This window comes from Vanacampus margaritifer, chromosome 3 (assembly GCF_051991255.1).
Source record: "Vanacampus margaritifer isolate UIUO_Vmar chromosome 3, RoL_Vmar_1.0, whole genome shotgun sequence".
Classification (NCBI taxonomy): Eukaryota; Metazoa; Chordata; class Actinopteri; order Syngnathiformes; family Syngnathidae; genus Vanacampus; species Vanacampus margaritifer.
The window spans coordinates 14,687,254-14,813,354 of record NC_135434.1 but is presented as its reverse complement, the minus strand read 5'-3'; the positions used below and the strand labels follow the sequence as shown (position 1 = coordinate 14,813,354).

Below are 126,101 nucleotides of genomic sequence, written 5' to 3'. Positions count from 1 at the left end.
ACGCAGGAAGGTTGGAGCTGAGAGTCGACCTCAGAATTTCAGAACGGTGAGGCAATACGTGCTAACCACAAGGTACTGGCACAATAAAAATAAACATGTTATTAAAAAAAAAACATCCTCAAGTCAAAATTGTCGAGTCAAAATTCATCCATTAATTTTCTATTGAACTTAAAAATAATACATAAAAATAAAAACAGATTCCAAATCTAAAATATGGGTTTGATCATGTATAACGTTGATATACAAGAATACCTTAGTACGGCGTGTACTCAATTAGTTGTAGTAAGTAATAATGACGCTAGATGGCAATGTGACACAATTTGAGAAGTGTAAACGACACTGTCTTTGTCTCTCCAGGCTAAATGTCTTATTTATTTAAGTTTAGTTTAGAAAATAATTTATGCTAGGTTCATACACCTCCTGGCCTTTTGCTTTATTAATATCCCAGATGGTCTTTCTGGTATTTGGCAGTGATGCGTCTTCTAAAACTGAACCATTTGGTAATACAGTATTTTGTTCTGGAGGGATCAACGTAAATTCTTAAACCTGTTCGTAAATCTCGAATCTTGAATGTACTTAATTTAGCATTCCTCATATGGATTGTTTTGTTGTTTTCCTGTCCCAAGAAGTTTTATTTGCCTGGTATTTTATTTAAATGTGTATTTTTTTATTATACATAACCTTCACATTCTCTCTTTTGGCACTGAAATGGGAGTGCATGATCACAGTTGAATTAAATTAGATCTGGTATAGATTTCTGATACAAATGAATTTATCATATCTCAGGAAGCCAGTTAAGATTTTTATGCTACAAATGTTCAGGATGGTTTAATGGTTTGATTATCTGCAAAAAAATCTGTATAGATAAGACACCATTATACTGTATGAACTTGGGTGCTTTTTGCATCTTAAGGCTTAGGGGCAAAATGTTTTTGGTAAACTGAGCAGCCACAACCAGAGTGGTTGCGTGAAACATAGAAAGCAGGCATCGGGAACTGAGCATGGCGGAATACCCATCCTCCTTTCCCCTGATTTTCCTTTTGTCTCTGATGTATAAAATGAAATTCATCAGATTGTAGGTTAGCCTGAGATATATTCCCCTCTTTTTATGTATTTATGCACTCATCTGTTCCCTTTGCACCCTACGTTTATTGTTTAAAATATGATTGACCCCTATCCTTTTCTGGTCCATGGGGGGATGAATATCCACCATGCACCTCCAGTGCTCTTTGATGAGAAATTAATGAGCCCCTCGTTAGTGGTGGATGAAAGTGTGTGCTACATAGGTCAATGTGATGAAAGTGCCTTTAGAGATCTAACTGAAGTCAAGTGGTCACACAATCTTTGATGGAGATGAACGATCGAACCTTTCCCATGTTATTTCATTCAAACCATGAAAGGACTATTTGTACATATGATGTTCCTAATGCATGAAAGCTGCTGAATCCTAAATTGAGCCGACAAATATTCAGTATTGGTTTTAAGGTGCACGTATTCATTTTAAGCCTACCATAGACACCTAAACTCACACTATGTGGGGCAGCTCCATTAAATTGCTGTCTTGTTGTCTTCCAGCAGTGAGAAGAGCTGGGAGAATACTAAATGGTGGATATTGGAGAAGCTCAGGTAAGTCTTCAACAACAAGAGCAAGCTTTGTTTCTTAATGGTATCACTGCTCTTGCCTTTATAGCGGCTGTGTGTGTGTGTGTGTGTGTTTGGAAACATTGCATATGATTAGATTAGAGCTCAGGATACCAGATCTACTTACGCTCCTTGTTCTGATGAAAACCCCCTTAAACAATAATCTGCTTTCATGTGTGACAACACAGAAGCTAGTAAATGAGGGGCTTGATGAGAAATATGAGGAAGGAGGGCATAACCTGCACCGGTGCCTGCCAATAAAATGCAGCATGTTGGTGAATACATCAGCATACACACTGTTTTGCCTCTTTTAAATGTTGTATTCTTGTTTATTTTCTTTCTATTTTATAGAGTTTAAGAAAAGCACTTAGTTGATCAGCAGGATAAAGAAGGTTTCCCATTCAAAACAAGAAAAAGAGGATGAATAATTTGTTATAATTTCGATCCTAGGGGTATTTTGATAGAAGGCAAAGTTGACAAAGACGATTTTTTTCTTATTATCCAACACACAACTTCAATGACTCATGCATTCGTACGCGCTTTTAATTCAAGTGCATGAGTATGAGTCGATTGTAGAGCCTGAAATGGTATATTTTCTTTTGCGCGATATTGTGTTTGATTAATGACATTTATGCACATTTAGTTTATTATAATATGCAATTTAGCAATCTACCCTAGGGAGCAGTGTTGAGCTTTTGTTTTGAATGGATGGTTGGCCAAGTGTACCGCAGAAGAAAAATCTCCATGGATGAAAAAGAGACGGGACTTTGTGGTGAGTGAGTGAGAGAGAGAGAGAGAGAGAGAGAGAGAGAGAGAGAAAGAAAGAGAGAGAGAGAGAGAAAGAGAGAGAGAGAGAAAGATAGGGAGAGAAAGCGGTAGGGAGTGATGGAGGGAGAGAGACAGAGAGAGCAAGAGAGACAGAGAGAGAGAGAGAGGGAGGTAGAGGGAGAGAGAGGGAGACAGAGAGAAAGGGAACAGGAGGGAGGGAGATTGGGAGGGAGAGAGAGAGAGAGAGAAAGAGAGGAAGAGAGAGAAAGAGAGAGAGAGAGAGACAGGGAGGGAGAGGTAGAGGGAGAGAGAGGGAGAGGGAGAGCAAGAGAGAGAGAGAGAGAGAGAGAGAGAGTAAGACAGAGAGACAGAGAAAGAGTTTGGTCATGTGACGTTTGCAAGTTGAGCCGTGATTGGTCGTACCTGAGTCCTGAATAACAATGATTTCATTTTCAGTTAACAGCAAGTGGCAAAATGGCCGCCCCCTGAGATGGATTAAAATGGCTGTTTTTTGCTACCTAATTCATATTCCACAAACGCAATATTAATCAGAATGTTGTGTTTAGACTAATGGTGGCACATAGAACATATTATTGTAAAGAAAATATTTGGGTTTACTTCCTCTTTAAATTGTTCAAAATATTTCTGTACTCCCTCCATGTTTGTGTCACCCTTGCCAGGTGACAAAAACAACCAAATGAATAAAAATTATGGACTAGATTTCAGCAAGGGAAGGCCCTTCAAAAATCTCCTCCCAAATGTGTGCTCGTGTGTTTAAGTGTGAGTGATATAGCATTGCCCCTAGATAGATAATAGCATGCCAAAGTGATTGAGAATGCAGTCATCACTACACGCACACACACATACATTGTTAGGCCCTTGTAATGGGATCACTGAGTGATTGGTCCTGCGTCAGTCACAGTGCAGCTGCAACTGTGCAAAACCAGCCAAACACACACACATATACACGCGTCATCTGGAGGCTGAACATGGATGCGTATCACAGGAAGAGGAAAGCTGCTCTTTATCTCAAAGCTTGCTGTTGTTCAGACCATCAGATAGCACCTACATCATGTCTGTGTGTGTGTGCGTGTGTGTGGCAGTGCATGCACGCTCATTGGTGTCTATGTGCGTGCGTGTGTGTCGGAATCGCAGCCCATTTGAGTGTGGCTGTGTGTCTGCTTCAATAACATTAACTCCTGCAAGCGTGAAATGGGAGCGTCTCCCGCTATCTGTTTTTAGGAGCAGAGTAGCTGATTGAAACAAAACCAATGGGTGGTTTAAGCCTTTCACACAGCCTGACACTGGGCTCGTCTAAGTGGAGAGAGAGAGAGGCTTGTTTCTTTCCACAAAAATATTGTGATTTATTTCATTTTAGAACTAGTTTTGTCTTTGGGACTTTCATTTTGGCACTGCAGTCAGTAAACTCCGCATGCTTGCACACTTGTATAATATTTTTCCTTTAACAGCTGGTTTAAATTGATCTGAATCAACATGAAAAATTATATCAGGCCTGTTTTCATTGGCAAGAACAGCAGAGACAAAATGTTGCTTCAAGCTCACCTGCAGTCAGCATACTGACTGTCACTCTTGCGCAATAAGCAAAGCCACATTTTCTTTTCTTGTATTTTTATATTATTGGTTTTAAATCCTTCCTTTAGCTCTGAGTAGGCAGGGAGAGAAGAGAAATGATACACCCATGGACCAAGACGGTATCGCAGTAATCACACCGCAAGGGATCCTGGGTAATTCGGTTAAAAATGTCAGGAGCGTAAATCACCTTCCATCAGCCCTGCTTTTTCATTGGTTGGTTGTTCTGCTATAGAAGTACTTCAATAGTTTCTTAACCTACTGACTGCCTCTGCAGGAATGTTATTAAGGAGTTAATTATTATTATTATTTTTTATTGTTATGATTTTCCAATATCCAACCATATACATTAAACTCCTACCTTTGTGAAAGTATTAATAAAACCTGATCATTATTACTTTTTGTAGAGGAAGAATATTTGATACAGCACCTATATTGGAGCAAAATAGAAATAACAGATTTGTAAAACAAAAACGAAAATCTTCCTTAACCCGTTTTGTCTCCTATAATAATTGTGGTGGCTTATAAAATTTGTCAAAAATATCCCTCTATTAAGAAAAGGGGGCAAATGCTAAAATATCATACAAGTATTCAATATTACTGGAGTTTAAGTAAATGTTGCATGGTAATGTTACAGAATTTTGCTATACCGGTACAGTAATCCCCACATATTCTCAGTTCACTATTCACAAATTTACCTTTTTACATTTTTCTGTAATTTTTGCGTTTTTTTTTGTCCTCTTTCTGACACTCCCTAAAATGCTACAAGATTCTGATAAAATCCTGTCTAAATAGGAAAGTAATACAGTAGTTGGTGTCAAGAAAGAATGTTAAAATGGTACTTCTTCACTGAGGTACAAGCTTTGCATATCGGGGAGAAGCTAAGATTAGCCTGGATTGTGAGTTTTAGCATCCAAATTTAACACCGGCAAAGAGTAGACAGCTAGCCTAGCGCGACATATTTCATTGGTATGTTTATGTATTGTTTTTAAATCAGTGCTATGTATTGATCAAATTGGCCATGATTGAAGTCAGCCGTGTCCACTTCAGCAGCGGTGCAGCCCTCCCTCTGGGAAATCCGCCGTCCAGCATTCCTCTGCAAAAATAACCGACATCAGGAGAAAATCCAGAAACTTGTCATATGATATGACTTACTGAATGGGAGAGGAATTCTGTACAAGCCCTTCTGTCTTCATACCCTCCCTGCACTGTTTTTAAATTGTGCTAAATAAACAAAAGAAAAAAAAGCAACATCAGGTCTAACCTGCCTCCATTTAAGTTGTGCTACACGCTGTGCCAGTTTTACGCCAATCACAAAAATAGAGACCTACATGCTTAGGCCCTTAATAGCTTTCTCGTACATCACACGGTTCTTCAAACATAACCTCGATAACACTCTCCGTGAGAGGAGTGTAATCAAGAACAATATATTCTGGGCCAATTTTGTTTTTGTTGCTGAGTGAGGAGCTACCACAAGTTCACCTGTGGAAAGTTCAACAATCAATTTGCAGCAAACCACTTCAATAAACCCTCACCTTAGAGCCCTTGATGAGGACCTTCGAAGTCTTTATGTACTCAGTGGATGATCGTATAGAACTAAAAAAAAAAAAAAACATACACACACACTGATACAAAGAAGTTGTTTACTGTGAGAGGTCACTTTATTTTTTTATTTAGATTTTTTCCATGCTAAAGTTTTATGTTTAAGTCCAAGGACACAGGAGGTACAATGTAAAAAAAACCCAACATAAAATAAACTTCTGATTGGCGTTATTCACCATTTCATTAAAAATATAGTGAATACATGTGCATCTAGAGAGACCACACACACATAAGTAAAAATAAATAAATAATGTTTTCAAAAGTTTATCCAGGTATTTTTTTAAATTCTCAAGTACAGTTTCATGAAGTTCATTGCGAATGTTGAGCACGCCTCTGGAGTGTCTACTTTCACAGAACAGTGTGGCTAGTGTATAAGAAGCATACAAATGATCAGCCATCCACTTGGAAAATCATCCCACCTTGAAAGTTGGCTGCACAGGGGCCACTCTGTGTCAGAGTGTGGTTTTTCAGTCAATAGTGAAACGTCTGTGGTGCATACTCCTGGGCGGGCGGGCGGGCTGATGCAAGGTGGAGGGTTATACAATATTTATATGTGCGTCAGTCCAGGTGGATTTATTCAAGTTTAGAGTGTTTGTCAAAGCTGAGATCAGATCGATGTGCTCCTAATCTCAGGCATCGTGTGATTGATTACCTTATATTCCCTGTACAAAGACTGTGCGCATAGATCTCCTCTGGGTGTGATGGACACACTTGCATCCACACAAACATACACACATTATGGCTCACGTCAACCAAAGAATTGATTCAGATGATATAAGAGCCTTTTTGCTTTCATGTTTGGCCAGTGGACACACGGGCTCAGAAAAGATGATGGGAGATGAAAATGTTCATCGATACCATCTGTTATCTGTGAGATTTCAACATGTGTTTTTAAATGAAATCACTTTTCTGTAATTGCACTTGTCTCTCGATGGCAAAAATGCTGCTTGTAACACCAACAGTGGAGAAACCAGCATGGAGGCATGTTTGTATTTTTTTTTATGACACCTGTAGGCTATATTGTATTTTTGCCCAGCGAGTGAATAAATGGCAGAATGCTATGTGAGGATAATTGCAGGTCTCTGTGGTCCATGTTTTTTTTTTTTTTTTTTTTTAATAAACACTGCCCTGGAGTGTGCAGTCCATAGCTTTCCGACATCAACATGCACAGTGCCAGAAACTTAATTTGAACTGATGCTAATGGCTTTGCTGTCTTTGTCTGCCAGGATGTGCAATGAGCTAAATTTTGTTTGCAAATTCAGTTTACAGCCTTCTCTTGGTCTCCCTCATGTTTGAAAAGAACAAAACAACTAAAAAAATAAAAAAATAAACTAATGAACCAGAGGTGTTTTTTTTATATTACAAGGGGTAAAAAAAAAAAAAAAAAATGGGGGTGGGGGGGGGGGGGGCTAGCCTACATACTGCTGTGTGATTGTACACATCCAGTGTTAATACTAGTTTCTGTTCCAACTGCAATATAAAAAACAACATATCACAAATAGTCACACATAAAACATCACAATTAACCTCATGCGGCTCAACCATTTTTTCTCTATAACCCAATAAAAATTCGCAATGCCGTTACCTTGGAAACAAACAAAACATTAAGAGCACTGTGCGGCATCACACAACATTGAAAGGATAGGACGTGGTGTCAAGCACACTCAAACACATTCCAAAAACAATACAGGATTAAAAGAGGGTGTATTTATTCAAGTTAAGTTATCTGATGGATATCGAGGAACGTATCAAGGTTGTTGTTTTTTCATACTATCTGTTAACTTGTGTCTTCGGTTGCGTTCTCTAAAGCAATGCCACCATTGAAATTGAGTATGTAGGCTTATAGGGGAAGTTAACCCACCTAAAAAAATCTTGACAATATGTTCAATGCAGCCCCACTAGTCTAAATACAATATTCTGGTTAATATTGCATTAGTGGAATATGAGTTAAGCAGCAAAATCCAGCAGTTTTTATCAATATCAGAAGGCGGCCATTTTGCCACTTGCTGTCGAGTGAAAATGACATCACAGTTGATCAGGTAACAACCAATCACATCTCAGCTTCAGAAAACAGGTGAGCTGTGATTGGTCGTTGCCTGAGCAATGAGCAACTGTGACGTCATCTTCAGTCGGCAGCAAGTGACAAAATGGCCGCCCCCTGAGATGGATAAAAATGGCTGGATTTTGCTGCATAACTCATATTTCACAAATGTAAGATTGATCAGAATGTCGTGTTTAGACTAGTGAGGTCACATATGACATGTTATTGTCAAGAAATGTTTAATGTTGACTTCCCCTTTAAATGTGAATTTACAGTAAAACCTGTTAAAACACAGTATTATTATCGTTGTAAAGGCAGAACTGTTTTATTGGCTCTTAGTTATTATGAAAACTCATCAAAGGCAGACCCACAATTGAACACGGATCAGGCCGCTCAACTGGATTTATCATATCTAGTTTCACACAGGAACTGTGTGACGTGAACCACTCCTTGTGTATCCCCCTCTTTCTCCCTGCTGCCCCGATTTGGACCCATCACCGCGGCTCCATATTGTCGACTCGTTTTATCTGTGGCCCATTTCTACTCATCCCATCCATCACCCAGCGTCTATAGTGGACAATGGGAGAAAGAGGATGTCCCTTCATGTCATGCCCAAGTTTGCCTCTGAACTAAACACACACGTGTGTGTGCGTGTGTGTGCATATGTACAAGCTTCTATTAGACAAGGAAGAGATAAACAAAGGATTGGAAAACCCCAATACAGAGCAGGTGTCTTTCCATCTGTTCTAATCACAGCTGACTTTTCCCTGTTGTGCTTCGTGTCTCACACAAATTGCAGTCAGACACAATCACACAGTGGCTACAGATCATCTTGACACAAAGAATAGAAAATGAGAATTGATAGAGTAAACGAGAAGCAAAGGGGCCTTGAGCGGGAAAAGGAGGGAATCATAATGAAGAAATATTAGAAGAGGGAAATGCAAAGAACACCAATGTTTTGTTTTGGGAGTTGGGGATGCTGCAGTTCTTGAGCTGGGGGAATGGGTACAGTGCCCTGTTTAAGGGCACCTCGACAGTAGCCAGGAAACTCTCCTTTATAAATATTTACTGTACATTGATGGATGGTTGAGTGAATACATTTTCAGATAATTATTTGTACTTGTACCTGACAGATGGATAGACAAAAGGCTTGTTCAGATCAACTTATTGGTTGTCAGAAATTCAGTCAGACTGTTACTCACAATGATGCTAACAGCACTTAGCATCTATGTAGCCATGTTGGAATGCCTCTTTGACCGGAAGTGAACTCGAGGATGTGACATCGCAGACTGGATTTAAGTTTTGAATGTTGGGCTTCTTCGTTACGTATCCCATAATGTGATAAGGAATTAGCTCATAAATCACCTGGTTTATGTGTATACTAGAAAGAGTAAACACATGCTTGGATGTGTTTGTCTTTCTAACCGTATTCCAGGGATCCGCTAAGCCCCTCACATCCCACCACTGATAATGATGTTGTTTGCAGTGACACATTTTAACTGCCTGCTCCTCTCACTGTTTGACATCTATATCTGTGTTGTCAGACCGCTGATGATGTATTCTCTGTTGTGATGTACCGATTGCTTCCGGCTCTGCAGAGACACTCGAGAGCTTCCTGCTCGCACTTGAAATTGACCAGACACGATGCTTCTTGGGAATAAATAAAATACGGTCGAAATGACTGAATTGTAAGCGGGCTTGTCCACCTGCAGTGAGAATATGCAAGGAACCGTGACGATGAGCGTTAGACACTTGACCCACTTTTCCAGCCATGACATAAAAGTCCTTTCCAAACATACTTTCTTCAAGCAGTCACTGTGCATTTCAACCGGTGTGACATCTCAAGTCTCCCATCTGGTTCAGGTCACCCAGAGGCCAACCAATGAGAGTCTAGAAGATGAGTCCTCACCAGATCCCCCTGACAGAGTTAAGCAGCATAACAAAGTATCATCTTAATCAGACAGACATCTGGAGTCTGGAGCTCCAACCTCACTGGGTTTATGAATGGTGTAAATATCTCTTATGGTAAATATCTGTTTCGCTTAACTCTTCAAGCCAGGCACAACATTATACTTCAGCTGAAGTGCCAATTTTATTTTTCGGCATCACAAGTGTTTTAGGGGGACGAATATCACTTACAGGCAATGATTGCTGGGGTCTGATGTCTGTCCGTATCAGCTCAACCAAGCATGATTGTTGTAGGCTATTAACTCATTTGCTGCCATTGACGGCTATAGATGTCAAAAATTCATTTGACCTATTTCTATTAGTTTAACATTTTTTTCCACTTTTCTTAATAAGAGTATGAAAACCTAGATTTTTTTTTTTTTTAGAAATACAGATATAAAATGAGTGATTAATTGTGAGTCAACTATTGAAGTCATGCGATTAATTACAATTAAAACATTTAATTGCCTGACGCGACTTAAAGATTATTAAAAATTCGGGGCGTCAGGCGATTAAACTTTTTAAGCGTAATTTATCGCATGACTTAACTCACAATTAATCACAAATTTTGTATCTGTTCTAATTGTACAATAAAAAAATATAGGTTTTCATACTCTTGTTAACAAAAGTAGAAAAAAATGTTAAACTGATAGAAATAGTTCAAATGAATTTTTGACGTCTATAGCCGTCAATGGCAGTGAATGAGTTAATAGATAAATAAAGTGCATGCATATATGTGTTAGAGCTGTGTGATGTGTTTTTTGGAATTGTCCACATAATATGCTACAATTAAAGCTCATTTCCTTTAGTTGTCCATAATATGGATCGGCGAGTACCGATACCATTGGGCCAATACCATACCTTAGGTATCTGGGGTGGGAGTACGTGACCCCAGGGAACTTTTTTTCCCCTTCCTTTTTTTCTTACGAGAATAAAGTATAATTCCACATCCACTGCAGTAGGTGGCAGTGGCGCTCTAAATGTCAGAGAGTGCGCAAGGAATATTAGTTCCTCTGGTGATATGTACTTACAACCATTTTATAGACGATTGATACTATTATAGCTGAGGCGGAGAGTTTGGGGGTTAACAAAAAAAATGGTTGAGAGCACTGATCTACTCTTATGCAAATGTTCCTTATGATGAGAATGTTGTCATTTGCTATGCTATTATGCTGCATTTGAGAAAGGTCGGAAGTCAGATTTATCCCAGTTGACTTTTCCCAGTTCCAAAGCATTCAGGGTCGAAAGTAAACAATCAAAATGGCAGATACTGATAAATTGTTTTTATTTTGGTCCTCAAAACACATTTTGACCTCCAGCAAACTTTCCTTCTTGATTTTTAAAAATTGTATTTATCTTATTTCTTAAGCATTCTATACAGTTCAGTAGATTCACCGTATAATTTCATGCCAGGGAGATAGCGGCATACTGTCACGTTGTGTTACGTGAAATTATGTTGAATATTTATGAATGAAGAACGCTATCTAGTTTTTGTACTCGAGTAAATTTTATTATTCACGGTCTGTGTTTCTGAAGTGGTCACCATTGTAAAGTGACGACACGTTGTACTTTTTTCCCCCCGACCTCGCAAGTGGGATTTCCGAGTTCAAGGGGGCGTTCCAGTACACAGTTCCTGGTTTGAGGTCGGAAAAGTCCGACTTCCTACTTTCCTCGATTGCAGCACAGTCACTCTTACACTGTAGGCTTCATTCTGTCACATATAATTGTGACCGCTGAGTCAAAACAAATGTGTAAAAACCAAACAGGTCAAACCAAAATGGCTAAAACCAGCTCAGTATCTCCCCCTGTTATGTCCCTTCTTTTGCTCATGTTTGAACAAGCTTTTATTCATGCGTATGAATTATGCATGATCAGTGAAATCTCTGTTTGATTCAGCCCCACCCTTTTCTATTCTCTCTATCCAAACACACACACACACACACACACACTTAACTTGCATATGACCTAGTGCAGGTCATTTCCTGCGCGGAAGGTAACTGGATTTCGTACTCTTTTGTTTTGACAGATCTGTTCAAGCAGAGTACATAAAAATTTTAAAAACGTAATCATCTAAAAGGCAGTCTGTGTGTGCAAATACGTCTAATTGACAGTAGTGGATATCAACCACTCTGTGATAGTCAAATGTTTACTTAATATCTAATTAAGTAAATATGTCTGGCTGATGATTCTATTATGGCGGTCTGTGTTGTGTAGAGAATACATAATTGAGTTACAGTACTTCTCTTTTTTGTCACTGTGTGCGCTCACAGTCTTTCTTACTTATTGTGCACAGTCACTTGCATGCATTCTACGCATTACTCTGCTGTAAATGTTATTTTCCCCGACAAGTAAGACGGAGCCTCTGGTGAAAGTGGCCATTTGCAGAAAATGCATGACTGGAAAATAAATGTAAATGTATTTGGAGCTGAAGTGATGAATCACCCCAGAAGGAATTTTGCAACTATACGCTAACACAATTTCTAATGCTTTAAGTAAGCAATTCGTGTCTGTTGACTGTATACTGTTGACATGTTATGGACCCCGAAGCTATTTCTCAGCTTGAGCATGTGCATACTTTTATTTGAGACGTTCCAGAAAAGTTTCAGGACAGGTATAACAAAAGATATTTCAAATCCATCCAAAGTTTTTCACTTTGAAGTAATCCTCCTTGGAATCTAACTTTCCCAGCCTTCTCTGCAACTCCTTCATACACTCGTGGAAAGATTCTGCGAGAATCCTTCTGTCTATGTCTTCACGGCCATCTTGATGTTGTCCACATCGTCAAACCTTGATTAGCGACAAATTCTCCTTCCACAATTTTCGCCTCTTTTTCTGCACCAAATGAGGCAAATGCTGCAGGATCTCTATGCAGAAGTAATCATATTGCTGACAGAAGCAATACGATCATCACTAAACACCATGACTGAGCCTGTTCCATAATACAAATTGAGCATTTTGTTTCTTCTACCCAAAGAATCTCATGCCGGACATAAATTTCCTGTACTTTGGACAATTAGTCTCCAATTAACCTAACATTCATGTGTTTTTTTTTAAATAATATTTTTAATGTGGCAGGAAGGAACAATGGAACCAAATAAACGCCACTCCAGAGAGCCAAATCACTGATTCGAACACTGAACCTTAGCACTGTGACACAGACATGCTAACCTATGGCGGTGTATTAGGGCCACACATAAATATACATATTTTACAGGGCGTGTAATATTCAGAGGAAAAAAACGGACACATTTCGCAAAGTCGCAAATTGGTGACATTATTATGTGGCAAATTGGCGAGAAAAAACGTTCAAATTTCCGAGAAATAAACTCTGAGATTTGCGAGAAAAAAAATATCTGAAACTTGCGAGATGTAGCGTAGAGCTGGCTTTTGTCCACCAGGAGCTATATAACGTGAAGATTCGTTGGTGGTTAATGGAACAATCTTTATAAAATGAAAAGTCAGGATGGAAACAGATTTCTAAACTTGTTACAAGCAAGGTTATTTTAGTTAACGAAAAAATTAAAACAAAAATTCCAAAAATAGTTTTGTTAACGAAAATGCTTTTTAAAAAATGAAAAAATAACTGAAACTACATTTTATGTTGAAGTAAAAACCATGTCACAGTTTGGCTTTGACCCCAGGTGCTAGCTAGCTAGCTAACTAGCTCCGTAGCTAGCTCCCATGGTGCTCGTTTGTCTGCTTGGGCATCAATGGCTAAAGCCAAACTTTGGCAGGGTTTTTATTTTCTGGACTTGGATTTGCCTCCTCTGCGCACAAGTAATACACATTAAAAAACAAACAACAAAAAACAAAACAAAACGAAAACTAATACTGACAGAAAAACGAAAACTAATACTGACAGAAAAACTAAAACTAAGCATTTTTTAAATTACTAAAACTATCTAAAACTAACAGAACAGCCCTGAAAACTATTTAAAACTAACTACATTTAAAAAACAAAAACTCAAAACGAAATAAAAACTAACAAAAATAAAAATGACAAAACTATAATAACACTGGTTACAAGCTACAGCGACAACACTTCCTGACTTCCTATCAGCTGACTAACACGAGCAGACTTTAGGTAAATGCAAGTGTATGACTGAGAACAGAAGATTCAACACATTAATTTAGCGACTTGTACCCAACGCTTCAAAGTGTGAATGCTTAATATGATATGGTTAATCTCTGCTGAAGCAATTACTATCTCCTTATTTGAAAACCCGAAAATATTGGCACATACATCGGAGTACGCTACGTGTATTTCTGAGTTTTTCTCTCGCAAATCTGCAAGTTTATTTCTCATAAATTTGTGAGTTTTTTTTCTCGCAAATGTGCCACTTTGTAATGTCACAAATATATGAGTTTTTTTCTCCTAAATTTGTGAGTTTTTTCCTCTCTCGCTAATCTGCTGCTCTGTAATGTCGCTAATGAACAAGTTTTTTTTCTTGCAAATTTGCCACTTTGTAATGTCGCAAATATATGAGTTTTTTTCTCCTAAATTTGTGAGTTTTTTCCTCTCTCGCAAATCTGCTGCTCTGTAATGTCACAAATTAACAAAAAAAAATTCTTGCAAATTTGCCACTTTGGAATGTCGCAAAGATATGAGTTTTTTTTCCCTAAATTTGTGAGCTTTTTCCTCTCTCGCAAATCTGCTGCTCTGTAATGTTGCCAATGAACAAGTTTTTTTTCTTGCAAATTTGCCATTTTGTAATGTCGCAAATATATGATTTTTTTTCTCCTAAATTTGTGAGTTTTTTCCTCTCTCGCAAATCTGCTGCCCTGTAATGTCACAAATTAACAAAAAAAAAAATCTTGCAAATTTGCCACTTTGGAATGTCGCAAATATATGATTTTTTTTCTCCTAAATTTGTGAGCTTTTTCCTCTCTCGTGAATCTGCTGCTCTGTAATGTCGCAAATGAACAAGTTTTTTTTCTTGCAAATTTGCCACTTTGTAATGTCGCAAATATATGAGTTTTTTTCTCCTAAATTTGTGAGTTTTTTCCTCTCTCGCAAATCTGCTGCTCTGTAATGTCGCAAATGAACAAGTTTTTTTTCTTGCAAATTTGCCACTTTGTAATGTCGCAAATATATGAGTTTTTTTTCTCCTAAATTTGTGAGTTTTTTCCTCTCTCGCAAATCTGCTGCTCTGTAATGTCGCAAATGAACAAGTTTTTTTTCTTGCAAATTTGCCACTTTGTAATGTCGCAAATATATGAGTTTTTTCTCCTAAATTTGTGATTTTTTTCCTCTCTCGCAAATCTGCTGCTCTGTAATGTCGCAAATGAACAAGGTTTTTTTCTTGCAAATTTGCCACTTTGTAATGTCGCAAATATATGAGTTTTTTTTCTCCTAAATTTGTGAGTTTTTTCCTCTCTCGCAAATCTGCTGCTCTGTAATGTCGCAAATGAACAAGTTTTTTTTCTTGCAAATTTGCCACTTTGTAATGTCGCAAATATATGAGTTTTTTTCTCCTAAATTTGTGAGTTTTTTCCTCTCTCGCTAATCTGCTGCTCTGTAATGTCGCAAATTAACCCAAAAAAATTTTTGCAAATTTGCCACTTTGGAATGTCGCAAATATATGAGTTATTTTTCTCCTAAATTTGTGAGCTTTTTCCTCTCTCGCAAATCTGCTGCTCTGTAATGTCGCAAATTAACAAAAAAAAATTCTTGCAAATTTGCCACTTTGGAATGTTGCAAATATACATTATTTCCTCGTAAATTTGTGAGTTCTTTCTCGGAACATTTCCCTCCTCTGAAAAATATATATGTATATTTATACGTGGCCCTAATAAGCTGTCGTACTAACCACTAGATCAGTGTGTAACCTTAAATAAACAATTTGGTCATACAAAATGGTGGACACAGTTCAGCTCTCTCTGGTCATTTGTATTGTGATGGATTGAAAATGCAGTTGGACAGAACAGTTAGAGAGGGCACAGACAGAAAAAAAGAGAAAACTATGCAGTAGATAACTGTGCAAGAAATCAGTCTCCGAGTCAAAACAGAAAAAGGGATAATTCAAATTAATTTCCCCGTCCCATTGGTGTTGTCTGTCAGGACATACCGAAACATGAAATATCTCATCATTTTCGCCTCAGCTGTCAATCATCTGCCAGTTGTCATGTAGTCTTCAATGCTCCACTCCTGAGATGGTTGATAAAATGTCAGTCGGGCTCACACGCCTCTTGTATTATTCACACAGGGGACATGGCATCACGCTGTGAAAAGTTAATTCAAGACATCACAATGTCGCTGCTTAACATTCGTTTAGCTGCTGTAATTGAAGCAATTGACACATACAGCCATTTTCTAACCTTATGCTGCTGCATAATACATCTTAATGACCGCCCTCCCAAGAATGTGATCGTCCGTCATCCTCTTTTGGGTAATGCTGCCTTTTTTGATGGGCGACGGTGTGCCAGGTGGAATCAGAGCCAGTTGATTTCTTCTTGATGACTATTTGTCCTGTGAACACCTGCTTAAACAATCCATGGAAGAATTCCCTAGCCTTGTTTGAGCAGCATTACAAATGCATGTAGTTGTTGAGAATGGCACGAGGCTCCTTTGATATGGAGATGAGCTCTTCCTCTTCCTCCGCGTTTACTCACGATAACCTTAACAATGAGAACTGTACTGAGGATATCTAGGGTTTAGAAATCTCTTGTACATCATTAATAGCCTGTTCATAAAGGATTTATATGCCTACCCTTTTCCTCTCTTTATGATAGCGGTGGGTATTGACAGTGTTTGCTTTTGTTGGTAGCCTAGATACTAATTATTAACAATCCGAGCAGTGTGAAAAGGGCATGCGGTGGCAGGCCTGAAATGTAAATTCACGATGCAGATAACGTGAGCATAAAAGGGCTTCCTGATAGCAGGAAGGCAGCGTTTTGCTCGCCTGCTGAGAGATAAGTACGATGCGCCATGAATGTCGGTGGCGGTGGGGCTCATTGTTTCGCCACCGTGCCAGGTGTAGTCAACACATTTTCGATCTCAGTATATGTGTGCGCTTCGGGGAATAAGTGAGAATCAAATAGTAAATGTCTAAGAAAAAAGCCTTTGTGGGAGATTTGTGTTTATACATGTGTGTCAAACGGAGATAGGATGAGCATACAAATCGTTGCCATAAAAAAATGGGCAGCTCTGCAGGTGCAATCTGACCTAGCATGCCCCGCACCCCCCACGCTTCCATTATTTCTCTTAGCTTCCCTCTGTGCTCGACCAAACAAAGGCAAGCACGTGAACTATACTGCTGATGTCAGACCGAAGCAAGACACAGGATGAAATGTTCCTTTTATGTGCGCATGACTTCAAAACACATTTCACTTTTATTCCTATGACATCACCAGTGTTGAAACAGCCTCTGCGAACACTCGCTGGACTTTTCATTAGGTACACTTGCACACGCTACACAAAAGATGACCTCCGCTAAGGTGTAACTTTTAACAAAGGTAAAAAAACAAAAATCCTACTTGTATTAAAAGTGTTTGATTATAGTCACAGAAAGGCAATGGGCTTTCGGAATTTTTTTATTCTATCCATCTATTTCCTCTTTTTTTCTTTGGGCAACGGTAAGCTCAACCCTTAACTGGATGCCAGTCATAAACAGGGTACATATAGAGACAGGCAGTCATTTACATTTACATTCGAAGCGTGAATTCCACCCTGTCAGGCGAGTGAGTCACTACACCATCAATGTAAATTCTTCTTGTCATATTATTATTATTCACCTGTTCCCTGGTGAAGACACTCTCTGGTTCATTGAGAAAGGTGTTAGGAATAGACAGACACAGAAAATACCATTTCCTTCCTCACTCTGAATTGTGTATGTATATAAATATATATACTGTATATATATATATATATATTTTTTTTTTAAGAAAAAAAGCGATTTGGCAATATATCGCGATATTACAGCGCACAATTCTCAAATCGATTCAATATGAGGCCGAATCGATTTTTAAACATACATTTTCTATGGGAATATTCAACAAAACGTCTTACTTAAGGTTAGGATCCCCACATTAAGCATGGAAGAATGTTATATTAATGGAACATTAAGCCATAATATTTTATTTCAATGCTGTTCCGACATGAAACAGACTGCAACCTGTTTGTTAAATGCAGTGGCTCAGTTATAAGCCTGAATTTTCAGTTAAATAAATACATTTTCATACAAATCTTACAAATCAAGTTTACTGATTAGTATTTTCTAAATTTGAGTAAAAAAAAAAAAAAATCTCAATAATCAATTTATAGATACGTATCGGGATTAATCTGTATCGAATCAAATCGTGAAATATGAATCTAGGCAATTCACACCCCTAATATATATATATATATATATATATATATATATATATACACCTTGGAAAGAAAAGTGTGATAGAAATTGGTTATATAAATTTTATGTGCTGTCAAAGTTAATGTAAACTTTGGAGATAAATTTAAATCTTATAAAACGTTAAAAAAAACTTATTTTGGCAACTGACTAGCAGCCAAATTTAGAGGAGAAACACAAAGACGGACACAGACGGACATTTACAAAGTTTTACTTCAAAAACTTGCTTGATGGCTCATTGGAGATATCAAAAATATTTTGCGCACTTTGCAAAGCCAAATACAAATACTATATTGTTGTAACGTCTTTGGCGTATCAGAGCTAAACACCCTGCTCAAGTTACCTCCTGCAGGGCCCTGGCAAATCAACCCTGCTGGAGTGCGGTGCTGGTGAGCAGAACGAAACTTATAAGCGTTTTGAAAATTGTTTCTATGAGCAGAAAGTAAGAAATTGTAACAGTTGGAACAGTCTTTGAATCGAAAAATTAACTTTGTATTTGATGATTTTACATTAATTCCAAGATGTTACACATGTAAATATCGTTTATTATCTTTGTAGAAAATTATCGCCAAAAAATGCGACTAATTGTGTTTAATTATGGACAATTTTGTGATTAATTAGTTAAAGTTTTCTTTCTTTTTTAAAAAAATTATTATGCCTGTGGTTTCCTTTGGTGTAGAACTTTACTGCCACTGCATCATTCACAGTGGCGACTTCCATCATGATAGGACATACCTGTATTCATTTTCCCCGTATTTATTTCTCCTCATTAGGTTGTGGGGTGAGCTGGAGCATATTTTAGCTGACTTTGGTACAACCTTGACCGGTTGCCAGTCAATCGCAAGGCACGTACCAATAACCATTCATAGTCACATTTGCACCCATGGACAATATAGAGTCTTCATTCTCCCTTACGTGGGAGGAAGCTTAAGTACCGTGACAAAAAAAATACTGTAAGGCAGACATGCTAATCACTATTACACAGTGCTGCCTAACCACAGTAAATATGCCCAACCTAAATTTATTTTACTTAATGACACAAAGGCATCATTTCTGATACAGGTCTCTAATGGATCATCTAATTAGATGTAGAAACTTGTGAGCATAGTGACACGCATATTATGTCCCACTGCTGTAAATATCATATCCAGCAGCTGTGCAAGTATTTATTGAGGTTTTGCATTTGTCCCCAAACACAAGTAGAAAGCATTTGCGCATATTTCAATCTGACATTACACCATTATTGATATTGAGCACACAAGCAGTCGATACTTCAGTCCCTCCCCACTCACAAACAAATGATCAGCCATTGATCGGCCCTTTCTCCCCAGTCTTCGCAATTATCTCTCTAATTATTCCGAATCCATCTTCCACTCAGCGTCCGCCATCAACCAGGAAGCTCACAATTTGTGTGCATTTGCAGGCGCTCCTGTCCGGATTTGTGCATTTGAAGGGATGTCACGATGTGGCAAAGAAACAGAAGCGATAATTCGCAAAATAAAAATAGGACGGGGATGTTGAAATCTCCTCGCGCTCTGTCGGTGTATGTCACAAGTGTCATCGTGAGGTTGTTTGCCTGACAGTGCGCGCACACTCACAAACCCTTCACAATAGCATGTCAACCTTTCATATTTAGGGAGGCGTTGTGGAGAAGTCAGCACCCTGGCTCTTATTAATGATGTGACTGTGGACAGTCTGTCGTATTAATGATGCTGCAGCAAGAAAAAAAAAAAGAAGAAGAAGAAAAAAGCTTGTTACAGCGCTGGCTCTCCATCATATGTGTGCGTGTGCGTGTGCTGAGTAGATAGAAGAAGATCAGAGAAATCTTCCATTTGTAACCCAGTCTGACTGCGTCGCCCTGGAATGAACGATGGGGGGGGGGGGGGGGGGGGGGGGGTAAAGGGAGGACGAAGAGGTGTAACATCTCTTTGTCGTCACTCTTCTCCAGTGGTTTTCCACTGGGGGCCCTGACGCTCCGCTCCGGGGGAACTAATAGTAACACAACATTGTGCCGTGTGTGCTTGTGTGTGTTAGTCTGAGCCGCTATTCTTTGCTTTGTCCGGGCTCAGACACCAGAACAACACCAGAACATTCCTCATGTCTGACCCCAGTTACACCACGCAGTCATGCAGAGAGGCCAGGTCATAATTGCCAGGGTAAAATAAATGAGAGGAGTGGCTACAAAGTTAGAGGGACTAATTATCGATCTTGATACAAAAATGTCATTTTTATTTGTATTTTAACTGGATTTAGAAAGCTAATGATTAAAGGGATACTTGACTCATTGAGCCATTTTCAGCAGCAAAAATTTATATTTTGTCCAGAATGAATTTTGAATGTTTTTTATGTACAATTAATACCTTTAAAAACATTTTTTTCACTTCCTGTCGACTGAAGATTGTCAGGGAGGGGAAGCTTGGGGACCCAAATGCGGGAAGACAAGGCGAGGAGGCAGAGGTTCACTCAAAAAACTTCCAAATTACCAGATAAAACAAATCATAAAACAAAACATGAACCAAAACATGGGCGGGAACAACAAGGAAAAAACGAGCAGCATGACATGGGACCGTGACAAGGAAAAGCAATGAACCCACAAAGACCTAGGGGAGACAGCAGACTAAATACACAAACACTAACGACACAACAAGACACACCTGGGCAAGACACAAGTGGCTGAGGGCACTGATTGGATAACACGAGGAAGGGCAGGATCACACTTAACAAGACAAGGAAGACACACAAGGAAAACAGAATCTAAACATGACAAAGATGACATCACCTGTGCTGAGGAAGTAGGTAATGACCAATCATGGCTCAGTTTGCTGACTTGACCCAGAAAACAGGTGAGCCATGATTGGTTGTTACCTATTTCCTCAGCACAGGTGATGTCATCTTCAGTCGACAGCAAGTGAAAAAAACTGTTTTGTAAAAAGGATATAATTAAAAAGGTATTGAAAAATAATAAAGTTATCAAATTAATTATTTCTTTGTTGCGGCCTGCCTGTGTAAGCTAGCTGTAGCGCACAGACATGCTGCTCTGAAAGTAACACCCCAAAAAATCAATCAATCAATCAATCAATTTTCAGGTTGAAACCGGTTGACCGAGCCTAACAAAATCATTTTTTTCTTCAAAAGTGTGCTTTGAAATTAAATTTTTCATCAAGTCCAACGTTGTCCTCTGTAAATCAATCTTTGGTGCGCATATTAAGCTCCACCAATCAGAGGGGTAAACATGGCAGACTTTTTGAATGAACCATACTGATTGGTTAAAATAAGAGCCAGACATTTTCAACGGTATTCAACGCCTTTTTTTCTTCTTCTCATTTTGATGGCCTCTGGCAAACTACATTTACATAGCAACAAATAGAAGCTGAAATCTGATTGGACAAAAAAAAGAAAGAAAGAAAAAACCTAGAGCCGATTCTTCAATGATGAAGCCTAATGGAATTTTTTTCAGCACAGCACGGTCTCCAACCTTTTTTGCTCCAGGTTTCGCATGAAGACATGTTTCAACAGACTAAAAGAAACACATATTTTTAAAAAAATTATTTCAAAAATACAACTCTTCATCATGCTTAATTTCATAATTACTTGTGCTTTTCTTGTAGACTGTAGGTGAATCTACAAGTAAAATAAGGTCATGTAAACGTACCAAAAGGTTTGCAGGTCGATTCTTTCCAAATGTTAGACAAGTAGATGTGTGTGTATGCATACAATGTGCCATGTGTAGGCTATATAGTGCATGACAACAAAATAATCTAATATTTCTCCTTTGCAGACAAATTGCCTGTATTACATTCTCCCATTACACCCCCATAGTTGCCGCTTTTTTGTCACTGGGGGGTGTAATGTGCTGCACTTTCATACGCTCAAGCCCGAGAGTCAGAAGAGACCAGCTTGTACTCGGATTGGTGATTGCCTGCGGAGTCTCACTGGGGCCCAGAACCCCTACGAGCAAATCTATTAGCATCTGTGTGTGTGTGTGTGTGTGTGTGTGCGTGTGTGTGTGTGTGTGTGTGTGTAGGGGGGAGTCTATCCTGCAGATAATAATATTTTTGACCGATTCTTTGTCCTGAAACAAAGAAATTCTTGCCAACGCTCTTTTTTGGCCACACATGTACTGTATATAAAACACATTAATTGAGGCGTGTGTCTGTGTTTATGTGAGTGAAACGCGCACATCTCTACAAGCTGCATCCATTTTGAGGGCCCTTTATTGAGATGCATTGAAATATTTTTTTGCGACGTGTCTCAAGCGGCTCTTCACACCTCCAACCTACCCTCTAATTGCCTAGTTTAGTGTGTCCAAATGTGTATGCGTGATGACGTGCCGGGCGTAAGAGTGGGTGTGCTCTTGCATATGCATTGATTTAATCATAAGTGATGATTTTGGAGAGCAGACACGTCTAGAGCTACAGTAATTATGCAAGTTATTTCACACAAACACACAGAAAGACAAACGCCTTCAAGTCCCAAATGTTTCATTAGCATTTCCTTTTTACAACACACAATAAGAATGATGCAAATAAATAAATAAATGAATGAATGAATGAATTAATTAATTAATAAAAAAAATTAAATAAATATATAAATAAATAAAATAAACATAAATACATAAATAAAAATAAAATAATAAAAATACAAATAAAAATTAAATAATACAAATACAAATAAAAATATAATAATAATAATAATAATAATAATAATAATAATAATAATAATAATAATAATAATAATAATAATAATAATAATAAATGCAGTTACTGTAAATCTTCAACAAATGGAAAGATAATGCGCTTTTTGCAATTATATGGAAAATCTTTGGATGTACTAATGGATTATAAACGTTAAATTTAAAGGGGAAGTCAACCCTAAAAAAATAAAATAAAAATAAAAATATTGACAATGATATGTTCTATGCAGCCCCACAAGTCTACGGTATTTTGGCTACTACTAATGAGTTAAGCAGCAAAATCCAGCTGTTTTTATCAGTTTCAGAAGACGGCCATTTTGCCACTTGCTGTCGAGTGAAGATGACAACACAGTTGCTCAGGTCTCAGGTAACAACCAGTCACTGCTCAGCTTCAGAAAACAGGTGAGCTATGATTGGTCCTTGCCAGAGCCCTGAGATGGATAAAAATGGCTGGATTTTGCTTCATAACTCCTATTCCACACATGTAATATTAATCACAAGGTAATGTCGAGTGAAGATGACAACACAGTTGCTCAGGTCTCAGGTAACAATCAATCACAGCTCAGCTTCAGAAAACAGGCGAGCTGTAACTGTGATGTCCTCTTAAGTCAACCGCAAGTTGCATAATGGCCGCCCCCTAAGATGGATAAAAACGGTTGGATTGTGCTGCATAACTCTTATTCCACAAATGTAATATTAATCAGAATGTCATATTTAGACTTGTAAGGTCACATATAACATATTATTGTCAAGAAATGTTTATGGTTGACTTCCCTTTTAAGGCATATGCAAGATCGATGTCACTATCGTAGAGCAGATAATTGTCATACGACTTAACGTTCCATACCAGGAGTATACACAACCAAGTCTATATCGTGGGTATACGCTTGGGTACATGTGCGTACAACATAACCCCATTTGCTCCTGCTGTCCTCTACAACCGTGCAGAAATGCGCATGTGTCTATATGTGCATCGAGGGATAGCTATGGGAAAGGATTAGGAGAGCTTTAGACAGGCTTTATTTAATAAGCAGCACAACGGCTGCGCCGGATGGGAAACTCCAAAAACACACACACACAGTCATGTGCACACACAAACACAAAACACACAACTACGCACACACAGGCACCCAGGGCTAACGGACCCCAGAGTTGGGGTTTTGTTACGGTGCAAGCTAAACTGAGCTAAGGGGCTAAGTGAAGCATGTGTGCGTTTGACTGGGTTTCTTGGCTGTGGTAATTGGGACCGATGGACCTCAAAGTGAGGGATAAACCAGAGAATAAAGGAGGTCTGCACTGATAGGCTCACTCAGAGTCTGTTCGTGCATGTGAGCATGCAAGCGCATATATGCGAATTTGTATTCCTCTATGTGAACATATTGGTGATTTTCTCAGCGGACCAATTAGATGAAGGAAGTCCGTTGGTTGTCAGGTGTGAAATCCCTTCTGTTAATAGAAGCTTGATTATTGGTTGTACAGTGGAAGCTTTGAGGTTCAACACAGTCCATTCCCGGTCGACTTCTGATTTGTTGTTTGGAAATAGAAAAAATATTTTCAACTGTACAGGTGATGTTCTAAGTAACATTTGCACATTCTGCGTTGGCTTATCTGTTTACCATTTCACCACTGAATGCCGAATGGGTTAATAATTGTACTTTTGTTCAAAAACCAGGCCATAGACCAAAAAAAAAAAAATCAATTTGATCATAAAATGGTAAATGCTTAGATAACACTTTATCGACTCCTTATGTTTTTCAAAGCGCTGTACCGAACCTCTTATTCACTTTTTTTGAAGACGTGTACCAACGTGTGTACCAAAACTGTATGTGGCTGACGCGCTAACATAGCCGCATCAAACTAAAAAATAAAAAGTATTATTTCTAGTTTAAAATAACTTACCTTGACTTCCATGATCCTTTGGTGTACACTGGCAAATGACAGAGCACTTTTTTTGCTTTTGGTAAAGTTTTGAATCCATCTGTGTCATCTCTGTCGTAGCAGCTAGCTAGCTAGCGCTAAGCTAACCCCTTTGCGAGTTTGTCCCTATGGTCCAGCTTCCAAATTTGCAACCCCCCTTTGTGCTGTGATGTCAAAGGCCAACAGTGAAGTAACGACAAAGGCATTGATACATTGCCCAGATCTGCTTTATTGCCTGATTGCTTAACAGTTTAATATAAAACTCATTAGCCAGCTAATCATTGCCCGTCAGATGATGCTGTGCACTCTCCATATTTGTCACACACATTGCCATCCATTCATTCATTCCTGTGACACTAGTACACATGACACTGTACTATGATTATGATGAACTCATTCACTCCCAGATATTTTCACTGAAGCAATCCTCTTTGCTCCTGGCTGTTTTACCGGATTTTGACAGATTTTGCAAGGCCCACAGAAAATTGTGTTCTATTGCTCTAAAAACATGGAACCCACCAAAAGAAAGATTAGAGTCTCCTCTTTCATCAGTAAAAAAAAAGTACATTTCTATGTGCTTACGTTTTGCAGCAATTAGCATTAGAATATAGCAAAATTTCATAATTATTCACAAATATATTTAGAAATGTGAGTAAAAGATCTTTTTTTCTCAACATGGATTGATCTCTTTTGCTCTGCTGCCACCTGCTGGCCATTTGTGTATTAACTACCATTTCTTCAACCGTTGCATTAAAGCCTTCTGTATGCTCTAGCTAGCATAACCCCCCCATAAAAACGTATAAATATGTTTTTGGGACACTTAGAACATTTAAAATAGAATTTATTTATTTTTACGTTTTTGGGAGCAAATTAGTTAATTCTCACTGGAATTCGAAAATTCTGATTCGGTATTCGTGTTTAATTCGTATCTCAATTCAAGTCACCACCAAGGTATGCACAGCCCTAATATATCTTAATTTGTCTGTCTGCGCCTCGATCAAATCCACCAAAATCGCATTACACCACCTGTGCCCAAATTTAGACCTGTTTTTAGCGAGTTTAAAATCTGGTCTTCTTTCGGTCACCAAATTGACAGTGTGCCGTGGGCGAGTAACTGTATACGCTGGAACGTCTATGGAAGTGTAGTGCGGTCTTCCAGAGTCACAAACATGCTAAACAAGACTTGCCTCTGCATGAAAATTGTACTTTTATAATGAAGGCTAACAGCATAACTTCTTCTTCTTCTTTTTAAAACCATTTTAAGCGTACATGTCTTGCTTTACAAGTATTAAAAGACATTCATCAGTGTGAAACGTATAAGATAAAGGTGAGGCGTCCAGTCAGCTCCAAAAATGCCGCCCTTGCTTGACTCAAAAAATGCAAATGTATTCTTCCTGAGTACAATGAAATATTATCATCAGAGGCATGTTTCTCAACTAGGTCAGCAGGATCAGACGACGAGAGACTTGAACGCCACATTTTAAACCTTTTTTAAAAATCTTCTAGTCATCCACAAAGGCAGCTGATTAGAACGATTCAAGCCAAAGCGGTGTGAGTGGTGATGAAGGAAGGAAGAGGTGAATAAAAGATGACGGCGTAAGAGAGGAGAGGTGAGGCCCGTGTCTGCACGCCACTCCTGGGAGCCTAAAATGCCTCCTCATCAGCAAACAGTGAATAATTCATCTTGTTACCACGGCAAATACACTCTCATACTCACACATATGCATGCATGTGCACAGGGCCAACATTGTATGCATGTCACACACAGGCCATTTTTACAAGGTCCAATGTGGGGCTTGTATTATTCACTAGCTCATGAACTCTGTGGAACCCTTCACTTTTTGACTGTCTGCACATGTGTGTGTGTTTTTTTTCGTGTGTACGTGGCATGCAGGAGCTTCGTTTTTATGCTCACAAATTAAATGAGGTAACAGAAAGGCAACGTTCACCCACATGAGACATACACACACATCCTTGTACTGTCTTCAAGGGTATAAGTCATTAAACCATAACAGTTGATTTTGATTTTCTCACCCTTGGCAAGGATGAGAGTCAAGGCTAGAGATAGTTCCAAAATGTCTAATAAAACGCAGCTGTGGTTAAGAATACAGCCTGACACAGAAGGGCCACAGATTTGATTCCATTGTTTCAAATGTACTCCCGTGCATGTTTTTGTAGCAGTTTTTAATTGCACAATGATTGTGTCAGACTCCTGGAAACAATAAAGGAGTCATGGCAGAGTGCAAAGAACATTCCAAGAAATTGCTTCACTTCTCTCACACATTGTGAGATTACATGTGGTAACAACAAGTGTCTGAAACACAATGAGCTTTTTATGGTCTAACTCTGTGATTAAACTCTTATTCACAGTTGATTAAACATGTTGTGTAGTCATGCTTTAAAACATTTTTGGTTAAAGGGGGAGTTTGCACTTATAAAAAAATATATCCCTTTGTTACATGCAGTCTGTCGATATGATATCACAAACTAGCAAGCAAAAACTGTGTGAAGGAACGTCAGGCAGCTGAACGGATTCAGAAGAAACAATTCGCAACATTTCTGTTCAAAAGCTAAGTTTTTTTTTATTGACTTGAATTCCTCCCAAAATGTATCATTTAATGTTTTAGTAAAACTACATAACGAATAAGTTGCGCTACCGACGTAGCAACAGTGGCTAAGGTTGGCTTGTTAACAGTGCTAATGCTAGCTTAGTATTGCTAGCGTTGATATTTAATTGAAGCTGGCTATGCATTCTCTGTGTTTATTTATCAAGATGAAGCACTTTCATAATTGCATGCCGTTATGAATGGGCACGTTTTAGAACTGTGCTCATGTACATTGAAATCCCGCTAGCAGTTTTAACACCGCAAACTCATAGAAAACGCATCAGGAATCAATGGCCACATATACATTGATAGAACAATATGCTGAGGTTTCTAACTACATGATGTGTTTTGCTGTCTGTTAGTTACCAGGCTACTCCCTCTCCCAGGCTAAATGAGGCACAGATTTCAAGGGGTGACATAATGATGTGAAATGGCGAATACGTACATATGCTCCAAACAGTTTGTCATACAGTAGCCTACATACTTCTCTGATGTAACCTAATGATAGAAAATTTCTAATTGTTCTCAATTGTGAAACTAATATGTGTAAACATTTTAAAATTGACCTCAAATGGTTGTTCGATTATCCTTATGACATAATTGGATGCTTAAATGTTTTTATTTATTTTTTATTTTTGAGAGAGCTCAGTATTGTTCATTCGGTAATCTTACCGATTCGACATGTCATCATCATTGCTCTCTCTCTCTCTTTTGTATGTGCGTGAGTATGTGCGTGCATGTGAGTTTGTGCTCACTAATTCACCTAAAACCTATTAAAAATCCCATACCGTTCACCTAAACCGAATACCTAAGAATCCCGCTAGAGTCGTGAAGTTGTCAGGAGACCCACCCCACCTCCAGCCTCGTGGTGGGCGGAACACTGGGGGGCGGAAGGGGAGATGGGAGCACCGGGAGACGGGTGGCACTCCAGAACCCCAGGCCCGGCGGGGAAAGGTCTCGGTCGTCACGCCAGCGTGGCTGTGACCCCACCCAGTATATATACAAGTGTGTGTGTGTGGTGCATTAAAATTGGGAGCAGGTGAGATGGAGCAGAGGGAAATGATATCCCGCCGCTCCGATCCACCTGCTTCCCAGACGTGTCGGTGAGTGTATGTGGTGCATTAAAAAAAAATAGGGGGGAGGGGGGGCATTGTGGAGCGGCGGGGATATCTGCTGTCTGCCCCAACCGATGGCTCCCCACCCCGACACACCTGCTCCTCCTAGTTGTGGGATGTGGATGCTTAAATGTTAATGTAAATGGTGTAATTAAGGGGAAACATCAAGTGTTAGACTCATAAGACGAATAAATGATGCAAATGAGATCAATACGATCAATTTCTATCACCAAACTAAATCACTATTCAACTGTACAAAACCAAACTGAGCATCTGAAAGCCCAAAGTGGGCAAGGAGACATTTACCTCATCCATAATAAACATATGTATTTAAAACAAGGTAAATACTAAATATTCTATATCTTGTCCTTGTTAATGAATATTATCAGCAAATAGTATTTACATTTTTCCATTATTCCAATTTCTCACACAGTTGCGACACTATGTTTTACTTTTATCAACACAAATGAAAATATGCTCCACTGACACGCATGAAAGAGGCTGAATGATTCCACTTATTGAACATTACAGGAAATGTTTTAAGTAACATTTCAACATTCTTAACTGTCGTACCTGTCGCAGTATAAATAGTAGTGAATACTTTGCTGTTATTAAAACTTAAAAACAATACACTCACTTTTAACTTGAAAAACAAATGCCTAAGATTTGTGTTACATATGTTTTTTCTAATATGTATCTGTCGTCTCCTAAGAAAAGAAAAAGAATGATGACTAACAAAAAGTCAAAAACAGAAATTCATCACAGATTCCACTGTGTTTAATTTTCACGATATATTGTGTTGCATGGCAATTCAACACACATTTCATTTCCATAACTCCAGTATGAGCATTATTATTATGCTAATGTTGTCGGCAGCCCCCGTGAGCTGAGGTGTTGTCGCTTCTATTCATATATGGAAATAAAAACACAATAAGCTCTGGAATAATTTACTCGGAACTATTTACAAAGGCGGCTTGCGCTTGTGCCCTTGCTCATATTTGATTAATGGAAAACAAAATCTGAAAATAATCATCAGGCTTACGAAACTTTAATGAGGTCTCAAGGTAATATCTGGATGTGTGTGTGAATCGTAGATGGTGATTGATGTGGTCGACCGCAACCTCTGGCCCAGAATGTTTTGGACACCTGTCTTCTCACGCAACGGACCGCCAGGACCCTCCCTTTCAGTGCAGGTCTGATTTATGAGACCCCAAAGGCTCCTCTTTGGTGTTTTGTCTCTGTCTCTCTCATTTTTTCCTCACTCTCTTTCTCTTTGACACACACTATACCGCCATCGCGAAGGGCCACAGAGAGAAGCGGAGAGAAATGGCTGCTGTCATTTTTTCTCTTTTAACTGGGCTCGCGCTGCGCTCTCTGTCACCGAACCCTCGAGGGGAGGACATCAAACAAAGGAAAAAGCTCCCACACTTTATTGTCTTTTACCGCAGAGAGCTCAGATCTACTCTCACTCTGTCTCACCTCTACTTGAAAAAAAAAAAAGGTCTCAAATTCCGACTTGTCGTCTCCTCTCCCCGACCTCCTCAGCATCTCTTTATACATTTTATTCATTTTGACAGTGCTATTGGAGGGTGACAACTTGTCAAAATAGTGAGTGAGGGAAAACGAGGGGGAGACTAAGTGAGATTTCACTGAGGCTCAAAGACCAAACAAATCTAAAATCTGAATACGGTGGTATTTGGTTGAACTATGGGATTAATACTTATTTTGACAAACATGAGTCATATAGTCTTTCCATTTACTTTCAATGGGAAAAATGGGTAACAAAATGTAGCCGTAGGTTCCCGTCACTTGAACGTCATAATGGTGTAACACAACTCAAAAAGTTTCTTTACAGAAATACGTTCTATATATCCCCGCTAGTCTAATGCATAATGCATTTGTGGAATATGAGTTAAGTAGCAAAGTCCGCTTGTTTTTATCCATCTCAGGGGACGGCCATTTTGTTACTTGCTGTCGAATGATTGATTGGTCAGAGAAATGCCAGTTCTACTGGCACAGGGGTCTGCAACCTGCGACTCTGGAGCCACATGTGGCTCTTTAGTCCCTCTCATGTGGCTCCCTGTGGATCTAAATAAATAAATAAATTGTAGAATTGTTTTTTTTTTAAATACATAATTATCTCTAGTTTTGGACAAATTATTCTTTAAATGAATTAATGATTTAGATTTTTTTTTAGGAAGAAAATAGACGAAAGGAAAATGAAAATGTTTTAATTATTACCCAATAACCTTATTATCTAAAAATGTCCAAAACGTGACCATAAAATGTCCAAAAAGAAAGAGGAAAAGTAGAAAATTACCATTAAATGTCCATGAAATTGCCCAAACCATGAGAAAATTTAGTTGTTTTTTTCTTTTCTTTTTTTTCTTCTTTCTTTTTTCTTCTTTCTTCTTCTGGAGAACAAAAGAACAAAAGCGAAAGAGAAAATGTTTCAAAAACAATATCAAATGTCCAAAAATAAAAGAAATCCTAAAAATTGCCATAAAATGTCCACAAAATTGCCAAAAAAGGCTGAGAATTAATTTAAGAAAAAGCAAGAAAGAAACCATTTCAAAAGTAACTATCAAATGTCCAAAACCAAAAGAAGAAATCCCGAAAATTACCATTAATTGTCCACAAAATTGTTACAGAAAAAGGTCAGAATTTTTTATTTTTTTTTAAACATTCAAACAGCAACCATAAAATGCCCCAAAACAAGAAGGAATCCCGAAAATGTACATAAAATGTACACAAAACTGCCAAAAATTTCAGAAAAGTGGTAGCTAAAAAGGCAACAACAACAAAAAAAGTTTAAAAAAATAAAAATAAAATAAATAAATAAACATAAAATGTCCAAAAAAAGGGAGGAGGCAGAATCTTACCATATGTCCATAAAAATGTCAAAAATTTAAGAAATTTAACAGAAAGGCAGCAAATGAATCTCAAACTATTGGATGCTGCATAATTTTCTGTTATAGTGCAGCTCTAATTCGCTTTTGTCTCCTCAGTACATGAGGCTAACACTAACACACTGTTTTATTCATCACAATATTCACGTTTAGTGGCTCCACTGCTCCAGACAGATTTTGTTGTTATTTATTTGGCCTAAAATGTCTCTTTTCACAGTAAAGGTTGCCGATGCCTGATATATAGTAAACATTTTCACATGACTATATGTTGAGTTTTTAAACAGTCCTTATCAAATCAGTTTCAGTACAACACATGCATAAAAACAAGACTGGCCCTTCATATAACACACTAACTAGGGGCGAGGTAAGGGCAGGGAGTGGTTACACAACTGTATATTGCACAAATAAACGTACACATTTTGATTAGAACCAGGGCAAAGGTTAAAACAAATGTCTTGGAGCACCTGTCATAGAACTCAAGTATTTCCCAGTAGACTTCCTGGCCTTTTGCAGCCAGCAGAATTCCCCTTTAAGATGTCTCTTATATTGTTGTTATTTTCAGCTGTGCTTCAGGAAGTAAATGTCTTGACACAGCTGGCATCCTCCAGTCAGTGTTGGGGGTTGGCTAATCAATACCATGGAGGGGAGATCAATCCTCCTTGCTTTTTTTTTTTTCACACTGTGTGTGTGTGGATGTGCATGTATCATCTCCCAGATGCTCATGTGACATCTTGTGAGACCTCCTGATGACGGCTAGGTAACAAGTCGTGCAATCTGTTTTGTTGTTCATTGTGCAGCCACGCGGGAATGTGTAACTGCAACTGCTGCGTACGTGCGTACGTGTGTGCACACAGGAAATGAATCGTGCATGTGTGCTGTACCCAGGTGCACCGCCTGGAGGTTGGATGGCTGAGAGGAGTGTGTGTCTGTACTGGTGTGTTTGTGTGTGTGTGATACACAGCACGAGGAGACGACAGGGTGTATCGGGAGGATCATCTCCCCAAATCCCAGACTGAGAAATAAGGTCAGGAAGGAAAAGTGCTGGAAGGGATTTTTATGCAAATTGTGATTATTCCCTGAATGCTCAGTGTGTTTTGGTACTTTTATTTCAACTGAATTTTACGGAAGTATAAGAGTTGAATGAGTACTTAAAAAAAAAAAATCTGATTTGAACTCTGGAGTTCAATCAAAATGTCAAATCAATGTCAATCCAAAAAAAAATGTCGAAACCATCTTTGGGGTAACGGATATTGTGAGATTTCACCTTAGTGAGCGTCTATGAAATTTACTGTTTTGCTATTATTGGGCCCTATATTCGTTCCCAGCGCAAGTTTTTGCATTGTTTTTGTAGTCTTTTTAGTTTTTATATTGTTTTTGTAGACTGTAAACGCTTGGGTATAATGGTGCACTTGCGACATTGTGTGATGGAAAAAGAGCAACAAAGAGAAAGTGTGATAATGCTCATAGAACCAAAAATTTTACTTGTGTAGGAAATTCATAGGCATTTAACGACACACTCAAATACAATACATTTAATTAAATACTCACATAGGCAACTTAATTTTGCTGTGCAGATCATAACTAATATGTTAAATGTTATGCTTATTGGAAACAAAATATTTGGAGGGAGATAAAAAGATAATAAATAATAAAAAATAAAATAATAAATACATAAATAAATTAAATAAATAAATAAATAAATAAATAAATAAGTAATAATAATAATAATAATAATAATAATAATAATAATAATAATAATAATAATAATAATAAATAAAAACCAAGATACATGATAAATAGAGGCAGAGCAGAGCACACTTTGGCCATGATCCTCCTTCATGTTAGGCCGTCTGTTGTCCGAGCATGTGAAGAGATGAATACAAACCCGTGAAATAACCACACACGCAAACATGTGCAGACACAATGGATTGTCAACACTTTGGCCTTGAGGAGAGGAATAAATCACGAGTGCAAATATTTGGTTCACAGCCTGATGTTCCATCTGAATACACCATCAGTTGCTAATTCTTCAAGTGTGATGTTTGAATATGTGTGTGTCCTGTCTGTATGTCTGGTTTTTGATTCTCCTTTGTGTATTTTCTTCATTTTGAACCACTGATGTTGGGAATGCTTTCCCCCTCACCTCGTGTAGTAAAACAAACTTCAAACTCTTGAGGTGTTACAGAAAGCCGAGGGGGATGAAAGGAGAGCGCGTTTGCTGGAATACATTGAAATAGTTAATGTGAAACAGCGCAAGAAATATGCCAGATGGGTAAAATAAACAGTGACTGTATCAACCTTGTTAGTTGACCCCCAACTACTAAAGTCCCATTTTACACCCTGGTAGAACATGCATTGTACATCCGTCTCAATTAATTTGACCCCCTTATCCTCATATTGAAGCAACACTTCACACTGATGAATGATCATCCATCCATGTGTCTTGATGTAAACGGATTTAAATGATGAAATTTGACAGGAATATTAGCAATGATGGATGACGCCATTTGATGGTCTTCAGTCAACAGCAGCGTGCTACTCTCATCAAAATGGACTGCTTTCATCCTGGTAGCATAAATACTAAACAGGCATTTTTTATTTAGCACATAACCAAGACACAAGGTTAAATTTTTATGACTTATCTCCTGTGAAAAACAGCTTTTTACATTCATTCAAACTTTTATTGCATATATATATATATATATAAATTCAATAAACTATTTTGTTGTTTAAACTATTTGGTTCATTATATTTATACTGATGTAATAATTATAATTTCATTGCTTAACATTATTCTCATCTACGCAGCAAAATAACCTAGACGGAAGAGACATTTCTTAGTCAGGCCGCCTCCAACTGTATCACGTCTACTAGCAAACAAGTGACGACCACCAATGTGGTACCTGCGGGTACCAGGTAGCCGCCAAAGACCACATGAGTAGCCTGTTACCCAAAATAACACCCTAATGCTGGGACATTGTGATTTTCTAGGAATGTTGTAGAAAAGTGATCATTTGAAAATGTAAACTAAATTGAAATGAGTGTTGCTTATTGATATTTATCTGTTTCCTGATGTGAAAAATTAATTACCAAATCAGTGTCTTCATAAATACCTATCATGAATTATTGACACAATATTGATAATTGTATTAATAAGATATGTAATTGTGTATCGGAGTGGGTCAGACATCCAGAAACAAATCAAATAAACCTTCGCTGTGGCCGAATAAAGAATAATCCTTCATATGAAATGAAACAGAGAAGAAATCTGCGGGAAAATTTTATGTCATGTTGAAAAAGCTGCAAATGTGCAGAGCCCCAGTTGGCGATGAAAACAGTTGTAAAATAGTAGCGTGTAATGTTTCAGCAGCAATGTACGCTGCAAATTGTTGGACGAGTGCCAAACAACTGAAACCAAAGAAGACATGGCCGCCAAGTCAGGGCCAAATGTTTTCACAATGAATCCATGATCCAGATCTGAAACAAATACTGAAACTTTGAAAACTTTTAAGCATTTTTTTTTTAACTGTGCTTAAAACAAACAACCAAGGGGTATTGAATGTTTTACAGTAGCATGACTTTTATCTGTTTTCCCTACTGTACATTCTTAGTAGTCATAAAATCACAATTGTTGAGGTTTTATGATTCCCCTCACCTCATTTAACTGAAGAGCATTATTTAAAAATGATATACTTTATTGTCATCGGATCATATTCTTCACAGGCTGGGCGTGTCCTTTTGGGGGTGTTCCAATGTGAATTGACATGCTGTTTAAAAATGGATCTGCCTGAATTATTCAGTCTGTTATTGTAGTGTCAGTGGTTGTCACGGAAACATGGTCCCATGATCTCAAGCTCACAGCTGGGTCCCCTCTGGATAGACAGAGAAAATGAACTTCACCATCCCGGTGATTTTGACAGAAAATGAGGTGGCAATATGTACCGTCACACCGTGTCAAAATGTGTCGGTGAGAGAGAGACCTCAAGAGACAATATTCAGGGGGCCGCAAAAAAAAAAAAGCAATATAAAAGGTTATGAAGTGTATGCTGTCAGTGCGGTGGAGAGTATAATACAATACTTATGAATGCACGCCGTGGTTTGGTTCTTATTTAAACACACATTTTTTGATATATTCAAGATTTCTCAAGTCATCACTGTCAAGGCCAAATAGACACACAGGACTTCAGCATATTGCATGTGGCGTTCCATTATTTCATCATCTGCTTGTAATTCTTCAGCTGAGCATTTGACCTTAATCAAATACCTTTAAAAATAAAAAAAATAATCCAATTCTGAATTGATTCTTGTGTCATAAACAAGCACTCATGCACAGCATGTACTCATTATCTGAACTTGCCAGTTTTAGTAGACACACAAAATCTTTTATAGCACAAAGAGGTGTCACTCTTCATTATTTATTCAAGCCAGGCAAACATATTTAATATTAAAGCCATTTGAAACATATTTCAGCACTGAATCAATATTTCAGTCATCGTTTGAGAGGCTGTTCGCCATGACTGGCGCAACTTAATGCCACTCAGGATATGCTAATTCCCACCATAGCTATTTGGAGACGCACAACGTGCTGTCTTCTCAGCGGGACTCCAAATCCGTCCACCCCTTTCTAGGCTCTTTCATTCCAACCTGTCAGCAGATGAGAGCCTGGAACACCTGCACAAGCCGCCTGTGCGTGTGTGTGTGTGTGTGTGTGTGTGTGTGTGTGTGTTTGAATGCGCTCGTGCTTGCTGTGCTAGCATATTCACAGCCAACGTTTCTGACAAGCATAATGAATCTCCAGAGAAGCGCTACCTGCCAGCTCTCTCTTGTTCTGTGTTGTCCTCATTGCCCCCCCCCCCCTTTCATACTCCTCTTCAGGTATTGATGTTTGTATAAATTGTATCCTCATTATCTGGCACCCACAGTCCACAAGAACCCAGAAGCAAATGTGTCTAGGAACTCCTTCCACATAGGAGGAGGTATTAATTATTCCACCATTTTGTATTAGTCATGCTCAGCTTGTCTATCCTAAATCCATTAATTATGCCTGAGGAAGCCTTGTTAGTTCACAACTGAGTACTAATTACACGGCATTATGATACATCGGCCTCATCTTGCAGTAATCACAGCAATTAGGGAAATAAAGTGGCTTTACATGAGCAGGGAGGCAGAAGGAGCGCGTCTGTCGAGAACAAAAGACTCATACGCAGTTAAGCGGTCCTTCAGAATACACACACGTCAAAAGTTGTGACTGCATCAGTGAGCTGTCGCCCGTCAAGCCAGCGTGAGCGCACGGAGCATGAGTAATGAAACGCTTCGCACTCATTTGGCTTTTTGCACTTCAAATGAGATTGGAACAGCGCACAAGCATTAGATCTATAACGACTGCACAGCCCACTCCCCAAAGACTACACACACCCTCCCAGCACCCCCCCAAATAGTCTATGCATTATGCATTCCGCCCATCTGCCGTTGTGTGAGCACTTCATCCCAAGGGGGAGGGAGGGGAGCTAGAGGGGGGAGGAGGAGAGAGGGAAGCTCTCACAGCTGGATGGAGGCAGGAAAGATCTCGCTGACTTTTTCTGTCACTGGGTGGGATGTTGGAATGTTTGGGGGTAGGAGCGGGACTCACCTGGGTTTGTTTAGGCTTCCGCCACATGACACACTCACACACACACACACGCACACACACACACACACACACACACACACACACACACACACACACAGGTGTAAGCATCTGTCATTTTGCTGTGCGTGCTCAAGTGGTTGTGATTACTGACAGAGGATGAGGGTGGCACCGCAGGAGATGGATGGACCATCTGTAGCACAAAGTATGTGTAAAGCTTCCTTTCTCCCTGCCTCACACACACACGCACACACACACACACACACACACGCGCGCACATACGCACGCACACATGCACTTTTATGACAAGCAAGATTATGATGACTGAGTAGTAGTACATGTGGCTCAAAATTCTGAGGTTCAGGGTTCGAATATCAGTTTGGGCCTTCCTTGTAGAATGTGCACTGTAAAAAGAAAAAAATAAATAATATTTACCTCTTGCTGATTACCACTATAGACTGTTACGATTTGACTGTGGCGTTTACAGGAAATAAATGGCAAAAAAGTTGCCAGCTAATTCTTGTAAAATCTCAGTACATTACTGTATTTTTTATTTTTTTTATATTTACTGTATAACCCCGCCTACTGCCCAAGGCCAGCTGGGATAGGCTCCAGTGCCCCCCGCGACCCTTTTGAGGGCAAGCGGTTAAGAAAATGGATGGATGGATATTTACTGTATATAAATTACAGTTACTTACTGTATTTACCTTTACAGCAATTCACTGTAATCTAGTTTACAACCGTTTCTTGTATTCTACGTAATGTACAGTAATTTACTGGCAATACATAATGCAGTATGTCGTAAAATCCATCCATCCATTTTCTTAACTGCTTATTCCTCAAAAGGCTCACTGGAGCCTATCCCAGCTGGCTTTGGGCAGTAGGCAGGGTACACCCTGAGCTGGTTGCCAGCCAATCACCGGGCAGAGACAAACAACCATTTAGAGTGCTCAATTAACCATCCATGCATGTCTTTGGAATGTGGGAGGAGATCGGAGCACCCAGTTGTTACATAGTCACATAGTTGCTGTAATTTACCGCTAATTATACAGCAAATTACTGTACTTAATTTTTACCCATAATGCACTTTGTTTTACCCATAATGCATTGCTGTATACAGTTAAATACTGTACAATTTAAAAAACAAGAAAATGCTGTAATTTTTTATTGTAGATTTTTCTGAAATTTGTTACAGTGTACTGCATTGCTGGTGTCCAAAATGAAACCAATAAGGGCCTTGCAGATACAAGGATTCCGTCTGACACCATCAATATACTAACACACAGCAGGAGTGGCATGGTTCAGGTGGTAGAGTGGGTTCATGCCTCAACCCTTGAGTAGACTTTTATTAATTTTTTTATACAGTAAATAAATTGGTCAAATGTACTCAAAACTCTCCTTGTAAATTGTACTTAGAATTTCTGAGTGTAAAAAAATGAAAAAAAAATTTTTCATGTAAATATTACATATTATAGTTAACAGCATAAAAAAAAACGAGTGATGGGCGGGTATTTGTGATACCAGTCCCGTTTTACGATCAGGAACTAGAAATTAGAAAAACATGCAATTTTAAGGAAACATGCTATATTAGTTTTATTTTTTATGATCTGTCACCAATGATCTGTCGCTTTTTTTTCTTTTTTTGTGTGGAAATTTTATGTATTAAAAGTATTTGTGGCATAGGTATTTGGTATCCATAACTACTCAAGAGTTGAGTAAAAAAAAAACTGAAATAATAATAATAACAAACCATTTTCTTTACAATTGCAGGATATAATGGCATTAAGTATCCATACTCTGTATTAGCGAGTACTCAAATTTAAGTACTTGTATTCAAACTCAGTCTGCAAAAGCGATACCGGTGCATCATTAAAATTTGATTTTCAATGATGAAACCATTCATGTCATTGTACAAGTCTTGGTCTCTGATCTGTAACGAAACTGAAAATTATTCAAGTCAGCCCAGCCTATTGTCATTGAAGGCATTGCTGTAACTCAAATAAATGTAATTGGATGGAAATGTCGTATTCATGAATTTGAGCTGTAATTTTGTAGTCGTCACAAAATAATTTCTTTCAACGGGGAACTGAGCAGGGATGTCATGCATGAGATACAATCTGCTGCATTTTCCAGTGGAATGTGAATTGATGGCCAGCTGGGAGTGAATAATTGTTTTAATGATACATTTTTATTCATATTAAGTGTACCGGTACAATAAAAATAGAATAAAACCAACACCATAAAATGAAGGCCAAATGTAGGTCTTAAGGAGAGCTTTAAAAATACACTGAGTTTACCTGCCTGAAATCTCGGACAGTAAAATCTCTGTCTCCTCTGGTGATTAGTTAGACCCCAGGAACTGTTAGTAGTGCTTCGCCGGAAGATCTCAAGCAGCAGACACGTTCATATGGACAATATGGATCAATGAGGACAAGCGCTATAACTGTAAAAAAAAAAGGATTAAAAGGACACGTGTACTGTGTCACTATGCTCATAAAGAGAGACACTATATGAATGCTAAACAATTATTTCATTATCATATTCACTGTAGATGCAAAAAAATCCCCAGTCTTGGGAACATGACGGCAAAAAGTCACATAAGAGAGCTTCTGTATTCCACAGTGAAAACTGACGGAATCACAAGGTATCTACTTATCGAATGTAATGTTTGTTCAACAAGCTGAGGGACACAAGGGATGGTTTTAATGGTATCTTTGTCTCGCAGCTGCCAAGCACAGACCCAAACCAAACTGCAACCTCATGATCCTCATCTACCCTATTACCCTTCAGCTGTTTCCGTCTTGCTGCTCTTTGTGCGTGCGCGTGAGAGGCAACAGAAGCTTTCTTGTTATGCCATCATCGAGGGCTGCGAATGTTTCCCATTTCACGCGAAGGAAGAAATGATGACGGAGATGAGGCTAATAGGGTTCGACTTTTATCTTTATCCAGATTTGTGGCTAGCTTGTTGAAACGTTGCGGAATTGTAGTGCTCAGTTTGGTTATCTGACTTTAGAAGCGTTAGCAAAACATTCGATGGATGGTTGAAGACATATTGGTGTAGCAAAATCATTCAGATATCTCAAATTTAAGATCTTAAAACTATCCATATATGAATGGCGATACTTATTCTGGGTTAGCATGTAGATTTAGCCTTCCTTTGTTGAGTTAGCATGTTCTCCCTACATTAGCTTAGCTTTGGTTACTCGGTGTGACTTCGTTCTGGACACAAGTGCTGTCTCCATTTTTCTGCCCTCTGTCTCCACTTGAAAGAAAAAAATAGCTACATGTGATGGTAATAAGTACAAACAGGATTCCGTTTTAAAACGAAAAGCTTACCACTCCACCTAAATCGAGCAAAAAAAGCAGCAATAAAAAGCCATGAAAGGTGCGTCTTAAACGCCAAATTGTGGTTTCCTAATAAGCACTAAAACTGGTACATGCTTCTGCATCTCATGCAGATACTATAAATTAATTTTCCAGCTAGTGACCCAATTCACAGCCATAGCGGTCTCGGCACACATAAAAGCTACTAGGCGTTATGTATACAGGCAACTGAAATTTTTATTTGGTCTGAATTTGGTGATGATCTCTGAGATTATCTTCCCCTTAGGCAACACATTTTAAATGGAGTAAAGCTGTCACAGTCATTCAAACCAATAATTTCCTTACAAAAAATAAAAGCTACTTTGCTATCAGTAAGTGTTTCAATGAATAATCTTGCTCAAGATGTGACGATCCTTTGTTTGAGTAATAAGGCGGAACAAGGCAATATTTCCGACCACTGTTGAGCAGTGGCACTAATGTGTATCAGTGGCTGTTAATCTACAATGCTGTACATAAAATCTCACAGATATTGTGGTTCTAAGATTGTTGAATTGATATACAGTTCATATAAGGACTCGTGTATATGTCTCCAATAAACTGCTCATCTAAATACGATCAAGCTTAAACATTTCTATATGTTATTTATGACCTCATTAATCTAAACACGACATTCTGATTAATACTGTATTACATTTGTGGAATATGAGTCATGCAGCCAAATCCAGCCGTTTTTATCCATTTCAGGGGGCGGCCATTTTGTCACTGACTGTCGACTGAAGATGACATCACAGTTGCTCAGGGCTCAGTCAACAACCAATCACAGCTCACCTGTTTTCTGAAGCTGAGCTGTGATTGGTTGTTACCTGAGACCTGAGCAACTGTGATGTCATTTTTACTCGACAGCAAGTGGCAAAATGGCCGCCTTCTGATATTGGTAAAAATTGCTGGATTTGGCTGCTTAACTCATATTCCACTATGGCAATATTAACCAAAATACTGTATTTAGACTAGTGGGGCTACATAGAACATAATATTGTCAAAGAGTGGGATTGTGATTCGATTCAATATGGTACGGCTCAGTTGAAGAATGTATGTCTGAATGAGTGTCTTGTCCTTTTACTCATGAATTAATGGAATTGTCTGTACTGTATATGTGGCGTTTCATTTCCTTCAAAGATACAGTATGATACCTCTCCAATAAAAGATGATTCGATACGTATCCAGACATATTTTTATGTGGATGGATTCGATCTCATTTCGACGCACTCACAACTTTTAAATCAAAACCGTTTTTCCGATTCAAATCATTTTTTGCTACACCCGAAATATATCAAAATCATCCAACAATCATCATGTCATTTTGCCTCTAAGCTTAAAGGGGGCAAAGAACTGTTCACTACACTGTTGTAGACACACACACACTCACACATACACACACACAGATGTGCAGAACAGCATTTGTTGAATGATGGCTTGTTTGTGGTTGTGTGGTGAAGAGGGGTGTTGAGAGGTGGAAGTGGAGAGGGGAAGCAGAGGTGTGGAGGTGAAGACAAGCTGGACGTTCGGAAACAAACCGTCTTTGTGCCAGGTGCTCTCTTGTGTGGGATTGCATGTCTAGCTATGCTGTGTTTGTATATGTTGACGTGTTTTATGATATCTTATTGTTGGGACTTGTCAAACAAACGGCCATTTTAACTCATTCAATGATGAATTAAAATGGCAGATAGGCCTCTCTTGTACTTTTTCAATAAGGTTTTTTTTCTCCTTTTTTTTTTATTTTTTTTACAATTTTATATAATTTAAGAAATCTTTGGATAAGTACAGTACTATGTTTGTGTTGTCGTTTTTTTTTCTTCTTTTTTTTGGCTGCTGATTTTATATCCCTAATCAAAAACTAATCACCTCAATTAATATCTACTTTTACTTGCACACTTCCTCTCCTGTTCTTCTCCCTTACACACGTATTGTTGAAACCTGATAACTGTGAGTTTATTGTACTTATACAACCGGTAACACACTACGACAACTCATCAAGTCAACGACTCTCCGGCAGCAGCGTGCGTACGCATAGTTGAGTCATGTTAGGACCAAACTACCTTTGCTGAGACGCAAGCACTCACACCACAAAATTTATGAACCATGGAAATGCTTTATTTGGTGTAAATTAGTCCGTTCAACAGACGCACTCACATACATTCAGTGTGTGCACATAAAGACAAACCACACAAAGGCTGAGCCAGGGCTCAAAGTCTATCTGGAGCTTATCGAGTGAGAGGAAATCCATGCACAAGAAGTATAAATAAGCGATAAAGGCAAACGCGGTGTAGATATGCACAGCAGGTCAAAAATGATCTGGAATTATGGAAGCTTCGCCTTGAAAGCGTCCAACTGTTTAAACTTGATGAGAAAAAAGGAAGTTGGATCAGACTTCCAATTAACTGCAGCGATTCATTTACGACCCAAAACTGTTATTTCTCCTTTAGTTGAGGTTCATGTAATCTATATAATCAGTTGATGTAATCTGTTGAATTTTTAAAGCCACCACTGCACAGATTCCTAAATGCGTTCGCTACGCTTTTTGCAAATGAAGTCTAAACAAAGAAACTGCCTTCAAGAAATCGAAAAGAAATATGTTGGTTTCACAGACTAGTCTTGTTTGAGTTGCTTTGTCAGCCTTTCTCAGAAGATAAAAAATAATCGGATGATGATGATGATGATGAAATAATGTTCTTCGTGCTTCTACTTCAATTTTAGGACTCACAAGATGTGTTCTTTGACACATGAATGACTTGTTTTTAATTTCTATATTTCAAGACTATTTTTATGTATCTAATTGATTTCAATCAACCAAAAATGTAACAATCAGAATGTTGGGAATATATCAATGCAATTTGATGAAATATTAGAATTGAGGTTGTAAATGTGGGTCAGTGCTTCTGATAGTGTTTAAATTCAGAAGATAAGGCCTTGTAGGCCCTGGCCTCTCACCCCTGATTATTACACATCAGCGTCCTACAAATAACTGTGTTGGAAGTTATTGTCCCAATGTAAATATAGTTGTCACCATTTCTTTATATTTAGAGGCTTATTAATGAACTGATAACAGCATCTTTGAAAACAGACTTCTCAAAAAAGCAATGACACAAAGAGAAGTTGCTCAAATTTGAAGTTACTCATTAATGTGTTGGGTTGTTTCTTTCCATAAATTTAGAATTTTTTTTTATAAATGTCCTCTCAATATCGCTCTCTCTCTCTCTCTCTCGCTCTCTTTCTCTCTCTCTCTCTCTCTCTCTCTCTCTCTCTCTCGCTCTCTCTCTCTCTCTCTCTCTCTCTCTCTCAATCACTGTGGGCGTGATTCCCGCCAGCCGCGCTTACTTGAAGCTTTATTGATTTGTTGGAGGAGGAGGAGGAGAAAGTGAAATGGGAGGAGTAGAGAAGGAGAGATCACTTCGAGAGAAGCTGAGATGAGATTGTGCGCGTTTTGAGTCCGTAAAGCGAACGATCGTGAAAAGCAAGCAGTTGGGCTCTTTGCGCTGAAATCACATGTGCGATGCGGGAGCAAGTGAAAGTGTGACCGCTTTCGCTGACAGACGCACTTTTTCCTCCTTCCAGGCTGTCCTTGTGCACCACCGCCCTGCATTTCGTAGAGTGGAAGTGTTTTAATGCCCCTGCTCACCCGTGGCGGACAACAAGGAGTGAAGTGTGGGGGAGAAGAAGAAGAAGAAGAGGAGGAAGACGAAGTAATAAGTAGTCCCAAGGCCTGGCCAGCACTCCTCCTCGCCTTTTGGAGCTCTGTCCTCTCCCCCTTCCTGGCCCTGCATGGACGGGGATGGGGAGAGCCGGATGCTGTTGCAGCGGGGCTGAGCGCCTCGCCTCCCCGTCTCTGGTGCGCCGCTTCCGGCCACTACTGCTGCTGATCATCGCTCTGACCTCCGCTGCCCGTATAGGTAAGTAAGCACACCGCTGCCACTTTTTTATACCACTTTCAGCTCACGCAGCTCTGTAAAACATATACAATGGCAAGACGCGCTTTTATCGCTTTTTAGAGCCTTTTATTATTCTTCGTTGGGCCCACGCCTGCTTGACATTGGCTGTGTGGAAAGCGGCAGTGCAGCAGTCGCAGCCCGGATCGAGTTTCTGCTTGCTCCTCTCTTTGGGGCCGTCATTTTCCTGTCTGCCCCTTAAATGGCTGCTAGATGGGGGAGGCTTGTAGCCTTGCTTATGTGCATACTGTTGTCAATAATAATAACAATAATAATAATCATAATAATAATATAAGCAGTTATGGGTCTCTTATAGAAGTAAAGACTTGCTTCATGGTCTTATCTGAAACTTAATGAATAGCAAACCATGCATCCTATGCAGGACTGGTTACAGTAAAAGTTAAGATAATTAATTTAGAGGAAAAGCATAACCCCAATCAATACTAGTAAATGGCATTTATAGTCATCTCTAATAGGGTCTCTTCCAAATAAAAAGTTAAATGCAGTGCAATGTTCAAAATTTTGGGTTAAATTTTAACTCCTGAAGTGTAATTTTAACATTTTCAGAGTTAAGTGTTGTTTTTTACAGAGTTGATCACCTAGTGTTACATTAACTCTGCAGAGATGTAACTAATGTCTTTCTTCGATGAATAGTAATCGCTACACAGTGCACACTAGTTTAGTGCAAAGTCACTGACTGATTGACTTGTATTCAATTTCAACTGCCGTTAGAGTTGTTTTAACTCCACCTCAGTGTAAAAAAAAATAACACATTCAAAGTGTTGTTTTAATTATATTTAGTGTGGACCAATAGAGGCAATTTTGCTGTGATATGCACCATGGAGATTACAATAGTGTAATGTCTGCAAAGTAGAACTTAAGCACAGGTCATAGCCTCAATTTAATGCTTCACCTCAACATTGTTAGGATAAGCTGTCAAAGGCATGTTGTTAACATAAACTGTCTTTTAAAATGAGCACCAGGAGAAAAATCTTTGTCTGAATAAGGACTTCATTGTAAAGGATTTACATGCTCACTGGAAGCTGGCAATTCATTATATGTTTTAAATGTATCACCTTAAAATTCAACTCACTATTTAAGGACATGATTCACTTCCCAGTCCCACATAGTTGGATTATTTTAACCTGGAGAACATGTACATGTTTATTTGGCACAAAAATCACATAAGCCACCATTCTCCTTGTTCAAAAGTGTGTCTGTGTAGGTGTTATTGTGCATGCAGGAGGTTGGCTGTCTGTGGAGCAGTCACACCTTCAGTAATTAGTTTAACACAGCTAAGGCAGCGGGACAAAAGCACTTGTGCACACAGCCTGGTGGGAAAAAAAGAGACCCACTTGCCATTAAACAGAACCTTCTAGACACCCCACAGCCTTACCTGGAAAAAATGCGTATCATTCATTTGGCAACCAGAACATCGATTTGTATTAACTTGTACAATCCGTTATCGTTCCTGAGACATACTTCCCATCGCCGACGTCAGTGCTGCGCTGTGCGTTTGTTTAGACAGGAAGACAGGAATGTCGGAATCTTGTCTTCACACTCCTGACTTTCTAGTCAAGGAGGGTGCGTGCTTTTGCCAGTTCCTGTAAAGTGTTGCAGCCTGCGCTCAGAGGGCTATTTGTGTGATCCGAGCTCAGGGTGAGAGAGTGCACAACAAGGTGATCAATAAGCACTTGGGCTGCGAGACGATGCCTGGAGATCCCTGTCGGATCTCTGAAGATCAAAGTGGTCGGGGGCTTCCAAATCGGGAGACAAAAGAAAACTCCAAACCGAGCCGGGGAGATTCACATCGTGGCTCTTTTAACCTCAGTGTGTTCGCGGAGAAGCCATGTGGGGAATGCAGGAGCTTTGCTGCCGGCCATTGACAGCACAGAGTAGCTAATGAGCAAAAGGCATTGGACCTCTGAGATGATAGAAGCAGTAAATAGCAACAGCAAATGTTACTATTGTGTATTACGGTTTTATTGTTTCTAGTCACCTTTGGGTATGAAGCACATCAGGCTCACAATGTGGTCAATGGACCTCATGTACTTCTCTCTATCCCTTTAGGAGATGGTAATCCTATTTATTTATTCACCTCCTAGCATAAAAAGACCAATTTCCCCCAAGCAATATAGTTTTTTGGGGTGTTTTTTTTTACTTTGATCTTTGCATTGTATGTAACTGCTCTGTATCCTGTCACTTTTGTTTCGCCATCTTCAGTTTGGGCACCAACCGCGGTGGAATTGCACTGCGCACTGCAGTCTGATGATTGCTTGACTGTTGTGCAACAACAGGGATGAAATAGACAGAACACATAATGCACTTTCTCATGAACAAATCTCATCTACTTCTAAGTGCCAAGACAAAAAGACCACAAAATACTCCATTGTCGTCCTTTGTTTAGTGACTCGTCATTCAGTAAAAACTAAAAAAACCCTCACAGATTCTGTTACAGAACAAAATGTCAAATGCACAGTATGGTGAAATAAAAACACAAAAAAGAATTAAAAAAACTAAAGAATATGTAAATAATAATAATGCTATATTGGGATATATAGGTATTTTTTTAAATTATGTCATACTTTTTGGGGGGAAATTGTATCTATCAAAAGTACTAGTGGTACTTGTTATTGTTATCGATGCCTAAGAGTTGAGTACTCATACTGGTATGATACCAGTATGACTACCAGTGGTATCGGTCACAAGAAATGTGGTATCGAACAACCCAAATCAACTAATATAAATATTGAATACTCTCGACTGTTGTGAAATTAGCTGCATTTTTAAATTTCAAAAATTGGTGGGCCACCCACTCCCTTTTAAATTCCCTAACATAAAAGCTAAATTTCTATTCAACTGTCTAATTGACATTTATAAATTCACTTTTTCTAAAATCCCTCCAAAATATGAATCATTATCTGATCAAGAGAGTTATTATTTCCTGCAGTCACGTCACATTTGAATGGCCACTTGTTTTTTGGCGGAATTTATTGGATTCAATAATAACTACTAAAGTCCCCCCCCCCCCCACACACACACACAAAATCCTGACAATATGTTCTATGCAGACATACTAGTCACAAAATTTTGGTTATTATTGCGTTAGTGGAATATGAGTTAAGCAGCAAAAGCCAGCAGTTTTTTTAATCAATATCAGAAGGTAGCCATTTTGACACTTGCTCAGCTTAGCTTCAGAAAACAGGTGAGCTGTGATTGGTCATTGCCTGAACCCTGAGTAACTGTGATGTCATCTTCAGTCGACAGCAAGTGACAAAATGGCCGCCCCTTGGATGGATAAAAACGTCTGGATTTTTACTGCATAACTCATATTCCACAAATGTAATATTAATCAGAATGTCACGTTTAGATTAGTGAGGTCACATATAGCATATTATTCTCAAGAAATGTTTCAGGTTGACTTCCCCGTTAAGCCAATGAAAAAAAAAAAACATTTACATGCCAGTCAGACTATAGTGGGCATATCTGAGGACGAGCATTTCAGTCTTGCCAGTTTTCTGGAACGCGAGCACTGTAGAAGCACAATTTACATTCCAAGTGTACCAGAACAGTTGTTATTCATCATCGGCATTGCGAGATCCTGGTTTTGCAAAACATTAGATGAACTCTGTTCTCATTGGAGTTGATTCTCATGTTGTTCCGTCACTCTGCTCAAGTCTGGTGGTGAAAGGGTGCTGTTGTTAGTTTAGTTAGATAGTGATGCCTTCTGAAAGGGAATAACCGCACATTGATAAGATATGAAGCTGTATTTTAGTGCTGCCTGCACATGGAAACACAAGTCGGGTTAATTCAGTCAGGGACACTCAGTACTCACCGTGTCGGACGGCAACTTGGTGTAACAGCCAAAGGAGATATTCATGAGTGGGGTGTGAGCAGTAGGGGGTCCCCTCATACTGTTGTGTAAACTCGGCGCACTACTGCCCCCAAATGGTGGCACAGACTCCTTTATCCCCCCCAAAATAAACATGTGTACAAAGGCGAGCTTGTGTGCCTGTTTTTGTGTAAGCCAGATCTAATATCGTTAACTGGTGGTGTGACGTCCGAGGAATTTGTTGATTTCAGCTGAAACAATTACAGATTTTTCCTGTTTGGCCTTTCGGAGATCGTACCATCATATGAGGTTGAAATGAATACACAACCGCCGTTCTTTCTCTTGCCTCTCAATGTGTATATTTAGCTGCCCGTTCACTGCAGAGTCCTTCTTCTCTCTGGCCTAATCTAATAGAGGCATGCTTTGACTGATGCATTCGATCCGCTCTCAAATCGGCCTCCCTCGCTCGCTAATGTCGGAAGTACTTTTGTCAGGTTCCAAAATTAAGCAATGGAAACAAACCACAACAATCTAGATTTGTTTTTAAATGGGACACAAATAAAATCATATGCGTTTCCTCTGTGTTTATTGGTATAAACTTGAATTAAAGTGATTAAAAAGTGAATGTATGCTCTCACCCCGTACAACGCCACCCCCCTTTCACCCTTCTATTACCGCAGGCTGCCACTATGCCACACACAGACACGCTCTGTCATTAACACCCACCAGTGGGGCTAAACTTTCCATTTGGCAAGTAAAATATAGTCACTAAAATTGCAATAAAACCCAATGAGAGTAAAACATGTAAACGTTTAGCACCTTTAATGAAACGGTTATAAATAGAAATAGTCTTTAAACGATGTGATGAATATAGCAACAACCTGCTTTTTTTGGATTGTAATCACATCAGGGTTATACTCGTTTTGGATTTCACATTATAGTTACTTTTTTTGGTGCTTTTTTTTTAATAAGTTAGTTTTAAGTAGATTTGTTCCTATTTTTAAATTCCAAAAATGCTTAATTTTAGTTTAGTTTTCATTAGTTTTTTTTTTATATATATATATCCGGAGTATTTGTCAAGTGCAAGATTTAAAAAGAAAAAACTCACTAAGTATTGTGCAATAAAGTAAACTACCAGTACATTTCTCAGACAAATATTTGACCTCCCTTCTACTACATGGCCGTATAGCAATACTGAAATACAAATATTTATAATGAACCCCGAAAACTCATGTATTTTAAGTGAAAACATTGAAATGAGTTTTCTCAATGTTCACTGTAATTATAGTTACTTTTATAAACCCAAGTTGTAGTTTCAGTTATTAATTATTATTTTTATTTTATTTTATTTTGTTACTGATTTATTTTTTCCCCTCCCAATTTTAGTTATTTCATTAGTTTTAGTTAACTGTAGTAACATTGACTCAATTTCTGTATTTAAGTAAAAGTACAGTTACTTGTATGAATAAGACTGGTAAAAGTAAAAAAGCACAGACTAAAATGTACTTAGGTACAGTGCTGGCTCGACATTTATGTCATTTATGCTGTCAAAATGTGTTCCCATAGTTTTGCTAACATGAACAAAAAAAGCTAAATTGGCTAATGAAAACTAAAAACGTGAATGTGAAACTTGTACTTATGTGTTTTTTCCCGATTAGACGTACACATTTTCAACGCCTGTTTTTTTTTTCACCCAAAATCCAAAATTCCTACCAAAATCTCAACTGATCAAGATGTCAACTTCCCTTGATTTATGTTTTTATTTTATTTTAACAATGTGTTTAGATTTAAAAAATGAACAACAAGTTTATCTCTACAAAGTATGGGATTGAATGCTCAGATGCAGTACAGTTTTCAAAATTGTTGAATGAAAGTAAACAGTGGTCACAAAATTCTCAAGTAAAGACAACTCAAAATTCTACTTAAAGTTGCAATATGGGAACCCCCCCCCCCCCCAAAAAAAAATAACTTTACAATAAGCTTTTTATTTGACAATTTATGACTGAAATGCCTTCTAATTAGTAGATTAACACCTTAGCTGTTCACAATGGGTACTCCTGCGAGCCTCTGGCCAATAGTTTTCAGACTGGATTCGGGTTAGAATTTCCCGCGCCCTGTCTAACGTGCGTAGTGTGTATGTGAAGAAAGGTACGTGCAGTTTCATTTTTCGTCAGCAGGTGGCAGTAGCGATTCAAAATGAAATGTTCTACTTTCAGTAGCTTTAACTACAAAAGCAACAAATGTTTGCTTTGTTACTTCCAACCACTGTATAAGTGTTAATGTATCAAAGGTGAATACTGCAAATGTAAGCTTACATGCCCGTCTATTTCACACACGATGTGGTGAGAACTTGTGGTAGCTTTTTATGGTTCCTGATAAACGAGGCCTTATCTTTTACAGTCCTAAGTAGTCTTAACAATTCTTTATCTTTTCTTTTTGCTGCTCTTTGGTTTATTACACTTTGGCTTTATTGCACTTCCAGAGCGGTTCGCTTGATTGATCGAAACGTTCTGAGCAGCCGGTGGGCGGCTCTTTTCTTCTTTTATTAGATCGCAACCAGCCAGTAAGTTTGTGAGTTTAAGATCAAAGCCAGCTCCAAACATTCATCGTAGTTGTGTTCAGTGTGGACATAAACTTTCCATTTCTGCTTCAAGCTAACCTGCCAGCATTCTCAGACAGGTGATTATCTTTCAGGAAGTTTTCAGCCCACCTTTGTGACTGATAGTATTTCTCTCATTCTTCCGTAGGTCAGTGCCAGGTGATCTCCCCTCAGTGTCGCATCCAGAAGTGCACCACTGACTTTGTCTCCCTGACCTCTCACCTCACGCCAGCTGTGGATGACTTTCATGTAGAATTCTGCAAAGCTTTGCGGGCTTACTCGGCCTGCACGCAGAGGACAGCGAAGTCCTGCAGGGGCAACCTGGTCTTCCACTCGGCCGTGCTGGGCATCTCAGACTTAATGAGCCAGAGGAACTGCTCCCGAGACGGTCCCACTTCGCCCACGCACCCCGAGGTCCACCATGAACCGTGCAACTACTACAGTCGCACTCAGCATGTGCACACACACAGCCATGAGCACGCACACACTCACAGCCACACTCACGCAAGGCCCGGATTTCTTTTCTGCGGGCTGTTCGGGGACCCCCACTTGAGGACATTCAAGGACAGCTTCCAGACTTGCAAGGTGGAGGGGGCGTGGCCTCTCATTGATAATGACTATCTGTCGGTTCAAGTCACCAATGTTCCAGTGGTCTCGGGCTCCTCTGCCACGGCGACCAATAAGGTAAGCGACAAGCTATTTATCGATTTACTGGTTTTAAAAAGGAAGTCAACCCCCAAAAAATCTTTAACAATATTTTGTATGTGATTGACTAGTTTAAACACTGGATTATGATTAAAGGGATTCTTGACTCATTGAGCCATTTTCAGCAGTAAAAAGTTAATATTTTGTCCAGAATTAATTTGACAACTTCATTAGTTTTCTTGCACAATTAAAAACTAAAATTTCCACTTGCTGTCGACTGAAGATGTCATCACCTGTGCTGAGGAAGTAGGTAACGACCAATCATGGCTCAGTTTGCTGACAGAACACAGAAAACAGGTGAGCCATGGTTGGCACAGGTGATGTCATCTTCAGTCGACAGGAAGTGGATGAATTATTATTTAAAGGTATTAATTGTTTATGAAAAATAATGAAGTTACCAAATCCATTCTGTATCTGTTTGTGGAATATGAATTAAGCAGCAAAATCTACCCAATTTCTTCCATCTCTGGGGGCAGCCATTTTGCCACTTGCTGGCGACCAATCACGGCTCAGTGGCAAAATGGCCGTCCTCCGAGATGGATAAAAAAAGGGTGGCTTTTGCTGCTTAACTGATATTCCACAAACACAATATTAATAATGCTTAGAACGTATTGTAAATACATTTTTGGGTTAACTTAACTTAACAATATTTTCATATTACTTTTCATATAAACCATGGTCAGGTGTCATGCTCGCTAGTAAAGGCTAGTTTAGGCTGATTCGATGGCCTGTAGTGGACGTGAGGACTAAAATAAATTCAATAAATTAAAAGATGAAGTTGTAACTATCAAGCTCACCTGCTTTTTATTTATTTTTTGTTCACATTTCTCAAAATAATCAGGTCACTTCCTGCTTAGTGGTGTTGATAATGATAAGAGAAACAGGCAGCAAGGTATGCTAAGCTAAGTTAGCTGGAGAAGCTTTAACACACACCGAGACGAGATTTACCAGTCAACGACAATTTAGTGGAAGATGGCAGGTTTAAGATTTTTTTTGTATGCTAATTTACTTAAAAACACCCAAGATGAGTTATTATTTAGCCTCGTCATCACACGTACACGTTTCGGTGTTACCATATCAAAAAATGTGATGTCGTTTTTTTTTTAGTTTAAAGAGGGTTATTTTTTCTTTTTTGAGAATGGTCCATTGGAAGGAAGGAAATCGGACATGGTCCGTCAACAACAAATGTCTGTGTGAAAACACGAAAGTGACCAAATGTGCCGCAAACATGGTTTTAAAATGTTTAATTGTAGTTGTGCTGCAGAATTTTTTTTTGTCAACACATTTTTGTGGTTAACTTAATAACTGAGTTGGCCAACTTTTTTTATTATTATTTTTTTACAACCCTAGTATGTAGGACGTAATTCACAAGTCAGCAATACGTAATAAAATGTACTATTAAAAGGGACCTTGGTTTATTCTTCATGTTTCATGATTCACATCAAAAACAGTCATCTCTATCCCCATTATCTTGAACGCGTGCCAGTCATCATCACAATTGAGATTTTATTTTTATGTTTTATTTGAACAGAAGTAGCTCTACTAACTAAAAACATTAAAATCCTGAATAAAGCATTAGCTGTACAGTTGATAAAAGCTTTGTAATTGTAACAATTTGACCCTGACTGGATTCTGTTTGACCTTAGCAGTTCCACTGTGGTATGACATCATAACACTATGAAACATTGTTACCTTACATTAAATTCCATAAACATATCGGTATGATGATGTCATTTTCTGCTGACCAATCTATGGACTACAGTGAGTCAAACTCCTTTATTACCTCACCCCTGCTTCAGGGTGGCAACAATTTTTTTTTACTTCTCTCAACCTATCAATCTGTTCTACTGTAGCGTAAGAATTTCTGTGTTCGCCTCACAGGTGTGCGGCCAACAGCTCAGTCTTGTGACCGTCTCTTGTGACTGAGGCACTGTTGCGAAACCTAACGTGGCTAATGGCTCGGCATAGCCTGACCTCTACTAACATGGAATGATATGTGTGAAAGGACCCACTGTTTACTCCCGTGCGTCATCTCTTTACACTCAATGTGTATTTGTGAGTTCCAGGCCTTTATGCTTGTATGATAACAACAAATGCACAAATGAAGTGGTAGACATTTTAAAAAGATATGTCATCCAAGCACATACACACACACACCCACACAAAGCAAATAGTATGGTTACCGCACTGTGGAGATGAAGGTCTGACCTTGTGTCAGAGGTGGGGCGTGTTATTAGTCACAATTATTAGAAACATAGACACATGTGTGCGTGCACACACAAACACACTAAAAACAGCCTTACAGGCTTAATGGCCTGACTGGGCTCATGCCTCATGGCTGTCATGTGAACAAAGCGGCCATTCACCGGAACTACGATGCTGGACGGCAATGCTCACACCACACCCTTGTGCACACACTACTGCTTCCACTGTCCTGTGTGTGTGTGTGTGTGTGTATGCGCATGTGTGTATGTCTTGTGTGAATGCGTGTGCCAGCATGTTTGCATAGCTGTGTCAAATTGCAACTTGTTAAAAACTCATTTAGACATTTCTTAAATGTTACTCTGTGTTAATAATGTGTGTTTTGAGTAAGTGTTGATATCTGAGCTCTAGATGTGTGTGTGTGTGTGTGTGTGTGTGTGTAGCGAAAAGACCTTTTATCTAATGTCTACATTTGAACTTATTCAAATAAACTAGTAAATAGTATGAGTAATAATGCACTGAACTTACAATTTTAATGCAGGTCTCTCTGTGTCAGGGGTCTGCAACATGTGGCTCTGGAGCTTTTTAGTCCCTCTCCTGTGGCTTCCTGTGTAAGAAAAATAACTTAAAATGTCTTTGGAATTGCCAACAACAACAACAACAAAAGTCAGAAAATAGGTTTGAAAAAAAAACAAAAGAAAAATTACCAAACATTATCATAAAATGTCCACAAATTGCCAAAAATGTCCAAAAAATTGGTAGCACAAAAGCCAAAAAAAAGTATATTAAAAAAATAGCCAAAAAAGGAAAAAGAGTCAGAAATTAACATAATATGTCCATAAAATTGTAAAGAATGTCAGAAATTTGACAGAAAGGCAGAAAAGTTTAAAAGTGCACAAAAAATGAAGTATGAAAAACCAAAAAACGAACAGAAAACGAAGGGTAAAAGAAAATTAATTGGATGCTGCATTTTTTATTGTTGTGGTGGTGAGGCTGTAATTAGCTCTTGGGCCCTCACTAAATTAACTCATTCACTCCCAGCCTTTCTCACTGAAGCAAACACCTACGCTCTTGGCTGTTTTACTGGATTTTGACAGATTTTGCAAGGCCCACAGAATATTGTGTTCTATTGCTACAAAAACAGGGAAACAACCAAAAGAAAGTTTAGAGTCTCTTCTTTCATAAAAAAGTACATTTGTATCTGTTTCCATTTTGCAGCAATTAGCATTGGAATATAGCTAAGTTTCATCATTATTCACAAACCTGTTGAAAAAGAGCTTGTGGCAACAGGGCCCTGGTTGATCTCTTATACTCTGCTGCCACCTGCTGGCCTTTTTTGTAATAACTACCATTGCTTTTAGCGACCTCTTCAGATCAGAAGCTGCATCAAAGCCTTCTGTATGCTCTAGCATAAAAACAAACAAACATAAAAAACGTATAAATATGTTTTTGCGAGTGAAGGACAAAGTATTAAAAAAAAAACGTATAAATACATTTTTGAGCTTGAATGAGTTAAACACTAACACACTGTTTCGGTCATCACTATGTTCAAATATTTTGTGCCTCCAGACAGATTTTTTGTCATTTATTTGGCCTGAAATTGACAGTAAAGTTTGCTGACCCCTGCTCTATGTCTTTATAGATCACGGTTATCTTCAAGCCCTACGAGGGTTGCACCGACCAAAGGGTCTACCAGGCCGTGACAGACAACCTACCCGCCGCCTTTGACGATGGCACGGTGAGCAGCGGAGACCCCATCCACGTCTCCACGGGGGCCGACGGCGCCATCGGGAAAGTGAGGGCCCTTTGGATCTCAGAGCGCAGCCCGGGCCACCACGTGGAGCTGCACGCGGGCTACATCGGCGTGACGGTCATCGTCCGACAGCTCGGTCGCTATCTGACCCTGGCGGTGCGCATCCCCGAGGAGCTGGCTCAGGCCTACGACGCCACCCAGGACCTGCAGCTGTGCCTGAACGGCTGCCCCAGAGTCGAGCGCATCGACCAGAGCGGCCACTTGCCCCTGTCGCCGCCTTCGGTCGACCTTCAGCTCCAGCATCTGCACAAGCCCAGATACTCGTCACAGACACAGTTACTGCCTCACAGTGACAGGCAGGTGTTCAGTGTGCAGGGTGCTAAAGAACGCTGCCGGGAGCAACTGGAGGTGCGAGACATTTACTTTCATTCCTGTGTGTTTGACCTCCTCACCACCGGGGACGCTAACTTCACCGTGGCGGCATACAGCGCCCAGAAAGACATGGAGAGTCTTCACCCGCACAGAGACAGATGGAGGATCTACCCCCGAGGCTCCGCCCCCTCCACCTTGAACCCCCAACCTTTGCTACTACTCCTCACCCTGCTTCTGCTTTGTACACTCCGCTTTGTGTAAAAGTGATGCATGTTCATGAACTGCACTAGAGAGAGTTTTTGTCTGAGCACTGATACTGGTTCCTCTCTCACAGGAAGTTTTTACTTTAGGTGACACGCATCTAACAGCGGTTTCACTTTCATGCTTTCTTCATTTTTGGATCAGAAGACAATGACTAAAATGTTCATCTGTAGGTGATAAGTGATGCATTACCCAATGTGTAAATAATGTTTTGATCTTTCTAGCACAGCGTAATAGTGTAGGGTTTATTGTTATTTTTGTTATTGTGATTTTTCATATCTCAGACAGAGGATGTTTGTCTTCATAGAAGCACTTTATTTTGATTTTTTGGCTTGTTCAAATCCACATCAGTGTTTCTTACGTAATCCAAAGTTAGGATTTTTTATGAAAATGCATTATTCCCAAACTAGCTAATTGTACTCGATATAAAGGTTTAAGTATAATGTGAGTTATCTTTTGGGGGTAAAAAAACGTTTATATGGACATGTTTTCTTCTTCAATCCTGATTTGAACCAGATTTTTCGATCCAATTGCTGATTTGCCTGGATGTGTTTCTAGTTCCTCTGGGAGTCATTTTGGAGCGTTGGACTCACGTTTGTTGCTCTCCGTAGTCTTTGTTGTGTTGATTTGAGCCATAGACAAAAGGCCATTTCTTTATGTAGAAAGGACGCAAGTCATCGTCAAACCAGCACCTTCCCCGTCTCCTGTTTTTAATGCGCTACTTTAAATTAACAAGTTGATTCTTCCTGGGATCTTGTGTCAAGTACTGAACATTGGACTGATCCCTGCAAATAAGCGTTTCACCACATTATCCATTCATGAATATTGCAGAAGTTGTGAGATATGTTTGTTTTCATTTTTTAACACCTGATAGAAATGAGTCAACTTTGGACTATGAGCCATGAAGTCATGATATTCTCTGTAATTAGTAATAGTTTGTTTGGTCATAAGCTTTAGCTAATCTTTTTTGCAATTGTTTATCATGTGTGAATGTTTTGTGAAGTGAGGTTGGCTTACTTAACTTATTTAAGAACTGTAGATTCCTGTATAGATAGCTACATCCACTTGCCATGTGAATAATTTAAAAATTGTAAATTGTGATTGTGCTGTCACCCAGTGGTGCTCTGTTGCTATGTCAGTGTGTTTATTCAAGGCACTTAAAAACATGGAGCAAAGAAACGTGTACAAGTGTTTTATTTCAACAAACAATTAAGTCAAAACACTTATTAACAGCACCATTTAAAACAACTTTCCAAGCTATTTGATGGGAAATAACATTGGGATGACACTCTTAGAGTGCACTAACGTCTGTCTGAGGTTAGCAAGCTCCTGATAAAATGTGAGGTTTTGGCTTTGACGCAACCTCAACTGACAACTACACCTGGGATGCAAACATTTCAAAACAATACATTGCTGTAGAGGCTTGCCTCCCTTTTCACACTGCTTGTTTATACATTTGTTAATTCCAAAATCGCAAAAGATGATGGGACTCGAATGCAGATTTCAGAGAGGAAAAAGTCTTGAGTTGTCAGTGCAGTGGCACTTTCCTCTCATCTGAAAGTGAAAAACATCAAGCCTTAAAGAATATTTTTTTTATTAAATTATAATTAATTATAATAATTTTATTTTGTTAATGATTATGACAATCCACACATAAACTCATTATGTTGGTATAAATGTGGCAATTATGTACAGAAGGGGTACATTTACCTTTGGGTACCCCCCCCCCCCACCCCCCCAAAAAAAAACGTTTCCAAAGTGGCAGCTTGGTATCAAATATCCCCAATTATTGGACTTAAATGTGTATGTTTTCCAGTATCAAAAAAGATACAGCTATGTTCCCAAACTGTAAAAGTCATGTGTACAAGCAAAATTATTGAGGTTATCACCACAAGACTTTATACCACTAAAGGTAGGTACAGGTGAAGTCACTTACCACTTTCTAACGGCATACATTGTCACCACAGAGTTTAAAACAAGACTCTTCAAAAGCAGCAGCCTCATGATGAAGACAATTACTGTGTTTGTCCACATTGCAACATCTGGAGACGAAATCACATCAAATATCGAACCCATCATTTTGAATATCAAGGTAAAATAAACATATTTCCCAAAAATGAGATTTGCAAATAGATTATGTCAGACAGACTGGTGGTAGAAATACGATAGAGATAAAAAGAACAACAATTAACATACCTTTACTCTCATCATTTCCATTGCAGATGATGTCTTGGGCATCTGGAGAGATTCATGATTAGTATCATGTAAAATATTTGTGATGGTAGAAATAAGTAACTCTAAATTGTGCAACCTGTGTTGGTGATGTGGTGTCTCTTGCTCACTCTGGGATGTCGACTCACAGAGCAGCTATATGATGTCCACTCTTTGGTGGCCACTGTGATTCCTGCCACGGCGCTGCGGTGGAGATGCTTGCTTGAAAAGCGGACGAGCCCGCTTGAGGTGCGGCCTTCTGACGGCGACCTCCAGCTGATCTCCAGACGCCCTCTCCTGAAGTTCCTTACCATGCAAAACAGCAGCGTCCAGCCGAGTCTCTCCCCCGACAGGTGAACAGGGGGAGCCAGTGATGCCAGCATGTCACATTTAACTCCTTATAATAGATTTTTAAAAAAGGAGAAAATGTGTTTATGTTTTGTGTGCATAATCTGGTTCTCTCCATCTTGCGAATTAATTTGCTAATTAATCACAGCTACAACAATAGCAACATAATTCTGCCACTTAATAATGCAATGAAATGTTTTATGATTATTATTGTATAACTATTTAATAATCCCCCCGAAATATACTGTATAAGTGTTATATTCTATTATATATTATTGTGTAAGAATAGTATTTAGCAAAAGTACTGGAATGTACCAGTAAATGCAATACCCATCGAAGTATGCAATGAACAATATATATATATATATATATATATATATATATATATATATATATATATATATATACACTAATTAATTTTTAAGTGTTTAGAACAAAAAAAAAACGAATAAAATATATATCTTTACCTTTTGTATGTATACATATTATTAGTTGTATTTTAAAATCAATGTAGGAATGTAGAACGACTCACCTGTTCGTAAACTGATGAAGATAAGGTAAAATAGTGCCCTGTGTCTGTGTGGTTCTCCCATGTCTTCGTGGGGCATTTTTTCCTTCGATGTACTGTACGCGTGCGCATTAATCTACTGGATGCTTGGTCGTACTGGCGTCACGGCTTTTCAGATGTGCACATGTGCATCGGTTGAATACCATTTCTCGGTAGCAGGTGCATTATGGGTTGTGGACTAGTGCTGTAACTTTCCATTTACAATGGACGCTCCACCAGCCACACATAAGAATTGATGGGGGTACACTACACACCTGCCCTAGAGCGTTAAATTTGAGGTAAGAAACTGACACACAAACGTTCCCTTTTCCTGCACTTGTGCGCCTCCATGTGGCGGGTGGAGTTACTACAAGGTGCGTGGCACTCAAAGAGAAAGTGAAAGTTTCCAGCGGTGGCACAATGTTGGACTGACGAAGCTAAACTGATCAAGGTAAAACTATCTGGATTTCGCCGCTATTATTGTAATTCCTGACAGTGTTTCGACAGGGATGTTGATTAGCATGTATTGGACCTGCCTCTCTGTGCTCCTGAGTCCTGCAGCTGTTGTCACCTCACACTTTTAGCTATGGCCTGATCTGCTTGTGACCACGCTTCTCTGTGTGCCTGCCACACTGTGGCTTGAATTGGATTGCTATTGGGTTTTTTTCTAACCATGTTGCTTTGTTTACTTTTTATTCTGATTTTATACTTCACGATCACTATTTCCTTGTACTCCTGATCTTTGCAAGCCATGTCCTTGTGTGCCCGTTTTAATCCGCCTGCCCTTGTGGTCTACCTGCAATGGCTCATGTGTCATAAACTTGAGTATATTTAGAGTCACTCTCTATTCAGGCTTCATCAAATCCTTGCTGTTGGCATTGTTACTTGCCCTGTCGAAATGATCATTATCGCGGTTGTGCTTCCTCTTGTTTATTTGTTTGTTTGGTGTTTCTGTCACCATTTATGACAGCAAGCGTGACAACACAGCACATTGACAAATAAAATTGGCAAAAACCCTACCATATTTTGATCATTAAGGATTTTATCATTTTACCCAAGAAATACCCTTTTGACATGTAGCTGCCACAGGAAACTGGATATTTATTTTATTCACTGTTTCATGATTTTACTGCTATTCTTGTCCGTGGCCACATCCAGCTATCAATTTTCTATAGCCTGGTCCTTATTAATGTCACCAGTGAGCTGGAATCTATCCTCCCAGCTGACTTTGGCTGACCTGAGCTGACATTCAAACCCAGAAAGTCATAACTGTGAGGCAGAGGCGCTAACTACTGAGTCATTAAGCACATTGTCACCTACAGTACTGCTTTCACTGTGGGTTTCTCATACATTCCAAAAACATGCATGCCAGGTTCAACCAGCTTCAGAAAACAGGTGAGCCGTGATTGGCCGCTAACCGAGCCCTGAGCAACCGTGATGTCATCTTCAGTCGACAGCAAGTGACAAAATGGCCGCCCCTTGAGATGGATAAAAACGACACATACACAGCCAGTAATAAAATTGAAGGAAAAATTGAGACAATGTTTAGCTTCTTCAGGCTTCGTGGTAGTTAAACGTGAATAGGCAAAAACATTAAAGAATCATCTTAATTCTTTTTTAGGTCTAGAGAAGAAAAAGCGTGGCAGTGCCTCTACATTTTGGCAGTGGACACGTCACCTTTACTAAGGATTTGGCAGCTTGCTTTCATTAGCGGTTGCTTTGCTAGCCTGCTGCTTGGATTTGGCGTTTTATTCAATCAAGGACATTTCATCCAAAATGGTCCTGGTGAGGCTGCTAGTGCTGTTTATTCTCCATTCATGTGTAGTTGGAATGCAGCCCACCCAAATTTCACAGCAGGCATCAAGCCCTCTTCATCCTCCTGGAGAACAAACTCCTTTCGAGACAGACAATCTGTCCTTCCCTTGGAGCCGCCTTCGCCTGCCAAGGTAATCTCCCTTCTGTCTTTACTGGAAAAGTCAAGTATTTACAAAGAAAACCAGACTAAAGTATTGTCGTTTTTCTTTTTAGGTATATAATTCCCCTCCACTACCACATCTTGGTGCACCCCAACCTCACCAGTCTCCATTTCACCGGCTCAGTCACGATCCAAATTGACGTCCAGAACAATACCAATTGGGTTGTGTTACACAGTAAGGGTCTGCACATCTCCAAGGCGAGCATTTTGGACAAGAACCTCGCTCATCTGTCTGACCAGGTAGTCATTACAACAAAGCAGACAGATTTAGCACATTGATACTGATCTGGGTGACCGACTTCTCCTCATGTTCTAGGTTCTACCATGTCTTCATAACCCCGCCCATGAACAGATTGGCATATTTTCTCCCAGGGTGCTCATTAGTGGGCAAACGTACTTCCTATATATTGAGTTTGGGGCGGAGTTGGTAGAGGGCTTCCAGGGTTTCTATAAAAGCACCTACACAACCAGTTCAGGAGAGATCAGGTAAAGATGATTTAAAAATATATATTGGTATTATGTGTATAATAAAATATTTCATGGCTCTTTTTAGAACCTTAGCTTCCACTCACTTTGAGCCTACCAGTGCACGCACGGCATTCCCTTGTTTTGACGAGCCGAGTTTTAAAGCCAACTTCTCAGTGCGGATCAGACGCAGCTCAGAGTACATTTCTTTGTCCAACATGCCAATAGTAAGTATACTGTAGTGGTCGTTTTGCATTTGAGAAAATGGCAAAAAAAAAAACAAGTGTCTGCTTGTTTCAGGTTAAATCAGTGGAGGTGCAAGATGGCTTGCTAGAGGACGAGTATGCTGCAAGTGTCAAGATGAGCACGTACCTTGTAGCTTTTGTCATTTGTGATTTTAAATCGGTTACGGCAACAACAAAGTCTGGAGTGCAGGTATGGCCTTTGTGTGTGTTTTCCCACTTCATTCATGAAAATGATAGGCTTTGTACTGCAACTTGATGATAGGTGTCCATCTATGCTAATCCGGGAAAATGGTCTCAAACCCACTACGCCCTTGAAGTTGCTGTCAAAATGCTTGACTTCTACGAGGAGTATTTCAACATTCATTATCCCTTACCCAAATATGGTATGACATAAATAGTTTTTTTTTTCAGTTGCTAACCATAAATACCACACATATATATTGTTTCACATTTTCTCCACCCTCTTTCAAGATCTGATCGCCATCCCAGACTTCCAGATGGGTGCAATGGAGAACTGGGGCCTGACCACCTACAAAGAGAGCAGCTTGCTCTTCGACCCGCTCATATCATCCGTGTCTGATAAACTGTGGGTTACCATGGTGATTGGACATGAGCTTGCCCATCAGGTAGGAGTGTGTTTTGTTTCTGGGGATTTACAGTTGTGCTTGAAAGTTTGCATACCCTTGAGTTATGTAAGCTTATAAGCAAAACTATAAGTGTACAAAAGCTAAATGTCTCTTAATGACACAAAAAATGCTATGAATCGTCACCAGAATTCACATGCAGATCTGTAATCATGTCTTATCCGGGGTCGGATCGCGGGGGCAGCAGCTTTAGCAGGAAAGCCCAGACTTCCCTCTCCCCAGCCACTTCAACCAACTCCTCCAGCGGAATCCCAAGGCGTTCCCAGGCCAGCCGAGAGACATAGTCTCTCAAGCGTGTCCTGGGTCCTCCCCGGGGCCTCCCGCCAATGGGACATGCCCAGAATACCTATCCAGGAGGCATCCGAACCAGCTGCCCGAGCCACCTCAACTGTCATGTCAACTTCAACCTATAATAATAGCAAAACAATAATCACAGTATTTTGGATTTTATGGGCATTAAATGCCTTGACGGTTGCAGATCGCTATAGACATGTTTTGCTATAGCCAAAGTTGGCTGTAACAGGTTTTGCTGTGAGTAATCAATCAGAAAATGCTGACGCCATCAAGAGATTGGATCTCAGGCCCCAGCAGGACCCGTGAGAGTGAATTTGAAATCTGTCTGGTTAAACAGTCACATTGCTATTAATTTTAGTTACATTGGCTAGCACTTTACTGATTCTTAAGGCCCTGGGCAGATTAGATTGGCATGGCAACCTGATAGGACGATCTAAAATCCAAAATACACTACTGGAAGCAGTGCAGTCCAGAGAAATGCTACAAAATGAGGAGAATACTGTTGGGAGTACATTTTTACAATTTCATGGAAGAAATATGGGAATGAATGGATGGCTGTAGCTGTAGGGGCTCATTTCTTTATGTGTGCATAAAGAGTTTTTCTTTCTGATTCTTGCAGTGGTTTGGTAACTTGGTGACGATGAAATGGTGGAATGATATCTGGCTGAATGAAGGGTTTGCCAGATACATGGAGTACATTTCAGTTGAGGCTACCTACCCTGAATTAAAAGTGGTATGTGCATAATTAGCATATTCGGATGATCAGGTGAAGGCTACTGTGAGGAGTAATAACAGAAAATAATATCACAGTGTCAACATTCTTACAGGAGGAATATCTGTTGCACACATGTTTTGCAGCAGTTGGTCATGATTCATTGAATTCTTCTCGGCCACTATCAAGTCCAGCTGAGAACCCCACTCAAATCCATGAGATGTTTGACACCATCTCCTATGACAAAGTATGTTTTTTATCTTGACGTTTCTTGATGATTCTAAATGTTAAAACGTGGGAAATATTCAACTTTAGAGGTTCTACTGTATTTGGGAATTGTTATGCTCTATTAATTTATTTTTTGCCTTTTCAATTTAGCGACATCATGTAGCATTCACACATCAACTGTGCTTGTATTTGAAGCAAAACATCACAAATAGCTCGTGTAAAAATATCCATCCATTTTCGACATCACAGGCTTTCAGCTTGTCCCATCAGATTTGTAGAACTCCTAAAAACTTATTTTCCTCTCTGTACCTCTAGGGGGCGTGTATCCTGCACATGCTGTGCCATTTTCTGTCTGAAGATGTGTTCCAGAGTGGGATAGTTCGATACCTCCGAAAATATAGTTACCAAAATGCACACAACCAAGATCTGTGGGACAGTCTGGCCAATGTATGAACACAAAGAAGATAAGAAACAAACACTGTGTAACACAATAAATTTGATAAATATGCCAATTTTGACGTGGATAGCCTCAGTTAGCTAGCTGGCTGGCTGGCTGGCTAGCAAGCTAGGATAGATAGATAGATAGATGGATGGATGGATGGATGGATGGATGGATGGATAGATAGATAGATAGATAGATAGATAGATAGATAGATAGATAGATAGATAGATAGATAGATAGATAGATAGATAGATAGATAGATAGATAGATAGATATCATTTGATTCATTATTTAATATTTTTCAGACTTGCTCAGAGGAAGATTTCATCTTAGGGAAGCATTGTTACACCAGAGAACAGGCCCATAAAAATTCTGTAAGTAAACGCCTGTTGAAACTGCTGACCTCCATCTAGAAAATTTTGAATAGTGTAACTTTGCCATTGTTCCATTCAGTACATGTTGGCCGGCGAACACTTGGACTTGACAGCCATGATGAACACTTGGACCCTGCAGAAAGGTGTCCCTCTCGTAATCGTAAAAAGGGAGGGGCCCCGTCTGATGCTCAGGCAGGTCAGGTTCCTGAGGACAGAGCTGCCCTCTGACCCCCGCTGGTCCACATTGCAAAAAGGGTGAGGAAGCAGGAAAAGCTGGTCCCTTTCGCATTCACTTCAGGGTTACGTGATTTCAGGATAACTCTTCTTCTCTAGTTACTTATGGCATATCCCTCTCACGTACAAGACGGATACTTCCAGCACCATCCACAGACACCTGATGACAACTCAGACAGGTAAGCAGGACATTTTTTCTTATAGCCCTCTCACAAGCCCTAACCCTTGTCTGTTTCGTAACCCCCTTGAGACTTAGCTGCACACTTTCATATCATTTAGAATGGCTGTTTTTTCCACAAATAAACATTTTTGTTTCAAACTACCCTTTGGCATGAATCCTTTCTGTTGATATGCAGACCACAAATTCCTTTCTTGTGCCTTTCTATTTATATATGATGTCTGTTTGTCTTCCAGACAGCATCTACGTAGGAGAGAAGGTCAACTGGGTGAAGGTGAATGTGGACATGACTGGCTACTATGTTGTTCATTATGAGGATGGTGGATGGGAGGAGTTAACAAAGCTGCTGAGAGAAAACCACACTGCCCTGAGCTACAAGGACAGGACCCATTTGATACACAATGCCTTTCAACTGGTCACGTAAGACTGCATTATAGCTTTTATATACTTACTTTATGTATGTTTTTTGTGTCAATAGCAGCATACCAAGTGTTTCTGTTATGGACTGATTTTTGTTTTGACATATTGCTATATGATGTTTGGATGCTACTGATGATACGCAATGAATTAGTTCATGCAGCAGTGTAAGAATATTGTTTCATGTGACACAAGAATAACACAGCATACACAAAATGCAGTGCATTTAGTCTCAACTTATTTGTGGTCTAAAAAAGAACAACTTGACAATAGTGACTAGTATTTCATTTTCTTTTGCTATAAAGAATTTAATATTGATTTCTTGAAATTATTATAGAGTGTTCGTGATTAAAAATGCACATCCCTTGCTATTTTCCAATATATATATATATATATATTCAATATAGCATTCATTTAAAAAAGCAAAGCCCAATAGCAGTATTTCTATACTTAAAGCTGCTCTTTGTAACAATTTGCCCAAAAGTATTTTTACAATAGCTTTTTTATTTGACCATTTTAAGACTTGAGCATCTTCTAATTAGTAGATTAACACCTTAGCTGTTCACAGTGGGTACTTCTGCAACCCTCTGGCCAATCATTTTCACACGAGATTTGGGTTTAAATTTCCCGCCCCCTGACTGCTGATGTGTCATGTGCGCATTGTGTTTGTGAAGAAAGGTGTGTGCAGTTTCATTTTTCGGCCACAGGTAGCAGTAGCGATTCGAAATGGAATTTTCTGCGCCCAGCAGCTTGATTCAATTTCAGAGTTTAGCTTTAAAAACCATACCATACCTAAATTGAATCGAACCACTTGGTGGAATCATCAACTTTGAATAACATCTAACCCTTCAAATATCCTTGTGTGTATCTAAAGGGCATGTTACCTTCCGCTCAACAAAGCATTCGATTTGATTGGTTATCTGCATCAGGAGACACATACTGCACCTCTGCTCCAAATATTAGGCTACCTGAAAGCCCTTTACCATGTGATTGAGAAACGGAGTGATGTGAATCTGGTGCAAAACTTTAGGGTAAGGAGATAAAGATTTATCAAGCTGAAATATGAAACATCACTTACAGTAAGTTTGCTTCTCTGTTTCCGTTGGTACAGATCTACATCCTGCAGTTTTTCCGTGATGTCATTGACCGGCAGACATGGAGTGATGAGGGCACTGTGTTAACTCGACGGCTGAGGTCCGAGGTTCTCTCCTTGGCATGCGATCTGAATGACACCTTCTCCCTGAAAGAGGCAAACTGGCGTTTCAAAGACTGGATTCAGTCAAACGGAGCCCTCAAGTCGGTCCAGCTATGAGCTTCACTTCAATTTCCGTTGATACTTGATGATATCCTAATAAGCATGTCCTCTGATTGTGTTAACTGTAGACTTCCCACTGATGTGGCCCAAACTGTGTATGCAGTTGGTGCCCAGGATGATCATGGATGGGCTTCACTCTTGCACATGTACAAGACCTCGAGCTCAGCAGCACAGAAAGACAAAATTTTGTTTGCGTTAACCAACAGCAGAGACACAAATAAATTGTACAGGTACATTCACCTACTGGCTACTTTTAAGTACACAAGTGCAATTGAATAAGACCATTAGCTTAATATTAAATGATGATGATGATTATTATTGTTATGGCGATTTGCAGTTTGCAATGGCGTGGAACTGCATATATAACATGGAACTATACACGCAATTGTATTGGGCTGTGTGCTAAATAGTAAATACCCAATCATATTTCACATCACATGGTTTATGCTGCCACCATGTGGATTTTTCTTATCCTGTTGTATGATACAGAATAACTAAATGTGTGTTTATTGTTACAGTCTGTTGGACCTGGGTCTAGAAGGTCAGGTGATACGACCCCAGGACCTGTCCACGCTCATCATAGGGGTGGCCCAAAACCCTCGAGGACACCACATCGCATGGAACTTTGTCAAGAAACATTGGAGCACACTGGTTCAGAAGTCCGTGTCGATGACGAGATCAATTATAGTTTTTATTTTTGGAGACATAGTCGACGTGGTCTAATTGTCTGATCTGTAACTTCTCTTCTGCAGATTTCAGTTGGGCTCATCTACCATTCAATACATCCTCATAGGTACCACAGGGCAGTTTTCATACCCAGAGGAATACACTGAGGTATGTGCATCTTTATAGCATGTCATAAATTGTATTATACGGCTAGATAGATCAACATTATGATTGTACTGGCAATGCCTGTAGTAGTATACTGTATTTCCAAATGAAAGTTGATTAAAAAATACTTTTTTCACTATCCAGGTGAAGATGTTCTTTGATTCCATCAAAGAATATACATCTCAGATCAAAAGTCCTCAACTTGCACTGGACAACTTGCAGAAAAATGTTCGCTGGATGCAGAGAAACTTGGAGATGTTAAAAAATTGTCTGAGTGAGAAAAGGTCCTCATGACAGAAGAGGGGACTTGTCACAATTGATTTAAAATTCCGTTTCTTTATTTGACAATGACAATTCATGGTGTATGTAAAAAAAACAGTTTTTCATAACAAAACGTTAATTCTACGATTTGTTAGAGTGTGTATGTGTGTGTGTGTGTATGTGTTAGTGTTTGAATAGGTTAATGCAGAAGAGATAAGTACTGTATTACAAAATGATGTTGCTCAAAGAACATTCTTTTATCAAAAGACAATAAAATGATTAGTTGTACGTGAAGTGTCTTGTGATACCCGCAACCTTACTTTGAGCAGTGTGTCTGTAAATAAATATATTTTATGTATAGACACGGATCACATGAGAGGACTCACAAAGTGCTTTACACAGGTAAAATATGCAAACACAAACATCATAAGTCCCCTGTGCATATTATCAATTTTCAGCATACAAATTCACCTAATTGAGGATTTTGCTGTATCCTAGCCTCCTTTTTTCCCTTTTTTTTTTTGCTATAAAACACACTTTCTGTATGAGTTCTCAGATCCAAAGTCCAGTCTAATGTAAAAGTATTGCTTTACTCCGGTTTCCTCCCACATTACAAAAGACATGCATGGCAGGTTAATTGAACACTCCAAACGTCCATAGGTGTGATTGTGAGTATGGTTGTTCGTCTCTGTGTGCCCTGTGATTGGCTGGCAACCAGTTCAGGGTGTACGCCGTCTACTGCCCGATGCCAGCTGGGATAGGCTCCAGCACCCCCTCCCCCGCGACCCTTGTGAAAATGGATGGATGTATGAATGCTTTAACGCCACCTTGTGGTAATTTTGTGTCAAGGAGCCATGCTCAGGGCAGGGACTCCTCTCCTCCCCCCCTGACTATCACACAAACCAGGCAGATAGTTGTCAAACGACATTTAATCACATTTCGAAATCAAAATAATCACAAATCAAATTACAAAATCCATTGCTTTTCATCGCCATTTTGACTGGTGGCGTAAACTCGGAATTGTCAATACTGTAGTGTGTGTTACAAATACTGTATGCACATGCTCCAAAATACAGTTAAATGCAAGGGCAAGAATAAATCAATACAATCAATCTTGAATCAATCAAGACCAAATGTAAAAGCTGCCTAAACAAATGTGCTCATTTAACGACTTTTAAAAAATGTGTTCGTGTGTGGTGCTGAAGTGCAACATATTTAATAGCAATGACGTCAAAATTGAATTTTCCGGTTTCAGCCACGCCTATTAACAGTTGCTAGCCAATCGGATGCAAGAGCTGGGTCAGTTGTCAACAACTAGTCGGCAAGGAAGCCGAGTGTCATCTGCCGTAGACTAGTACATTATACAAATATCGTTTCCGAACCAATATTGGCGTGCGTGTGATTTTGTTCCCTTTTTTTTTGGTGGAGCGAGACGGTGGCAGTTAGCGTAATCTATTGAAGTGAGTCTGTTACAAATATGAGAAGTTGGCTAGTTCCCTACTAGCGACTACGTAGCTGGTGTTGGTGTTGTGAGGACGTGCTGCAGACCAACCAGGAAGACAGTTTGGTGGCGTGTCCAGCCATTTAAACTATACGTCTGATCCAAACGTGTCCAAATATCCTGCTTCGGGGACGTAAGGACCTCCTTCTACAACCTGCTATGGATCCTTTTGACTATAACAGTACAGGTAAGGAAGTGCGAAGGTTACTGTATGGCCGGTTCACATACAGTACGTGACAACATGCTAATAGCAAGCTTGCTAATAATAACCATTCATTCGGAGTGACTTTGAACCGCGGACACATAGCGCGAGAGGTCAATTATAGTTTGTTTACGAGTCTGTTGAAAACTTAACATACAGTTGAAGACTTCGAAGCTAAAAAAACACACAGTCGCGCTCCCTCTTTTTAGTTTTGATATTCGCCGCATTTAGTCATGGCGTGTTGAGCAGATAAGTCGTGCTGAGCTCTGCTTTGCCTACCAGCAGACATCCGATCAATAACCTCTGCTGTCATCCTAAAATATATCCAGGACGTTATTGACAAAAACAAACAAGCGTATTGTAAATCAGATGTCAGAGATTTGTTGCTAATCTAATGGATCACAAGACTTCATTGATGTTGTCATTTAGGTAAATGACCCAAATCACCTTTAAAATTTACTTTTTATGTGAACAATAAGGTAAAAGTCAAATACATTATACCTAGCTGTAACACAAGGAAAGGAAGAAGGAAGTTAATCACTGTAAAATCAAAAAATAATGCATAACACCTTAACTAGTCTTGATGCTTCAAATGTGAGTTTGCTATCGATGTTACCGCTGACCTACCCCGCCCCCCTTCTTTTTCATTCTCTTACCCCATTAAACAATTTTGAAATAGTTATTTGTTGCATGCTTGAATGACTTCATAAATACGCACAAAATATTAAATGACAGTCAATGCGGTTTCAGAAACAACAGATCAACCGCTTTGGCGTTGATTGATCTCATACTAAGCTATAACTGATAAATCAATCAAACTTTATTCATATAGCACTTTTCATACATCAAAATGTGACTCAAGGTGCTAATAAAAATCAAAAGAACCCCCCAAAAAACAAAAACAAAACATGGCAGGGCAGATCCATATGAGGAAAGATACCCAGGAAACACTGGAGCTAAAAACATACATAAAACATACTGCTTAAAAAATATTTTGTTGCATTTTTTTTTAAAAACTAAACCAAACATCCTTTGTTGAGGCGTGTCCACCAAAAGCCAAAGAAAAAGCAAAACACGCCCTTTGCTTGCTGTCAGTATGACGTACACACGCTTTTCTGCAGCTTGAGAAGCATACAGCACCCCCCCCCCCACCCCCAGTTACTTAATTGACGACTTAATTTTTCATTTGGAGTCACAGATTTTATTGCTTTAGTATGTGCGACACTTCTCTAATTGGGCCCCAAGTTGTGGCTTATTTCAGGTTATATTTTTATCGTCTCCTTCTTTGGATATTACGCATTACCCAGTACAGAGTTACTTACCTATTAATAGGCATTTGTGCAGTGGGTGTGAAGCCGACGCAGAGATGCCTGTGTGTCATAATGTATGAAGTTGAACCAGTCCAAACACCTACCTTTGCATTTAGGGTTAATAAATTATAACCTCTTTTTAATATAACAGTCTGAAGGTACATAATTCCCCCTTTAAATCCATGGCCTACTGGCCAGACATCATCATTATTATCATTATTATAAAGCAATGTAGGCACATAGGAAGGGAGCGTGTTTTACTATATTGACTAATATTAGATTAGGTAGCTAAAAATGACATTTATTGTTTGGGAAATGAGCAGGGAACGAAATTCCCTCCCAGAGAATACAGAGACACATCTTGTAAAAACTGCTCACAGTGCATTGCAGGTTGCGGAAAGGCATGCGTTTGTCATTTGTGGTTTGTGGTGGCATGTGACAGGAGCAGACAATACACTGTGATTGTTCTATTATTTGGAACTCATCCACTGTAGTGAGACAACTCATTGCATCATTCAGCAACATATAAATATAGTGTTTACTGTATAAACATAATGGAAATTTAAGTAGCAATAGACTCTGCAAGAGGTTAAAAACAGGAACCTGAGATTGCGCTTTATTACATGAGACGTTTTGGCAATGATTTGTTTTTGCAACATTCCATTTTGAATCCCATACATATGCTGTCTGTGGCAATCAAAACAATACAATTCTGTTTTCAACATCTTACAGTAATACATTGTAATAATACACACTCTGTTAAATGTAATGACCAAAAATCAATAAAATAATTATAACAAGACATTACTTCTCTTTACTTCTTCTTAAAAAAATTTTTTTTAATAATGCTGTAATGTTACAATATACAGTATTGTGCACTCATTCAAAGCAATCATAAAAAAAACATCTATGCAAAAAGAAAGAAAGAAAAATCAATACATTTTAGTTTGTTTAATTTGAATTAGTTGTGTGTCAACAATGAGTTACCTCTCAAAAAGGGTGACGAAAAGTCACCAGCATGCATTTCCTGACTGCAGGTAGGCTCGACTGGTAGTGTCGTTCATGTAACGGAGGTTTCCTTGAAGGAATTAGGGAAGGGCAATAACATTAAAACAAGAATGGAATCCTGTGGTACTTCTTTTCAAGTTAACACGGGGGAAGAGGTGACACTCATCTTTCACAACATCTGTGAGTTCCTCTTGTGAGTCTTGTTTCGTTTACGTACGTTGCTTCTTCCTTCTGTAGAGCGAGCCAACCTTCCAAGGAACATGATTGAGAACAGCATGTTTGAAGAAGAGCCTGACGTTGTAGATCTGGCCAGAGATTCCGCAGCATATCCGGTACACTCAAGTCATTTCCTTTACTGTATGCTATGGCATCAATCACTCTGAACAGTTCTACACTCATTCATTGTACATTTAATTCAAATCAATGCTGGTTTCCATCCTAAAAAATAAAGAATCAGAATACATATAAACTAAATTAAAAATATATATTTTTAATAAATGATATACATTTTAAGTTATGTTGATAACATGGAAGCAGTGCCTTGAAGTATGAGGGCCCCGACTGGTGTGGCTTTTTCGAGATATGAGCCCTGATACACACAATTATTATTATTATTTTTGCTTTGACATGCGAGCACAAGCTCGCACATGAGAGCTGCACGATGGCAGTGATGTCAATTCAACTTGCGTCATAATAAGCAGCAGTTTGGCAAATAGTGAACAAGTCAAGTCAGTTTTATTCATAGAGCCCTTTATCACAAATAAAAGTGTCAAAGGGCGTCACAGGCCCACAGTTGAGAAATATTTAATACCACTCCTAGTTCAATTTTAATGTTTGATTAAACAAAGATAATCACATGTTGTGAAGTTTAAACATCTACATAGCTCTGCCTTATGGAGTCTAGCATATATGGAATATGCCATTGACATGCTAACGTTAGCATCCAGAGTTGTGGTTTTACAAATGGACATTTCAGCATAAACAGTGGAGCAACACGTTTTGAGCATACATATTCATTTAGACCACAAAACAATACACACAGGCATACATTCTTGAGAAAAATTAGCATTTTAATAACTCACTTACAGCAGTAGTAGAAGAAGAAGATTCTACTTTGTTTATGTCTGCATAACTGTATTGTACTATAGTGCCTGCTGGTGGCCAAGGCCTGTACAGCACGTACAATTTATTGGCAGCATTAAATCAAGTTTTTACCTACTCTTTTTAATTATAAAATTACACAGATTTTTATAAAGTACTTTTTAACAGAGTGCTATTTTTCCTTTCAGACATTTCCGGCGCTCGACCCAGACGATACTGTGTATGAGCCTCGTAGCTCTCGCCTATTGGTGCGAGGCCTGGGAGAGAACGATGTGGATGATGATGAAGAGGACTGCGAGTCTTCAGCCCGACTTCTGGGCATGTCCTTCATGAACCGAAGCGCCACTCAGAGATCGAGCGCCTCTCCTTATGTCAGACAGCCTCCACCCAGGTAGCAGGATCTTGCTAGTTTTGGACTTTTTCATAATTGCACTACTGCTTCCCGACTATTTAGATAGATAAAGTTGCTACTTCTGCTGTGTCCCAGATCATGTTCGCCACCCTCAGCCCGCACTACGGTTGTTTGTGTGCTATTTCTGATCATCGTGGCTTCCATGACCATGGTATTGTACTTTTTGCCTGGGTGCAACTTTACAAAGGTAAGAAAAATAAAGTGGGTGTGTGCATTTTAGCATTTTACATTCCCCAATTTTCTTCTGTTACTCTTTGTTACACTGGCGGCATTGAGGTCTTGTAATTGGCATGTCTGCCTCACAGTTATGAGGGTCAAATTTTGACTCTCTAATCTAGCCTTCATGTGTGGAATTTGCATGTACACCCCATATTTGCGTGTTTTGTTTTGTTTATGAGCCCTAGGACAATAGGTGTGAGAAGTTGTATGTTTCTTTTTTTTTTTGGGAGAGCTCAGTATTGTTCATTCGATTTGACATGTCATCATTGCTCTCCTTTTTTATTTTTTATTAAAAAAAATTTTTTTTTAAATATATATATATATATATATATAAAGAAAAAAAAAATTTTTTTAGAAAAAAGAAAAAAAAAGTTGTATGTTCCTGATTCTTAAGAATGACAAGCGTAGTTAAAAATGGATGGATGGACGCTTGGTGTCACACATTTCTCCATGAAAATCTTCCATTTTTGCAGAAGGGATGCCCTAAACAGGACAACAAGACATCCAATGGCACTGATGGTGAACTCTTCCCCTGGGCACAATACCAACTCCCCCGTAGCGTACGTCCTCTCAGCTATGACCTCACCTTGAACCCTGACTTGAGCACCATGGATTTCAGCGGCCGCACTATCATCACCATGATTGTACTTCACAACACCAAGCGCATTGTCCTGCACAGTGCTGATCTCAATATTACCAAAGCTACATTCAAGGTGAGATTCTTAGTCAGTCTGTCATTTTTGTATTGCATGTGCTGTGGAACACGTAGTCACGAATGTTACCTAGAGCTGGGACCGGCAATGGATAAATATTTTGGGGGAAGGCTTTTTAGTGTAAAAACTAATCTGGACAAATCCTGTGATTTGGAAAATCATGACTCAGTTGGGCCACCCCTGATGTGAAAATTAACAACAACTCTATGTGCTGTGGGGATTTCTGAATATGCACAGAAGAACTTGAGCTGAAGCAATCATGCTAATTTTGCTGCTAAGAAATATATTTTTTCTTTTTAAATAGTGCCTATTTCTTACTACATTCTCATGAAATTATGTTGATACCAGTTTAATGAGAACAAGCAGTAGCCATCTTAACGCATTTTGATGTGTGATGTACTAATTATTAACTTAAGCGTTCTCTTTCAGCTTGGTGATGGGGAGGCCAGTGATGTCACAATACTGGAGAACAGACAAATGGAACAGATAGCTGTTAAGTTCCCCGAAGATCTGAAGGCAGGCCAGCCCTGTGTGTTGACCCTGGATTACACGGCCAATCTGTCAGACACTTACAATGGTTTCTACAATAGTTCCTACACGGATCCCGATGGAAACAAAATGTACACCAAGCTAAAGTAGAATCTTCTAAAATAATTTTATCTACAGTATAAATTCCAGTTAAACGTAGCTTTTAAATGTGGAATCCACCCCCCATATTCCACTGGAATTTGCTCAAATATTCCTATCCATCATTTTAGTATGTACATCTCTTTTTTCCCAGGGTCCTAGCTGCTACCCAGTTCGAGCCATTATATGCACGAAAGGCCTTCCCTTGCTTTGATGAGCCGTCATTTAAAGCCACCTTTCTGGTGAAAATCAACAGGAAACCAGAGCACATGACACTCGCCAACATGCCTAAGGTACTTTGGCTTTAGTTTTTATACTTATTTGTGCCTGTAAGGTATGCAAATTGTAGTTTTAAGTCTTGCAGCATGAATTTTGTCATAGGTGGTGGTGACATTAGAGTGAAAATTCGTATGGCTTGTGCCTGTCTACTTTGTAATAAGAAGCTGAAGAGAAGCAGAGGCACTCTACCACAGCTTCACTTCTCCCTCTACATGGCCTTGTCCACTGGCAGTCAATCACTGACCTTAACTTAGGTCAATCTGAGCAATATGTAAGATATTAGACCAAGTAGGAGTATTTTATAAGAAATATTTTTGCCTAGGGCAGGGGTCTGCAAGCTCCAGCTCTGGAGCCTTTAGTCCTCTTGTGGCTCCCCTGTGGATCTCTAAAAAAAATTTTTGAAGAAATTATTATTTTTTTAAATTATTTATTTGTATTTTGTATTTTTTTAGATAAAATAATGTTATTCAAATGAATTAAGTTGTCAGAAAAAGAGACGAAAGGTAGATGTAAAAGTTTTTAAAAATACCTAAAAATGTCCAGAAAGTGACAGTAAAATGTCCAAAAAGGAAGCGAAAAAGCAGAAAACTACCATAAAAAATGTCCACCAAAAGAAGGCAGAACCCCCCCCCCCCCCCCAAAAAATATCAAAAAAAAAAAAAGGAAAAAGAGAGCCAGAAAATTATCATAATATGTATGTCCATAAATGTGCCAAAAATGTCAGAAATTTAACAAAAAGGCAGAAAAGTCTATGTATGAAAAATTCCACACACAAAAAAAATCAGAAGACAATGAATCTCAAAGTATTGGATGCAGCATATTTTTCTGTTATGGTGCAGCTCTAATGAGCTCTTGGGCCTTCAGTACATTAGACTAGCAATACCACGCTGTTTCGTACATCACAATGTTCAAATGTTTTGTGGCTGCAGATACATTTTTGGCTATTTATATGGCCTAACATGGCTCTTTGGACAGGAAAGGTTGCTGACCCCTGGCCTTGGACTAAATAGCTTATACATGATATCACACCCACAATAAAACATAACCATGTTAAATTATTATGTCCCCGAGAGTAACAATCAAAATGGAGCATTATTATCAGTGCAAAGGCAGAATTTACATTCTGGATCTCATTATATTGTGTAGGAGTACCTAATGTTGTTGCTAGTGATAGAAAGTTATTAGCTCTTTTTTATTTTCTTGGGAATCATACAAGTCATCTTTGTCCTTCTTGCAGCTTATTTTAAATTCTTGGCATACAGCAAATATTTTAGTTTAATCACCATTGGTCTGAGGAAACACACAAAAAAAACCATACGTACAGGTACTCTATCTCTGTTTCAGGCAAAGACCACACAACTTGCCAGTGGCCTTGTGCAGGATGAGTTTGCAAAGACCAGTGTCAACATGAGCACTTACTTGGTGGCCTTCATCGTTGGTAACTTCACCCCAAACAGCAAAAACATCTCTGACACTTTGGTAGGGTTGATTTTTTTTTCCTTTTCATTTTGCTTTTCCATTCGGATGATCTGTTTTTATCATTCAAACTGACTCTGGGTTTGTATCATGTGATTGCACTTCTAGGTGTCTGTGTACAGTGTGCCACAGAAGAAAGAGCATACTGACTATGCTCTGGACACAGCATCGAAACTACTGGAGTTTTACAATAACTTCTTTGAAATTAACTATCCGCTTCAGAAACTTGGTAAACATTGTCATTATTATTCTTCCCCTCAGCATTAGAAGCCCCACTGTAATCTTATTTTCTTGTTTGTCAGACTTGGTTGCCATCCCAGACTTCCTGGCAGGAGCCATGGAGAACTGGGGTCTGATCACCTTCAGAGAAACCACCCTACTGGTGGGGGCACACTCCTCTCTTATGGAAAAATCAGTTGTTGCTTCTGTCATTGCACATGAGCTGGCTCATCAGGTACTTGTTATTTCTTCATTTTGATCAGCCTACATGTACTGAATAATGAGGATGTCAGCACAATAATGTAGCACTGATGTGTTGCAGTGGTTTGGAAACTTAGTCACAATGAGCTGGTGGAGTGACCTGTGGCTCAACGAAGGCTTTGCCACTTACATGGAGTACACATCACTGCAGACTGTCCTGCCACAGCTTGACATGGTAAGTGAGCTTCAATGCCACATAAAGCGCTGAAGAAATTTATCAGACCAACACCTCATTAAAAAGTTTGAGTTTGAAGACAGTCGCGTGGCACAACTGTCTTAAATTAGCAGCATTATTCCTATTCTTTCATTTTAAACTTAGTGGGTGAATGCTTTCAGGATTCACACATTTTTTCATTCTTTATTATTATTTTTCACCTCACTTTTTTGATGCGTTTCAACTCCCACATAATACATCCAATTTACACCGTTCCAATTTCAACATGTTCCAAAAATTCATAACTCCTAGGATATTATTTTTCTCAATCCACATACTTCGAGTTTTCGTACAATTTAATATTTTATTTAAAAAAAAAATAAAACTTCCCATTTTATTTTCAATGGGACAAACGTTCAAGTTCAATCCGCTATATTTTAAATACCCATTTAATAAGATTAACACATTACATGAATAATTTAGATGATTAATCTTCACATAATTTATAATATTTAACATTTAATGATTAATAGTCTTTACATAATTTAGATCATTCAGTGATTTTTAAGCATTCAACATTTATTGCACATATATTCAATTTTTTTAATCAATCACTCAATCACTTATTAATAACAGTACCATACTAGTAGTATATTAGTGCCACTAGTAACTATTAGTACATGGTACCTACTCATACCTGCTAGTGCTTACTAGTACCTACTAGCGCCTAGTTCTATTGCTGGTACCTACTCGTAGCTACTACTACTACTTAGTACTAGTAGCTACAGTACTACTAGTAACTATTATTACCTAGCATTGGTATCTACTAGTACTAGAGTACTAGTACCTTTCTCTTTACCTTAAAGCAGTGGTTCTCAACCGTGTTCCTTGAGTACTCCTATCTAGCCTGTTTTCCATGTCTCCCACAAGCAACACAGGTGTTTCAAATGATCAGATAATCAACAAGCTCTGCATGAAGCCTGTTAACGACTTTCAGCTGTGTTAGCTGGGGACATTTGGAAAACAGGCTGGATAAAGATACTCCGGGCTGAGAAACAGTGCCTTAAAGTACCTTTCATCTAAAAAGTTTGACACTGTTTCCATTTGAAATTCAAAATGTTCTGCTCTTTCAGTTCACCTTGGAAACAATTTTTGATATGCCAAACATTTGTGGATACCAAAAATTCCCAATTTTTAACTCAAAAAAATCCTACATTGGGACAAAGGCCTACACTACATTTTTCCCCTCCTCGCTCAACATTTCTTGACCCATTCAACACGTTCAGTTCATTCCCTGTTATTGTACAGTATATACATGTTGCAATATTATTTGACATCATGCAATATCATTCCAAGCCATTCCATACATTTTCATTTAGCCTCTCAGATTTCACTCGCAATTTCTACAGAAATTGCATTCTCTAGTAAAGTTGATCATTGATATTTTTCTTTGCTATAAGGCTCTGTAGTTCTTTAACGATGGATTCAATGCCTTGACAATGACATGACCTGGTTAAATGAGAATTTTCACAGGCATGTGTAATGGTTAATACACCCTTATGTAAAATCTTTTTACTGAAATTATATATTGTTTAATGCTAATTTAATAGTATTATTATTAATCAAGATTTTTTTTTCAAAATCTTTTTTTTTTTTTTTTTACAAAAATCAGATAAATACTTAGCCATTATTTATTCATGTTATTTACTTACATTCCTGAACACAAAAATTATTATTAAATTGTGTGTTGTGTTTGTAGGGCAACTTGTTCTTAGCGGTTCGATTCAGAGCACTGGACAAAGATGCACTTAACTCCTCCCACGCAGTCTCTACCGAAGTCAATACACCAGAACAGGTTCAAGAGATGTTCGACTCGGTGTCCTATCTGAAGGTGCACTTCTATGTTTTTATTATGGTTCCTGTCTCTTGGATGCATAATTGAGGTAGTCATGAAAATGTCTTGTTCTTTGGTCTTCCAGGGGGCTTCCATTCTTCTGATGTTGAACGCCTCTTTGCCCGGTGACCAGCAGTTCAGAAAAGGTATCATTCAATATCTGAATCAGTTCTCTGGGTTAAACACGGACACTGATGACCTTTGGAACAGTCTTACCGAGGTAGGTGCATTGCTGTTATTCTGTAATTGTGGTGTTTAGTTGGGATGGAAATATCATGAGTTACATCATACACCTAAAATGGCATGGATGGCATTTTTTTTTCTTAGGTAGAGGTCACAAGTCAGCATCCAAATGTGTCCGAGATGATGAGGTCATGGACATCCCAGAAAGGCTTCCCTTTGGTTACAGTATCCCGTAAAGGGGATGAAGTGACCCTAAAACAGGAGATTTTCCAGATTATAACAGACACCGCCACACATTCCTCCTGGTAGGCTGCACCTCCACCCTCCTCGTCTTCTTTCTCCTTTGTGTATTGCGGCCATGGAAATGTTATTGCACTCTCTCCTAGCTTGTGGAATATTCCGGTGACGTATGTGAATGACAACTGTAGTTTGGCTCCTGAGTGCAGGCAGGTGTTCATGCTGAAGACCAAATCAGGTGAATGACCATTATCTAATGACTATAGTACTGTATCAGGTTGCTAAAGATTGCACATGCTATTTCGATGTAACACTTTTGCATGCTGTCTTCTTAGGGACTCTTAAGGTGTCCGAAACTGTGAAATGGCTGAAGTTGAACTACAGGAACACAGGCTTCTACATTGTTGACTATGGAGACGAAGGCTGGGCTGCTCTGACAGGCGCCTTGTCCAACAACTTCCAAGTTCTCACACAGGAGGACCGTGCCTCGCTGATACACAACATCTTTGCCCTCTCCAAGTAGGTTTGCCAATCAACTACCCTTATGTAGTCGTGTTTATCATTCTGTATGTTTTTTTTTTTTTTATTACTGTCTTTTACTTCATCTCAGACTGGGGCGTGTGTCCTTCCGCCAAGTCCTCAGCCTCCTAAACTACATGCCAAACGAAACTGAGATTAGTCCTGTAAGTGAGGCCTTGCACCAGCTCAACCTCATCTACCAGATGCTGCACAAGAGATACGAGCAGGGCCTCGTCGCACGCATGAAGGTATACGCACACAGTTGAAATTATGTTGTTCGAATGTTTTAGTGTGCTCTAGATGGGGAGGTTACGTTAATAAAGCGGTGTGAGACGCTTAAGTGGTGAACTATACCAAATTAAGTTATCTGATCTGTACTGTAATGTAATGCAGAAATCGTTTTAACATATAATGCGGACTTTCGCTGGACTCTTGATTCATTGTAACATTTGTTTTCACAAACCGCTTAGTACATACGGAAGCGTATTGCATTCACTTGTGGGAAAAAAACATTTTTTGGGGGAGCTTTATTTTTTTGAGTATTTTTTTTTTTTAATTTTCATTTTTTTTAAATATTTTTTTCTGTCAAAAAAATACAGGAAAAAAATATTCAGGAAAACAGGGAAAAAATAAATAAAACTAAAACTGGGGGAAAAAATATTTAATAAAACAGCTGGGGTTTTTTTTACCTCCAAGTGACTTGTTGCAGACTCGCTAATAGCGGATGCGGACACTTTCCTGCATACCTCCATATGCAATAAGATGGTCATGTTTACTTACTGGCTCTCATTAAAGGAATACATGTGTTTACTGTAGTGTGGTTTGTTCTCTAATCTCTGACGGAAAACCCCTTTAAAAAAATATTCAGAAAAACTGAAAAATAATTATTTAATTTAAAAAAAAGGGGGAAATTACTCAGAAAAACAGGGGGAAAAAAATCAGAAAAACAGGGGGAAAAAAATCAGAAAAACAGATTTTGTTTTTAAAACAGGGAAAAAAATATTCAATAAAACAGAAGAAAAAACTTTGAAAAAAATTTGTCAGAAAAACAGGACACAGGACTTTTTTTTCCCCAAGTGAATGCAATATGCGTAAGTACAAGTACTTTGTAATTTTATTTATTTTTGGCTACCTAGACCAGTTGTGTTTTCCTGATTTTAATTTGTTAGTTACTCATGGCATGTGACCAAAAAATCTGATACAATTACTTAGAGAACCTTTTGATACATCTTTGAACACCTGTTTATTATCTATTTCGTTAACGTCTGAATTCTCTTTGAAATATTTGCAGACATACATTCTGTATAACTACGGTGCTCTGATGGATAAGCAAACCTGGACCAAGGAGGAGAGTCTGTCCAAACAGAAGCTGCGATCTGCCCTGTTGGATACAGCCTGTTATCTGGGGCAAGACAAATGCAATCAGCAAGCAAAAGCTTTGTTTAAGCAGTATGTTGAAACTAATGGAACCTTCCAGTGAGTAAAGTACAATGTTTTTGTTAAAAAAAAAAAAGGGATACTGAGAATACAAACTATTGAAATGAAAATGCTGTTGACTGGAGGTTTGTTTAGCCTGAAATGTTTTTTTTTTCTCCGAAGGATTCTGGGCGATCTGCAGGAAATTGTATTCAGTGTGGCAGCTCAGTCTAATGAAGACTGGGAAACTTTGCTCTCCATGTACCATTATGCCATTTATGACACAGAGAAGCAAAAGATGCTGCAGGGCTTAGCTTCTACGCAGGACACACAGAAAATTGTTTGGTAAGTTTTGTATAAAGCTGAGATCAACACATTCATCATAACATCACAAACTAGCTGATAAGCTGTTAGGGAAATAAAACAACAGTATTGTGTTCAGTATTGCGCTCGTGGCAACAGCATTTGTAACTAGAGAATGCAATTTCTAGAGAAATAGCGTGTGAAAGCTGAGAGGCTGAAAGAAAAATTGCGGAAGCACTTGGAATTGCATTGAATGACATGGGAATGATAAACAATCACCTGGAATGAGCTAATCACGAATTGGTAAAAAAATATAGAGGAGAAAAACAAACAAACAACAAAGAAAATCTTTTTTTTTTTTTTTTTTAATTTGGGCTCTTAATTAGAAATTTTGAAGAAAAAAATGCTGTAAGAGAACGCTTGAACTGGTCTATAAATATAAAAATTAGTGGAGAACCCCCCCCCCCCTCCAAATAATGAAATAAAATAAATAAATAAATAAATCATAATTTTGGGGGGGTATATTGAAAATTAAAAAAAGAAAATTTGAAAAAGTCTTACTTTTTGGCTTTTATTTTGATAATTTTACGGGTAAATTGACGGTGTAAATTGGTCAATAAATGGTGAAATTAGAAGAGGGAAAAACTTGTAATTTTCTAGTTTTATTAGGATTAGCTGAACAGTTAAAAGGGGGAACAAAACTAAATTGAAATTATAGGAGGAAAATCAAACATATTTTTTGCTTTTATTTTACTAGTAGTGTTGCATGAATACTACATGACCACTAGAGGGATGAAGTGGAGCCTGCAAGTTTTCACTTTATTCCTGTTAAATTCTGTAAATATTCATACCGTTTAATTTGATTAAGCCCCTTAGAAACCTTCCAACTTTGAAACCCCCTACACACACACACACACATAAAAAGTTGATTTGCCATTTTTCTCCACGGCTATGACATTTTTGGCCTACACTGTTGGACTTATTTGATTAAAATGGAAATGGATTTTACGCTCATTATGCTTATGTTGTTCCTTGCAGGCTTCTCAAAGCAGGTTTGGATGGTAATATCATCAAACAACAGGACCTTCCCTTGGTCATCAGCACAATCTGCCAAAGCTTTGCTGGCAATTTGGCTGCTTGGGACTTCGTTCAAGACAACTGGAAGGAGCTCTTAAAAATGTGTGTGGCAGATTTAACAAAGAAATTGTTTCGTACAGCGACAAAACAGGATCTTAAAACAGTGTTTTTGTTCGTAGGTTCCCTGTCGGTTCATTTTCCCTCCAAAGAATCATCAAGTCTGTCACCTCTCAGTTCTCTACACAGTCACATCTTAATCGGGTATATATATTTTAATGTAGAATAAATCTAGAGTATAAATTCAGTTGTTTTATAGTTTGTTTTGTGCGTGTTGCACAGGTGCAGTGTTTCTTCTCCAGCTTGGAGGATCACGGTTCACAGTCGCGAAGCATGCAGGAAGCCCTGGAAACCATCCGACTGAACCAGCGCTGGATGGAGAGGAATCTTCCTTCCCTTCGTAAATGGCTTTAATACAGGCCGGCCACTCCTTCCGTTCTCCGCTCTCCTCCCTGCCCCCTATACCAATTTAGGTGGTCGACTGGGGTACGTTGTCAAGACAACCGCAAAGTTTGCACTTTTGTCTCTTAGCTCTGTTTATCCAGGTCTGAGTTGAGCTGAATCGGGTATGCTCTCATGTATGGCTCCTGAGAGATTTTAGCTAGCTCAGGGGCGGCTCTGATTGTATCTGACAGAAAACATGTCAGACAGTAAAACACTCCTCACACTTGAAGCTGTCGACCAAACCTCTCATCAGACAATCACGCGATCCACTTTGCTTTACAGACCGGTTCAATCAGCGACTGTGTGAGCTGCTTTATGGCTGATCGTAAAGAAGCAAGTACATGTGTGTCAACACTATAGTGTTTCCTGTCCATACGCCCTTGACAGTCTCTATGCTTTATTCTAAAGACTCTGCTGAACATTTAGAGACATGGGCAGGTAAAATTAGCATTTTGTAAATGTGTACAGAAACAACAGCAGCCTGTAATTTTGCATCCTAGAGCAGTGGTGTCCAAACTCGGTCCTCGGGGGCCGGTAGTCCCGCAGGTTTTGGATATTTCTCTCCTCCAACACAGCTGAAGCTCATCAGCAAGCTCTACTAAGCCTGATAACAATCCTGTTGATTGAAACAGGTGCGTTGGAGCAGGGAAACCTCCAAAACCTGCAGGACTACCGGCCCCCGAGGACCGAGTTTGGACACCACTGTCCTAGAGCATTCAATATTAGAAAGGGTGAGGAAATGGTTGGTCGACTAAAAAAACTAAATTAAAAAAATCTTCCCATTATGTACAGTAGATGGCGCAGTGCACCACTGCGCTGGTTTAAAGCAACCAACGTGTCTTAAATGAAGCAAACAGCACACTGGATACACATAAAGTTTGCATTTCACTCCAGAACTTACTTAGCATTGATTTCCCGGTAGTGATCCCATTGTTCGTTCTTGTAAAATTCTACGTTTTTAATGTAAATACATGATGTCCGGCCCCTAACAGCAGCAGCAATTTTGGATGTGCCAATTTTATTTAATTCCTCTCGACTTTACTCCACTTGATTTTTAGCGTTTTCTTGTGTACATAGAATGTATAGAGGACATTTATTGATAAAATTTGATCAAAGCTCTTGTCCAAACACTTTTTACTGTATTTCTTGGATGTATAACACCGCCGGCAGGTCTCGTGTGGAGGTGTTGTTTGTATAAGAGCTCCGGTGTATAGAAGAATGTTTATTTTGGGTATATGTCCACATCTGCCTGATATAATAGTTTCACGTTACTCCATCACCAGAATAAATAGCTGTCAAACTATTTATCATCTTTACTTGACCCCATCCCCACCACAAGTTTTGCTGCATTGTGTATTTCTTGACAGATTTTTTTTGTTGATCCTCACACATCTTACATTGATTCCTAATAATTGTACACATTTAGTTTTTTTCTCGCAGTTAAAACAAACTTTTGAACCTTTTAAGATGCTGTGCGTGTGTCTGTTTGTTTGTTTCTGCCCCATTATGGGCGCCAGCATTAACTCAGTGTAATGATATGGTATGAGACCGGAGGTGTGATATCATCACCGTCGTGAGGCGTAACCTTCCATAAGCAATGCAAAAGATACTCATCAGGTCACATGATTCAACAGTCTTCATATAATCTAAACACATGTTTGCATAACAGAGCGCCTTTTTGTGTGCACCCTGCAGACGAAAAGGAAAACATTATTGGAATATTTGATTAAAATGGAGCAATGTATGTTAAAGTAGGGCATGTTTTTATTTTATAATTTTTTTGTGAGTATGTTTTCCATTTTACGTGGGTCTACAGCAGTTCTTCTCAATTCTTTATTGTTGCACTGACAATGAAAAAGAAGAAATGCCCTCCCCAACTCTCTGCTGTGACTATAAATAGTATCAATAATATTAGTATAAATAGTCTCTGACAATGAGAGCGCCACTGCCACCTACTGTAGTGGATGTACAGTTACACTTCATTCTTAAAAAGAAAAACAAGTATCAATTTCCTTGGCGGAGAAAATACTTTCAGAGCATCAACATAAGTTAAAATTTTTTTTAAAAAATATTCTCTTAGCTCAGGGTACACAGTAAATTCTGTAAATTTTACTATAAACAGAGTCTATTTGGTCCCACTCTGAACAAAGCAAAATTTATATTTGAGCAAGAGTAAAATCCATCCATCCATCCATTTTCTGAACCGCTTGTCCTCACAAGGGTCACTGGAGCCTATCCCAGCCGGCTTTGGGCAGTAGGCAGGGTACACCCTGAACTGGTTGCCAGCCAATCACAGGGCACACAGAGACGAACAACCATCCGCACTCACAAGCACACCTATGGACAATTTGGAGTGTTCAATTAACCTGACATGCATGTCTTTGGAATGTGGGAGGAAACCGGAGTACCCGGAGAAACCCCACACAAGCACGGGGAGCACATGCAAATTCCACCCAGGAAGGCCGAAGCCCGGACTTGATCGAACGTCCTCTGCACTGGGAGGCGGACGTGCTAACCAGTCATCCACCGTGCCGCCCAGAGAGTAAAATATTCATAGTAAATTTTACTCAAAAGCATTTTTAGTGTGTACAAGAGAATTTGCCTATCCCATGAAAAAACACAATTTTAAGATTTTTCACTCAGAAATGAAAAGTACATTTTGCAAGAAGAGATTTTGACAAAATTTGACTCAATTTTTTATTTTATTTTTTAAGTTACACAGGGATTATGGAATGAACTCACGATCTTCAGCTTGGGAGACTGCCACTCTACCACCTGAGCTATACCACTCCTATTGTTCGCTTGTATCCAAAAGGAGACTAAAAACGATGTTTTGATGTTATGAAGATTTCAGCTGTCACGAGCGATGTACTAACCCACAGTAGAAACCTGCATGCCTCAGGGAGTAGATTGTAGATTGTCTCCCAACCTGAAGTTGTGGGTTCCTCAACCCTTCATTATTATTATTATTATTATTTTACTCTCTTCCAAATGTAAAGTTTATTCATTGTAACTTGCTTTTTCTTTGTGTATTGGTTTAATATTGACACTGTGATATAAACCGTGGGTTACATGACAATGATTATGTACTGTATTGTGCAATCATCTCAGTCGAACACTGTGTTGCTGACTCATTAGTATGATTGCTCACGTTGTTAGTCTCATTTGCTTGAAAGTTCAGCCTGGGAAGATAAGATAATGAAACAACACAAATGCCAACCATTAGTGAAGTTGCAATTAAATAAATGCTTCTCTCAAAAGTGATTTGGCCAGAAAAATTGTGGCCATGCGCCAGTCTTTCATGCCTCGCCATTAATGATGAAGCTAAACAGTAGAAAAGCAATGCCTGTGTAATTGCTGCAGTCAATTGCCACCTCATTTGCTTATAGAACATTAACATAACACGTGCCGAGTGACTGAAACGACGCTAGTGAACTTCAAATACAATTTTCTTCATACAGCACTTAAGGACATGGCGGGGTACAGAGAAACCATGTGAGGAAAAACGCCCAAGGTGTGCTCGTCCACTCAGCTCACTTATTGAGAATGAATGTTTATGTATCTCAGCCCTTTTTTATTGTGCCTTTGCTATCTTGTGGGCTTATTTTTTTAAGCCATATAATAACGCGCCATCACATTAAAGCAAAAAGGTATCAGCATACTATTAGCATGAATGCCACGTGGCTATATTTCATGTAATTCTATGTTTAAATTTTTTTAAAATGAAATAAAAAGTCACTCCTGTTGCTTCCAGTACGGTTCATCAAATTAGGACTTCCAGTACAATACAATGATTGCATGAGAAAATCAAGGTGCCTAAAATAGGCCAATACTTATTAAGTTGAGTAAATTTAGTTTACTTTGAGATAGTTCAACAAGCAAATGGCAGTGACTTTGGCCCATATAGGCTACTGTACATTAGATGTATTAGACAACAAGGGTAGTATATTAATAAATTCCCTGTCCTGTAATGTGTGTGGCTGAAGCAATAAAGTGGGAACTTTAATTTGTATTTATGCAGTACTAAAATGAAGTTCTTGGAACATGGAGAGCAGACAGTTTCTGTGCCAAGACATGTTAAGTCATAGTACAGTTCTTAAGTTTATCGCCGCTGCCCTCGTTCAGTCACATTGTTTGTTAACAAACATTTCAACTATGTTACTCAAATGGCCTGGATTTCACTCGCTGGAGTGAGCTAAAAAAAAAAAAGACGCAATGCGTTTGTCCTCATAGAAAATGTGGTCTTGCTTCAGACATAACAATATCACTTTTGTCCATATGGAGTCGCCATAATAAGTTCCTTAGTGTTGCTTTGCGTAGTTTTTGAGCTCACGGCAACAAGTGAAATCCGGGCCAATTGTTATCCTTGACTGTCCTTCTATCCAGATAACTTCCCTTTTCCTTTTTTCTTTTTTTTCTCCTCAGACAAATCTTTTCAGTTGCTTTGCAGCTTCTGCCAGGAAAACCGTAACCGTGCATCGACATTCAAATTGACTTCCGTCTTTGTAACAAATGGGAAATGGGGAAGTGACGTATGCCATAAAGCAGTCAGCACATTTGTAGTTTTTTTGTGTGGCAGTGTTCCTACCATCCTCCTCAAAGTTGCTTAGTGCCAGTAAAAATGATACAGACCCCCTCAGGCCATGGCCAAGGTAGTTTTAAGTCAATGTTTCATCAGAAGAGTTATGAAAATATTTTATTAAGGTTGAAAAGTTCCTTAGTGCTACTTAAATCACAAGAAAAACTCAAAACCCAAGGGAGAAAAGAAGAAACCTTGAGAAGGGATGTAAAATATTCAGGGAGTAGATTGACTGTCTCCCAACCTGAAGTTGTGGGTTCCTCAACCCTTCATTATTATTATTATTATTATTATTATTTTACGCTCTTCCAAATGTAAAGTTTACTTTGTTTAGCATAGGACCAAATAGACTCAGTTTAGAGTAAAATTTACTCTACAGAATTTACTGTGTAAGTCTATCATTGCCAAAATCTAGACTGTAAACACTTGTAATATCGTTTAAACACTAAATGCCGTATTCAATGTAACTTTTAATTGTGGGTGAAAGTGTACACTTTAATTACGCTGTGTTTATTTTATTTCAGATCTATTGTGCTGGTGTGAACTCTTGTCACAGTTCAAATATTTGTAGGCCTACTTGTGTGTCAAAAGTCTCTTATCTAGTTCCAAGGAGGTTTCCATGCTGGCTAGTTTGAATCTGACTATATCTTCCACTGAGTGGGCGTAGCAGCCTCATTCTTTCGTTATTGGCCAATTATCCAAAGGCTCAACTTCAAAGATTCAAAGTTTCAAACATGGCAGTTGTAATTTTTGTCATCCGTAAAGTCCTATGTGGTGACATTTTCCATCTATTAAAACTCAAAGCCTTTTAAGGCAGCTGTTCAAATCAGTGATGCACCGAATATTCGGCCACTGAAAATTTTAGACATTTTCAGCATTCGGCCGAAATAAAATTCAAGCCGAAAGAAAATAGCCGAAATAGGCTGTTGTGGTGACGCAAGCAAAAAACCGCTGCAAGCAAGCGTCTGTTTCAATCGAACAGCGAACGCGGGGGTGAGTGTCCGCCTCGCTTCTCGCTGGCTCTTCACTGTGTGAGTTTGGGAGGAGAGGGGCGTCGCTTGGTGTACAACATTTAAGCGGGGCGAAAAAAGACAGAACTAGAACCCCTCGAACGCTTCCACTTTTTCACCGGCATCCCAGTGGCCGTGCTAAATACTTTAGCTAATGCTAGCACTATTGCTATCAACCGTTTTAAACACGGAAACACTTTAACGCTATCTCCGGGTGGCTACAGACCTGTACAGGACGCTGTGTGTGACTTTGCAGTCCATTCCCGAAGCCGATTAGCTGGTGTGAACTAATGTATTTTTCATTTTCGGTGCATCCCTAATAAATGCCAAATCACTTCATAAACGTCAGTCACGTCACGCCTGTTCTGTTTACACCGCACCATATAGATCTCACACTATCAAATTCAGACTATCCATATTCAAATCATCAACCAAAGACATCTTTTTAAACAGAAGTATTCATTGGAACTTGCTTTTTCTTTGTGTTTTCTTTGTGTCTTGTTATAATATTGACACTGTGATATAAACCGTGGGTTACATGACAATGATTATGTACTGTATTGTGCAATCATCTCAGTCGAACGTGCTGCTGACTCATTCGTATGATTGCTCACGTTGTTAGTCTCATTTGCTTGAAAGTTCAGCCTGGGTAGATAAGATGATCAAACAACACAAATTTCAACCATTAGTGAAGTTGCAATTAAATAAATCCGTCTGTCAAAAGTGATTCGGCCAGAAAAATTGTGGCAATGCGCCAGTCTTTCATGCCTCGCCGTTTATGATAAAGCTAAACAGTAGAAGAGCAACGCCTGTGTAATTGCTGCAGTCAATTGCCACCTCATTTGCTTATAGTACATTAACATAACACGTGCCGAGTGAGTGAAACGACGCTAGTGAACTTCAAATACAATTTTATTCATACAGCACTTAAGGACATGGCGGGGTACAGAGAAACCATGTGAGGAAAAACGCCCAAGGCGTGCTCGTCCACTCAGCTCACTTATTGAGAATGAATGTTTATGTATCTCAGCCCTTTTTTATTGTGCCTTTTCTATCTTGTGGGCTTATTTTTTTTTAAGCCATATAATAACACACCATCACAGTAAAGCGAAAAAGGTATCAGCATACTATTAGCATGAATGCCACGTGGCTATATTTCATGTAATTCTATGTTTAAAAAAAAAAAAAGAAGTCATTCCTGTTGCTTCCACTCCGGTTCATCAAATTAGGAGTTCCAGTACAATACAATGATGGCATGAGAAAATCAAGGTGCCTAAAATAGGCCGATACTTATTAAGTTGAGTAATTTTAGTTTACTTTGAGATAGTTCAACTAGCAAATGGCAGTGACTTTGGCCCATATAGGCTACTGTACATCAGATGTATTAGACAACAAGCGGTCCTCATATTATGTCCTCATATTAATAAATTCTCTGTCCTGTAAAGTGTGTGGCTGAAGCAATCAAGTCGGAACTTTAATTTGTATTTATGCAGTACTAAAATGAAGTTGTTGGAAGATGGAGAGCTACATTTTCATGTCAGATGATCATTTCTCATATCGCCCAATCCTCGAGGACAGTTTCTGTGCCAAGACATTTTAAGTCATGGTACAGTTCTTAAGTTTATCGCCGCTGTCCTCGTTCAGTCACATTGTTTGTTAACAAACATTTCAACTATGTTACTCAAAGGGCAAGTCACACGAGAGTGCATCAGTGACGTGCTTCCCTGCAACTAAGTATTTTACTTTATATTCACGGAGGTGAGGGACTCCAGTCGACTTTCGTCGCGAATGTTACGATTTACCATTGGCTTGGCAAAAACTTACAAAAGACACAACTTGAGTTTCACTTGGTATCCATGAGGTTCGACTTGACTTTGACTTGAAGTCCCTGACTTGACAAATCTCTCTCAACTCAGTGACCTTTGTCCAAAATTATTACCAAAATAAGAAAAAAACATGTGAAATAAATAATAATAATAATGATGATGTATATAAAATATTGTGCAGTATATTGTGTGAAATAACTTTTAAACAACTGGTGGAGAAACTCTTGTTGGTGAGCAGAACAGTGCGATGTTCTTAACCCACTGATTTGTTGCCCAGTCAGTATGTTTAGGTTCATTGTCACGTTGAAAGACCAATTAAGATTTCTACTCAGTGTGCGAAGGAACATTTTTACAGTACATGCTCCATTCACTGGGCCCTCAATAGTCACTCTGTGCTCTTTGTACTCAATCAACCTTAAAAGAGAATGTTTCCACTTTGATGCTTGACTGTGACAATGGTGTAGTTTATGCCAAATACTTCAACTTGGGTTCAGCTGACCATGCGCATTGGCAAAGTCAAAAGGGACCTGTACATTCCTAAGCAGAGGGACCGAGCGGGCGTGCAGGATTTCAGTCCATTAGTCAGATCAAGTTGATTGTATAGCCCTTAAAGTAGCACTAAAGAACTGTTCAACCTTAAAAAATGTTTTCATAACTCTTCTGACATGACAATGATTATGTACTGTATTGTGCAATCATCTCAGTCGAACGTGTTGCTAACTCATTAGTATGTTTGCTCACGTTGTTAGTCTCATTTGCTTAAAAGTTCAGCCTGGGTAGATAAGATGATCAAACAACACAAATGTCAACCATTAGTAAAGTTGCAATTAAATAAATCCGTCTGTCAAAAGTGATTCGGACAGAAAAATTGTTGCCATGCGCCAGTCTTTCATGCCTCGCCGTCAATGATGAAGCTAAACAGTAGAAGAGCAACGCCTGTGTAATTGCTGCAGTCAATTGCCACCTCATTTGCTTATAGAACATTAACATAACACGTGCCGAGTGAGTGAAACGACGCTAGTGAACTTCAAATACAATTTTCTTAAGGACATGGTGGGGTACAGAGAAACCATGTGAGGAAAAACGCCCAAGGGGTGCTCGTCCACTCAGCTCACTTATTGAGAATGAATGTTTATGTATCTCAGCCCTTTTTTATTGTGCCTTTGCTATCTTGTGGGCTTATTTTTTTAAGCCATATAATAACACACCATCACAGTAAAGCGAAACAGGTATCAGCATACTATTAGCATGAATGCCACGTGGCTATATTTCATGTAATTCTATGTTTAAAAAAAAAAACAAGTCATTCCTGTTGCTTCCAGTCCGGTTCATCAAATTAGGAGTTCCAGTACAATACAATGATGGCATGAGAAAATCAAGGTGCCTAAAATAGGCCAATACTTATTAAGTTGAGTAAACTTAGTTTACTTTGAGATAGTTCAACAAGCAAATGGCAGTGACTTTGGCCCATATAGGCTACTGTACATAAGATGTATTAGACAACAAGTGTAGTATATTAATAAATGCTCTGTCCTGTAATGTGTGTGGCTGAAGCAATCAAGTCGGAACTTTAATTTGTATTTATGCAGTACTAAAATGAAGTTGTTGGAACATGGAGAGCTACATTTTCATGTCAGATGATCATTTCTCATATCTCCCAATCTTCGAGGACAGTTTCTGTTCCAAGACATTTTAAGTCATGGTACAGTTCTTAAGTTTATCGCCGCTGTCCTCGTTCAGTCACATTGTTTGTTAACAAACATTTCAACTATGTTACTCAAAGGGCAAATCACACGAGAGTGCATCAGTGACGTGCTTCCCTGCAACTAAGTATTTTACTTTATATTCGCGGAGTCGACTTTCGTCGCGAATGTTACGATTTACCATTGGCTTGGCAAAAACTTACAAAAGACACAACTTGAGTTTCATTTGGTATCCATGAGGTTCGACTTGACTTTGACTTGAAGTCCCTGACTTGACAAATCTCTCTCTGCTCAGTGACCTGTCAAAAATTATTACCAAAAGAAGAAAAAAAACATATTTAAAATAAATAATAATAATAATGATGATGTATATAAAATATTGTGCAGTATATTGTGTGAAATAACTTTTAAACAACTGGTGGAGAAACTCTTGTTGGTGAGCAGAACAGTGCGATGTTCTTAACCCACTGATTTGTTGCCCAGTCAGTATGTTTAGGTTCATTGTCACACTGAAAGTTCCTTAGTGTTGCTTTGCGTTGTTTTTGAGCTCACGCCAACAAGTGAAATCCGCGCCAATTGTTATCCTTGACTGTCCTTCTATCCATATAACTTTCCCCTCAGACAAATCTTTTCAGTTGCTTTGCAGCTTCTGCCAGGAAAACCGTAACCGTGCATCGACATTCAAATTGACTTCCGTCTTTGTAACAAATGGGAAATGGGGAAGTGACGTATGCCATAAAGCAGTCAGCACATTTGTAGTTTTTTTTTTGTGTGGCAGTGTTCCTACCATCCTCCTCAAAGTTGCTTAGTGCCAGTAAAAATGATACAGACCCCCTCAGGCCATGGTCAAGGTAGTTTTAAGTCAATGTTTCATCAGAAGAGTTATGAAAATATTTTATTAAGGTTGAAAAATTCCTTAGTGCTACTTAAATCACAAGAAAAACTCAAAACCCAAGGGAGTAAAGAAGAAACCTTAAGAAGGGATGTGAAATTATCTGTATATAAATGTGGAAAAAATACAAATAAAAAAGGCTGTTTTCACATGCATTCATGACATCACATTCACAGACAGGGGGCAGGAAATTTGAACCCAAATCCTGTCTGAAAACTACTGGCCAGAGGCTTGCAGAAATTCCTATTATAGACAGCTCAGTTGTTAATTTACTATTTATAAAATAGTTTAGTCATAAATGGTCAAATGAAATGGCTATTTTAAAGATATTTTGGGGCAAATTGTTACAATCTTAGCATTCAAAGGGTTAGCTAAGGCATCTCTTGTGTACAGCAATCTTCAAGTCACTCCACCGATTTTCACTTGGGTGTGGCCATTGAAAGATATTATAACATTTTTAATACCTAATTTCATATATCAACTATTGTTACACATTATGAACATTTTAATTCTTCATATTAACCTTGTCGGAATATTTTGTGTCCTGTGCAGAGCAGATGGTGTTGATTTCGGTATAATCTGACCTTAAACTGGGTCATACTATTTAGTCTAAAAAAGTTCCTTCTCAGCGCTTTGTACACACACATTTCGGTCTTGAAAACAAAATTTGCTTTGAAATAACACACACACACACTCTTTACTTTCTTCATCAGTCACGGCCACCGTAAATTTGGTTCAACTTGTTTGTGAGATTTTGCTATGGGAAAATCCTTCAACTATATAACACATTCTGTCTCAAAAACATCCACCTGACCTTGTTTACGCCACTGCTCACGGAAAAGTACCAGAGAGTATGTTTAGTCTATAAATGAAAAGGAGGAGGTCTTTTTAACTATAAGAAGCTATTGTACACGTAGAAGAGTACATTTGACGCTCTGAATCCCACGATGTTTAAGTGATGTAATCGGAAGCTGTTATCTGTCCAGAGATCTCTGAAAGATTAAAAATCATTTTTGCAAAGGTGTATTTTTCTTGCATTAAACCTATCTTCAATTTTGGAACACGCAAAGAGGACAAAATTCCTTTATTCCTCTTCACCATCTATGCTCATAGTCGCTCGTTGACGAACGCTACAGTTCCACGCAAAACATGATTATGCCACCACCATGCTGTGCTTACATGTGGACGCCGTTATTTTGGTGATATAAATATGTGTCTATAAACATCTAGTCCCAGCTAGATTTGTTGAAAAGAAAACAACCACAAACGTTTTACAGTTAGCTAGTGTTTCTACGGTGTTTCAAACTGTATTCTAGTGACTCATCAAGCAACATAACGTCTAATTTAGATTGAAGACGTTTTCATTTTAGTTGTTCAAATGTTATAAAAGCAGCGGGTATCCTGATAAGGCTGGCTAGATTTTGTGAGTGACATGTACAATCACGTGTCCTAACAACCACGACATAAGTGTGATTGCTCAGTGTATAAAATACAAACAATCTGATTTTATCATTTGAACAAGACTTGTGATCTATCATCAGGAAGCTTTCTTTTTTTTTTTTTGTCATGAGGTGGTTGTCGGCTTACTTCACTGAAATGTCACAAAACTAGGTCACCTTCACAAAAGAAAGTAGTTCAAGACTGAGCAAATATAATCTATTTGGCATGAAAATATTTCCTCATCTTTGACTCATCCACCTGAAGACAGCAAGCATGTAGCATGTAGCATGTAGCATGTAGCATGTAGCAATTCGGTAGACGCAGTGGCAAGCGCTTCCCTCAAGAGCACTTTAACTGTGAATAGGAGGGTCTCATGAGGGGAGGAAATTGTTTTGCTGAGTCACTCCCATGTTCAAAAACTGATTACAAGCATTGGACTCACACCTGTGATCCAAGTTTATCTTGGTCTCATCAGACCACAAGTCACATCAAGTCATCTTTATTTATATAGCGCTTTCAAACAGCCTTAGTCACAAAGCGCTTTACAGAAACACAACATTAAACAAACATAAGACATAATTCCAGTAATAAGTCCTTAGTCTGCTTGTCTTCAGCAAACTTCTTGCTGGTGCTGTTTTGTGCATCATCTTAAGAAGACGCGTTCTTCTGGGACGACAGCCGTGCAGACTAGTTTGATGCAGTGTGGGTTGTCTGAGCACTGACAGACCGACTCTCGACCTCTTCAAGACGTGCAGCATTGCTGGCAGCGCTCGGACATGTATTTTCTAAGAATGATGCTGAGTACATGCACTCAATTTCTTTTTCGACCCTTGGCGAGGCCTATTCTGAGTGGAAACTGTCCTGTCAAACCAGCACAAAAGTTTGTGAACCCTGCAGGCATGGTCAGATTTTTTGTATAGAATATTAAAATAACCTTATTAAATGTTTAGTCATACCCCAATCTATAATGCTGACATTGAAAATAATGGACTTGAACAATCCATCCATCCATTTTCTTAACCACTTGGTCCTCACAAGGGTCGCAGGGGTCGCTGAAGCCTATCCCAGCTGGCTTTGGGCAGTAGGCGGGGCACACCCTGAACTGGTTGCCAGCCAATCCAGGGCAGGACTTGAACAAAAAGAATGATAATATTGTCATTCATTATTGAGCAAAAGTTGTTAATTAAAGAAAAACTTAGATTTCATGGGTGCAAAGGTTATGTGAACCTCTCACTTAATCCGACATTGCACCTCCTTTTGCAATGAGAACTTCATACAAACACTTTTAGTGACTTATCAGCCTTTCACATCTACTTTGGGCTATTTTTGCCACTCTTCCTTGCAAAATGCAGCCAATTGAGCTTCAGGTCCCACCACAGTATTTTGAAAAAATTCAAGTCAGGATTTTAACCGGGCACATCCAGAACATGAATGTTGTTGTTCTTCAGCCATTCCTTGGTTGTACTGCTGGACTGCTTTGGATTATTTTCATGTTGCATGATGCATCGTCTACCAGGCTGTAACTTCACAAAGGACGGCTTCAGGTTATGATCCGATCCAGGATTTCACAATATTCCTCGGAATTAATGATTCCCTAGACTATGTAGACTTGTCCAGGTCCTGAGGATGAAAAGCCAGCCCAGAACTTAACTGTAGGGTGAAGGTTCTTTTGCAGTGTTGACTTTTCACCAAACATGACTGTTTCAGTTGTGACCTAACAGTTCAATTTTGGACTCATCTGTCCACAGAAGGGACTTCCAAAAAGCTTCAGGTTTGTCCAGGTACTCGCTGGCAAGGTTGAGATGGGCAACTTTGATCTTTTTTTTGTGAGCAGAGGCTTCTACCTAGCAAGCCTTCCATGAAAGTCTTGTCGATGGACTTTTCTTCTGATTGTTGAAGCATGCACGTGTCCCAGATGCAGCAAAAGAGGTCTGCAAATCCCTCAATGTGATGCACATGTTGGCTTTTTACCTGAATGATCATTTGTTTGTCTTGTGGTTCTTGCTGATATTTTAGAAGGTCATCCACTTCTAGGCTGGATTGTAGTCATTTTCATTTTTTTTTTAGATGACTTTATAGCTTTCCCCAAACAGATGTACTGTGACTACCCACTTCCTGAAGTCCCCTGAGATTTCTCTTCCTTTCAGCATGACTGACCTTTATGGGCTCACCTTGGTAAGACTAAAGTGATGTGGTTTTGTCTCTGTATCAGTCAGTGATGCACATTTTTTTTGCTAAACCTCTCTCATTTCATTGGTCCATTTCAGTGGTTAGATTGCTACCAATTTGTCCTACCTGATCCTACTTGACTAGCTCAGGGTTCACTTACTTTTGCACCTGCACAACTTGACCAAAAACATAGTTTTGACTACACAATTGATTTAAATAAAAAATGCATTGAAATGCTTAACCTACACCTGTTATTTCATATAAAATGTAATGGTTCAGATTGAACAACAGAATCAGGTTGAAACGATTGGAAAATCCAAATTGCTGAAGAGGTTCACAAAATTTTGAGCAGCACTGTATATATATATATATATATATATATATATATATATATATATATATATATATATATATATATATATATTAATATATATATATATATATATATATATATATATACAGTATATATATATACAGGCGCTCCCCTACTTACGAACGAGTTACGTTCCGAGCGATCGTTCGTAAGGTGAATTTGTTCGTAAGTTGCTTCAGCGCTATATTTTGCTTCAGCGCTATATTTTGTATTATAATTTATGTTTAAAGCCTATATAAGTATATTGAAGGTTTATATAAGTATGTTTAAGGCTTGTATAAGTAACCTGTATTGGTTTGTACTGAAAAAAAAACATTTAATAAAATGGAGAGAATACGTACAGTGCTGTACTGTACTACGTATGTTAGAGAGAGAGAGCGAGTCACACACACAGTATGTACATGTACGTAATAAGATAAATAAAATGAAGTGTAACTTACTTTTGGAAGATGTACTCGATGCTTAAGGAGATGATGGAGGAGGAGGAAGAGGAGGATTTTATATCATGAGAGGGTCTTCGTCGTCGCTGGAATGGGCTTTAAAAGTTACTTCCTACCTTCATGGGGACAGGCGTTTCTTCCTCTTCCTCCTCGACACGTTGCTGAGCCTCCAATGCTGGGTGAGCTCTCACAGCGCCAAGCGTCGGTATTAGCGGCGGAAAGAAGCACTACTCGGAAAAAGGCGCGCATACAAAATCTAATTTACCGAACCTTTTTTGACATACTGTACGCGCAGACATGTTCGTATGTACCGTTGTTCGTAACTCGAATGTTCGTAAGTAGGGGAGCGTCTGTATATATATTCCTATTCAGCTTAATACATTTTTTTTAATTCTACAAACACATAAAAGCAGGTGAAATCTCAAATACTAGTCATTAAAGCTATAATGAATCCATCCTTCCATTTTCTATACAGCAAGTCCTATTTATGGTCATGAGTGAGCTGGAGCTCAAGTAACTTTGGGTGAGGGACTGGTTGCTAGCCAATCAGAGGACAAGCTACAATATACACTTAAAAAAGTATTTTATTGAAAAATATATTCATAAACAAATAAAATATGAACAGATCAGCATATAAATACAAATGTATGCTCTAAAAAAAAAGTTGGGTCAAAAATAACCCAATTTGGGCCCCAAAAAAAGATGTTGACTCAAATGAATGAATTTGGTGAGGATTTCGGTATACAACCTGACACCGTATATGAATATATATTTTTTACAACATTGCCACAGTGTCATTGTCTCTCTCCTGCTCCATCTCTCTTTTATACACAATTTGCATTTGTTTCATCTGTCGGGTCTTCTGTGATTCGTTCTCCCCCAGTGTCCCTTTGCTCGCTCTCTGCTTCGGGTGCCGTGAGTATTTGTGTAATGTTGCCTTCTTCCATCGCGCTGAGGTTGAGTCTCAGCTCTTCTTTCTCATTCAGTATCATCTCTTCCTCACTCGCTTTCTGCTGCTCCTCTTTCTTTTTCCGCTCTTCCTCTAGCTTCTCCTGCTTCTCCTGCTTCTTCATTTTCCAGTAGAAGCACAGGTTTTTCTCCGGGTAATTGACTTTAGCCAGAGGCAGCTTAAAGATCTTATTAGTTTCTGTGGTAATGAGCAAAAATGTGAGCGCAGAGAGACAGAAGGGCCACGTGCAGGCTGGAAGACCAAACTGTAGGCAAAAATATAGACTTACAGTTAGTATCGATGTAATCTAGATGAGGTTTGCTAACTGATGTATGGTTTAGAAAACATACCGCGGACATGATGTTTGCGATGGCAGAGCCGAGGTATGCACAGAAAAAACCTGAAAAGCACACAACGTTTAATTATGACATTTATCACACCTCAAACAATAGGATTGAGATGCCAACTCACCACAAGTAATAGCAAGCAGGTGCACTTGCCAGGTGAGAGCATAAAACATTCCACCGATGGCGATGCATGCCAGCACGCAGTTGTATCCCCACAATCCAAAATAAATTGCGCCAAATGGAGCCGCCAAAGCCAAGCCTGCACAGCGAAAATGCAAATCACAATAGAGCGTCACCATCTACGTACTTGGGTTGCTCACATTTGGTACATTATCATTGTCATCTTGGGAGACGTTGCGCTTGCGTAATGAAAAGATTGAATTTATTTCCCAAACCGACCTGAAAGCATGCCGATTGTCGACCCGAGGACAGCGTGAGCACACGTGATGGGGGAGGAGATAAAGAGCGAGACGATGAAAATGCCCCCTGTCCAGGGGTTGTCACAGCCGTAGACCTGGCCTATCCCCACAGGCACGGACATGAACAGCTGAGGAGACATTTATTTCCATAAGTTAACAAGAACAACTCAGAGGACTGGAAAAAAACTGTCTTAAATTCAATTTGGACATTCTGAAGCCTATGAAAGGTTGATGATTTCTTGCGTTGTCATTAATCAGTTGTGTTCAAAATATCATCACAAACTACAGTAAGCCTGACCTTGGCAAGATCAATTTCCTCCCAGGTGATATTGGGAAACTCAGTGCGTGGTTGGATAAGGACTTGGGGGAAGTGGTGGTTGTAGTGACCCGTGGCCACCATGTGGAGGCACACCAGGATGTTGAAGGGAAGCGTGAAAACCGGCAGATCCCAACGACTGTTAATGGATGCCAAGGCACTGGACACGACTGGGCTGAAACAAACCAATGCAAACATCATTTGTATACCGTATAATTTGATGTGGAGGATTATTAGGCCTATTGCTGTGACACGAATGGGCAGGCAAGGCAAATTAAAAATCAAATCGGAAATTGCGGATCAGATGGTGTGATGTTAACGGTACCTCCGTGTTGTTTACATGGTAGCTGTTTAACGCCAGTTCATTTTCTATGACAGTAACATACTTAAACCATGTGGGGACGCCAGCTGACATCTTAAAAGAGAATGTTTATAGCATATGTCATACAAATTTGCAAAAAGGAAGCGAAACGTACATTTCAGGCAAGCGGTTGTCGGCATAGATATCTATAGATAGAGCCTAATCTATTGATAGATTATAAAATGCCACATATCTTGTATCATACCTGCATGTCTGGTGTTTGTAACAAATCAATCCACGTTAAAATCACCAAAAAAATTCAAGGCGTTATAATGAACTTATTGGAGCCAAACATACCCAAGATGGCGAAGAAGCCAAAGCTTGCTCGAGCTAATTTCTATGGTCTCCACAGCTAGCTATTATACCAAGTAGCATGCAGGCTAGCCCATCCAACCAACTCAGATTCTACCATTGGCCACAATTTAACGTGAGATTCTACTAAAGGTAAGACATTTGAAACTTAGAAGAACAATTATTCCGTACACAATGCGGCAGAAATGCGTCTGCTGATTATAATAAGTTTTCAAACAATTGCGTGTCGAGTTTGGTAAAACTCTGGCTATGTCCGAATGTCCACCCTTGTCCCCCAACCCCACTACATAGCCCCGCACTACATAGGGGCTTAATATGTAGTGCCCTAATTATTTTTCCGTAACTGTTCTGACTCACCGGCGCATAAATCTCTGACTATTTATTGTGAGTGAAAATGTTTTAAAACTGTACTTTAGTTTTTATGTTGTCGCTATTGTCGTGTCCGTTACGTCACAACCAGCACGCAGCTGTGGCGGCTAGAGGTAACGACGTAGCGGATTGGATAGCGATGGTACGTTCCCAATTCCTAGAGGGATTTTTTTTCTTTGCCTCCCCAAAGAAGTAGAAGGGAGAGGGGGAGAGATAAACGAGACAAAGGGTGCAGGATGAAGAGGAAGTAATGGGATTGGGAATTTAGTTTTTACCGTCGCAGTTATAGGCTAATCGTATCGATCGTCTTCTTTCACACAAGTACGAAGCATATAGAAAAGATCATTCGGATCCTGACAAACAACAATCATGATTATGTTCACTTCTATGCACAATTTATAGATTTCAATGAGCCTGCTGTGCTTACCACAAATCCGCCATATTTACACGCATCTGTCACACCTTACATGAAACTGTCAAAGATGACATCAATATTAACATCTTACCACATCATGGACATGAAGATGTTGGGCAGCAAGAGCCACCAGTACCAGTTCCCTGCATTGGAGAAGACAGCCATCAACAAGCCCACTAGAATACCGTTGTAGCCGTACAGTCCTGCAGCAATTGCACCCCTGATGAAAAAAAAAAGAAGAGATTTCATTCAATCATGTCAGTCCAAATTCCCCGACATTTTTGAACCTATGCTCCTAATGGGATTTTGTATCTATGTGGCGCCACTATATCAATAACAGACGAGTGAGCTCACTAACCTGTTCTGTCGCAGAATGAGGGCTGAAATGGTGGCAAAGAGAGTTCCCACAAAGCCGTTCAGTGCCCACCAGTAGTTCTGCAGGATAAGGCCAGCGAAGATAATGAGGCCACTTAGCGGGTTGTTAACAAACATGACTTGCGCAGCCCCGCGCAGGACCCAGTCCAGCAACTGGAGGAGAAAAAACTGTTCTGGAAGACAAAGAAAGAAGATAGTGTTGATGTTATCTTGTGTCTGCATCAACATTTTAACACTCCTCGCACTATGTGAGCGTCGCAGGTGAGCTGGAACATATTCCAGACTTTAGGAGAGAGGCGGGGTACATCCTGGAACGGTCAACAGTTATTTGAAGGACACGTATACATCTATAGACAATTTAGAGGCTTCATTGAACCTAGCCTGTGAGTACCAGGAGAAAACATGTAAGCACACAGTGAACAGGTGAGGAATTAATTTAAGTTGAAAACAAACATCCATCCGTTATCTGCCGCTTATCCGGGGTCAGGTCGCAGGGGGCAGCAGCTTTAGCAGGGAAGCCCAGACTTCCCTCTCCCCAGCCACTTCATCTAACTCCTCCCAAGGGATCCCGAGGCATTGCCAGGCCAGCGGGGAGATAGAGTCTCTCCAAGGTGTCTAGGCCTCCCGCCGGGGAGATATACCCGGAACACCTCTCCAGGGAAGCGTCCAGGAGGCATCCCAACCAGATGCCCGAGCCCGCCTCATCTGGCTCCTCTCAGCATGGAGGAGCAGCGGCTCTACTCTCCCGGATGACCAAGCTTTTCACCTTATGTTGACCGCTTGTATCTTGTTCTTCCCGCTCAGCTCCTTCTTTACCACAACAGTCCGCATCATTGCAGATGCTGCAACGATCCGCCCATTCATCTCCCACTTCCGTGAATAAGACCCCAAGATACTTGAACTCCTCCACTTGTGGCAGGATTTCATCCCCGACCCGCAAAGGGCACTCCACTCTTTTCCGACTGAGGACCGTGGTCTCGGATTTGTCGGTGCTAATTTTCATCGGAACCGCTTCACACTCGGCTGCGAACCGCACCACTGAGAGTTGGAGATTGCGGCTTGAAGAAGCGTTAGATATTAGTAACATTTAAATTCTTTATTTCCATATATTAACCATTGTTATACATTATTAACAATTTAATTCTTTATATTAACCATGTCGAAATGTTTTGTAGATGTGAGGTAGTGTTGAACTCAGTATAATTTGACCTTAAGCTGGGACATATTATTTGATCTAGAAGTTCCTTCTCTGTGGGAAAACACATTTGGTCCTTGAGAACAGAATCTGTCTCGAACACACACCCCTGACCCTGACTCTGTTTTCGCCATCGCTCACGGAAAAGTACCAAGAGAGTATGTTTTGTCTACAAATGAAAGAGAGGCGGTCTGTTTAACTATAAGAAGCCATTTTACACACGGAAGAGACACATTCGGCACTCTGAAATTCCACCTGTTATGTGATGTTTGGAGCCTGTCATGATGTCCAGAGATCTCTGTTAGATTAAATCATTTTTGCAAAGGTGTTTTTTCTTACATTAAATCTGTCTTCAAATTTTGGAACACGCAAAGAGGACAAATATATTTTATTCCTCTTCAGAAGCCAACAGCACCACATCATCTGCAAAAAGCAGACCCAATACTGAGGCCTCCAAACCGGAGCCCCTAAACACCTCAGCTGCTTCTAGAAATTCTGTCCATAAAGTTTATGAACAAAATTGGTGACAAAGTCCAAACCTCACTGGAAACTCATCCAATGTGGACCAAACTGTGGCATATTTGGTACATGGACCCAACAAACCCGTATCAGGGGTTTCGGTCCCACTGAACTCCCTAAGGGACACGGTTGAACGCCTTCTCCATGTCCACAAAACACATTGGGCACCCTTGAGGACCCTGCAGAGGGTGTAGAGCTGGTCCGCTGTTGAGGGCTGCAGGTGTTTCAGCCTATCCTAGCCTAATTTGGGCGAAAAGCAAACTGTACCCTGTCACCAACCAATCACAGGGCAAGAAGAAAATACTATGTACTGTTTGCAATACTGTATGTGTCAGTTATTTGTGTAAACTTACTCTCCATCCACTTTGCAAAAACCGCCATATCTCCGGAGAAGTATGAGACCCCCTTCAGGAAGCGAGCCTTGGCCCTCTGAAGGCACTTTGGTTGCGCCTTCTGAACGGGAGCCTCCGCCTGCTTGTCATTGTCACGCTTCAAGTCAAGTTGTGCCATCAGGGGTTGCAGTTCCTGCAGCAACAATTCACAATTGAACTTTGCTCTGTTAAATTGTAAAAAAAATGCCTCTAATCGCTGAGGATTTGCGTACACGCACAAGTGGCAGATTGATAATCTCATTAGGATCCTCAGGAAACAGAGCAATTTCTTTTTACAAACATGCTGTATCCAAAATTTTTGATCATTTTAAAAATATGTTTCTTGCATCTATTGCAGAGGATGACTAATTATAACAAAAGTTATTAAATATTTGTTCCCTTATCTATATCCTTGGTAATTATAATTTTGGAAAGTAGCAATTGGTAACCAATAAAGTTTCCTTCTGTTTCAAATGATTCATTATCAATTTAAAGCAAATTGAATTAAATATCATTGAAATAGAATAACTAAATAAATATACATGTATAATTTTCCTCCTCTTACCTTTGTAAGATGTGATTCCGGCATATGTTCAAATTGTCAAGAGCTTCATGGCTTGTCGACTGCCCCTCTGGAAAAATCTGCCAATGGCTTTTAAAGCCTTGCAGCAAAAAGCAACTCCTACTTTGTTTCCTCCACCTCTTTCCTTCTACCCATCTCTTTGCTCCCTCTGCTAATCATTTGTAGTCCAATCTTCCATCTTCTCTGCCCCACCCAAGTCTCTTCAAATCAGATACGCACTTTTGTTCGTTTACATTCTGTTTTGCTTTAGCCACAGTTACTTGTCATACGGAGTAACCTGCATATACTGTACTGTCGGCATTTCCAATATGCAATAGTCAATCACTCATCTTTATCATTTTGAAGTATTTGTGAAAAATCTTGTGATGTCACTGATATGATTTTGTCTTTTGTAATGTTAGGCGCAAAATAATATATTTTTTTGATAATTTTTGGGAATTATGGCCAAAAAGTTAAACTTTGGTTTCATCAGACTAAAACATATTTTCCCACTTGAGTTTGGGAGATTTTATGTTCTTTCTTGTAATCCTACTTTGTAGGTTCTACTCAATAGCCCAGACAAATGATGAAGCCGAGACATTGGTGTCACAAGTACGGTACTAAAAGGGCCAGTACTTGCCAGAAATTCCTGAAGCTCCTACAATGTTGCTGTACAGCTTCATTGTTCTGTTTTTGTCTCGACAGTGTTGGGGCATATTTTCTCCACTTGATTGAAACTGTCTACAGTGTGCATCTTGGAAAATTTGGTTTTTAAAATTGTATTTAATTTATACTCATTAATGTCCCTCGAGGGGAAATTCGACTCAAGCTTTTGTTTATGCTACACATAGAAGCATTAAATTATCTATTATTATTATTATTATATTTATCTAAAATCAACAAATCCACTACTTCCTGAACTCAGTACCACTCCTTCATTTCCTGTCTTTCATGATTGGACAAACTAATTAATCCAGGTGTGCCTGACCTCAGTAACCAGGGCGAGAATGGCCAGACACACTTGGATTAATCAGTTTGTCCAATCATGAAAGCCAGGAAAGTTCAGGAAGTGGTGGATTTGTGCAAAGAGCTCTTTGACCAAGTTCACTTCTCCCAAGAAGAAATTATTTTTGACCACTCTTCTGACCACTTTTTGTGACGTTTTTGTTGTGCAGCTGACATAGGCTTTGATGATGTATGCATTACGTTGTTAGTGTAGCAACGGAACTACGTTGTATCACAAGGACACCCTGGAAAATTAAAACAGAAAACAGAAATCAATTAATAGAATAATAAAGCATACAGCAGGGGTTGTGTGTCCATCCATCCATCCATCCATCCATCCATCCATTTACTACCGCTTATCCGGGGTCGGGTCGTGGGGGCAGCAGCTTTAGGAGGGAAGCCCAGACTTCCCTGTCCCCAACCACTTCAACCAGCTCCTCCGGTGGGATCCCAAGGCTTTCCCAGGCCAGCCGAGAGACATAGTCTCTCCAGCATGTCCTGGGTCGCCCGCGGGCCCTCCCGCCGGTGGGACATGCCCAGAACACTTCTCCAGGAGGCATCCAAACCAGATGCCCGAGCCACTTCAACTGGCTCCTCTACACGCAGAGGAGCAAGGGCTCGACCCTGAGTCAGAGGAAACTCATTTCGGTCACTTGTATCCGGGATTTTGTTCTTTCGGTCATGTAATCTGCAACTCTCAGTGGTGCGGTTCGCAGCCGAGTGTGAAGCGGTTCAGATGAAAATCAGCACCTACAAAAACGAGACCACGGTCCTCAGTCGGAAAACAGTGGAGTGCCCTTTGCGGGTCGGGGATGAGATCCTGTCCCAAGTGGAGGAGTTCAAGTAGTTTGGGGTCTTGTTCACGACTGAGGGCAGGATGGAACGGGAGATCGACAGGCGGATCGGTGCAGCGTCTGCACTGATGCGGACTCTGTATCGGTCCGTTGTGTTGAAGAAGGAGCTGAGTCGAAAGGCAACCCTCACCTTTGGTCACGAGCTGTGGGTCGTGACCAAAAGAACAAGATCCCGGATACAAGCGGCCAAAAGGAGTTTCCTCCACAGGGTTGCTCTCCCTTAGAGATAGGGTGAGAAGCTCGGTCATCTGAGTAGAGCCGCTGCTCCTCCGTGTTGAGAGGAACCAGTTGAGGTGGCTCGGGCATCTGGAGAGGTGTTCCTGGCATGTCACACCGGCGGGAGGCCCCGGGGGTGACCCAAGACATGCTAGAGAGACTATGTCTGAGAACGCTTTGGGATCCCGCTGGAGGAGCTGGTTGAAGTGACTGGGGAGAGGGGAAGTCTGGGCTTCCCTGCTAAAGCTGCTACCCCCGCGACCCGACCTCGGCTAAGCGGCGGAGGATGGATGGATGGTATCTTGTGAAATTCTGCACATTTTAAAAACTGTAAAATACAACTTGACCCCAGTTCCCACAAATATATGCATTGTTATTTAATGTATTACTTTTAAATTGTGTTACAGTGACTACTTTGCACAACGTTGAATGCTTTTATTTTGTTAAGTTCAATACGGATGCACATTATAAAATGACTCAACTTAACTAGAAACGAACAATTAAAGGTTATTGTGTTCTTTTCATATTAAGAGCTGGTGGTGAAAATAGGAAGTGTCATGTTAATTTCACCCTTTTGTCTCTTTATCTAACACTTACTAACACATTCCTTTGGTTTCATTCCTCAAAAATAAAACCAGTCTGACAAAGCTGTGCAAATACCAGACACTCCAAAAAAGATCTGACAAGATTAGTGGACTAGAGGCACTGCTGTTTCCATATGGACAGCTTTCTTTGAAAGGGCCACAAATATGTGTGCCCCAGCTCCTTCTTTTCAGTGTGTATGCGTGTGGTAGGGGGCTCCAGCTTCAGTCAGAGTCTATGGAACCTGATACTGGATGACTCCCCATCACAAGAATGTGAGTTTCCTTCTCTCGGTGCATCTGGCTAGACGCCCGGCCACATCTCCATCTGTGTGTGTTTGTGTGCAACTTGTTACTATTTGCCCCTTTTTCCGAGCCTCTTTCTGAACACTGAGACATTCTTTGTGTGTTTCTTTGTCTCCTGGCTTTCTGTACCTTTGTTAACCTCATGTCAGTTTTGTTTCCAACATTTATGCTTTGCTTCATAGTCAACGCGAGGATGGAACACAAGAATACACATCGCTTTTTCTTGGGGGGGTACACAGAGTGATTGGACACTCCTGAGCATTGCTACATTTTGTTGTTGCTGAAATGTTTACTTGGAGCAAAATGAGTTAAAAGGAATTGTTATTATTGTTATTCTGATACAATATTTTACTGTAACTGTATGTGTTGTACAGATAAAACAATTGCTGTGAAAAAACGTTATTAAAACAACAACTTTGCAACTAGCACTATATTTGTTAGAGTTTGTATGTAGGATGCCAGCTGATTGATTGGCAACCAGTCCAGTGTGTGGGCTGCCATTTTGCCTAAAGTCAGCCGTTGCAACAGCAAAAGCGGTATGTGCTAAATGTGTTTACAGGTGCAATCCCGCTGTCTCGCCGCAGAGGGCAGTAAAGCTCCATCTCCAAACCTGGTGAGCCGCTTGCTTCTTGCAAGCAGAGAACAAAATCACTTTCAAGTAGGAAAACACGATACTTTACCTCAATCGGAACACATTATAACCTCATTGAACCGATTTTTTTTTTTTTAAATGTCTGTAGTGAAAAGCCACCAGGTTAACCGGAAGCTACGGCTTAGGAAACAAAATCGTTTAAAGATGAAGGCTTGTTTGAAGTTGACGGCGTTTGCGGTTTTCCATATTTTTGATGACTAACGGAGAGTTTGACAAATTTAGTTGTGCTTTCCCAGACGAATCAATTCAAATTGAATGTTTGTCTGTGTCAATGTGTCAGCATAATAATTGACTGCCAGTGCTGCTCTGTCCTGCATGTATCCCGCCTCAGCTGGAACAGAAATGGATGAATACATGGCATGACCAACAGCATAAATTAAGTGTGCATATTCATCTTATTCATTCTTACACTCCCGTGTCCACACAAACACAGATGTTTTTCCAAAATATGTATTTATTTGTCCATTTACATGCAAGCAGTTCATTGAAAAGCATCCTTTTATCTGTTTGTTTTTGTTTTTAATCAATCACTTCCTCAGTGGTACTTTGACTTGAACTTATATGTCTTTATTAGGGTGAGTTGGATCCGAGCTGACTCAAATTCACACTGTCACTTATTACTCTCATATCACATGATACCTCATTTTAAAGTAATATACAAATTGAGTGCAAACTGTATTGTTTGAGTTAACGACATTATTTTACAGAAAGCAGTTCAAACATACAGTTAGATCTCACTATTGACGTGTTTATGAAAATGACGTTATTTAGGTGGCCATAGCAGTACAGTTGCTGTACTTTAGTTGTTATGTCTTTGCGCTGAACAGTTTTATTTGGACCACATTCAAACAATATTTCAGATCATAAATTTGACCAAACATGTTTTTTCTTACTTAAATATTAATGACATAATGACCTCCTTTTTTTTTTTTTATAGATTCGATGTCATGGGGTCATTCATTGTGTTAAGATGTTGCAATGTTCCTTTTGTGATGATATTCGTAGTCGCTATATCACTTTTTATGATTATGTATTGGTCACTCGTAGTTTGTCGAGTCACTCTTATTTTATCATATAGGCTTTTATTCTGTCATATCGAATTGTGCATTGCTCTAGCGAGAGATACCGCATGACACCTTTGTCGGCACGTCGAGGTTTCTTAGTGGAGGATTTCTCGTCCGTACTCTTGCATGCACGCTTTCTTCCATGCGTTCTGCATCCAGCCCTGTTAAAAGTTCTTAGTCAAGATTTCTCCATCAAGTGTTTTCTTCAAAGCCATCTGAATCCAGCCCCATGACCTGTCTGCATTTGGGTTCTAATTCCCGCACCCCACCTGACCGTCATCCCAAATCCCGTTAACATTTTCAATTGATAGGAATTTATTATTAGAAGTGGATAGTTTTGTTGAGCACATTTTTTAGTGCATTTGCAGAAAATATTTGAGGGTTGCCAAGGGGGGATCCATTGCACTCCTTTACATATATATATATATTTTTTTACCCCTTTAAATAGAATCAGGTGTGTTTACTCTATCCAATATGTTAAACACGTACTATGCTTAATGATGAAAATTACAATACATTAACGTTTAATAATGTTCATCCTTAGCCAGTAGCGGTGGACTTCTCCTGGCATCATGATTGGTTTTCGGCATCAAAATCTAAACAATGCTTGGGGAAGCCAACGCTTCCGCTGTTCATAAAATAAATGTTTGTATATTCTGTTTTGCTATTAGTCTTGCAAACTGGTGGGTTGGCAAAGAAAAATGAACTTTGGCAAGACTGCAGCGTGGGGGAAAAAAACAAAGAGGTTCGCTCTTCGTAAATGAACTGCTGGGTTCTTTTTTTCCCCATTTATCTTCCAATACACTGTATTTGCCACATATCCAAACACAATACAGCAGGTTATGCATGTATGTGCGTGCACATATGCGTGCAAGGAAAAAGGCTGAATTGTTCATCCTCATTGCACTTTTCACTTATGTTGTTAAACTCTCTTCCTCACCTCTCTCGCTTTCTGGTGACATTTTCATTCAGCGCACAGTATGTAATCAATGTTTACACGCTCGCCATCCATCACTTATGACGTCCGCCGAGGCCCAAACAAGATGAGGAGAACTTCAGAGGCTAAGTAAACATATATTATAACAGCATGCTGATTAGGGTGAAACAGTCGGGATGAAAGACAAGACGGGATGATTGAGCTCTGCTGGAAAATTCGTCTTTGAACTGCACAGAGCGATGGAGGCAACGCGAACGGAGGCAAAACAAAGAGGACGGCGGAGCCAACTCTTAGCTCACGCCGAGAAGTGGAGAATGAAAATCAGACGGAGAAATTGAGAGCAGACAGTGGAGATGAAGAGAAGGAGAAATGAGAAGGAGGGAGAGAAGAAGACAGAAAGTGGTTGGATGATGGCTTCCAGCTGCATGGCACTCCTCCAAGGCAACACGCACACACTCGCATACGCTGGAAGTCAGTAGAGGACCATCAGATAATATAAGTCTTTGACAGTCTATGTTAGCAACTGTGACATGCCTGCTTGCACAAGACGACAAACAACTTTTCAGACGATAAAATGTACAGAAGATTCGGTTTGCTTTTGACCGTATAAACTTGGCTTTGGTTGCTGGAGAGGAACCAATTGGCTTGTTCAGGACAGTGATGGGGAAGTTTGTTCCAAAATGTAATACATTTTATGTTACTCGTTAATGTTATTTGAAAGCAACTTCCCATATTCTAACAGTATATAGTTACTACTTCACCAAAATAAATTCACAATTTAACAGTATGACATTTCACTTTTCCCGTTATAGGATAATGATTGGCTGCTATAATGATTGACAGCTACGCATCAACAGTTGCTGAAAAGCCAGCCAAGCACAATGCAGATCAACTTAAATAGAACAACTGGATTAATCCCCTGGCCTTGGTGCTTTTTGTTTGACCCAAAAAGGAGAAATGGTAACATGAATTTTTATTAGTACCATATTTTACAGTCACACTTTTCTTCATAGACTCAGAACGAGTTCCACTTGGATTCAAAACTTCCCCTTCTAACTACGGCCAAAGGTACAATCCTGCTCCGTTATTGCACCATTTGGTGCTGTAGCAGATGCTACATGCTAAACTAGCAAGCTAGCCAGGGAGACGATCCCTTTTTTGTTGCCAGCAAATAACATTAGTTACCATTACTACTACTACTTCTTCCATTTCTCCTTCCATTTTTCTTCTTTTACTTCAAATTCTTCTTCTACTTTATTGTCACGGTTGGCAAACACTTTTAGTGGCTCGCTAGCATGCGGCATCCGCCACAACAAGGACTTACAGCACCAAAAGGCGCCGAGATTCTACCTTTGGCAACAATGTGACGCAAGATTGTAGTTAAAGTAAACCATTTTAAACTAAAAAGAAAAAAGCTTCCTTAGTTAGAAGTGGAGGTTTCAAATCCAACCGGAACTTGTTCGCTGTTGTCACCATTAGGGAACGGAGAGTCTGAACTCACTTTTTGTTAAATATATTTCATCAAAAAATGTGACTTATAGTCCATTGCGGCTTCTTTCTTTCCTTCTTCTTCTTCTTAATGATGCATTTTTTTGACAGGTGCGACATATACTCCCGTAAATACAGTGCTTCTTTGCTGCATTACAGGAAAAGGTGAAAAGTGATCATACAATGATTCCTTGTTTATAATGATATAACGACATATGGCATTTCAAGGTCACGCAAGGAGTGCAATGAACTAGTTTGCACATTTGATTGTTTTATATTAATGCCCATAAGATACGCAAACATTTACTGTAATTGTGACTTTGCTAGTCCTTGATATTTGCCTTAAACCAGTTTAGATCTTGGGTTAGCTTAACTCTGCGTTCATCCTAAACAAGGATATCAAAATAGGGAATTGCTGCACAGTTGAACCTATCCTAACTTAAAAAATGTGCACATAAAAATACTGAATTTAAACTTGGGACTCATCTGAGACTCATTGGCAAACTCTTCGGGCCCGTATGGTGCAGCGTCTGACGCATGCTTGTGCGCATCTGACATCTGTTTGAAAGATAGTAAATTAGCAGGTTTCCTGAGCTCCACTCGAAAATAAACTGCTCACCCACGGTGAAACATAACCACACAACCATCGCGCAAGCTGACATGAACATTAAATAGTCAAAATCGGCGTAAATTACTCTGAGACGAGTTTCAGCCTGTGCAACGCATGACAGATTAATGCTGGCGTTTTACAGCATACAAACAGTGACAACAAATAAAACATGGAGATAAATGTTATGGTAGGAATACTGTATGTGGCGGTGATGTTTTATCGCGTAAATGAATGGATCACTTGTCACTGTCTTGTTTAAAAAAAAAAGGGGTGTTAAAATGTCATTACATCGATTATCAAGTGAAGACTGTACATAAAATATCATCATTAGGAATTGCGCTAATTTAAAGATGAGTAGTGTCCCTCCAAATTCAAGCAAAGACTATTTATGTCTAACGCATTAAGTATAAGAGCTCTTTGACATGAATTCAATAAATTCAGAGAGATATTCATTTAACAATAACTACTGTATATTCTTGTGGTTGGCAAAGGTGTAGCACCGTGTAGCAATGCAGTTTTACTACCATGATAAAACAATGTACCGCTAATTGATTAGGTAATCAGGATGCTATAAACTAGCCAAGTCTTTGTAATACCGACAACTGAACCATTTAACTTTAACTTCCATCCATCCATTTTCTATACCGCTTGTCCTCACAAGGTTCGTATGTGGATTAGAGCCGACAAGGTGTCCGGGCCAGAGGCAGGCGACACACTGCCTAGTCGTCAGCCAATCACAGGGGCCGAATAGCTAGCTTAAAACCCTGGAGAACCCACGTGGTCAAATTTGGCCCCTATAAATTCTGCTACTCAAATAACAAAGACCTTTTTTTTTTTTTTTTTTACAAATTTAACTTCAAAAGTCCAGAGTGCCACTTCTGACCCCTGCATGGGGCCATATAGTGGATGAATATTGCACTTACATGAGCCAGAGTGGTGGTGACAAGATGGCTGACACATGCTGTTTTGTTGAGCTGGAAATCAATCCAAACAAAACCATCTTCTCAGCAAACCATCAGATTTGTAAAATTGTGTTTTTTTTGTTAATCTATTTCATATCATGTTGCAGAATGCCTAGGAGTATGTTTTATATATATATATATATATATTGATAAATTAGCAACTCTGAGCTCGTTCAAAAAACAAGGGTTAAAATTGAAAAAACATATATTTTGGTGTTCAGTAAACTTATAGCAGTCATTTAATGTATAATTCATAATTTTCCAAAGAAGAAAAGGGTTCTTGGGTTCTCCAGGGTTAAGTTGTTTTAGCATGCTTACATTTTTTTGTCTTTATTTCTTTCAACCTCCCCTGGCGCACACACACTAGGGGACCATGAGGAAACAGATATGAATGGCACAGCACTTTTCACCAATTCATTGTCTGCTAACTGCTATTTTATACTTTATCAGAACGGTTTCTGTTGATAGTAAAACCCAACCTGCTACAATACATTAGGCAAAAGGAGCCTTTTTGCATCTTTTCTTCTTCTATTTAATAATGAGCTGCTAAATAATACAGGAGAAAAGCAATCGAGTTAAATTTTGCTACTCTATTTGTCCAGAAGTAGGTCTCGCTCACTTTTCACATTTAATTACTCATAGCAATTTTTTAGGTTTTATAAAAACTTGGTAATCCAACCAAGCCCATTTATTATTGTAAAGTAAGTACAATTATTATGTGTTGAGAACTCAAATGCACGGGAGCAAGGTGCCAACTGCCAAGGCAGGTGTGCACTTCAAAAAGTAATTTAATTGAGCAAGAATTAAAAAGCAAACCAAAGGTACCGTACCACAATATTGAATTAACAAAAGACTAAGAAAAATGGGTCAAAAGTAACTAAACAAACAATGGAAAGGAGAATACTTGACTAGGATCGAGACAGCAAACTAACACACACGAAACAAGACGAGAACAGGGCAATAAAATATGTATATAATCATGTAAATTATGTTTTGTCATTCACGGGCTGAGCGACATTGCCGAGTGATGTCAGATTTAAACCGGTTATTTATATTTCCCCGACTTCGCAACTCAGAGCTCCGAGTTTGAAGGGCTGTTCCCATGCACACTTCCTGGTATGAAGTCGTAAAAGTCTGACTTCCCACCTTCCTCGAGTAGCAGCATGAATACAAACAAACTGACGAGACAATGAGAGACACCTGGACAAGACACACGTGGCTGAGGAAGCTGATTGGATGATACAAGGGACCGGGTTGACAAGCACTGGTGGACACCATAAAACTTAATGAGACAGACATTGACAAAAGGAGACACAAGGAAAACCTGACAACTCAAATCTAACTACAACCAAATCAATAAAACACAGATCATGGTATCAATAATAGTGCTTGCTTATAGATCTTCGGCTCTTTTGTTGATATATAATTCACGTTTTAAAGGCAGAATTTTCAGCATAGCTATTAAATTGGGCGTCAAAAATTGCCTTTACAATATGTTCTATGCCACGGTCCTCAAGTACCCCTGTCCAACCTGTTTTCCATGTCTCCCACAGCCAACACAGGTGTTTCAAACAATTAGCTAATCAGCCAGCTCTGCGTGAAGCCTGATAACGATCCTCAGCTGTGTTGGCTGTAGGTGACATGGAAAACAGGCTGGATAGGGGTACTCGAGGACCGGGGCTGAGAACCAGTGTTCTATGTGGTCCCGCTAGTCGAGGTTATTTACAGGGTTGGGGAATCCAGGTCCAGAAAGTAAAAACCCTGCCACGGATTAGCTTTAGCCACAGGTGCGTCTACTTAAATGGCAGGCAAACGAGCTCTTAGAAGCATCTGTTGAGTAAAAGCACCTGTGACTAAAGTCAAACTGTTTCAGGGTTTGTTCTCTCTGGACCTGGATTCCCCAACCCTACACGGCGTTTGTGGAATATGAATTAAGCAGCAAAATCCACCAATTTTTTGCCACTCGCCGTCAACCGAAAATCACTTCAGAGTGCCTGAGACTAGTCACATGACCAATCCCAGAAAACAAGCAAGTCCTAATTGGTTGTTACTTGAGCCCTCAGGAACTATGATGTCATTCTCTGTCGACAAGTGATAAAATGGCCACCCCTGAGATGGAAAACAACAACAGGTGTTTAGTTTAGTGAGGGTGACTACAAGAATTGTAATCAAAATTGTAATTTAACCCTGGTTTGTTACATTAATCAAACATAAGAGACTTGAGATGTAGAAAGCACTTTGGCAGTTTCACTTTCTAATGTCTGGCTAATTGATATGCCGCTAACACTTGAAGTTCCACCGCAGGTCACTCCCAGGCAGCTTGATAATTCCTTAACAGTTCCAACAAGGCTGGAGATGCTTAATCCCTGTCATGAGTCAGTAAAGCCGACTGATGTTTGACATTCTCACAGCTTCCTGCTCTCGCTCCCTCCAAGCCGCCTTCTCGCCTCAAGGCTTTGTCCACTAAGTCAAAACATTGGCAGCTCCCATATTTTAATTCCGTTCTCAAAACTGCCCCCCCCCCCCTTCTTTTAAATTTTTTTACGACTTGAGCTCATCTGTTTTCCATGTGACCGTGACCAGAGAATAATGTTATTAGGGGCGAAGTAAAGACAACAAAAAAAAGAAAAACATGGATCAGATGAAGCTTGAGGTGGTGGCGCCAAAACAAATCCCCTCCCCCCTTCCCCCGCACCCCCGCGCTATAGACAAGCAGCATTTTGCTGTGAGGCAGATGGCCCATGGAGGCTTTGGAAGCGCCATCTTCTCATGTGAGCAAATGATTATCTGTGACATTTCAATACAGCCTTTAGTCCAAGCTTCCGCAAAGGCTTCCCGCTCCATTCAATCTAATGGAGCGCCTCCTTCACAGGGCTTATTCCCCCCCCCCCCCCCCCCCTTCATAAGCCCCCTGGATCACTGCTCGTCAAAATCAACTCAAACAATGTACAGTGGAGGAGTGTTTCCACCGGAGAAAAGACACCAGCGTGTAATGACATTTAAGCCCTCAGACGCTCACTTGAAGTGACTGTATCCTTTTTCCTGGTGCGCTTGGCTCACAGTGGGAGACGGGCCAAATCCCCCGAGCGTGGCACACTAAATTAACATGGTACGAGTCGGCTGTGACCATCTGACTGAGTCTAGTCAGCCGTGATCGCTCACTTAATTAATGAGTGATCTTTACCTTCACCTCCTGATGGCTCCTTATCAGGAGTGTGTGGGCGTGTCCTTGTGGAACCCGACACTCTTATCAGTTAATTAATCAATTAGAGATTAGCATGATACTTCAGTCCTCCCTGAATCTTCACCTCGTATTATGGGCCATTGTTTACCTCCACCTTTGTAAGGAACACTTTGGAGAAGGGCCTTGTCTGCGCTCCGGCGCGCCACTCAAGTTGTGTGAAGGCTTCATAGCTTCATATTTGAACAAACTCCTCACGCAGCATGTGTTCCATCGTCTTCAAACTTTGGCGGTTCCATTTAAAGACAAAAAGCTATCGAAAGCATTGTATTTTGATGCATGCTGTTGCCGTGGCGACGCGCTGAAATGCTGCTGATTAAACATTTTAATTGATACGGGCAACAACAAAAAATCCTCAATCTGAAATGTAAATGGAATTGTATGTAATTTGAATTTGCTCTGTTATCTTATTTTATGAGGACTACAGATGGAAACTAGCATTGTGCTAAATCTGGTGCAGCCATCTTCTTAATGTTACTGCACACTGTCCTTTTAATAAAATTAAGTCAAATAGCAAACCCTTTCAGTCTGTCAAACACATACCAAGTTAGAGGATGGCTCTACAACCTCAAACTCTAACTAGGGTCCTCGCACTGGCCACGTTGGGGTACTGGCACAAAGGACTATAACCCTCTAAAATATCAATATTTTTGCCAGGCCTTATGTATGAACAAACTTTCATGAGTATTCAAATAGCGTTTTTATTTTGTCGCATGCTGTTGCTGTGGCGACGTGCTTTTTCTTTTTTTTTAAGATGCTGTTTTTGATGGTCTAAGCCAAATTTGCCCAATCCTGGTCATCGAGGGCAGGATTCCTGCAGGTTTTAGATGTTTCCGTACTCCGACACACCTGATTGATATAATCAGCTCATCAGCAAACTCTGCAGTAGCCTGATAACGATCCTGATCTTTAGAATCAGGTGCTTTGGAGACCCAAACATCTAAAACCTGCAGGAATCTGGCCCTCGAGAACCAGGACTGGGTAAGCTTGGCTCTCGGTCCTCGAGGGCCAGAGTCCTGCAGGTTTTGGAGGTTTCGCTCTTCCAACACAAGCTGATTACAATCAACAGAGCTTGCTGATGAGCTCATCAAATATCAGCTGTGTTGGAGAAGGGAAACATCCGAAACCTGAAGGACTCCGGCCCTCCAGGATCAAGTTTGCCCATCCCTGGCCTAGGCCATCAAAAACAGCATTGTTTTTCTTTGCAAACAGCGCGTTGCCATGGCAACAGCATGCAACGAAACAAAAAAAAAAAACTTAATTGAGCCTAGTTGAACACTCATGAAACTTTGCGCTCTGGCCTTGGAAAAAACATGTTTATTTTAGAGAGTTGTATATCTCATCTAATCATCATTGTTGGCCTCACAAGTTTTCTTCAGACAATGCAAAATTGGAAAAATGTCCCACTTTCTTCCATTCTCACGACCTGTCAATGTCATGTCCAGGTGTCCTAATACTTTCGTCCATAGGAGAAGTGAAATGCCGATTTAACTGTCAGACGGAGAGCTACACCACGGATTAGGTGAGCCTCCTGTGGAGTTCTCGGGGCCCCGGTAGGTGAGCAGACTCCATCCCTCTTCCAGCCAACACAAACACATCTCAGTCCAGCCCTTCACACAGCTCAGCCATAACACCAGCGTCCACTAAACCATAATATGTTGAGCTCAGTCAAACTGGATCAGACGGCCCGCTGGTGACACGGTGAGAAGATTTTCGCCTCAACCTCTAATTTGTAACATTCGCAGCAAGATGAGGTGAACATTAAATAACTTCAGCAGTCGGGATTTTCCTCATTCACACACACACACACACACACACACACGCACACACACACACACACACACACACACGCACACACACACACACACACGCACACACACACACACACGCACACACACACACACACACACACACACACACACACACACACACACACACAAGTTTGTTTTACTATCTTTGTGGGTCCCTCTCATTGACATAATGCACTTCCTACCCCCTAACCCCAACCATCAAAAATGATTGCCTACCACTATTCCTTACCCTAACCTCAACCATAACCCAATTCAAACCTAAACTCTAAAACCAAGTCTTGACCCTCAAAAAGAGATCTAAATTTGTGGTGCCCAGCAAAATGGCCCCATATGGACGGGTGGGCCCCACAACTCTGTGAAATCCCGAAATCCATGTCTATGTAAAAAAAAAAAAAAAAAAAACACAAACATGCACACACGCACACACAGTACATCAAAGCATCTGCTCCCACTTTAAAGCCCAAAAATTTGATCAGATTCAAATTCCACTCAGCTCTGGTGAGTTTTGTGATTATAGTATCCCACCATGGCAACAACCTGCCTGCCCTGTATAAAGTAAATAAAACAATGTATGCATTTTACTCCACTGCTGTGGTCAAATGCGAAGTTTGAGTCTAAATCCTGTTTCTCGCACTCTTTCATAGATTAAACACTGAAAAAAATGATTAAGAAAAAATTAAGTATTTTTTTTCCTCTCCATTGGCCGTAGTTCAGTAGTGTGCCCCGTGCCGTGCACAAACATGGTACCCTCCCCTCGTCTCAGTACATTTGGAAGAGGTGGGCTGTGTGCTTACTCATGCAGGAACACATACTGTACGTGCCTTGCAATCAAAATTCCTCCTTGCATCACACAGAACAATTTGAAATATTCCTCAAAGATGGAAAAGTTGCAGTGATTGCATACCTGAATAGCATGGAACAATAACCAACACATTGTGAGTGTAAATATATTGAAACAATCATGATTTGAACTCACAAAGGTACTCAATGTGAAATTAGGGTTTTTATACTTAAAGCAAATATTGTAATGAAACAGGTGTTTCCACAAGTTAAAAGTAACTTCTGCCATGTAGCGGAAGAGCATTTCATTGTTCTTTCTGCCTTTAAATACCACAATAGGAGCAATAGCTGAACAAAGATATTTTATTTTCCACTGTTTTATAATCACACTAAACTGCTGTCATGGTTATTGGGCATCACAGCCTTGGAGAATCTAACACCATTTTAATTACTTTTTGTGTAAACATTGGGGGGGGGGGGGGGACAAACAAACATTACTTCGTGAGCTTTTTCACATACAAATCAAATTATGTTCAGTGTTTACACTCGCCTGAATTGGTGCAGGCAGTGTGGGTTCGTGAGTGTGAAAGGTCCTCGGTCTACTCTGTGCGTCACTATGACCTCCTAGACTGATTTGACATGACTAGAAGAACTGTATAGAAAATGGATGGATGGGACATCATGGGGTCAAGATCCAGTCAAAATCTGTTTAAGAAGATTCAGCGACAACTTAATACTCAGTCAGACTATGAGTCACACTTTTGGGGAAATTTATTATATATTGAAAAAACAAAAACAAGACCAAGACCAGAATAACTCGGACTCGCACACAAAATCCCAGTTCCCTAATCGTGGGTGTATTTGGAAATACGCTCTGAGTGCGCACTGTTCCACTCGGAACCTCAGAGCGTTTTTCAAATGTTCTGTTGGGTTATTCACACACAAAAATGAACTGATGACTGGCTTATAATGCGTTGGAAATGAATGGCAGTTTTTCTTTTTAGTTTAAAATAGCTGACCTTGACTTGTGTTGCAGCCTTAAGTAGAATCCTGGTCGGTTATTGTATCTTTTGCTGCTGTAAATCTTTGAAGGCGTGCTAAACTAGCAGTGCATTACCACTGTTGGCCAGAAGTTGGCGGTAATGCACCAAAGGTATTTGCCAAATGCCAAAAGAAAATCAACACGATTAGGGAATGGGGATTTTGGGTGCCAATGCTAATTTTAATATATATAAGTCACACCTGAGTATAAGTCGCAGGACCAGCCAAATTATGGAGAAAAAAAGTGAAAATGAAAGTCTGGAAAAATACAGTACAAGATCTGGTGCTAAAAGAAAAACCAAAGCCTTTGATTTGACCTGACTGGATACTCTTCAAGGTGGAGAGCTATACAAATGCAACCCAATTATCTTTTGAATGATCATTTTTCCTTTTGAAATTAATTGAACTCAGAGCACAACCTGAATTGAGTATTTGAGGTCGAGGGTTGCAAAGAGATTGCAAGCTTCTTCTAATGGTAGTCTGGACTCGAGAAGGAATACAGATCCAATTATTAACACCATACTTGTGATTGATCTGAGCAAATCTGTTCCCGACTGAATCGCTGACAGTTGCGCAGCCAGGGGGCCCGTCACACATGTGCTCTCATACACACACACGCACATTTACACACATGCAGACAGTGAGTGTTGACACAGTCCAGATGTTGGCAGCTATGTTCCAAATGAAAGAGAGGCAGTCGGCCAACAACCTGAACCACTTTCGCCATCAAATGATATGTTTACAATAATACCGTTCTGAGACTCGGGAGACTCACGCACTGGTGCACGTGTATGCACATACGCACACACATATTATACAGCATGCGCATGCATGAAGTGACACATGCAAGAGTAATGTCAAAGCAGGAAAGGAAATGAAGCAAAGGAAAGCCAGTGGACCACAAAGAGTGCGAAAAGCAGAATGTGTGGCAAATCAATTGATCAAAAGAGACACTAAATGATTCTCATGGCCTCGTTTGAAACTGCTTTGTTGGGCAGGAAGATGTGGAATAGAAAAATAATATTAGAGTTATGTAATGTGGCTTGTAGGGCTAGAAAGGATAATGTATCACAAACAGACAAATTAAAAAAACAGAAGAGCAGCAGAGTCTATATAATCATGCCGACTGTTTTCTACAAACGTTCTTTCAACAAACAATGTGACCCATTTCTGCAAAAAGTAGCGAAACCAAATTTTCTGCGATAAACTGATGCTAATTCATAATTTCACCTTCACGAGATAGCTCCAGTTGACTAATTATTGGCGCCCGTGGGATATGAATGTATTAATCAGGCCTCATATTTTAGGCATTCATCATAAAGATTTAAACATGATCATAAATTAATGAATTGAAAGCATTTGAATGAGGATGAACCATTTGGTAAATTATGTTTGCCATCACAGCAGGTTTTCTACTACTGATCAGTCAAGTATGCTAGCCACGATTAAATTATTAAATAAATGAGCCATTGTATTACAATTTGGTTACTTGTCAGTTACCAAATTATAAATATTATTTTTGTTTACACACAATAAAATACTTCAAAAAAGGAAGGAAGTAAACCCAAAAATGTTCTTTATGATATGTTCTATGCACCCACACCAATCTAAACACGGCATTCTGATTAATATTGCGTCCATCTCAGGGGGCGGCCATTTTGCCACTTCCTGTTGACAAAAAATGACATCACAGCTTTTGCATGTGTCCAAATTCACAAGGCTGGGTCCTCCGAAGGCCGAATTTGTCGGCTGCATGACGTCACTCCCGACGCGACTCGACAGCACGCACGGGCTTAAAAATAAATATATATATATATATATATATATATATATATATATATAATGTTTTTTATTTGACACGCACGGACTTTTTTTCTTCTTTTCTTTTTTAATTCACACTTCAACATCCAATTCAAACTGAGCACATAAACGGTGCTGTCAAACAAGACACAAGAAAAAGAAACACGCACGGACTTAAATATGAATGGATTGTCAATGCTGCTTGTCGGCAGCGCATTAACCCCTTTACTCCATAAGCGAAGTGCGCATTTCGACTGCAAGGTGCATTATGAGTAGAGGTGTGGTGCATTGTGGGTAGGCTAAACTACCGTACGGTCATTGAAAATTAATTAGATCCAATGGAATGAGTTCTGATTTCTAATATTTTAACCGCTGGAAAGTTGCTGTTTTTTTATTTAATTTATTTTAAACATGCATAGCATGTGGTTTACTGACTTCAGGGGTTGACTTGCAGACTTGTACAGTTACGCAAAGACTGTCACCACTCGAATCTCCGCCATTCAAATGAATGCACTTCGCTTATTCATGTGTCAGTCTGTGCGTGTTGCCGAGTCGCGCCAGGAGTGACGTCATGCAGCTGACAAATTCGGCCTTATGAATTTGGAAACAGGCCCAGTGACGAAGGGCTGAGGTAACAACCAATCATAACTCAGCTCAGAAAACAGGTGTATTCTATAATTACGTGAAGGACTTTGTAAGTCCACTGTATAGAAAGTGCTATATAAATGTACTTGCTTATTTTTACTGTCATTAACAAATTTTTATATGCATTGCACATATACTCACCTGCAATAAACACATAATTAGAGAATCACAATCTTACGATGCATTACATTAGCAACTATTTTTTTTGCTAGGTTTCCAGAGAAAAGAGAAAAGAGAAATCTTATAAATAAATGTTACATTTTATTTTCCTGTTTCCATTTCAAAACTACTCTGCTCAGTGCAATCATTGTCCTGATGGAGTTGTAATGAAGTGTATAGCAGTGCCCTGCTTCATCACAAAAGTGTGTGTGTGTGTGTGTGCGTGTGTGTGTGTGTGTGTGTGTGCGTGTGTGTGTGTGTGTGTGTGACACACACAATGAAAAGTAACCTGGGACTTGAAATCATTTTTAACACAAGAGGGCTCCCTGCGTGTCACATCATCTCATCCACGAAGAGGTGTGTGTTCACTACAGGGGTCCATTAATAAAATATGAGTGTATCATATAATAGACTTGTCTGGCAAATTACAGGAGACAGAGAGACGGCTTATTAGGAGATTTGTGGGGGAGTGGGAAGAAGGGGAATGCACGAGTGTGAACGATGGAGACTAAACAGAAAAGATTTGGTGTCTTCTTCTCATCAAAAAGAATCATGTGAAGCTCTTCTTGTGTTACAGTGGGGAAATACGCGGGGACGACACGCTGCGTCAGGACCATTAGCTTCCTCAAAGATGCTACAGTGATGACGGGGGACCTTTTCTCAATAAGATCAAATGTGAAAAAGTAGTCACAAAACATCTAATTCAGCTCATTTCTGCTAAAATTGTTTATATATATATATATACATATATATATATATATATCGTGTACGCAAATCTGTCTGCAAAGCGCTGCACTGTCACCATGGCAACAGAGACCAGCATTCCATGTCATGAAATTTTAAGAAGCAATAATTTCTCTACTAAGTCAATGCATGTTCACACATTAATTCATTACAGGTGCTATAATTATATATATTGACTAATATACTTGACAGTTTTTCAAGCCAACGAAATGTTGCATGAAATTGTGCTTTCTACTGTGGGGCCTTGAGATACAAGTTTAATTCGTTCTATTATCATGCTTATAAGTCGAAACACTCCTCTGTAAAATTATCATTCCCAAAAAAAGACCAAGCAAAAATGTTTGAATATGTTGTTCTTTTAATAAAAATTGCAGTCTAATATCAATTTAATAATAATTAAATCAATATAAAAAAACACATAATTACAAAGAATGTAAAGAAGTTAGACTGTTGGCTTCTTTTTTATTTTCTTTTTTTCTTCACTTCAATGGTACTGTGCTGCTTCTCTTTCTGTTGTGTGCACCTTTGCCACCTGCGGGCAATATAATACAGACATATAAATAAACTGTACATACAGATAGTCTCAGCCCCCCGAGTAGGCAGAAATATTTGTCATTCTTCGCAAAGGATAAAGAATATAAGCCTGTGAGTCTTGTTATATGTCCTGTGTATGGGCCATGTTTTGATCACCGTGGCGCGTATGCTATTCGTTAGCCTGCCTATGGTGCTTTCTATTATGTTGTAGCATTAAGCTAGCAGACTCTTGTTTACAATCTGCAGAACTACTAATATTATTAACATTTCCAGTTTTATAATAAAATGATTTTGCCATTCTTCTGCACCCTTTTTGTACATTCCGTCACCTTTAAATTAGATCATGTCATTTCATATGTTGAAGTTTTTGAACCACACTTTCATATACAGTTTCAAGTTGCAGTATCAGTAAAAGAGACTGGACTGCTTCCAGGTCTGTTAGAGAACCAGAGGTGGACTGACGCACTCGTCCACCAGGTGGTGTCTTCAATCACTGCTGGAGGTGTGTAGTTGGAAAAGAAAGGGGACGGTAGGGGTTGGGGGAGCGAGCAGCGTTGCCAGCTCGATCCATCTTTGGAATCACAAGCAACAGAGATGAATGGAGGCTCTGCTCGGTGACACGGCAGCGTCTTGCTTAGTTGGCCTGAAATGCAATATTATCTGTGGGGAATTTATTGCTCCCTCACTTTGCATCCTGATTTCATCATTGTTAAGTCCTGCTGGCATCTCTTGCATATTTATTTTTGGTGACTGCTGTAAACATGCAAAATAGATGCAATTTATTGGGGTCCTAAAACTGTGAGTAGATATGACCACTTTATAACAAGCATCCGGTGGTTCAGCTTTACACGATTCAGACAAAAGTATTGGGACACCTGGGTGTTCAAATTTAAAGCGATGCATCATATTCCACTTTTATGGGAAGTTATTAAAAAAATTTTTTTTTTTTATACAAAATGCATTCATACTAAAGAACATTTATGAGGTCAGAGGTGTTGGACCTGAGAGAGGGTTCTTGAGTTCTTCCACACCGATCATCCAAACGTGCTATCCAAATGTGGCATAAACAGTATATTTTTTTGCCTAAATATAAAATGGATGGACAAAAAGACCGCCCACTTCCATTTTTATTGTTGTAATTTTTACACTTTACCAATTTGCGTCGGAAATATACAAGTCGTGTAAACAATTTTAGTCAGGAGATACTTAGGAAGCCATTCAGGCGGGTGAAGGCAGCTCGGGGGTCCTCGCGGGTCCTCGCCAGGAAACTTTTGTTGTTGTTGCTTTCTTTATGACTTCAAACTCCCAACATCCAATTCAAACTGAGCACACAAACCAGAACGGTGCCGTCTCGTCAGGAAACGCCTTCAGTGGAAATGGCGTCATGTCGTGACTCGTGTCTCACGTCACGTGTGTTGCAGGTCAGCAATATTTACAAAAGGGCTTTTTATGTTGATTTTTGTACTTTGTAGTCGACCCTGATTGTTTGAACTCGTCAGAAAATGCCTTCAATGGAAACGATGACAACAAATTCATTCATCAACCCCTCGTGCTACACAAACTCCAAACTCATAAAGCACAGCAAGTTTTTCTTAATATCATATTTTACCCTTAATTCAATGTTCACTTTTTTTCTATGCCCATCTGTGGGTGCTTAACTCATTCACTGCCATTGACGGCTATAGACGTCAAAAATTCATTTGAACTATTTCTATTAGTTTAGTTTTTTCCATTTTTGTTAACAAGAGTATGAAAACCTAGAATTTTTTTTTTTTACATTTAGAACAGATATAAAATGTGTGATTAATGATCACTGAGTGAACTAGTGAAATCATGCGAATAATTACGATTACAAATTTTAATCGCCTGATGCCCCTGATTTTTTAATTTTTTTAATTTTTTTTAAAAAAAATTTTAAAGAAAAGATTATTAAAGAATTAGGGGCGTCATGCGAGTACTATTTTTAATCATAATTAATCGCATGACTTCACTCGTTAACTCACGATGAATCACACATTATATATCTGTTCTAGGTTTTCATACTCTTGTTAACAAAAGTGGGGGAAAATTTTATAATTTTTGACGTCTATAGCCGTCAATGGCAGTGAATGAGTTAATTCCAAAACCACCTTCCTTGGTGACTGTGTAGCACATCTCATGTCATCTTCATGCAGGTGATGTGAGGCGAACATCACCTTGTTTTAAAAGCAAATCAGACCGAAGACCCCCAAACATTGCATGTTGTTGCTCACTTCATCCTTTCATGCGTCTGTTTGTGTGCAGGACAGGAGAGACTAGAATTTCAGCACAGCCCGACTTCCATCAGAAGGTGTGTGTGGGGGGGGGGGGGGGGGGGGGGGGGATTTTTCCCTTCTTATTCACCACCAATGCCAACGGTTCCATCAACACCACAGAAACACATTTGGGCAGCTCACCCTGCAACCATGGTAACAAGAAGAATTTTACTAGTGGGCTGCAGCCAATCGCGCTGCATTTCCCACTGCACCGGCACCAATAGGAGAGCAGCCTGCAGCCCGGCCCACTTAGAACAGTGATGGGCTAGTG

At 39.5% G+C, this 126,101-nt stretch overlaps 5 protein-coding genes across 6 annotated transcripts; 3 read left to right on the top strand and 2 right to left on the bottom strand.

Moving 5' to 3' along the window:
* Positions 1 to 43,550: 43,550 nt before the first annotated feature.
* On the top strand, positions 43,551 to 57,004 carry rgmb (repulsive guidance molecule BMP co-receptor b). The gene is made up of 3 exons (XM_077562479.1): positions 43,551 to 44,071; positions 50,687 to 51,222; positions 55,088 to 57,004. The coding sequence occupies exons 1-3, from the start codon at positions 43,954 to 43,956 to the stop codon at positions 55,829 to 55,831; spliced, it is 1,398 nt and encodes a 465-aa protein (XP_077418605.1). The 5' UTR covers positions 43,551 to 43,953; the 3' UTR covers positions 55,832 to 57,004.
* Positions 57,005 to 57,075: 71 nt separating this feature from the next.
* Positions 57,076 to 59,200, bottom strand: LOC144049413 (uncharacterized). The gene is made up of 5 exons (XM_077562320.1): positions 58,923 to 59,200; positions 58,143 to 58,439; positions 58,028 to 58,069; positions 57,768 to 57,873; positions 57,076 to 57,385 (listed from the first exon to the last, which is right to left on the bottom strand). Coding segments are annotated over exons 1-5 (522 nt in total). The 5' UTR covers positions 58,999 to 59,200; the 3' UTR covers positions 57,076 to 57,384.
* Positions 59,201 to 59,217: 17 nt separating this feature from the next.
* erap2 (endoplasmic reticulum aminopeptidase 2) lies at positions 59,218 to 67,846 on the top strand. 2 transcript variants are annotated; one of them, XM_077562319.1, is made up of 21 exons: positions 59,218 to 59,236; positions 60,559 to 60,883; positions 60,966 to 61,152; positions 61,229 to 61,398; positions 61,466 to 61,604; positions 61,678 to 61,812; positions 61,885 to 62,005; positions 62,094 to 62,248; positions 63,180 to 63,293; positions 63,388 to 63,519; positions 63,816 to 63,947; positions 64,248 to 64,316; positions 64,396 to 64,571; positions 64,650 to 64,729; positions 64,965 to 65,148; positions 66,020 to 66,176; positions 66,257 to 66,441; positions 66,529 to 66,690; positions 66,979 to 67,119; positions 67,213 to 67,294; positions 67,436 to 67,846. In XM_077562319.1, the coding sequence occupies exons 2-21, from the start codon at positions 60,714 to 60,716 to the stop codon at positions 67,583 to 67,585; spliced, it is 2,841 nt and encodes a 946-aa protein (XP_077418445.1). In that variant the 5' UTR covers positions 59,218 to 59,236; positions 60,559 to 60,713; the 3' UTR covers positions 67,586 to 67,846. The 2 variants fall into 2 exon arrangements, with proteins under 2 accessions (XP_077418445.1, XP_077418444.1); XM_077562318.1 differs by lacking the exon at positions 59,218 to 59,236 and adding an exon at positions 59,295 to 59,388.
* A 1,026-nt stretch (positions 67,847 to 68,872) lies between these two features.
* On the top strand, positions 68,873 to 84,630 carry lnpep (leucyl/cystinyl aminopeptidase). Its single transcript, XM_077561985.1, has 23 exons — positions 68,873 to 69,240; positions 71,811 to 71,905; positions 72,863 to 73,065; positions 73,162 to 73,273; positions 73,779 to 74,018; positions 74,448 to 74,638; positions 74,800 to 74,938; positions 76,269 to 76,403; positions 76,509 to 76,629; positions 76,703 to 76,854; positions 76,942 to 77,055; positions 78,794 to 78,925; positions 79,014 to 79,152; positions 79,260 to 79,416; positions 79,498 to 79,586; positions 79,684 to 79,867; positions 79,959 to 80,115; positions 81,159 to 81,343; positions 81,467 to 81,628; positions 82,625 to 82,765; positions 82,843 to 82,924; positions 83,003 to 83,673; positions 83,849 to 84,630. Exons 1-22 carry the CDS (start codon positions 69,213 to 69,215, stop codon positions 83,132 to 83,134), a joined length of 3,090 nt encoding a protein of 1,029 aa, XP_077418111.1. The 5' UTR covers positions 68,873 to 69,212; the 3' UTR covers positions 83,135 to 83,673; positions 83,849 to 84,630.
* Positions 84,631 to 98,162: 13,532 nt separating this feature from the next.
* On the bottom strand, positions 98,163 to 104,180 carry slc14a2 (solute carrier family 14 member 2). Its single transcript, XM_077562544.1, has 9 exons — positions 104,110 to 104,180; positions 103,527 to 103,698; positions 101,443 to 101,632; positions 101,176 to 101,304; positions 99,610 to 99,802; positions 99,292 to 99,439; positions 99,017 to 99,151; positions 98,896 to 98,945; positions 98,163 to 98,810 (listed from the first exon to the last, which is right to left on the bottom strand). The coding sequence occupies exons 1-9, from the start codon at positions 104,131 to 104,133 to the stop codon at positions 98,421 to 98,423; spliced, it is 1,431 nt and encodes a 476-aa protein (XP_077418670.1). The 5' UTR covers positions 104,134 to 104,180; the 3' UTR covers positions 98,163 to 98,420.
* Between the last annotated feature and the right edge of the window lie 21,921 nt (positions 104,181 to 126,101).

Excerpts from the sequence above, each read along its gene's own strand:
- rgmb (XM_077562479.1), top strand. The coding sequence starts at position 43,954 with ATGGGGAGAGCCGGATGCTGTTGCAGCGGGGCTGAGCGCCTCGCCTCC. Across the intron at positions 44,072-50,686 it reads GACCTCCGCTGCCCGTATAG|GTCAGTGCCAGGTGATCTCC; the intron begins GTAAGTAAGCAC and ends ATTCTTCCGTAG. Across the intron at positions 51,223-55,087 it reads CTGCCACGGCGACCAATAAG|ATCACGGTTATCTTCAAGCC; the intron begins GTAAGCGACAAG and ends ATGTCTTTATAG.
- LOC144049413 (XM_077562320.1), bottom strand. The coding sequence starts at position 58,998 with ATGCCCCACGAAGACATGGGAGAACCACACAGACACAGGGCACTATTT. Across the intron at positions 58,070-58,142 it reads ACACCACATCACCAACACAG|ATGCCCAAGACATCATCTGC; the intron begins GTTGCACAATTT and ends GAATCTCTCCAG. Across the intron at positions 57,874-58,027 it reads TGGAAATGATGAGAGTAAAG|ATGTTGCAATGTGGACAAAC; the intron begins GTATGTTAATTG and ends TTTCGTCTCCAG.
- erap2 (XM_077562319.1), top strand. The coding sequence starts at position 60,714 with ATGGTCCTGGTGAGGCTGCTAGTGCTGTTTATTCTCCATTCATGTGTA. Across the intron at positions 62,249-63,179 it reads GACATGAGCTTGCCCATCAG|TGGTTTGGTAACTTGGTGAC; the intron begins GTAGGAGTGTGT and ends TGATTCTTGCAG. Across the intron at positions 63,520-63,815 it reads ACACCATCTCCTATGACAAA|GGGGCGTGTATCCTGCACAT; the intron begins GTATGTTTTTTA and ends CTGTACCTCTAG.
- lnpep (XM_077561985.1), top strand. The coding sequence starts at position 69,213 with ATGGATCCTTTTGACTATAACAGTACAG. Across the intron at positions 76,404-76,508 it reads AAAACATCTCTGACACTTTG|GTGTCTGTGTACAGTGTGCC; the intron begins GTAGGGTTGATT and ends TTGCACTTCTAG. Across the intron at positions 79,417-79,497 it reads ACCGCCACACATTCCTCCTG|CTTGTGGAATATTCCGGTGA; the intron begins GTAGGCTGCACC and ends ACTCTCTCCTAG.
- slc14a2 (XM_077562544.1), bottom strand. The coding sequence starts at position 104,133 with ATGCCGGAATCACATCTTACAAAG. Across the intron at positions 99,803-101,175 it reads ATCTTCATGTCCATGATGTG|CCCAGTCGTGTCCAGTGCCT; the intron begins GTAAGATGTTAA and ends GGTTTGTTTCAG. Across the intron at positions 99,152-99,291 it reads GACAATCGGCATGCTTTCAG|GCTTGGCTTTGGCGGCTCCA; the intron begins GTCGGTTTGGGA and ends TTCGCTGTGCAG.